The sequence below is a fragment of the Citrus clementina genome, unplaced genomic scaffold (genome assembly GCF_000493195.1).
Source record: "Citrus clementina cultivar Clemenules unplaced genomic scaffold, Citrus_clementina_v1.0 scaffold_3, whole genome shotgun sequence".
Taxonomy (NCBI): domain Eukaryota; kingdom Viridiplantae; phylum Streptophyta; class Magnoliopsida; order Sapindales; family Rutaceae; genus Citrus; species Citrus x clementina.
The window spans coordinates 27249998-27394176 of record NW_006262339.1 but is presented as its reverse complement, the minus strand read 5'-3'; the positions used below and the strand labels follow the sequence as shown (position 1 = coordinate 27394176).

At 36.5% G+C, this 144179-nt stretch overlaps 13 protein-coding genes and 1 pseudogene across 20 annotated transcripts in view; 2 read left to right on the top strand and 12 right to left on the bottom strand.

Moving 5' to 3' along the window:
- The window catches only part of LOC18048054 (UDP-glycosyltransferase 74F2), a 2334-nt gene extending 1305 nt beyond the window's left edge, over positions 1-1029 (top strand). Inside the window, exon 2 of the mRNA XM_006442060.2 lies at positions 243-1029. Within this exon, the coding sequence (XP_006442123.1) occupies positions 243-965 (723 nt within the window). The 3' untranslated portion in view covers positions 966-1029. The remainder of the gene's footprint in view (positions 1-242) is intronic.
- Positions 1030-2488: 1459 nt separating this feature from the next.
- On the top strand, positions 2489-4241 carry LOC18048053 (malonyl-CoA:anthocyanidin 5-O-glucoside-6''-O-malonyltransferase). The gene has a single exon (XM_006442059.2). The coding sequence runs from the start codon at positions 2661-2663 to the stop codon at positions 4068-4070; it is 1410 nt and encodes a 469-aa protein (XP_006442122.1). The 5' UTR covers positions 2489-2660; the 3' UTR covers positions 4071-4241.
- Positions 4242-4282: 41 nt separating this feature from the next.
- LOC18048052 (mitochondrial proton/calcium exchanger protein) lies at positions 4283-12012 on the bottom strand. 2 transcript variants are annotated; one of them, XM_024188165.1, is made up of 15 exons: positions 11974-12012; positions 10633-11323; positions 10212-10524; positions 9220-9366; positions 9043-9131; positions 8824-8916; positions 8502-8628; positions 7746-7810; positions 7456-7630; positions 7058-7252; positions 6882-6929; positions 6409-6555; positions 6243-6325; positions 5405-5520; positions 4283-4986 (listed from the first exon to the last, which is right to left on the bottom strand). In XM_024188165.1, exons 2-15 carry the CDS (start codon positions 11223-11225, stop codon positions 4895-4897), a joined length of 2283 nt encoding a protein of 760 aa, XP_024043933.1. In that variant the 5' UTR covers positions 11226-11323; positions 11974-12012; the 3' UTR covers positions 4283-4894. The 2 variants fall into 2 exon arrangements, with proteins under 2 accessions (XP_024043933.1, XP_024043934.1); XM_024188166.1 differs by lacking the exon at positions 4283-4986 and adding an exon at positions 4996-5310.
- An 897-nt stretch (positions 12013-12909) lies between these two features.
- On the bottom strand, positions 12910-18405 carry LOC18048051 (integrin-linked protein kinase 1). Its single transcript, XM_006442057.2, has 12 exons — positions 17693-18405; positions 17145-17219; positions 16928-17032; positions 16081-16166; positions 15701-15821; positions 15424-15503; positions 15159-15221; positions 14920-15041; positions 14559-14644; positions 14029-14153; positions 13669-13800; positions 12910-13226 (listed from the first exon to the last, which is right to left on the bottom strand). Exons 1-12 carry the CDS (start codon positions 18110-18112, stop codon positions 13220-13222), a joined length of 1422 nt encoding a protein of 473 aa, XP_006442120.1. The 5' UTR covers positions 18113-18405; the 3' UTR covers positions 12910-13219.
- A 5197-nt stretch (positions 18406-23602) lies between these two features.
- LOC18046682 (putative disease resistance RPP13-like protein 1) lies at positions 23603-30862 on the bottom strand. 5 transcript variants are annotated; one of them, XM_024188593.1, is made up of 7 exons: positions 26582-30862; positions 25752-26021; positions 25628-25675; positions 24966-25344; positions 24589-24860; positions 24336-24398; positions 23603-24030 (listed from the first exon to the last, which is right to left on the bottom strand). In XM_024188593.1, exon 1 carries the CDS (start codon positions 30796-30798, stop codon positions 26602-26604), a length of 4197 nt encoding a protein of 1398 aa, XP_024044361.1. In that variant the 5' UTR covers positions 30799-30862; the 3' UTR covers positions 23603-24030; positions 24336-24398; positions 24589-24860; positions 24966-25344; positions 25628-25675; positions 25752-26021; positions 26582-26601. The 5 variants fall into 5 exon arrangements, 4 of the variants coding, with proteins under 4 accessions (XP_024044361.1, XP_006442117.1, XP_024044360.1 ...); XM_006442054.2 differs by having other exon boundaries at positions 25752-25940; XM_024188592.1 differs by having other exon boundaries at positions 26588-30862.
- Positions 30863-50842: 19980 nt separating this feature from the next.
- LOC18046678 (2-alkenal reductase (NADP(+)-dependent)) lies at positions 50843-107889 on the bottom strand. Its single transcript, XM_006442050.2, has 5 exons — positions 107614-107889; positions 106898-107075; positions 106567-106733; positions 106337-106419; positions 50843-50930 (listed from the first exon to the last, which is right to left on the bottom strand). Exons 1-5 carry the CDS (start codon positions 107851-107853, stop codon positions 50843-50845), a joined length of 756 nt encoding a protein of 251 aa, XP_006442113.2. The 5' UTR covers positions 107854-107889.
- LOC18046681 (60S ribosomal protein L2, mitochondrial) lies at positions 56970-57475 on the bottom strand. Its single transcript, XM_024188536.1, is given in 3 exon segments — positions 56970-57239; positions 57241-57312; positions 57314-57475. Coding segments are annotated over 3 exon segments (504 nt in total).
- On the bottom strand, positions 71735-75292 carry LOC112100140 (putative disease resistance protein At3g14460). Its single transcript, XM_024188534.1, is given in 2 exon segments — positions 71735-73809; positions 73812-75292. Coding segments are annotated over 2 exon segments (3249 nt in total). The 5' UTR covers positions 74986-75292.
- LOC18046679 (putative disease resistance RPP13-like protein 1) lies at positions 101148-105534 on the bottom strand. The gene is given in 2 exon segments (XM_024188591.1): positions 101148-103699; positions 103702-105534. Coding segments are annotated over 2 exon segments (4230 nt in total). The 5' UTR covers positions 105503-105534; the 3' UTR covers positions 101148-101270.
- Positions 107890-108819: 930 nt separating the features above from the next.
- Positions 108820-111410, bottom strand: LOC112100148 (2-alkenal reductase (NADP(+)-dependent)-like). The gene is made up of 5 exons (XM_024188599.1): positions 111096-111410; positions 110554-110728; positions 109615-109781; positions 109424-109506; positions 108820-109280 (listed from the first exon to the last, which is right to left on the bottom strand). Exons 1-5 carry the CDS (start codon positions 111318-111320, stop codon positions 108902-108904), a joined length of 1029 nt encoding a protein of 342 aa, XP_024044367.1. The 5' UTR covers positions 111321-111410; the 3' UTR covers positions 108820-108901.
- A 3959-nt stretch (positions 111411-115369) lies between these two features.
- On the bottom strand, positions 115370-116187 carry LOC112100150 (annotated as a pseudogene).
- Positions 116188-116789: 602 nt separating this feature from the next.
- On the bottom strand, positions 116790-117458 carry LOC112100149 (integrin-linked protein kinase 1-like). The gene has a single exon (XM_024188600.1). The coding sequence runs from the start codon at positions 117281-117283 to the stop codon at positions 116927-116929; it is 357 nt and encodes a 118-aa protein (XP_024044368.1). The 5' UTR covers positions 117284-117458; the 3' UTR covers positions 116790-116926.
- A 4232-nt stretch (positions 117459-121690) lies between these two features.
- Positions 121691-128711, bottom strand: LOC18046676 (putative disease resistance RPP13-like protein 1). Its single transcript, XM_006442048.2, has 7 exons — positions 124387-128711; positions 124146-124229; positions 123684-124062; positions 123306-123578; positions 123053-123115; positions 122458-122708; positions 121691-122338 (listed from the first exon to the last, which is right to left on the bottom strand). The coding sequence occupies exon 1, from the start codon at positions 128645-128647 to the stop codon at positions 124451-124453; it is 4197 nt and encodes a 1398-aa protein (XP_006442111.1). The 5' UTR covers positions 128648-128711; the 3' UTR covers positions 121691-122338; positions 122458-122708; positions 123053-123115; positions 123306-123578; positions 123684-124062; positions 124146-124229; positions 124387-124450.
- A 7324-nt stretch (positions 128712-136035) lies between these two features.
- LOC18046675 overlaps positions 136036-144179 on the bottom strand; it is an 8533-nt gene continuing 389 nt past the window's right edge. The window contains exons 1-4 of one of the 3 annotated variants that reach the window (XM_006442047.2): positions 138185-144179; positions 137542-137729; positions 137109-137198; positions 136036-136756 (exon numbers count right to left, since the gene is read on the bottom strand). The exon at positions 138185-144179 is cut by the window's right edge and continues 389 nt beyond it. In XM_006442047.2, the coding sequence (XP_006442110.1) occupies positions 138199-144179 (5981 nt within the window). In that variant the 3' untranslated portion in view covers positions 136036-136756; positions 137109-137198; positions 137542-137729; positions 138185-138198. Of the gene's footprint in view, positions 136757-137108; positions 137199-137422; positions 137461-137541 lie in introns of those variants that run through there. The other 2 variants (XM_024188589.1, XM_024188590.1) reach the window with 2 other exon arrangements.

Below are 144179 nucleotides of genomic sequence, written 5' to 3'. Positions count from 1 at the left end.
TCTCAAACACATAAAAATTTGTTGAAATTGTGAAATCCACTAGTCGATATTCTGAATTATAAATCTTATAATAAAATATTGAATGATAAGTTCTACGCTTTAATTTTACCTTGCCTTGTTTTATTTATTTATGCAACTTTGTAATGTTTCTATTTTTTTTCCTCTTGTATATAAATTTTAGCCACAATTAATGTTGAGATCATCACTCCAGAAAGTATTGGACAATTTTTTATCTATTACAGGTGGCAGATTCAATGTCTAAATTTTGTCCAATGGTCACAATCGGTCCAACGCTTCCATCTTTCTACCTAGACAACAGAATCGTTAATGACAATGATTATGATCTCAATCTCTTTACATTGGACAAATCCATCACCATGAATTGGCTCAACACAAAGCCCGAAGGATCAGTCGTTTATGTATCATTCGGAAGCATGGCTTGTTTAGCCAATGAACAAGTGGAAGAACTGGCGTGGGGCTTGAAGAAAAGTTCTTTTTATTTCCTGTGGGTAATAAGAGATACAGAGGAAACAAACAAGCTCCCAAAAGGGTTTGTTGATGGGATTGGAGATAAGGGCTTGATTGTGAATTGGAGCCCTCAGCTAGAAGTGCTTTCAAATAAAGCACTTGGTTGCTTTTTCTCGCATGCTGGGTGGAATTCAACTATTGAAGCTTTGAGCTTGGCGGTGCCAATGGTGGTGATGCCACAGTGGACAGATCAGCCGACGGATGCGAAGTTTGTTGAAGATGTGTGGAAGGTTGGAGTTAGGGTTAGGGTTGATGAAGATGGGATTGTGAGAAGAGATGAGATTGAGAGGTGCATAAGAGAAGTGATGGAGGGTCAAAGTGGGAGAGAAATGAGAATGAATGCTAAGAAATGGAGCGACTTGGCTATTGAGGCAGTTAGTGAGGGTGGCACTTCAGATAAAAATATTGATGAATTTATATCTAAGTTTACAAATTAGAATATCTTGATTTCATTGTCATTTCTCTGTCTTTAATTTTGGAAAATTCATATTTGATAATAAGCAGGCGATGCTACTGATTAAGATTCCTTCCATAACTAATTTTTTTCCGACCAAAATATATGAGTGTAGTAGTTAATAGATAAAAATATAAAAATAATTTCATACTTATTTTGAATTGCAAAATATATTCATCAAGTTAATTATGTCATTAGTTAGTTTTTAGCTTTTGGTTTGTACATGTTCCATGCTGAGTTTGAGGGTTATAAATTGGATTTAAGATAACTTAAGCCCTCTAAAACTTTTAAAAATTTTATGTTACGTGTCTATTAGTGATATTGTGCTGGTAGAATTTAACCGCTTTTATATTTTTAATGTACTAATTTCATCAATGACCAAGATAAACAAGCCCTATAACATTTTCGATCGAATATTCTTTTTTTTAATAAGTGTTGTTTATATGGAAGCCTTCAAATTTGGCAAGTATTTTTCTGTTTTCTCTATTTTGTAGTTGTTCAAGAATAATTAAAATGGTACCCAAAAATGAACGATCATAAATATATGTCTTTGTCCAGCAGTCATGACAAATACTACTAAACAAATAAAACAAAAGTTCATGGGACCAAGAATATTGGTGCGGTTGTTCTCATTCGATTTTTCTTCTTCTTGACATAAGCGATGACGATGCTAACAATAACTTTTTTGGGTTACGTACTTAAATCCAATACCACAATTATCAACAGATGATTAATTCCATCCTTATTTTGAGGGTTATAAATGAAGTAACCAAATGGTCTTGTACTCTTAACAAAAATTCCATCAGCTTCGAATAAAATACTCCTCATTTCATCTAAATCTCAGGTTTCTAAGTAATTTGAACCACATATCCGTGGTGATAGCATAGTTAATCATATGACACTTTCCAGTAAAAGGTAAAAGGTGATGAATCGATTCAAAGTAAAACGTCAACGGATTGTCTTGTGGCTGGCAGCTATCTTTAAATTTTGAAAACATAAAGTGACAAAAAAAAACAGCTAAACTTTGTGCAGTAATTCTCTTACATGCCCCTTTGGTATTGTCTGGAAGCTGCACGTTGGCACGTTTCCAGATTACAAAAGATTATTTGTTACATCCCATGAGTTGAGGCCTCAGGGCCTGGGGAGTTCAGACTTTACACACACACGCACATGGGAGTTAAAATTTTAAAATCACCAACTTATTATTTTTTCACGGGCTGGCTGCAAGTCTATTGATTCGATCAGATTTGTATTAATTGACCCAAACAAAAAAATCATATTCCATCTGCCGCTCAATCAGTATCTAAAATTTTTAAAGTTTTAGAATACATGGAAACTAATACAATTAACACATACGTAAATAATATATGTAATTAAATTTTGATATAATTTTAATATAAATACATACATATCGTAATATTATTTTCTTTTTTTTATAGTTGATATGTATCATAAAATTTCTTCTCCATTAAATTCCCATGTGCTCATTGTTTCTTCGTACACACATCTTGTTTTGTGGGTCAAGTAATGTAGGCAAAGAAATCATATTAAAAGGCTATACAAACACTTTTGAATAGCAGAAGATCCATGCATGCAACAAAGGCAAAAAACAGAGTACAAGATTCTTCACAAACCAGCTAGCCAGTTACGTTTTAGCTTTTGCTATTGATTCACTCTCATGGCAGAAAACATTGTTAAAGTAAATGAGGTTACCAGAGTGACCCCGCTCGCCGACCCTAGCTCAACCACAACGGCGCCGTTCACTCTTCCTCTCACCTACTTGGACATTTACTGGTTCAAGGTTCTTCCTGTCGAACGCCTATTCTTCTACCAAGTCACTGACTTAACTCGCGATTTCTTCGACTCTGTGATCCTCCCAAAGCTCAAGCACTCTCTTTCCCTCACTCTCCTCCATTATCTCCCTCTCGCCGGCAACATCATGTGGCCCGAAGGTACCCAAAAACCAGCCGTTTACTTCTTCCCTGATAACGACGACGGCGTTTCAGTCACAGTTGCTGAGTCCTCGTCCGACAGTACCGATCTCTTCAGTCTCCTCTCCGGCAATGGAATCCGCAAAGCTGTTGAGTTTCACCCTTTGGTGCCCAATTTGCCGATATCAGACGATAAAGCTGAGATAATTGCTGTCCAAATAACTCTGTTCCTCAAAGAAGGTTATTCCATCGGTATCACATCTCACCATGCGGTTCTTGACGGCAAAAGCTCAACTTTGTTCGTAAAATCTTGGGCTTATTTGTGCAAACACTTGCAACAAAACCCCACTTGTTTGCCACCTGAACTAACTCCATTTTTGGACCGGAATGTCATCAAAGATCCGGAAGGTCGAGACATGGTGGAGTTAAATAATTGGTTTGATCACAAACAAAGTTTGAAGGTCTTGCCATTCGCAGTCTCAGTGGATCTGAGCAAATTGGTACGTGCCACATTTAAGCTGAGCCGTGAAGATATAAAGAAGCTTAGGGACAAGGTTAATGAAATTGTTACGGCAAGTGATGTGAAAAAATCAAGACAACTTCACTTATCGAATTTCGTACTTACATTAGCTTATGTATTTGTTTGCATGTTTAAAGCCAAAACGGGTAAAGCTCAAGGTAATAGAAATGCTCTTGTTGGGTTCACTGCGGATTACAGGACCCGCTTGGATCCTCCGGTGCCGGATAATTACTTCGGTAATTGTAATGGGATACATGGTGCCGTTACAGAAGCTAGTGAAGTAAAGCAAGAAAATGGGGTTGCTTTTGCTGCGGAAATGATAAGTGATTTGATCAAAGGGATAGATGCGAATGTCGCTGACGAAGGATCAGATGTGAAGATTGCAAAAATAGTAGAACATGCGAAACAAGGAGCATTTATGCTTTCGGTCGCCGGGTCGACCCGTTTTGATGTTTACGGGTCAGATTTCGGGTGGGGGAGGCCGAGGAAGGTGGAGATCGTGTCAATAGACAGGACAGGCGCCGTCTCTTTTGCGGAGAGTAAAGATGGAGGAGGAGGCGTTGAGGTTGGTGTTGTTTTGGAGAAACAAGAAATGGAGGTTTTCGCTTCTCTGTTTACTAATGGACTTAAAAAATAATTTTAAGGCATCATCCACATTTTAAAAATAAATTTAGCATTATATCTATGTACTAATATTGTTATAAAACTATGTTTCTGCGTTGCAAATGCGGAATTGTTTTTCCCCCTTCATTTTCTGGGATATTCCACAATGTCCCAGTTATTCACAAAACGTGCAAGTCAGATGAATAAGCATATGCTTCCTGAACAAATCGAAAGAACTTTTTGAAATACTACAAAGGCCCATTCATTTTATTTTTTCTTCGGACAGACGATCAGAATTTCATCGTGTTGCCATAATGCGTTTCATTTCCTATACATAAAGCTTCTCAAATTTCTTCACAAATAGTGGAAACCGACGCCAATAGTAGACACCACACCAGTAATTTCAAAGGCAAATTCCTTCACAAATCGTGGAATTTGAAGCTCATAGTAAACACCAAACCACTAATTTCAAAGGTCACTACTTTTAGAACTCAAATACAAAAAGATAACAGGAAAGCCCAGCAAGAACGCTTCAACGTTGTTTTCTGTGCACATTTATGTTCTAGTCAGTCGGCATTACTGTTTACAGCACCACCTAATTCCTTCCTTCCATCTGCATTCAGAGGAAAAGGAGTACTTCTTTGTATATTGTATATGATCTTGAAATAGATCACCTATCTATAGTACAAAGGAAAAATCCAACGTGTATAAAAATTATACATCGGAACTTGAAACATTATCAAATGGCTCAACAATTTCTAGGGAGCTCTGGCCACCTCAAAATATGACCAGTAACCTAACCAACTAACTATGCATAGTAAAATGAATTTATTGAGGTAAAACAAATCAATCAGGCATTTACCCTCCACATTTCCCCCTCTCTTCGGCTGAAGTGGTATGTTCGGTCCGGCTGCCCAATCTGACAATGTCTTCAACAAGAATCTTCCCGTCTGTTAAATGTAAGTCATGCAGTCATGTTTCTGAACTAATTTAATACTTGATGCATGAACAAAAAGGCATGATGGAACACAAACAAGAAATTCATTATTTTAAAATGACTGAAAATTTACATGATTTCAGCCAAAGAAAATTATCTTTGACATAGTTTGGGCCTTGGTTATATTTTCAAGTTCTAATGGAAATGTCACTAGTTCCAGACTGAACACATGCACTCACATTCAGCCCACTTATCTCTTTCCCCAGTTAGCAGGTAATTAATATAAGAAGCAACTTTCATCCATTGTTAAATCAGGTAGTGACTAAATGCCAACCTTCTGAAGAGAATAGGCGATAATTCAGTTAACACAACATAAAGTACATCTATATCCGTAACCGAGTCAAATACACAAACATAATTCATCAGCTCACCTATATCTTTTGAAAGGTTGCTGATCAGTTCTTGGACACCCTGCTTTCCTAATGTATCCTTCAAATACAAAGCAGCACTAGCCACCTCTTCAGGAGTAACTTTCCCGTCATGATCGCTGTGGATATAAAGCAAGTTGATATATTAATTACATGAAATGAAGGCCAAACATTCAAAGTATAAGATTGAAACTAATCAAACCATTTGTAAAAAATCTAATTGTGGAAAAAAATAATAAACACAGAAAGCGTACATAGAGGAGGCTAAATGAGAACAAGCAAAATCTGAGCTGATCTCAATTAAACAGTGTCTAAAACATAGAAGGCTGCTAACTCCAGAGAAGTTGACATTTAACAAAGGGCCTATATGGGGGTCTGTTCCTTATCTAAAACTTCAACTGATTTCAGTGCATATCCGGTGCTTCTCATTGTAATCATCTTCCCAATCTCTAATTCAAATTAACTCATTGCACTTACTTTTTTGGCAGCACATATTAAGCACCTTTTATTTTATAGGAAACATTCAAAGAACATTAACCATCCAAAAGATGATTCTTTCAACCTCTTTTCATATCTGAGAATGTCGAACTATCACCAAGATACCATAGAAAAAATATCTAATTTCCTTAACAAGCACGCCTCACATTTCTTACTCCATATTAAAATTTATACCTTAGCACCCATAAATCTGGCACATGCACCACTTTGATGTCTGAACATCAGTTACTACAAACAAGATCGACTATTCTAAGAACCAAAAACTATCACTACCGCACATTATCATAAAATAGCTAACCACAAAGAGAAGCTTCATCCTGATTCCTGAAAACCAATGATATACCTGTCAAGTAATTTCCAACGATCACCAATTATAGCATCCACATCATCAATTTCTTTCTCAAGATTTTGAAGCATTGCATCAACCTGAAGCATCACCAAACATTTAAAAGAGCAACCAACATCTGAAGCTGATGTAACAGAAATAGAGGAGCATCTGATGAGCTTACCTTTTCTACAAGTGCTGAAGAAACTTCGTCACCTTCAGCAACTTCAGTAGCATGATCACTTTCCTCTCGAGCTGCTATATATGCCTTTATGGCATCCTTCTCACCATCGGTACCCTCTTTTTCTACCAAGCTATTGTAGAGTTCTATCTGGAAAACATCAAGGCAATAAAATCAAAGAAGAGAAAGTAATAAGGAATCCAACAGATACAAGATTTAAAGGCAAAAGTTACGAAATTCTTAATGATTCTCTGTTATTTGCAAAAAGATAAGTTTTAGCTACAAATGAGTGCTTCAATTTGAAACAAAGAATAGATAACAAATTTCTGCCTAATCAAAAAAATTTGTTAACTGCAAATGGCCCAACGCAGATTGACAAAAATATCAAGTTGACATTATGCACAAACAAATCTTTAATTAAGATCAGCAAATCTAAAAGCCTTTGCATCCCAAATATATCCTAGGTTTGCATATACCTCCTTATTGACAAGCCTCAGGAACTCTTCACGCTCGCTGCTCACCGACTGCGAGATTAGAGAAGCCAAAATCAAAAAACCAGATGATCACACTTGAAAGAGCAGTATTAAAGGTGAAAAAGAAAAAGCTAACAATCAGCCAAATCTTGATAATTAGAAGTTTTATATAGCCTTACAGATGCTGAAGCTAAAACAGCCAATGCTTGACTGAGTTTACAGAGATGCTCCTGCTTTTCCAATGCTCTTGCTCGTGCTTGTTCTTGTGCTTCCCTTGCTGTTGGGATGGTCATCTCTTTCAATGCAACATCCTCTTCAGTAGTTTTGGATTCCTTCATCCTGGCCAGCTCTTTCTCTTCTTTCTCTTCCTCCTCCTGCAACATATTAAATTGAAATTACTCAAAAGAAAATTTGGTTTATCAAGATGCTATGATGCTCTTTCCCCAGTTACTGAAGCCTGAAATGTGCATGGATCAGCTTAGATTTAGGACTTCAATCACATGTTCTGTCGCACATCATGTTTTTAATAAAGCTTAAAAAATAGCAAAATCATAAACCAAGCCTGTCTAATTTTCACCTTGATCAATTCTTCCTGCATTGCAAGGTACTCCAGTTTCCTTCTCCTTTCTGAAACAGAATCTTCAGATGGCAAAGCTGTAACACCAACGGTACCCACAACCTCATCAGGGAGAGAAGAAAGTGTAGCCTGAACAGCTTCCTCTGGCCTCAGCTTTCCAGACACAGTAAAGGCCCTGCAGATTGTATCAGACGAGAATCAACTCATATACACTAAGCATCTGTTAACTGACAGCCTGATGCAAAAGATAAGGCAGAAAGGAAGAATGAAAATGAGGGGTTTTAAATCACCTTGAAAGGATCAAGAGGGAAGATGGCACAGAGTGGTTAAGAGACAAATCCAGCCAATCACGAAGCTGCGAAAAAGTTAACAATCATAACAAATTATCATACCAAATTTATATTTAAATTACCAAATTAATAAGAGTTTCACTGCAACAAAAACTGAAATTCTAATACTCAAGACTTTAAATACATACACATTCATATTATGAGTACATTGCTTCAAATAACAGCATACAAACTGTGATTCAATCTTTTGATGTGTGCATGACATATTCCAAAATTAAAAAACTAACAAATGACAAGAAAAAGTATAATGAATTTACAAGTACAAACTTATTCTACATATGCTGGGTTCAAATAACCGGGCTCCCTCTCATTAACAAAAGCTTCTGGGATAAATAATTAGACAACCATGGAGCTTATTGGACCAATAAGTCTTGTGTTTTTAATCTTCCATTCAATTAATTAAATTATTACAAGATCAAGGTGGACTTTTGATCCAATCCATGTGTGCATTCAAAAACGCTTAGATTAATGTTCCAATTATGTTACCTTTCAAATACTCTTGTTTATCACTTCTTATCAACTTACAATTTCAACTTTTAGCATTAATGGTTACTCAACAAAAATAGACAAGGAAATACAACATGGTGAATGAAAAATAAGCCAAATTTCCATGCAGCCTTAAAGAAAACAAAGCCCTGTATGCATGTGTAATGACACATCAAAAACAGAAACATGCAGGAGGTTGTTGCCAAAAACCTGTTGGCGCATTTCCTCCACCGAGAGCAATCCAAGCATGCCTCTTTCCCTACAATCTTCACGAAGTTCAGCTTCTGAGAGAGACTCCACGCCCTCAGCTTGAATCAACTTATCATCATTCTTTATCCTATAAACACAAAGTAGAAATATACATAACACAGACAAACACAATAAATAATTCATTAATCAACGTATCATCTCCTATAAAGTATGGAAAGATTCCAATTCATACCATGCCATGTTATCAAGTCTTTGTCTAATAAACTACAGGACACTGGAAAAACTGTTCAATTGCTCAGACTGGATAAAAGATTTATCTCACCATTGCAGTCTTTTCCGGAGCATATAACGCAAATATGAATCTGTTCCAAATGGACTGATTCCCATATATTTGCACATATTCACTAATCTAGGCCTGAGAACAGAGCGAAATGTCAAAAAGTTGTCATACATTGAAAACCAGCGAGGACATATAATATTTTGGATTTAAAGTTAAAATGTATTCAATTCAAATACCAAAACAACAGTAACAGTCAGCAACCTGCTGATGTTATCCAGAGTAAGTTCATCATTGAATAATTTGGCAAAGGCCAAAATCTCCTCATTTGAGACTCCAGAGCCCCTTCTAACCTGCATGATACAAGATAGTCCGAGTCACTAATATACATAAAATCAAATTAAGAGAAAAAAGGATTTATCATGGTAATCGAATACTTTCCTTGTTCAGAAATTCATCAAGATCTTTTGCAGTTTTCTTAATTTCCCCACTCCGCGAATTTTGAAGATCTTTTGCCATTTCTTTGACTGTGTCCTGAAGAAACTTAGCATATTCTATTCTTGCTTGCAACTTCCTTTTCAGAGCTTCCTACACATAAAGCAATTAAGGTGAAAAAGAAAAGAACAGGAGAGAGAAAGAGAGACCAATTTCTAGGGATTCATATTCACTGTATACGCTGTTATTAGTCGCAATGGTTTTTTCCATTCTGAATGTTCTGTAAATAAAATGGGAAAAGTAGAGGTGTACTAGCAAACACACACAGCAAGAGACGTTCATGCAGCTTTAAGAAGAAAAAGACACACTCAATCAGCAAGAAAGCAATCATCCAATTCTTCCACTCTTCCTATAACAGATTGATAAAAAGTATAAACGTACTTATCCCCCACTTTCAACTTCCTCTTTTTTATATAAGAAACTGTAGTATATGTAAAACACCCTCCTAAATTTTGCAATACCAAAACCAATATGACTACGAAATTGAAAAAAACAAATATAATTATTGTTTCAGGACTGCCCATGATCTGCAAGAGCATCAGCTGGTTTGCTAGTGTCTTATGATACATTTTGCGAAGTCTACTCCAAATGTTTTTATAACCATTACCAGTTATTACAACTGTTAATCAAAGGTTGCAAGGAAAATTGTACTAATGATTTAATAATCTTTGAAAGTCAACACGTTTTTTTCTTTCCTAAAAAAATTGATGCATGTGCCAACCTCTGAAGAGGTCAGCTCCCACAGCTTAAGATTTCAAGGTCGGATTGATGCTTCCCCATATAAGAGATCCAAGGAACTAAGATCAAAATACCTTCTTCATATGTTTCGCATTCATACGTGCCATACAAAAATATCACGTCAATTCACATTCATTTACTCATCAGGAAACCCCTTAATGAATATTTTACATAGTAAAGCAAATAGATAGAACTTCTACCTGCTCTTTCATCTTGTCTTGAAAGGTTGAAGGCAACATGTTAGGAAACAACTTCAGGAACACTGGCAAAAGAAATTCCATGAATGGAACTATGATAAAAACTGCAAAAGGAACTAGCCTAAAAATATCTGCAGTGGTCCGAGTTAGCTGTTGTCTTTCCCTTCTAGAGAGACTCTTCCCATCAGCTAGTTTTAACAGCAACCTTGAACTGATTCTCACATCAGCCCACAGTAACTTAGAACCCAACCAATAATGTTGCAATGCGGACACAAATTCATGTTTCCAATGGACAAGTTTCTTGGCCCAATCTTCCCTGCAGGAAGAAATAGCAAGCCAACCAAGCAACTTATCTTCAAAACCATGTCAAATTAATGTAATTGGTTCATAAGAAAATAAAATAGAATATTCAAGGGAGTTCAACCTGCTCATAGAAGCAACTGCTCTGAAAGCAGGACCAATCCCCAGAAGCATGGCCCATGTTCTTTGAAAAATGGATTTAGCAACCTTTTGTGATTCCTGTAACTTTTTAGCTTTGGCTTTGGCTTTTGCACTACTCAAACCTACAACAGCTTGATCACATTCTTCTGGTGATGCCTCCTTCCTCTTTTTTCTGGCCAGCTCTTCATTTTCCTCATCATCGCTGCCTATTTCGGGCTGTTTAGCAGTAGCCGTGGAAGCGTTTCGAACTAAGCTTGACATCAACCTCAATCCCACTGGAGAGGTGAATGCGAATCTTCCATTCCCAAGACCAAGTACTGTGACTCTATTATAATTATATCCAATGTGTCTTAACCCAGAGAAACCGAGCAATTCCCTTCTTGTCACCGAAATAGCATCTGTTTCCTTTGTCTGATTGAAGTCTATAGTGGACTGGTTTGGGGAGGTGCTATAAGCACATGAATCAAAATTCCCACCAGTATGCCCTAAACATTGGAAGCTTTGTCTCACCCGAGCAAAGGCACCCAGGTGATCAGAAATTAATCTCTTCCTTCTCCAAATAGCTCTAGAAGCCATTATCAGATATCGTTTCTCTCTTTACGAAGAGAAACACACGCACATTTCTCAAAATGCCACTCAGTCAAACTGGCAAAGATGATACTCACAACCTGTCACTGCAGAGACACAAAACCTCCATATCATGTACAAAAGACAGTACCAAAATATCCCAAACTTCTATGACATCATATTTAGTAACGCAAAAGCCAGAACTATAAAACAACTCAAAGCTGCTCAAGTTCAACTTATGATTGACATGTAAGGAGACTCCTTACCGAGCTCAATCACATCATTTGTCATCACTTACTGAGTACTAAAGAATAAACCAAGTTATTTAACTGACTAACCCTAACCTTGTCCCATTTTTACCTAAAAAACTTTGATAAAATTAAGGAAATCAGCTAAAATGAAACAAACAATTAAAAAAACATTATTACTAAACTTCACCATTTAAAAAAGAAATAAAATTAGGTTTCATAACAATCTAAATTGTCGTTATAATACTTTACATTTTTCTTTTCCGAAGCAATTTCCCAGAAACCAGAAAGCAGCAGACAGAAGTAAGAACACCACAATATGAAAGATAGCCATTAATAGATATTCAATCAAACATTACCATGTTTAGGCGATTTAATAATTCAGAAACACATGTAGTCAAACGATAATATTGGAAAAATGAAAATAAAAATAAAAAAAGGAAATATGTATAACGGAAACAGTGAAATTGAATTGCTTTGATGAAGAAGAGAGAAAAGTATGAACTTACAGTGACTCAAAAATATGCTCTTTTAATGGTTATTGTTTTTATTTTAGTTTGTTATAAATGTTTATTATTTTTCAGACTGAACGAGAAACAGAGAGTGCACAAGACGAAACGAAGGGGAAGGCAGGGTTTAAGAGAGGTATGAGAAGAGATTAAGTTAGGCTGTGACGCTGGTGTATGATGGCACGTGATTTGAATCGTTGGATGAGTTTTTGATTGGTCGGTGGAAGAATAATAATTATTGGCTTATAAATTGTTACGCGTCCGTATATTGGAGGAGTAATACTCGATTCTGAACGTTGACCTCTTGACTCTTGAGTAACAAGCAAAGAAATTGCACGTACAGTATTCCTTAGTACTGTGCACGTGCAAGATGAATGAGTGGATGACTGATGGCGTAGTCAAATCTATTGATCATTTTACAGCATCTCTTATAAATTTATTTCTTTTGGCTCTCTGATAGTGTTGAATTTCTCCAAATTTTTATTAAACTCATGTTGTTAAATCTTTTAAATTTTTCGTGACACATCCAAAATTATTTTTTGCATTGTCAAATTTAGTCGTGTAACACCCCCCCCCACCCCAGCACACACAAAAAAAAGGGGAAAGAAAAATGGAACCAACAATTTGCAACAATGAAATTGAATATATTGTTAGGTAACAATTAACATGCCCCTTGGTCAAAAATCATACTTTAGTGGAAGGATATTTTATTTTATTTTATTTTTTTTTGTTCATGGTTTTAAAGAGCATTGCAGTTACAAATACATGAATAGAGTAAACATTTAAGATTATATCTTAGCGTGTGAAATCATTTTTTTCTTTCAACTATAAAAAATTAAATTTATTACATACATTTGTTAGGTATTGGCTTGCCGCGGCTCGATCTTGAGTATTATATTTAAGTTGGTCATATAAATTAGAGTTATATAGTTCGAATAATTAATTTTTCTCTATTCAGTCGAGAACAGAATCCAAATATATGATAATAAATTACATGAAACGTTTACCTCTGCGTGTAACTTATATCTGACTTTACAAATACAAAACACTTTCACAAGTTATACATAACAAGGAACTGTTCCAGCTCCATTAGAGAGCAGAGAAGAATGAGGGAAAACATCTTTCTCTTTTCTTTCTTTTACTGGCATGTTTAAGAAACTCAAAAAGTAGAAAACGAAACTCTAAAATCTCCAGACTGAACATCCCCCAGTCGAAAATCTTTCCAACTTTTGAAAGGAACTCCTTGCTATTTCCTGCACATCCCAATTTTTTATTAGAAATGCAAACGAAAAGTAGAAAAAACAAATAACAGGTTAGCGGGATTTAAGTCCCATGGAATCAAGCTGAATCATCAACAATGTTATGCGATAACATTATGGTCCGTCATTTGATCCAGTCTGTTCTTCAGTTCCCAGCTCTGCCTATAATTATGATCTGATATCCTTTAACCCTTACATATATTATACTTAATCCTAACTTGTACAAATTTTCATCATCTATACCCTTACTTAATCCTAGCTTGTACTTAATCCTAATTTGTACAAATTTTCATCATTTATGCCCATCAGAAGGCAAATGAGCAAAAACACCTAGCTGTCCGATATCTCTACTGCTCTACATGCAAGGTGCGTGTCAAGTATTCAATTCGAGTAACATATAACAGAAAACTGCAAAGATTTGGTGACGGAAGCATACCATGGAAGCTTGAAAGTATCTTTCCACCAACCCTGTTTTGAGCAATTACAAACTATTCTATCCAACCGTGCAATGATCTCGTTAAAATTTGGCCTAATAACTGGTTTTGGATCCCAACATTCCTCAATCAACCTGCATATAGGTCAACCAGTCTTAGGCATAAAACATTTTCAGAATGCTTGGGTGTCTTCAAGATACAACATTTTTAATACTAGCAGCCTTCAATTAAGTGACCTTAAGAACTTTATTTCAGATGAGCAAAGTAAACATAAACAATGATTCAGAGCTATCTGCAACCTTACAAAATTAGCTTTTTTGGAATTCAGCAAATCGTGTTCTTGACAAAAATATATTACTTACTCTTTTAAATCTGGAGGATAACTTCGGGCCTTGATTTTCAATGGCGGTCTTTTTCCTTCACAACACATCAATTTTACCACCTCTTCAGGGGGCTTGGGATGGAAGGGCTGTACTCCCTCAATCATCTGAGCCATGTAGAAAGAAACAGAGAAGCGAGGTGTTAAAACATTAAATCCTTCTATGAACGATGTAATAGAATGTGCAGAGAAATAAATGAATAAGATACAAACTGCTCCAAAACTGATAAACAAGGAGAAGGGGAAGTGCATCAGATGCATCAAAATTTCATCCTTTGTGCATTTTAGCACTAATCTTCTTTTTGGGGAAAAAAAAAAAAAGATTATTGCAGAATAGATCAAATGCTTCATGTGGTAAGGGAGTACATGTTCGGAAGGTTCAAGTTATTCTGACAAGTGCAAAATTAGTGAGCAATTTAAAATTTTAAATTGCCCCTATATTTTGAAACCATTTGAATTGGATTGTGTGGAGCTATGATAATATGTTTATGGATTTGGCCAGTAGGAAAATACCTCATAGAGAATAAGACCGAAAGAGTAGGCATCCACACTTCTATCAAATTCTTCATTTTTATAAATCTCAGGTGCCACGTATAAATCTACAATCAGAAAAAGCACAATCATCAATTGAACTCAAATCAAGGTTTCTATAGTATTTGTTCTAATGACTATTTTGGCCAAAGTATAGTTAATTAATAAATAATAATTGCATGTATAAAAGTGTTCATTCTACATAGACTAGAGCTTCAGTATCATTTCCTATAAAGAAAAAAGTCAATTTAGATTGCACCAGTTACTTGCATCAATCATGGCATATATATAAATACATGAAACCACAAATTAAGCCAAGGGTCGGGCATAGTAAGAAACTTACTTGCAGGATCTATGTGCGACACTGGAAACACTATTTTTGCTTTTTCTGGTGAAATATATTGCAATCTCAGCAGACCAAATCCAGATATCTTCAACTGGCCTCCATTATCCAGCAAAATATTTCTGGCACCTTACGAAAATTTCAAATATTAAAGAACAGCAGATCTCCAGGAGTAAGGATAAAAATTCAATATGAAATTTCAGCGCATATCAGAATAACCTCTGCATTTTTTCTCTTACTTTGGCTTTAAATCACAATGGATGATTGGATCTGGTTTACATTCATGAAGATAATTCATACCCCTGACAACAAGAAATCAAACAAGATTTAACTATTACGAGGGAATTCAGTAGAATTATCAAACATCTGAATGCACAATGAGAAACAATATGAAGGCAAATTGACAAAGAATACTTTACAAGTGTTAAAAAATGAGAGTTGCATATCTTGTTTAAATTCATAATACACACAGTATCAGTAGATATAAGTGAAAATTACACATACCTAGCAAGGTCAAGAGCAAATCTCAGAACTTTTGATGGAGAAAGACGCCCTTTCTTTTGAAGATAGCTTGCCAAGTCACCCTGAAAGATCACCGTCAATATAACAAATGGTTAAGTCGCAATTTGCGAAAGAAACAAATACTATCAAATCAGTGCAGTTATCCTTCTCAAGTGAGAGTGAACTTATAGAAATAATAATATTATTTATGCTTGCCTCCAGACGTGTGCGTCTGTTTATGGAAAGAGAGAGTGAGGAAGGGAGTGATAGGCATGCTTACTTTTGCATGATATTCTAAAACAATCATCATTGGTATGTTCTGGGTGACAGCTCCAACAAACTGAACCACATTAGGATGCCGAGCTTTTTCTACTATAGTTAGCTCATGCGTGAAAGCATTTCTGTTTGAAAAGATAAGAAATTAGGATACAGGGTTAGGTCGCAAATACAGTCTTAGAATGACTTGAAAATATCATGAAGATCATGATATAGTTAATCTACAGAGTTTCACTAACTACCGAAGTTTGCAGTAACAAGCAACCACATTTGATTATTTTGGGAAAATTTCTGAAAATCAGCTCCTAAAAGTAATTATTTTTCTTATAGATCGCTCTTTAACAGAAAGATGATAAAATTTGCAGCTAAAAAATAGAGGCTTACATGCGTTCTGGGTCTTTATGGCTTTCTTTATCAAGTATCTTTACCCAAACCTTTGTACCGTTCCATTTAGCAACTTGATATGATCCCTGCACAGAAGTATTGGAAAGAAATCCACCAACAACCGACCAAATTGATCAAAGATTTTTCATAGATACTTAGAACTGCTTTATTATTCAATCCCAGAAGTCCATGCATTATGATTCCCAGAACAACCATTTAAAAAAAAAAACTCAAATGCAAACTGAGCTAGGAAGACCAAAAGCGCGGCAGTTATTCAAGAGAAGCCAAATGGAAGCTAAAATAGTTCCACCCCAAAGGAATTAATCATGTAGTTCCACCCCAAAATAAAGGCCAACGCAATCTGTAAGTTTTAATTAATGAGAATTAGATTGTGCTGTGTCTACCTTCTGGACATATTTACGTGGTTGAATTGGGCAACTCTTCTCAAGAATAAAATAAAAATATGTTATTATCAAGCACATAAGGTTAGCCATCCAGTCAATGATCTACATGGTACATCCAATATGTTTCAACATGATGCATATGTAAGCTAATAACAAAAAGAAAATTTTGTGGAGAAGGCCATTAGTTGGCCGTACAAAGAACTGCCATTCTATTCTAACACATTCCAATGTTTGGAAACATGAATGTATGCTAATGATAGATAGTAGAACTGTAGCTAACGGCATCTTCAGAAGGACATTGCCAACTAAAATAAGTTAAAAAGGGGGCTAGGACAAATAGTTATGTGCAGTAGATTGAAAATCATCACAGGTATTACATCTTAAACAATACACGAATGGTAAAGGATCACATAATGTACAAAAATTAAGGGAACGGGCCATGCCTTTGTGATACCATCAGCCTTCCGGACCTGAAGCTCTAGTGGATTAAGCTCATATTCTGGAACTTCTCGAGGATTTGCCACAGTCATAGGTGTCCTCTTGGTTTTCTAAAATGAAAGAAAATATGTAAAATGCCATCCTTCAAAACATTAACATAATAACTAGCAACTAGAAACAGAAAAAGTAGTTCTATTCAAATCGAACTAGTTCAAATTGTACCGGAACTTTGGCTCCACGGGCCTTCAAGATATTGTAAACTTCAACATTTCCGTAGTACTTAGCATCCGCAGCTGCCTGTCCAATTAAATGTTAAAAAGCTCAACAAGTATAAAAAATTTAAAAAAAAAAATTCACCCACTTAGCTGCGTTTGCCTTCAAACGAAAAAGAAAAAAAAAGGGAGGTATAAGTAAATTTCATGAATTTAGAAACTTGATAAATTTCGAAAATATTCGGATTTGATCTCTTTGATATTAGCTGATTTGCATGGAGATTTTGTTTAAAATTTGGTCATTGTCACTTTATCATTCGACGTTCCAACAGTACGAAAATGTAATTGGATAAAGCTAACAATATTATTAGGCTATAATGAAAAACAGGTTAGGTATAGGGACATCCCCACTGAATAAATTTTCTGTAATACGCACGTTTCTATTTCACAAAATAAAACGATTCTCAGCAATTAGGCGCTTAAATTGCATCAAACAATTAAGAAGCTCGAGCACCAATAGTAAATTCAAACCAATGTAAAAATGAAAGAAAAATGTACCGTACTGCCCCAGCGATCACGGGCATCGATATTAGCCTTTTTGCTAAGCAACAACTTAACAACCTCCACGTGTCCTTCACAAGCGGCGATATGCAACGCCGTCCGTCCGTCAAGATCAATGCTGTTGACATCACTGCCTTCGTTCAGCAAATCCTCGACTCCCTTGACGTCACCTCTGCATGCCATAAACAACAGCTGCATCGTCGAGTCAAGGTTCTCCGGCACCGTCAACTCGTCCTGGACCGGACTCCGGCGTATCGGATCCAACGACGACTGCCTCCCGAAACTAAACCTCATGTTATTCCTCCTCGGATCGAACGACGACTGCCTCGACATCTGCCTCGTCAGGCTCCGACGCAGCGATCCCGTCGAGAACTGCCGCGATATCCCTCGCTTTAACTGCGCCGTTAAGTTCTCCATTTTCGTATTTTAATTTAAATCGTTATCTTATTCACACAAAACGACGTCGGATGAGTGGGAGGTCGAAACGACGGCGTCCGCGGAGGTTTACATGGAAAAGTTTAGCTGTGGTGGTGAGGAGAGAGAGAGAGAGAGGCGGGGGAGGTGGTGGAAGGATTTGAAAAGAAATGAGAGGAGGAGAAAGAGGAGAGGGAGAGAGAAAAATGAGGAGTGATTTCGTGAGTTTGTTAGGCGCAGATTTTAAGCGCAAAGCCGTTATACGAAGTAGTGTGCATATGTTTTATTGTTTTAATACGTGGAGAGAGAGAGAGAGAGAGAGAGAGAGAGAAGAGGGAAGAGACATGCCGACAGCTTCTGACTGTGAATGAATGAGAGGGCATTTTAAAACGCGGTAAAAAGGAATATGACGCCTGGGATTTTCGGTTAGTTGTTATTAGTTTTTTTTGTTATTTTTGTGCATGGGATTATAATAACATTTAGATCCCTAATGTTTTACCTTTTCTCCAATAAGGGCATACTTTATCTATCTATTTCAAAAAAGTCCTTTTGTCATTTAGTCTTAGGGAGCTTTTTTTTTTAATAATTGTTACAATCTACAAATATTACAATTTATAATATAACTCAGACGCCTATTGAGCATAGATAAAAAAATATCGTTAGTTATTGACGAGATAAGTAATTATATATTTTTAATAACTGCATCTATTCAATTGCTCCTAGCCTCCTACTAATATTTGAGAAAACATATATCTAATCATATCAATAAATGTAACTGAATCCCCCTCATGGTGTCATTTCGAGACTTTAATGATTAGTTAATTTCATGTTCATTGATATAGTAACTTACAAGAGTAAAATTGGTGATTTTCTTATACAATTTAAGAACATATGTGATGTAAATGGATAAAATATGTTTTTATGTAATAATCATAAAGAATAAGGATGTTGAATGTTATTATTCGAATAAAATATCTAACATTCTTTGTTATGAATTACTTGAGAAAAATATAGTTTAAGTTGAGGAAGTTAATTAGCAACACAATTTAGTTGAAATGTAGTTGTTAAATAATTCAATTAGAATTTTTTGAATAGTTACCTTCATTTTTTTTAATGGGTTTTTAATAATCATGATGAATTTTGTTAGAGTTTTAATAACAAAAACCCAACTGAATTGATTGGACTGTCAAATTTACCAAAAGTTTTGTTAATGTTATTACGAAATGAGTAATAAGTATTTCGATATTTTAACATGATAAAAATATGTATTTAATAAGCTTATATTTTACATAGTTTGATTCAAAATTAATTGAAAAATGATAGATTCACCTTTTCAAGTTGAAATAATATGTCCAATTAGATTAATTTAGGTTTATCGATATATTATTGACTTGGATTACATAAAAAGTTTAATTGGATTAATATCAGGTTAATTACTTAAATGTTAACCATTGAATATTCGCAAAATGAAGCTTCAAACTTTACTTTTCAAGCAGAATTTATTAATATTGGGTTGATAATTAACTTAAATCTTATCCAGTGATAAATGAAAAACATTGCGCTTGTCTCTTGTGTCCATAATAATCCAAAGTTCATGACCCCCAAAATTGAGGTCACTTTCATTTGTGTTCGTAGTGACTTTACTTTTGGTAAAATACAAAATAAAACAAGTGACATTTGCTATTTATGATAAGGACAGGTGGTCGTTAATAGGTGATATGGTGGAGCCCGATTTGGTAGAGTAAAGTGGGCCCCAATCCACCAATAATTGACTTAAATTAATCCAATAAAAGGATGCTCATTGGATCTGATAATCATTCAATGAAGAGTTGGCCTCTATTAAATTTTAACACATTACCTTTTCTTTAATGCCAAGTTTCACATGTCACAAATGTATGGGTGCATATGGTCCATATCATTTGCTAATTATCTTAGCTCTCCCATGCTACAACTTGCAAAGAATGCCGAGTCAATGAATTTTGGATGAATAATGCCTAATTGAAGTTTAGCCCTTATCCTCTTGCGTCAAGTATGATTTTGATCACCGTATTTTAGAATTAATTGTGCACGCTTAGTAGTAGTACTTGACCTAATTATTGATTTGTTACCAAGAAAAACGTACCGCAATCTTTGGATTTGTTTTACAGTGATGCATGAGTGTTAGGTAGATTTTAGGTAGAAATAGGGTGAGTAAATTTGACTTACTATTTGTAGGAAAAAAAAAAAAAAGGTCAAGTTATGCAAATGATGTTAAACATAGAATGTTTTATATAAAAATAAAAAATTCGTTTAAAATAACACGACATCATAAAAAAATGGTGAGATGATGCAATTGATAAAATGGTGAGATGATGCAATTGATTGATTTGAACATTGTAAAAAAAAAAAAAATTGCTATCAACTAATGTACATTAGTTACCATATCATTTGAATAAAAATTTTGAAATAAAATTACAAATATCTAGTATTACTTTGAGTTATACATTAGCAACAAATCTTAGTTAGAAAACAATTTATTTTTGAGTGGACATTTTATAAAAGTCCAAACCTTGAATTTTGTACAAAACAATAAAAAAACTTAGGATGAGAAGATTAAAAAAAGTATTACCAATTACATTGAGACAAAAAAAAATTAATTAATAAAAATATTTAGTTTAGTTATCAATTATTATATGTACACATAAAATGTTATTATATACACATATTTATAAATGCATGTGTAAATAAATTTTATACATTTGTCTTTTTAAGTTTTTTCCATTCTTATACTATTTTAGAAGTCAGATTTTCTGAACACATATGATTATTTTTAAAACTCAAAGCACTTGTAAAAATAAAGTTTACCAAATGTTTAACTAATTTTTTTATAACTGATTATTTTTACAACACAGTTAACAGTAATTATTTTAAAAATTACAGCATTATTAAATTGATCCTTACCAAAATCGAATTGTAAATTTCTAGTATTTTGATAATAAGACCTCAACGGTCTGTTGAAAGCTTAGATACATATCATCATAACAAAGTCTTAAGTCTAAGGGTTTCCCAAACATAGCTCAAAAATTTGTGTCAATAAAAACATCTATTCCAATTTTACTGAAGGGAAAAATTGCCCACAATCTTCACTTGTGCGACTGAATACAAGTGAAAAAAAAAAAAACTACTAAAACATGATTTTTTTTTTTTATAGGACTGATAGATGAGTTTGTCCTTCAGCTAAAGGACTTCTCATCTTTCAAATAATTTTTTGTTTTTTTGAAACACGTCTTTCAAATAAGTACAAAGAATTATTGGTGAGCAAGAAAAAAGAATCTTCTGCATATTAATTAAATGTGCCCTAATTAGGTTTTCTACAAACTGTAGAAATCCATGTGAACTAAGGAATATCATGAAACTTTTTAAAAAGCTAAAAGACCTTGTATGGGCAGTGCCGAGTGCCGACAATGGAGGTAGGTACAGACTACAGAACAAGCAAAAAGTGGTGGAGTCACATGAGCTGTTATATTTATTCAAAGATCAGAATTCAGACCAACACCAACCCGTTCTCCTCGACGCTAATATTGTATTGCATAAAACTTTTGACCGATACAAGTAAAGTGGATGCCAGTGGGCACTAGCACATGTACGTAAATAAAATGAATCCAACTCTCTATGCTTTATACTGTGTGAACACTGGAATGAGATTTTCTAAATGCCACACATCTAAAGTGCTTCTGAAAAAAATGCTTATGTTGGAATTACTTCAGAAACCTATAAAGAGAACTAAAAAAAACCACCATGGGGGAAAAAGGGGGAAAAGGTGTTATTGAATACTTCAGAAATAACCCCAAATGTATTTTTGTAGCCAAGTGTGCTTTCATGTAATTTAGTCAGATGATACAGAAGACTTCAGAAATAACCCCAAATTTTGATTACTTAAAACAGGCATTGCTTTTAACAGAGACCAACCAATCTATATAAAGGAGTTTATAATGGAAGCCAAGACTATCGAATGAAATGCTTTTGAATCCTTCAAGGAGATCTCAGACTGCTATTATAAAAATATCCGAGTGGTTTAAAGTTACTATAATGCAAGTCAATTCTAATTACAGAAAAGGCTTTCATCTTTCATGTGGTATGTGAAGCATAAAATAAGAATCTGTATGAAGAAACAGAATCAAGACAAAAGAAAAATATATAAAGACATGGATTGACTCTTTTAAGAAGTCACAACTAGCTTGAGAAAGCAAAACACAAAATCTACATTCTATCCCAAAATATCTCTTTCCAATTTACAAGCTCCAAGCACAGAATTCAGCATCTTAAATCAATGCTAAATTGAAGTGACAGAAGAGTAAAACCAGTGAAAGTTTAATCAAAAATTAAACTTCAGTTTCATTATGGATCAGTTAAAAATCGGTCTAAAACTAACCTCAAAGATGTAAAAACAGTGTAACAATGTTAAAAAGACCAAATAGCAGAAAAGGACAATATTATCAGACAGCTGATTTCTCTTTCTTCTTAGGAGATGCAGTTTTATACCCAGACTTACAAGGCTTGCCCTAAGGTGTAAGTGAACACCTTCCATTGTTACCGCTACTTTTGCTTCGTCCAACATGAGGGTGATCAACTGGAATCATGGCTACTCCTCTAAACACAGCTCCTCTACCCAACCAACATCTCTGGCCTGCCTTACTAAGCTTTTTAGCTCCATGGCTGGGGTTAGACACTGTGCCAACGGTGGCTCCACATCTGGTGTCAATCAGTTTCTCATTTCCACAAGGCATCTGTCTCATTACCTTTTCGCGCGCGGTATCTTTTTTTGGTTTTTCTTGTTTTGAAGGATCACCAACTGACTCAATTTCAACGAAAACACAGAGGCAATATAATATAATTCAAACTTCGAGGATTAAAAGAGAGATTCCATAACTAGAGACACAAGAGTAGTATTGTTGTTAAGAATGGAAGGACCGAGAGGCCTACTGAGGAGTGTCGATGAAGCTGAGCATATTTTGCACCAAGCCATTTCTGCTGATCTCTCTGTGTCTGTTTTTAAGGTTTTGGTTTCTTCTATCGATTTCACCCTGTCTATCATAACATGTTGCCTGCATGTCAGAAACGAAGTTATATAGTTTGATCAATTTTGTTCTTGAAAAAAAAATGTAAATGTTGAAATTCAACACAGTAATTAATACCAAATTAAAATGGTGGTTTTAAGAACTTGAAATCTCAAATCCAAATAATTCAACTAATAATTGAGAAAGTTTAATATGGAGTTAGAATTGGCTACACAACCAAAACAAAGCGACGCGAAACCAAAGTTCGTATCCACTTTTTTCGTCAGTATTTTAGTACTTTATTGTGCAAAATCATACAAAGCAATACGTAGTCAGACGTTTGCATTGGGGTGTCTTTTTTTTTTTTAAAAAAGTAAACTCTTGCTCTTTTGACTGTCTTTTTTTACGCAAAACTTAACAACGTAAGATGTAATACAACAGAAATCAAACAAGCATCGAACACATGACCAAGACATCTTAACAGAGCTCTGAAAGTACATGACACAATTCATTTTTACAGTATCTATTAATCACATCATTCAGGAGCAACTGCCACCAGCTGTTTTCCGATACAAGGGCTGATGGAGCTTTCGCAAGGTCATCAGCTATGTCTTCACGTATACAATCCTTCATTGCTGCTATGACCAGTTCCAAGAATTTTGGGATAGAAGTGATGGTAATCAGCGGCAAGAAATCATTCCATGCGAATTCATTTTCAAACTACTCGCATCTGGTCGTGTACTCCTTACAACATTCTCAAGGTTGTACTCTCAGATCATTCCACATATGGGTAATGCGGCCAGGAATTCTCATGTTGAGGAGCACTGCACGATGTATCTTACCCCAGCATTTTTGAAAATGATGTTGGTACCTTCTGTAAAGCATCTTAGAAAACAAATGTGATTTCAGCAAACTTGAAATAAAAGAACACACAGAATCTTTCATTTCCCAACAGGGACATGATTTTATAGGCTGCAAGTACAAACTTCCTCCTCAAAATTGAGTCTAAAGCTAATGTATTCCTAGTTTATTCTATGTTTGGCAATGGTAGAAATTTCAATGCAACGAATTCTCAGGCGTGATCAGAGATCTCTATTATTTCCATCACATTTTCAGGATCAACTCAGATGCCTTCGATCCGTGCATTGTCATAAGTGAGAAACATGGTTAAAGCATTCATTTGTTCTCACCTATTAAGAGCTGCACGCCTACATCCAAGTCTGGATCTTCCTCGAAGTCTTCAACAGATCAATCTAATGTTGAACAAATAATCAAAAGAAAAAACAACAGCAAACCAAAAAAATAAAAAATAAAAGAACGCGGTTAGCACAGTCAGCTACTATAATCAGGCTTCTTAATCAGAGTATCAACTTATCAACTATATCCCAATCAGAAAAAAATTGAAACTATGCTAAGCTCACAAATTTCTTAATTACCACTTACCAGCATGAGCTCATTGAGCCTATTTATAAACAAAGCTCCTCTCATGCTTCTCAGTGTTTGAATTGATTCCGACAGATCTTTTGTTTCATCTGATAGCCACCATTATGACATTAACTGTTGATGAAATGGATGATTGACCTGACTAGTCTCTAAGTCCAGCTTGATAGTGTCATTTGCATCATTATTTCAGCTGATTGAAGTAACGCAAACCTAGTCTTGCTGTTGTAGTTCTTGGTGTTGGTGGCTTTTGAAGTATACAACATCCAACAAGCCTGCAGGGAAGTTCTTAACAGTCTTAAAGCTTTGCATCCACAAACCATTTCGCTGCATCAAAATTGCAAACACTTAAAAATAATTGCGGGCATAAGTGTACTCACAGGTCTTCCATTGTGAAGAATCAAGGCTTGGGAGCAAGTGCATCTTGAAGCTTGTAGAGTTTGTTAAGCATCTTGAGATGCTTCTCCAAATCTCTGGGAAAGTATGTGTTCTTAAGTCACAAGCAAAACAAATAAAGGCAAGTTAAATGCAAAAGGTACCACGGATACTGCAACTGCTGTATCATTTTTGCTTCATGTCAAAATTTGAAATGCATCATTTCTGCTTCAGAACATGGCTTTGCCTTGTACCATATTTTCTGGGACAGGTGCTGTTTTGAATCAGACCAGTATTTGGTCTCAGGAAGTGTAGGCATTTCTTCAAGGATTCATCTGAGGCAGAAATGTTACCAAATACTCCACTCCAAGCATTCATCCTTAACTAAACAGAGAAATATTCACAAAATAAGTACACATCTTACCATCATTAATTTCAAAATCCAACGATTAAAAACAGTTAATTGCATGCATCAGAGTATGCGCGCTCCAAATGTTATACTCCAATTCTGCTTTAAAATAAATAAAAAAATGAAATAATAGACAAAAAATCTGCAATCTAAAATTTTGATTGAAGTGAATAACAAAACTTTGGACTAAAAATCGTCCATCTATCAATGGCAATAAATTTTAAGATAAAAGTTATAATTTCATCTGTGAGTAATTACCTTAACAAACACCGATAGAAAGCAAATAGCCTCAGCGCACTATCTGACCTGTGAAAAAGGAAACAAGTGAGTGGCATTTTCAATTATAGGAGATTGTCAGAGTGGATAATAGAAATCAACTGACCTTAATAAGAGAATCAACACCTCTGACTCTGGATCGTATATGAATTTTCCATCTATCATAACCCAAGGGATGCGAGCAAGTTTTGGGCCGCTCTTTTTCTCGACCTCGGGAAATGATGTGAGATTTGTGCAATTCCCGATCCACAAAGGCGAGGCTTTGAAAACCCATTGAAGACAGAAATTTCAATTTCTGGAATCCCAAAGGGGACAGATGAGTTAGAGAGGTGAAAGCCAAGACTAGAATCCTGCCGGTGAAGGCTATGTATTTTTACTATATCAATATTAAAAAAAGCATCAAAATATTGAAGACAGAAACTTCAAGTATGCTTGCTCCAAAATATTATACTCCAATTCTGGTTAAAATTAGTCAAACTTGCTTGAAAAAAAAAAAAAAAAAGGAATGAAATTGGTGACAAATATCTGAAATCTAAAATGTCGATATATCTACCATCTAAGAGTCAATGAGTGAATAAAATTCTGTTGACTTTGAGATCACAGATGAAATGTTCGGTCATCCATTATGTTACTCTTTCACAAAAATCCCATTCACATCCTCCAATTCTTGATTGAAACTCTCATCTTGCATGATTTGGGGAAAAAAAAATGCTAACTGAAGTGAATAAAAAAAACTTTGGATTAAAAAATCGTCTATCTGTGTATGGTATTAAATTTTAAGATAAGTGTTATAATTTAATCTGCGATTAAAAGGCAAATAGCCTCAACATACAATCCGACTTGTGAAAAGGGAATCACGTGAGTGACTGCAAAATTATTATTATTTTTTTTTAAAAAGGAGGAGCTTGTTATAGCGAATAATACAAATCAACTGACCTTAACCTTAATAGTAGAATCTACTCCTCTGACTCCGGATCGTACATGAATTTTCCGTCAATCAAAACCAGAGGGATGTGAGCAATTTTGGGCCACTCTTTTCCTTGATCTCTTTTGCACGCTTTTTTAAGCTTTGGACAATCTCCAATGTGTAATTCCAAAAGTGAGGATGGTAGGCCCACCTCTGGGAATGATGTGAGATTTGGGCAACCCAATATCCACAAAGATCGAAGAGAGTTGAGGCTCTGAAAACCCGTCGAAGACAGAGATATCAATTTTTTGAATCCCGTAAGGCCCAGTACAGTGAGAGAGGTGGGCAGCGTCATTCCTATCGCCTCGTCTGGAAAACACTCTGCTTCATCATCACATCCAATGATCCAGAGGTCTCGAAGAGAGGTAAGCCTGTGCAACCCCCACTGGACGAGTGTCTTATACATTTTGAAATATCCAATTGTAAGTGATGTTAGATTGGTAGGAAAACCTTCTTCCGGAAACGATACAAGATTTGGACACCGCAGAATGCTTAACCCTCGAAGAGAGTTGAGTTTGTGCAAATCATTGGGCAAGGCTTCGAGCTTGTCACATCTGGAAATGTCAAAACTTGAAATGGCGTTGGGAAGCCCTCTTTCTGGGAAGGAAACAAGACTTGGACAATCCCGTATATAAATGCTCTGTAAACATTTAAGATTGGGCAGGCCATCCGGTATTGACTCCAGCTTTCGACAATGCTGTATCTCGAGGTCTTCAAGCGCCTCAAGGAATTGGACACCCGATGATAAACTGGTGAGCTCTGGGCAGTTCTCTATACTCAGGTGTTGCAGCATCACTGGGGACGACGAGGATGCAGGAGAAGAAGAAGAAGAAGCATCCTCTTCATCATCGAACAGACGTTGCAATTTCTCACAATTTTCTATCTCGAGCCTTTTAAGAGATGCTGGTAGCCTCCGTCTTGCGATGAATGTTAGAGAGTCGCAATCTCTGATATACAACCTTTCCAGTTGTGAATTGTTTTCCATCATTTCCTCGGGTAAGGATTTCAAAGCTGTGCTGTTGCAAATTCGAAGAGAGCGCAGATTTCTGGGAAAGAAATTGATCTCTGGAACCGAAACAAGACGTACGCAACTTTCTTCAATTGATACCTCCTCATTGTGAGCGAGCAAATGTAGCCCTGGTTCAATAAAAAAACTCCATGACTTGAGCTGTTCAGAATTGCCAATTACCAAAGCATTTGTAGCAATCATGGGCTTCAATAATTTTCCAAACTCCAAAACATTGGTAGTAGTCATGGGCTTTGGCAGTGAAGAGCCAGCTGGACCATCATATAGCATCCCCTTGCGTCCATTCACGTCTAATGAACTATTTGAAATAGTCATGGACTCTATCAACTTAGAATCAATTGGACGACCGCACGCTAGTTCCTTGCACTCATCAACTTCTAATCTGCAGAGCATCGGATAGCAAGACAATGGAACTACCAACTTTTCACATTTACTAACAACAAGTGTCTCCAAGGAGGGCAGGAGCTCAGGCAGTTCCCCAGAGAGTTTGGGACATTCCACAATGGAAAGTTTATGGAGACGAGGAAACATTTCAACGAGCACATTTCCTTTGATATCCGTGTTCCAATGCTCCCATTCTGGCAAATTCTCGAAACTTAGAACCTCCAATGATGGAAAAGGCGTTGAGAAACCCTCCCCATAAACCTCAGACTCTATGCTTTTTAGTTTCTTCAGCCCTTTAACAGCAAGGTGTTTAAGTGAACTCAAACGGCCAAGCGATGGCAAAGATACACAATTGTCACAGTTCTCCAATTCAAGGAACTCTATTTTGGAGAACAAAGGATCTCCTATCCAATGTGGAAATCTTGCACCTCTATAGTTCCTGATTGCCACCTTTTTTATACGTTTATGAGGCTGTAGAATTTCCAGTACATGCTCTTCTACTACTGCATCTCGAGAATTGTCAAATTGAGACCCCCAATCTAGAGTCAGTGCTTCAAGATTGTGCTTCTCGCATAATGCGGCTTCTCTTGCATTCTGTGGATTATTCACATTCCCTAATCCAGCAATACAAAGTTCATCACAAAGAAAGTTTAAACTTTTTAATTCTTCCAAACCGCATGCGGTTTCACCCTTGCCCACAATGAAATTGTACAATATTTGAAGCTTCTTCAGCTCTTTCATTCCGAATGGCATCTCCTTCAGCAACGTCGCACCTCTTATATCGAGATGGCGTAAATTGATCAAATTCCTCATTTTGGGTGGAAGCTTTATCAAGCGGGAACAATTTCTTAATATCAAAATTTCCAAGTTCAGCAATTTGCATGTTGACTCGGGTAAACTTCTTATGTCAGTGTCAGCAAGGTTGAGGAACCTTAAAAGTCTGAGATCTTCAAATGGAATCGGTAACTCACCAATACAGTATCCTTGTAAAGATAGCATCCTCAATTTTTCGAACTTTGGCAGCAAATCAGATAGAACCGTTCTAGTTATGTAACTAGTATTAGTGCCACCTCTTATGCGTAATGGCAAGAATGTTCGTAGATGTTCAATTTCATAGAAAACCTCAAACTTATTTCTACCATCACACCAATCACTGGCGTAGGAAGAATGGCGAGCTCTTTCAAATCCCCTTGACGACAAGTTGGGGGACTTCTCTAACCTAAAAATGGTCCCTCCAGAGACCAATTCAGCAAGATCATGAATAAGGTCATGCATTACAAATTTAGAACTATCAGAGATTGATGTTTGCTGAAAAATTGACCTTGACACCAGATCATAAAAGCACTTGCTACCCCAATCTTCTAGCCGCTCTTTGCTTCTTGACTGTCGAATAATTCCTCCGGCCATCCATAAAAAAGTCACCTCCTTCTCATTGAATTCATAATCTTTTGGAAAGATTGCACAGTAAGCGAAACATCTTTTCAAATGAGAAGGAAGATGATGGTAACTCAATCTTAATACTGGGAGAACCCCACTTTGTTGAGGTAAATCCCATATTTTGCTCTCTAATATATCATCCCACGCATCATGCCTCGTCGTACGCAAAAGGCCTCCGAGTGTTTTTGCAGCAAGGGGCAAGCCTCCACATTTGCCAACAACTTTCTTGCGGAATGATTCTGAGATTTCAAGTGCATTATGATCTCTACCCTCCAATGCATGCGTTTTGAAAATAGACCAGCAATCATCGTCTAACAGTCTCTTGAGATTATAATGTTCAATGGGTCTCATTGTTGATGCAACAATTAAATTGCGTGTGGTGACGATCATCTTGCTGTTTGGTGCAGCACCCAGGAACGGAGCTTTTAAGTCTACCCACAAGCTGTAGTCCTCGTTCCAAACATCATCTAAGACCAGCAAGAATCTTTTTTTGTCCACAGCTACTTTCAATTCAACCTGCACTTCGTTTAAACTGTTTAGAAGACATGGCCTGCGGGTGATTGACTCGAGAAGCGCCTTTGAGATGCCCAAAACGTCAAAGACATCAGATACACAAACCCATGCTTCTACATCAAACTTGGAATCTTCAACGGCCTTGTCATTGTAAACCTCCCGAGCGAGAGTTGTTTTTCCTATCCCGCCCATGCCAACAATGGGTATTACAGCAAAGTTGGCATGATCACTTGGGCTATCGGCCAATACCATATCAAGAATTTTGGCCTTATCTTCTTCTCTACCAAAAACTTCACGTTCTGGTGGGACGCTTGAACTGGGTGGCCTCTGGTGTGCAGCAGCAGCAGTTGATGATGCCCCTTCAGGAATCCGTTGCAGCCCAAGTTCGATTCTATCTTTGCAGAGTTGCTCCAACCGGCCAGTAATATCGTTAATCTTGGACCTCATGCTATAATTGAACCTAACAGCATTCGGATTCAAACTAACCGGGATGAAACTGAGAAGCTGGCCAGAGCTATCCTGATTTTGCGCCATCAACTTGCTTTCCAACGCTTGAGTAGCAAACTCATCAAGAATGTCCTCAGCGTCATAAGCCAAGTCTTGGAGATCGTCCAGCCACATCTTCACGGCCTCGTCAGTCAGTTGCTTCTCCTCTGCATCGTTGAGCACCGCCTGAATCATCTTCAGCTTTCTTTCCCACTTCTTGAGCTCGGAATCGACCCCGCCTCCAAGTTGACGGACAAAGCTGAGCAAATCACGGGAAGCCAACCTGTCAAACAACACCTGAAAGAAGGCGTTGAGTAAGATCTCTCCCACAGCAACCATGGTTCCGTTTTGTCAGAAAGAAAGGAATCAGAATCGTCACCAACAATGAAATTATAATTGATAACAAAACTGAAATTGTTTTGATGTATGGAATACTGAAAATTGAGGAATAGAGATATGACTGACCATGTGGTGTGGTCCCAGTGGACTCCACCATGTTGATTAAAGAATAATGATATTCACTTCCAAATGGCGGATGGTGCCATGCAGTCAATATCGGCATGCCAGCCTGCAAAGCTCGTACAATTTCTTTTGTCATTTGTCAACTTCTCATCAATTAGTCACATGTAGGGTCATAGGAAATTTACTTCCAGTAAATTGTCACTGAAATTTAAACGTGTGTTTGATCTGCCTCATTTTTACAGCCTCTATCAACATATAATACAGTAGCTTCTGCAAACTCATAACTCTATCAAAATTCATAAGCATACAACAGGGCAGGAAGTTGATTAAGTCTTACATTAGGCTATTTGTTAACAGTTAAAGCCACTCTAAATTCTCACCTTAACAAAGGAGATTTTGTGTCACTCCTTCGAAAACAAAATGAAATACATCAGCTGCAACGAATGCAGCTCAGGGAAACATCAAGGTCAGAGATGAAAACTTCATTCATCAAGTAAGTTGCACGGAAATGCATTTTCCAGCTCTAGATAGAAACACTCACACTTGCTTACCTTTCAAAGAAACATGAGACTTTTATTTCCACAAGCAAGCAAACAAACGATAATAGAGTATTTTTTTTTTTTTTTTTTGGTGCTAACCAACCGGTATCCGAACCCATCGGGCCGACTAATCCGGTTTCGGAGCGCGTCCCGGGGTTAAGGTTTTAAACTCCTCCCAACGTGCGTGCGGGGGATCGAACCGTAGTTCGCCCTACCAAGCCTAGCCCCTGGCACCACTAGACCACGACCTCGTTGGTGATAATAGAGTATTTGAGTGTAGTGGTCTTAATTCAATGAAAAGCTTTTATTTCCTTTACAAACCGCGTTTTTTTTTTTTAAACCCTTTTTTGCACTTTTTTCAAAACCGTGTTGGCTCCACTCAGACTGTCATTCTTTTTTTTTTTTTTTTCCTTTGTTACATTTATTTCCCGGTGCTTTCCCGACCCCAAATTAAATACAAGACTTTAGATTTAAACTTGGAAACCTCTTCCTTGCACCGTAAGAATTAAGTCAATTAAGTTTTAGGATATATAACATCTATATTAATGTTTATTTAAATTATGCATATCGAACAGATCATACAATATTAAATTTTTTTAATTACAAGTCTAATGATACATCTTTTTCTTTTAAGTTTTCTTTAAAGTTTAAACCGGAAAATCTATGAATAAATGAAAAGTTTCTTACCTATGAATTTGAAAAATCTCAATTTGTTGTCAATTTTGTAAACAAAACCTAAAGCCACCCACTACTAACTTTTAATTATCAATAAACAATTTTTATTGCATACTCAAATACTTCATGCTCAAGAATGGGAAAAAAAAGGACCGTTGCTTAGTCTTATACTCTTATTGTAGGGTTAATTTTTTTTTTTAAAAAAACAAAAATAATAATAATTGGAGCAATGATAGTAGACTCTCAATGGAGCAATGTTCCAAGAAGGAAATTGACAATGAAGAAATGAAGAAGAGTGTTGTCGGCTGCTTACGATGCCTAACATTTCTCAAATTGTTAGTGTTAGCAGCAAGTACATGGCAAGACGTGGAAAACAGTAAAATGTTACCTGAGATTGAAAGGCACACTAAGTTATGGTTTGATCTATGGAGTCTAAAGATTGAAGTCTGGCGGTTATATGGATTTGGAGTATGTTGGAGACCTTGGCAGAATAACTAAGTTCTTTGCCTGGTTACACCTGTAATCTATGTAATTGCGCTGTTAACTGGAAAGCAAGCAAGCCTTCGACATGTAATTGCTTTGCCAAATATAGAGGCTGAATACACAACAATAGCAGAATCTCTAAAGGGGGCATTTGGCTAGAATGAATGATCTCGTAGCTAAGGCATGCTTTGAATTAGTTACAATGTAGTCTATAGCTAAAGTGCTCTTCATCTAAGCAAAAATCAAACAAATCATAAGAGCACTAAGTATGTGGATTTAAAATTTGTAGCATTCTATAAGGCTTAAGGTTTCTATATAAGTTGTGAAGCTTTTGAAGGTGCATTAAGCCTAACCATTTCCAGTCTATAATTGGACTATAGATTGGAAAACAAGCCTTCACCTTGAACATGCTTGATCAACTATAGAGGTCTAAAACACTACATAGGTAGAAGCTGTAGAGGAGATCATTTAATTAAAAGTAATGATCTCAAAATTATGACAGCTAAAAGTCAATTACATTGTATTATGACAGCTAAAAGTGTTACTCGTCCGAGAAATAAATCAGAAACATCATGAGAAGACTGAGCATATAGTGCGAAATTACACTCTATAGGCTTGAGGTTTTAAGAGGAGCTGTAAAGTTTCTGAAGGTGCACTACGCCTGTAACATGAAAAGTGTTTGGACTATGTTGGAAATAAGGAAAAGTAAATCAATAGCCTTTATGCGGGTGTTGATTCATAACTATTAACAGAAAAATTGAGGAGTATTTCTTCTAAAAACAATTTCTCTGTCGAGTGATAAACAATCTTGTGATCTTGTATTTGTGTTGAGTGTTAGAAAATGTATATTTATAAAGGAGAAAATCGTCATTTTACATTTCAAGTCTTACTAACACTTCTACTTTTATGTATTTAAGCTTCTTGTGATTTAATTATGTGTGTTTTATTTTAATTAAGTATTTTATATATTTTAAAGGCATCATGGTCTTTTCACAATAAACGAGAGATCAGACGGCAAAACGGACATCACTTTTGAACTTAGAACAGTCGAAAACTGTAGGAGGAGCATAAAAGGAAAAATATCACTGTTCACATACACAACACTATTTACACGTACGATACTGTCTATGTTACTGTTCACGACATTATTCACACCTACGGAACGATGACATGGCATTGAACGTTAATGTGACATTGACTAATGAGGTGTCACGATTCTATTGGATAAAATTCTTACGCATTGTTGATCGGTGACGTTGCAGCATGTTAGTAGACCAAAAATCGCGCGTACGGTACATGCATATAAATAGGATTATTTTCAACCAAACCGCGTCACTATTCAAGCCGGTTGACTGTTCAAACCGCGTGGTCAAACCGTGTCACTGTTCAAACCGCGTACTGTTGATTGATGACGTGGCACAATCCTGAGTGTCCAAACTGGTTTTAATTCGATGGCCATGATTTAATCAAATATCTATAAAAAGGGAGTCTCTCCCCCCTAATTTGGCATCTCTGAATTCATTTTTGAGCTCCATTTTCTATAATTTCTTTTCTATCTTGTATTTTCTATGTATTTTAATAAATTTTCATTTTATCCATAGTTTAATTATGAGTAGCTAATTTTCTTTCAAGCTTGGGTAGAAAGTGAAGTCTCAACATGTGCCATGGGCTTTAATTGGTAAATTTACTTTCTCATCCCCTCTAATTTTTGTGGATGTTTTGACTTTTCGTCGACAAATAGTAATAATCTTGTCTAGATATTACCATAGTTTCACCGACTCCCTAGTATAAGGTTATTATTATTTGGCACGATAAGCCCTTAGCACCATATTGATTAGAGTGTAGTTCATGAGGTGTGGATTCCCCCCTCATGATTTAATTGATACTAATAAGGAATATTTAGCCAATGGTGCATGTTGATACGGATCCAAATACCCAAGCGCTTCAATTATAATAGTTTCCACTTTAATTTAATTCTACCATTCCAATTTAAATTCTAGTATAATCTAAATCACTTCCACCACAAATCCAACCATCCTCATAGAACATTAATTCTACACATAATTAAAAATCAACCTCCTTATGGGATCGACACTCGTCACCATTGATCTATTCTACAATAGATTCGTGCACTTGCGAGTTTAATAAAATTTGCACAACAATTTGACAACTAGTAAAGCAATTAGTATGATTCTTGGATGGAACTAGGTCACATTATGATTTTGAACCATCAAATCTTTTGTTGTTAATTGCTCCTAATCAATTAATTTTGAGTGCTTTTTTGTGATTGATTTAAGATATTAACATCGTGTTCTTATTGTTTCTGTTAGTTTTTGGTTATGAGGGGTTTCATTTGAGTGTATAATAATTTGAAACCCAACAATTGGCATCAAACTCAAGGGTGAATGACTGAAGATAGAGGGCCATGATTAGGGTGTGGATATAAATCAATTTGGTTTAAAAAATTACGAACCAAATATGAACCAAACTGAGTAAAAATAATTCGGTTCATTTTGGTTTATAAAATTTAATATTTTTTCTTTTATATTATCTAAGATTTGATGTTTTTCACCTTAGTTTGAATTTTTTTTAGTCCAATTTAATTATAATCGCTAATAATTTATATTTATGCAAAAATACTAATACTGAACCAATTGATTTTCGGTTCAGTTCAATTCAAAATTAAAATTGATCAGTTTATATTTCCTAAACCATTCAATTTAAACTGACCAAACTGAACTGAACTAACATATTTCAGTTCGGCTCTAACGCACCCCTAGCCATGATGGTCCATTAGGAGCTTGATGAAGCTTTGAATATTTTATGAAGAAATTACAAATAAAATGGAGTTTAAGGAGCTAAACGAAATTTGATGGTATAATTAAAATTCAGCATCAAATCTAACGGTTTAGTCAGTAAAAGACAATATGGGGGTAAGTTGTAATGGGTGCAGCGGAGCCCTCAACGAGATATGACAATAAAGCATAAAAGTTGAAACCACAAATAAAATTGTCAAAAAGAAAAAGAACAAGAAATAATTTTGTGCAGAGCATATTTGCTTGATCCTATTGGGGGTACTTGTCTCTAAAGTCTTTACTGTGTAATAATTTTGTTTTGATTTTTATAATTTTATTGAAAATAGTGCAGAGAAAAGCATAATTATGGAATTTCCGATACTAAAGCGAAATCTACTATTATCTACTCTATCAATCTACTTCTACTACCTTACCCCATCGTTACCTTTCTAAAAAATAGTTATATACGTTCTTTTAAATTTTGAGAGTTACCAATTTAATGGCAAACGAGAAATAGTTATATAACTATTTTTTGAACTTTTTTTTAATAATAATCTGATCAAGACGAGAAATTTCATTTAAAAAAAAATTCTTTGCGAATTCTTTGTAATGAATTTATACTATCCCTTAACTGTAAAGCACTAAAATTGACGATGCAACATAGCCGTGAAATCATGCGCTTCTATCTTCGAAAAAATATCTCAAATGCATAAATATTGTTGCAGTATGCTTCAAATATCAGTTTAAGGGCGCTTTTGTAATGAATACATACTTACAGGGCCTTGATGTAATAAGGGGAAATAACCCAAGAAAGAAAATGCTTTTTAAAGCTTTTCTCTTTTGGCGAGAAAGGCTGTGGAGAAGACTTTATGGCGTGGCCAAACGAAGTTGACCAAAGTTTTGACCACCCAGGTTTGTGAGGTTGTCAGTTCTAAATCTATTTCCTTCAAAGAGCAAAGGTCTTTCGGTAAATTAAGGATTATATTGAAAGTTTGTAAACTCTAGATTGTATCTTGTTTCGTCTCTCTTGCGAATAACGAGAGTGAAGCTCCATTTCTTGTTTTATAAATTTGCTGCTTTGTGCGTGATTCTTCTTTCTCTGTTTTCTGGGTTTTACTAGAGTACTGTCTTAATTCAATTTCTTCATTCTTTGTTACAAGATCAGCCCTTCATCTTGTCTTGTTAATTCTTGATCAATCTTGGAGTTCTATTTACACACGTGATCCTAAAATTGTAATTTTTTTTTTGAAAAGCTAAAATTGTAATGCTAAAGGCTCTTACACATTTTTGCTCTTTTTTTTTTTTTTATAAATTTTTTCCGGTAGTTATATATCTATGGGCAGGTCTTGTTTTAGGCTTTCTGGCTAAAGAAAATGAAGTTTAGAGATTGGACCATCGCTTTCAGGCTTTCCAAAAAAGGACTCATAAGCCCATTTGTTAAAGTCCATTGTAAAACGGATTCGAAGATTATTGTTAAAGTAGAGATAAATAGGAGTACTTGTTTGCAATAACTTTATTCTTTGGACTAAATTTATTATTAATATAACTTTTGTAAGTACAGTTCCTTTTTTTTTTTTCAATCTTTAGTTGTTTGGATGTTAATGGTAATTTTTATAAAAAATTATAAAATTTATTAGTTAAGTTTTTTTAATATTATGTTAGGATAGAAATAAAATATTATTATAAAATAAGATTATAAAATTAAATAAAGATATTCTCGATATTTTAATTCTTTTTTCAAAAAAATCAATAGGTTTTTTTCAAAAATTTTACATTTGAGTTTGGGTGGGACTATTTAAATACCAACAAACTATTCCCTTAACTCATTTACTAAATAAACCCACCCTTTAATTTTAAAATTTTAAAATTTACTCAATCTAAATCCCCAATATACCATTACTAAACCCAATTTATAAAATACTAGTATTTTTACTAGTTAAACCCATTAAATTCATTTATAACTTAATCAATGCTTAGCTTTATTAAACTGAAAATTTGTATGTTGTTCAAATATTTTACACCAAAACATAAATAATATTCTCACTCGTTTTTTGGAGTAAAAATGATAAGTGGAAAACTAAATTACCGAAAGTTATGTATCAAATATATATATATATGTACAAAATACTAATACACGATTTTATTAATTTCTTAATGAAATAGTTGCCCCTGTAATTCATTCATGTTATGTTTTTTATCCGTGATTTTAATTAGCATCGGGATTTGTGAATATATTTTATTAGTATTAGGTTTCTCATTTATTCCTCTCGACTGATCTTGAGTCTTATTTAATTATTTCTACTTCAATCTCAAATATTTCAATCACATTAATACTTGGGATATCTTTAACATGTATTCGTAATGAATTTTTATTTTCGTTTTTTGTTAGGGCCGATATTGCATTTTGATATATATTAGTTTTGTCGAAAGAGTTATCATTACTTGTTTTCTGCCTCCATTCCACGTGCTTTATCTTTTATCTCTTATTCTAATTGTATTTCTTTTCTTTTTTTCCCCCTCTTCTAAGTCAGAATTATGTAATTTTTCTTTACCATGCTTTTCGGTGCTTGGTCTGGTAAGATAGTAAACATAATTTTTTCTGATGTTTAATTCACAGCTTTCATCTCCAGTATGAATCACTTTATACGTGTTCTAAAATTAATCAAAAATGAAAAAAATATCAATTTAGAGTTTAAGAAAAAAAATATAACATTGAATGTAAAGACAGTTTTAAAGAGTAAAAAAATAAAAAAAAATTCTGTTTATTATGTTTTAGTGTCCATAATTGTAATTTAATTTAGTGGTATTTTAATAATTAAAAAATATTTTCACCAGTAGATTTTTAATGAGTAATTTGGTGAGTTCAAATAGTCCTACCTTTTGAGTTTTCTTCTTAATAGAGACAAAATATTTCCTATTTAATCCCTAAAAACTCTACTCAAGGTACAATTAAATGATTAAAAAAAAATTCTTTTGACTAGTAAAGAAGTTGTACCAAACAAGCATTTAAGCATAGTTTAATTCAAATTATTTTCACAACCACAAGCTATTTATAAAAAAAAATAAAAAGAAGAAAGAAAGAAAGAAAGCTGAATAGCTAGCAGATTGATTCAACAAAGCAGTAGCAGCAACAATCACGAATTCACGATTACTCAATGAAGCATCCGTGCCATTGTAAAAGAGAGTCTTATTTGTCATATTGATTGAATCGATATAATTTACATGCACGCCACCCTCTTTTTTCTTTTTATTTTTATAGTTTTTCTCCCATGAGTTTTTCATGATGGGATTTTAATGATAAGATTTTACACTTACTTAAGATATAAGCGTGATGAATTCTTGTCACTTTTTTCTAGCAAAAGTTCTAACGTAACCTATTCTCTGTATATGATTTCTTTCTTAGAATAGACATTAAAGCAGAGTGTTATGAATATGATGAAATATCATTGATTTCATAAACTTGGAGTAACCATCTGACGAATAGCGTTCCCAGAGCATATTTTATCAAACACTTTTTAATGACAATTTCTAACCTAAAAGTGAAAACAGATTTGGCTTAGAGAAGGATTCAGCCATCTTGATTCATTAACAAGGAAGCTGGTCTTCTGCAAAATCATTGACCAAAAACATTTCAAGGTATTTATTGTTCTGGATTCTGAAAAACAGTAACATACACATGTTCTGAATCTTTGATTTATATCTGAGTACAATCTAATCAAACACATGGCCAAGACATCTTCAAAAAGCTTTAAAAGTACATGGAATAGTGCACTTTTACAGCATATCAAGTTGAGTACACCTTATATCTTTCCCTAGCAACTACGACCAGTTGTATCAAGTTGCGTACACCTTCAGGCTTCTCACGGTTGTACTGTGAGATCTTTCAGCATACAGCAGCGGCCGTGAATCCTTATGTTGAGTAGCACTGCATCAAGCATCTTACCCCCAGAATTTTTTAAATAGATGTCGATCTGGTTGGATTTTGGAGTTGATACAGCATCGAACAAGCCTGCAGGGTTAACCTTAACAACAAAGGTCAAAAGGTTGCTGTTCTTAAGTCAAAAGCAAAACAAATAAAGGCAAGTTAACTGCAAAAGATACCTTGATAGTGTAACTCGCAAAAGGTACCTTGGTACCCTAACTGCCAACATATAATATAGCAGATTCTACAAATGCTAAAACAGAAAAGAACATCAGATATCGTGAGTCTGTGAGATCATTCCGCATGCAGCAATGCGGCCATGAATGCTCATATTGAGTAGCACTGTATTAAGCACATTAACCCCCGACATTTTCGAAATAGATGTCGATATCTTCAGAAAAGCACCTGGGGAAACAAATAGGATTTCAGCAAACTTGGAATAAAATAATGCAGCAAATCTTTCATTTCCCAAATAAACATAAATCACAAACATGGTTCTGTTAGCTGCAAGTGAAAATTTCCTTCTGAAATGAATATCAATTAAGCAGATGTATTCCTAGTTTATACTGTGTATGGCAATGGTAGAAATATCAATGGAACAAATGAAATCAGTGATCTCTGTTTGTCCTGTTACATTTTCAGGACCAACACAGATAACTTCAAAGCGCACTGTAATAATGAAGTGAGAAAAATGGTGAAAGGATTCATTCGTGCCAACCTATTGAGAGCTGCATCCAAGTCTGGCTCTTCCTTATAGTTAAAAGCATCATCAAACCCAAACTTGTTCTTCAACAGATCGACTTGTTGTTGAAAATGTAATCAAACGAGAAACAGCACAAAGAAAAAGAAACATGCTAATATCACCATCTTATAATATGATTCGGCATATAAAACAGAATATGATTTCAAGCATATATCAACTAATAACGTGACATGCACAATTCTTTATTAATTAATGCGTGCAATGCCAGGATGCTTGATGGTCAAAAGACGTACTAAACAGAACAAATACTATTAACTTAAATAAATTAATATTGTCTCTTAACTCTTTGATTTCTAGTCAAAACCGTGTGGACTCCACCATACATATAATTTAATAATAATAATTCAAATGATCACCTTGTCACTACGATTAAAATTCTTACAATATATAGTATTTGGAATTTTATTATTGAATATTAATTGATTGCATTTGAATAAGCTTAAATTAGATATAACTAGGAAATGTATATACCTTAGCTTAAATTAGGATTACCAAACATTATATCCATAAAATATAAGAGAACGCTTCTCCTGAGTAAACAATAGAATGAACTTCAAAATGGATAAAAGATTATTGTTAATTACATTTACAATCTCCCAATCTGAGTCTTGTTGGTACATTGTCGATAAATTAAATAGCCTTAACATACCTATTTGATTAGTGAAAATAACAATAAATCACTGACGCTTTCCATTAAAGCCAGAGTAACAAATATATGACATATTAGACTGAGGATTAAGTGATTAACGATGTTACAATTTAACTTGATAATATTTTCATGGCATATTAGAAATTAACCCGCAGAACTTTATTCATCAATTTTCTCTGTACTACAAATTTGAAAATTCGAAAATTTTATTAACCAATTTTTTTAAACAAAACCCAGGTCCACCCACCCACTATTAACTTTTAGTTGTCAATAATTTTTTTTTTTTTTTTTTTATCGCATACTTAAGTACTTTGGTACAAAAATGATTAAAAACATAACGTTTGCAGGGAACTTGTCTCTCCTAGTTAGAGTGTTTTTTTTGCGAAAATAATAATAATAACAATAATAATAGCAGACTCAAATGTAAGTAGTGGTGCTTGCAAGACCTGGCATTTCCCAAGTTGTCAGTAGATGCATGGAAAGACATGGAAAGTAGTAAAATGGACCTTGAGAGGTACCAGAGAGGCAGGCACATCAAGTTTGATATATGGAGTTTCAAGATTGGAGTTCTGGTGGGTTGGTATGTGGATTTAGGAGTATGCTACTGGAGAACTTGACAATAATTAAGGCCTTTGTCTGTGTAACTGCATACTAAATGGAAACAGCAAGTCTTTAGCACGCATGGCCAAGACATGCAATGTTCTGAATCTTTGATTTATAACTGCGTACAATTTAATCGAACAAAAATAATCTGTTCTAACACATGGCCAAGACATCTTCACAAAGCTTTGAAAGTACATGGCTCTGTGCATTTCTACAGCATATGGTGGTTTTTAAATTCCCAAGCAACTACAATCAGTTGTTTCGTGACATTCCGACCAATGAATAGCCCAGCGAGGGCTGTTGGACTCCAGGCCTTCATCTATGTCTTCGACGTATACAGAGGCCTTCATCTATGTCTTCCACGTGTACCACCTTTCCTTCTTTTACTGCCGGCATGACCAGTTCCATGAATTTTTTATCGAGGTGGTAGTAATCACCGACAAAAAATCTGTTGGAAAAATATGCTCTTTAAAAGCATATGTGTTTATTTAATTATAATAAACAATTTTTCTGATTAATAAAATAAATGAGGTATTTTATTCAAATATCTTAATTGCATTAATATTTGTATTAAAGTCCATTTAATCATATTATATGTATTTATGTGATCACCATGTGGATTCACAGAAGACATAAATACAAGTTATCTTATGATTAAATAAATTTAGTTCGCAGTTGATAAATAAAGTTGGGCACTTTATTTAGGTATAGACTGTAATAAATTCATTGAATGATTTGTCTTAATCATGTATGAATTTATTGATGTAGTATGACTACATTGAACAAGATCACATATGAGATTTAATTAACTTTGTAATAACTATCAGACTTATTAAATCTCACAAGCGTTGATTTTACTGTAATCTTAATCTTGAGTTAATTATGATTTCATGATTGTGATTGTTATTTCATTTGAGTTACCAATGGGCACGACACATCCTTGTGGTCAAGATTACCCGGTATCTTGGTGGGAGCAATTATGAGTATTGGAGTTATGGATTAACAATATAGAATTTGTACAACACATCTCTTGATAGGTTTTCGGTACTTGATCATAGAATTCTCTGGCCAGAGTGTGTCAACATATTTAGTATGTTGAAAATGATCATTAGAGAAAACCAGTAAGGATCAAGGAATAAGATGTTATTAAATTGATTGGACAGTTGAGATATCAATTTAATTAACGATGTGGTACAAAGGATTGTGCAGTAAAGAAATCAATGTGGCTTGGGACGAATTATTATTCGAGCATACAATTATGGAAGTCAGTTCCAATCTTTTAGTGGAGTAGATTTGAAATTAAATAATTGGGCTAGTTTAATTACAGGCCTAATTATTGTAGCCACTATTGTATGTTCCCAAATGATCCCCGGGTTAGCTCATTTAATTGACTGCACAACTACTGGACTAATAAGTAAGATAACTAGCTATTTGGGTCAAAAGCCTAAATATATCATTTAATAGGAGGCTCCATTTAATTAGCTTTTGTATAAGGGGCCTTATGTTATTTTACAAGGTGGGTCCCCTATTGAAAAAGCAAATAAACGTGGGTTTTGTTTTTTAATTTTTGGAGCCTAGGGTTTTCACTAAAGGGTGATATAAAAGGCTTATTTTTCCTTAAAGAAAAAAGAGAAGCCACTTTATACAAATCAGAGAATAAGATTTTTCTCTCCATTATTGAGAGAAAAATTTTCTCGTGCTAGTTGCTTTGGTAGTGATAAAGGCGCCCACACGTCAAGTGCAGATCGAACCTGAGTCATAACCTGGAAGATCATTGGTGACAGTTCGTGATCTAACAAGCGTGGTGGTGACGGATCGTGATCTAACTGCATAAAGCTCAGGTTCACTGACCAAGTGACCGGGTGTGTGTGCTTGAACCAAATTGCCATATTCCAATTCCGGATTGAAACTGACCACTTCTTCTCCCTGAGATTAAAAAAAAAAATGAATTTGACCATAAGTGTTTTGTAATCTAAACCATATACTCCTCTGAGATCTAACAAGAGTGGTGGTGGTGGATCGTGATCTAGGAGCCTAAATCACTTCAGCGGAAAAAGCCAACTCGGATTTTCAAGATACGATTTCTAGAATACGAATTCTTATATATTATATGAGAGCGATCTTCAAAAGGTTTTATAAAAATTTTAAAAACCTGATTTTTCCCCATCAATTGGTATCAGAGCCATCTCATACTAATAAATAAGAATTTCGTATGAAATCATTCTTAAAATTTATGTATTAGAGTGGCACATTTTATTCAGATATATATTATTTGTTTAATATATGAATAAAGCATGTTTATGGTTTGTCTTAATTCATGGTTAGATGTTCTATTGTATTTTACGTTTGGATCTGTAACAAGAGGGGTGATTTATTATCACCATGTTTCCCTCTTGATTTATTTTAATGTAATTGAAATTTTGTAAGCCAAAATTTGTGTTGACAATTTGTAAATCAATGAAGAATCATCACTGGAAAATTGCGGAAACTTGCTGGAAACTGCAGCAACGAACCAGCGCACGCAGCAGCGAGCGGCCGGCTTCATACGCTGCTGCGCGAGCAGCGCGCGCTGCACGCGCAGCGGCCAGCAGCGCGCGGCCAGCAGCACATGCTGCCAGCAGCGCGCGGCCAGCAGCACATGCTGCCAGCAGCGCGCGCTGCACGCGCAGCGGCCAGCAGCCTCGCTGCTAGCAGCGCGAGCTGCACACGCAGCAGCTGCAGCGCGCGCTGCACATGCAGCAACTGCAGCGCGCGAGCAGCAGCGTCAACGTGGGCTGAAGGCGCGGAGCGTTCTGGTTGGCGTCTTTCCGGCGTCGATGACGGCTGTCCGGTGTGGAAACAGTAAACAACGGCTGGTTTTTTATGGTGATGGCGGCTGGGGAAAGAAAAATATGGATTTAGGGTTTCATGGCTTTTATCATGGAGATCCCTATAGTTCCATAATTTTTATTTGGGCAGTCAAGTTTTAATTTTTGGCATTTAAGTCTAAAAACAGTTTTGGGCTTAAAGAATCCTAGTTTTAGGCCCAATTCAAATTTGGGCTTAATGGATTAAAAAATGCATAGACAAAATTAAATACATTAAATTTATTTTTGGTCCAAAAGTTTTATTTTAATAAAAAAAAAGAATTATTTATTTATTTATTTAATTAATTAATTTCCTTTCAAAATTAAAATTGGACCAATTATAAATTTAAAAGCCCAATTTCCCCTAGTCCATTAACAATAACAAGCTTATGGAAGATGGACATTGACAAGAAGCCCAATGAAGATTAGGCATAGGGTTAATGTATTTTTCATTATTAGGAAAGCCATGAATTAAGATTATTTAATTGTTTTTCTATATGTTATGTTTTGGATGATAACATGCCATGATAACATGTCATATAGAATAGGTAGTGCCACTCTATGCATAATGATACATGTCATTCATTAATTATGAATTTCATTATATTGTTTGAAATTTACGCATGCTTAATAATATTTGATATCATCTAGATAATATTATAGGAAGCATGCAATTAACAATATGTATGTTTTAAAAAGGAAAAACCAATTTTAAAATATTGAGTGGGAGAGGGAAAATTCAAGATAATTTTCCCACGGGCTCCATTGTTAGTTCAATAATAAAATTATATATATACCTCGACTTCATGATACGGTGATGCTACCTACGGAGGGTATATCTATTAGATATTTTATTTGATGAACTTCTTCAAAGATAAAATTGAAATATTTTTCAATCGATTGTTCACCCCAACGGTGACTATTGATATGAAAAATACGTAGATTGAAACAATGGTTATACACTCAACTAAAGTTTGTTATTAACCTTCCCAACGAAGCTCTGTTAACAAATTTAGGCCCAAAGGGATAACGATAATTATTTATCATGTCTCTACATGAAAGTAAATAACCTAATGGATAATTGGGTCTAGTAAGTGTAGACATGACTTCCCCAACGGATAGCTTGTCAAAGCGGTACTAGATTATCGTTACAATAAATTAAAATGCATTTATGGTTTTTTGCATTTTTGTCATTTATTGTGAATATTGTTTCAAAGTATTTATGCATGTTTATTTTATTTTTTTCAGAAAATGTCTTCCATCAACCCATTATGAATTATCCTTGTTAAAAATGAACTCACTGGCGAAAATTATTTAGATTGGAAACGCAATCTATTTAATATTCTCACTGCTAAGGGAAGCAAATATGTGTTGACCCAGCCTTGTCCTCCTGAACCATCGTTATATGATTATAGAAATCAGAGGGAGCCTTATGAGAAATGGTGCGAAGCTAACAAAATGGCTAAGCGCTATATATTGGCTTCGATTTCTGTGGAACTGCATAAGAAACATCGGAGCATGGAAACAGCCATTGAAATTATGGCTAGTCTTCATCAGATGTTTGGGCAAAATACCCATTTTGCCAGAGAAGCAGCATTAAAACGTATTACGGATACTAAGATGGAAGAGGGCACAAAAGTTCGTGATCATGTCCTCAAAATGATGGACTATTTGAATGAGGTAGAGATTCATGGTGTTCAAATCAATGATAAATCAAATATTAACATGGTGATTGAATCTTTACCTGATACATTCAAAGAGTTTAAGGTCAGCTATATCTTAAATAATAAAGATATGACCTTAATTGAATTAATGCACGAACCACATGCTATAGAAGAATTTTATAATAGCAGAAAACTTCCTGAAAAAGGATTCTCTTCAAGGCTTAAGTCGAAAGACAAGAATGAGCAAGCAAGAGTTGGGATCGGCAAACTGTCCATTAAAAGAAGTGGCAAGCCAAAAGGCAAGTGTTACAAATGTGGACAGAAGGGTCACTGGAAGAAAGATTGTCCTAAGATTATTAAAATCAGGTATAGGAAATCTTTAAGCTTCCTAATTAGTTCAGATTTCTATTGATTCATACAATAATGAATTCTGAGATAACTAATCTTATTTGTAATTCATTTATTTGGTTTTCAGGAAACCAAGAGATTAAGTGAAGAAAGCTTCAAACAGCAGTTGAGGACGTGCTAGTTTATATCAATTGAAAGACTAGATCAATTTTACAAGACTTTAGTTTTGATATTTGTCTTTATTTTTCCAAATATTAGAGGAATTTAATTTCGGTGGCTTGTTTTAATAAACAGGAGTACACTGTTATTTATGGATCCTCTATTTATTACTTATTTTGGTTATTTATAAAGATAATTTATATCATAGAAGTACATTGATCTATTCAAAGTAAGATATAATGATAAAAAGTATATGCATTTATCTAAGAAAAGAAATGTTTCTTCTAACCAAAAATCACCTCTGATATTTATGCTTAGGTCATATAAACTATAATAAGATTTTTAAGAAAATGATTAATGATAGACTTGTTGGCCTATTAAGATTGATCATTGTAACTCTATAAATCTTATTTAGAAAAGTAATATGACAAGGATGCTCTTTTTGAGCTAAAAGCATAACATTGTATTTGATGATATAGCGCATACAAATGTATACGGACTAATCAGTTTATATGTTATAAGAGGTTATGAGTATTCTATCAATCTTGTTGATGAATATTCATTTTATTTATGTTTGTCTACGTGCGTCATGATTCCATTGCTTTTGAAATTCAAAAGAGTACGTGGATAAGACAGAAGCAATTAGACAGGAACATAAAAGAACTTCGATATGATCGAAACAAAGAATATCTCTATGGAGAATTCAAGCACTATTTGATTGTCAATGAACACTATGATACAAATAGTGTAATTAAATGGAGAAACAAGATTCTTTTGGATAAGACAAGATATATACTAAGTGGTTTATCATTTACCTTTTTGATTCCAGATACTAGTATTTGAAACTACAAAGTTTATTGAACTTAGTTTCATCTATCTCGGTGTCTACTACTCTAAGATATTATGAAAAAGTCACAAACATAGTTTGAGACACATTCGTATTTGGAGTTTACTAGAATCAGAGATAGAGAAGATGGATTCGTGTTCAGAAGCTTGCATGTTTTAGGTATCTTAAAGGAATAAGGGAAAGTCTAAATTATAGTCCTCAAGATAGGAATGTATTTATAGAAATATTCTTTACTTTCTTTGAGGAAGACTATATAATGACTTATAACCTAAGAGTAAGGTAAAACTAGAGAAATAAAAGAGATCAGGTTGATGCTCAGCTTTCAACACCTGTTATAGAACAGGAAGAACAGCAACAACCAGTTGATCAGTACAGGATTATCCTTGAACAACCATCACTTTTAGAACCTCGTCGTAGTGGGAGGGTAACTAGGTTACCTGCGAGATACATGCTTTTGGGAGAAACCTATACGACTATCTCAGATGAACATGTACAAGATCCCACTAGTTACAACGAAGCTCTAATAGATAGAGATGTTGAATTTTGAAAAAGGCCATGAATCAAGAAATGGAATCTATGTATTCCAATAAAGTCTGGGAACTTGTAGAGGCGTCAAATGGGATAAAACCTATAGGGTGCAAGTGGATCTACAAGAGAAAAAGAGGAGTAGACGGAAAGGTGGAAACATTTAAAGCAAGATTAGTAGCCGAAGGGTTTACTCAGAAAGAAGGAATCAATTATAAGGAAACCTTTTCTACGGTTGCTATGCTTAAATCCATCAGGATTCTGTTCTCCATTGTTGCAGTGCTAAATTATGAAATTTGGCAAATGGATGTCAAGACTGCCTTTCTTAACGGGCATCTTGAAGAAAACATCTACATGCAGCAACCAGATGGATTTATACAAAAAGGCCAAGAACACATGGTATGTAAGTTGTAGAGATCCATTTATGGATTGAAGCAAGCATCCCGGTCATGGAACATCAGATTTGATCAAGCGATAAAATCGTTTGGATTCATTCAAAATATTGATGAACCATGTGTGTACAAGAAAATTCAAGAAAAATCTGTAACCTTCCTAATTCTTTATGTAGACGATATTCTTCTAATTAGAAATGATATAGGAGTGTTGACTACAATAAAGAGTTGGTTAGCAAAACAATTTGATATGAAAGACCTGGGAGAGGCAAGTTATATTCTTGGTATCAAGTTACTACGAGACCGGAAGAATAAAACTTTAGCCTTGTCTCAAGCGGTCTATATCGATAAGATATTGGCTAGATTTAGCATGGAAAATTCCAAGACTGGTTTATTACCATTCAGACATGGAATTACATTCTCTAAGGATCAATCACCTAAAACATCTGAAGAGATAGAGAGAATGAGATGAGTTCGCTATGCAATAGCTGTGGGAAGTCTCATGTATGCCATGCTTTGCACTAGGCCAGACATCTATTTTGCGGTAGGGATGGTTAGTAGATATCAATCTAATCCTGGACCTGAACACTGGACTGCGGTCAAGCATATAATGAAGTATCTGAAAAGAACTTAAAATTATATGCTTGTGTATTCTGGTGATAAACTTATTCTAGTGGGTTATACTAATTCTGATTTTTTGTCAGATAAGGATTTTAGAAAATCAACTTCCGACTATGTGTTTACATTGGGAAGTGGAGCTATTAGTTGGATGAGTGTGAAACAATCTTGTATCACAGACTCAATAACTAAAGCTGAATATGTGGCTACATCTGAAGCTGCAAAAGAAGCTATATGGCTCTGCAAGTTCCTACGAAATCTTGAGGTGGTACCTGTTGTAACTGCACCCCTTAAACTATTTTGTGATAATGGTGGTGCGGTAGCTCAATCTAAGGAACCAAGGAACCACAAGAAACAAAACATATTGAAAGGAAGTATCATCTTATAAGGGAATAGTGTAGAAAGGTTATATGAAAGTACCCCAAATGGCATTAGATGCTAAATTGCAGATCTTATTACAATGGCCATTAGTGGGAAACCTTTATAACCTGCACTTAGAGCCCTAGAGCATGTGTAATATGCCAGATATGCTTTGAGAGCTAGTGGGAGATTGTTGGGAAAATATGCTCTTTAAAAGCATATGTGTTTATTTAATTATAATAAACAATTTTTCTGATTAATAAAATAAATGAGGTATTTTATTCAAATATCTTAATTGCATTAATATTTGTATTAAAGTCCATTTAATCATATTATATGTATTTATGTGATCACCATGTGGATTCACAGAAGACATAAATACAAGTTATCTTATGATTAAATAAATTTAGTTCGCAGTTGATAAATAAAGTTGGGCACTTTATTTAGGTATAGACTGTAATAAATTCATTGAATGATTTGTCTTAATCATGTATGAATTTATTGATGTAGTATGACTACATTGAACAGGATCACATATGAGATTTAATTAACTTTATAATAACTGTCAGACTTATTAAATCTCACAGGCGTTGATTTTACTGTAATCTTAATCTTGAGTTAATTATGATTTCATGATTGTGATTGTTATTTCATTTGAGTTACCAATGGGCACGACACATCCTTGTGGTCAAGATTACCCGGTATCTTGATGGGAGCAATTATGAGTATTGGAGTTATGGATTAACAATATAGAATTTGTACAACACATCTCTTGATAGGTTTTCGGTACTTGATCATAGAATTCTCTGGCCAGAGTGTGTCAACATATTTAGTATGTTGAAAATGATCATTAGAGAAAACCAGTAAGGATCAAGGAATAAGATGTTATTAAATTGATTGGACAGTTGAGATATCAATTTAATTAACGATGTGGTACAAAGGATTGTGCAGTAAAGAAATCAATGTGGCTTGGGACGAATTATTATTCGAGCATACAATTATGGAAGTCAGTTCCAATCTTTTAGTGGAGTAGATTTGGAATTAAATAATTGGGCTAGTTTAATTACAGGCTTAATTATTGTAGCCACTATTGTATGTTCCCAAATGATCCCCGGGTTAGCTCATTTAATTGACTGCACCACTACTGGACTAATAAGTAAGATAACTAGCTATTTGGGTCAAAAGCCTAAATATATCATTTAGTGGGAGGCTCCATTTAATTAGCTTTTGTATAAGGGGCCTTATGTTATTTTACAAGGTGGGTCCCCTATTGAAAAAGCAAATAAACGTGGGTTTTGTTTTTTGATTTTTGGAGCCTAGGGTTTTCACTAAAGGGTGATATAAAAGGCTTATTTTTCCCTAAAGAAAAAAGAGAAGCCACTTTATACAAATCAGAGAATAAGATTTTTCTCTCCATTATTGAGAGAAAAATTTTCTCGTGCTAGTTGCTTTGGTAGTGATAAAGGCGCCCACACGTCAAGTGCAGATCGAACCTGAGTCATAACCTGGAAGATCATTGGTGACAGTTCGTGATCTAACAAGCGTGGTGGTGACGGATCGTGATCTAACAAGAGTGGTGGTGGTGGATCGTGATCTAGGAGCCTAAATCACTTCAGCGGAAAAAGCCAACTCGGATTTTCAAGGTACGATTTCTAGAATACGAATTCTTATATATTATATGAGAGCGATCTTCAAAAGGTTTTATAAAAATTTTAAAAACCTGATTTTTCCCATCAAAATCCTTCATAGTTTTGTAGCACTGTATCAAGCAACTTATCCCCAACATTTTCGAAATAGATGTCGATACCTTCAGGAAAGCGCCTGGGAAAGAAATAATATGGTTTCAGCAAACTTGGAATCTTTCATTTGCTGAATAAAGATACAACATAAACATGATTTTATGAGCTGGAAGTACAAACTTCCATCTGAAAATGAATCTTAAGCAAGTGCATCCTAGTTTATACTGTGTTTGGCAATTTTTGGAATTTTACTTGAATGAATTCTCAAGCAAGATTGGTGATCTCTTTTTGTCCTGTTTTATGAAAACAAACAAGTATTAATCAGAGCATCTACTTTAACCAAAACACAGATTAAACGCAGAAAACACAGATTTGCCAAACTTGGTATCAACGTTATCCAAAAAGAAAATACCGAAACTTGAATGAGCTCACAAATTTCTTTAATTTCCACTTACCAGCACATATTTTTAAATTGTCTATTTGTAATCAGAGCTCCAATCGTGCTTCTCACTGTTGTTTGTTGATCCCTACACATCCTTGTTTCCTCTTCAGCTCCACTAAGCCTCCATCATGAAATTAACAGTTCATGAAATGGATGACTGATCTGATTATTCTCTTAAGTCCAGCTTGATGGTGCTATACTGTTATTTCCCTCATGATTTCAGCTGATTGAATCAGTGAAAACTGGGTTTTGGTGCTGTAGTTCTCGTTGGATTTTGGAGTTGATACAACATCCAAAAAGCCTGCAGGGTAAGTCCTTAACAGTATAAAGTTTTGCATCAACAAACCATTTCGCTGCATCAAAATTTCAAACACTCTACATAATTGAAGACATGAGTACTCACCGGATTCGCATTGTGATGAATGAAGCTTGGAAGCAAGTGCATCTCCAAGTTTGTTAAGCCTCTTCGGATGTTTCTCCAAATCTCTAGCCAATGTTGGTATTCTTAAGTCACTAGCAAACAAATAAAGGTCAAGTAAATTGCAAAAGACACCTCAGATACTGCAACTGACAACATACAATACAGTTGATTCTACAAACTATAAAAGAAAAGCACATCAGATACGGCGACTAACAACAAATTGCTTATTTCTTAAAAGTGTTTCACGAAAGCAACTAGCAGAAGTTAACAGGTGACGATCATGGATTTGTCACCTCAAACTAATAGTTTCAGCTTTGTCAGCTCAGGTTTGCAGGTCCATGCACTAAGACATAGGCTAGTTACTGCTAATCTTCAGAGCAATTCCTTTTGTATTGAACTTTTGTAGGCTATACAAATAAAATGAAGGTTCAAAGGCAAATAATTGGATTCTTACTAGAGTAATTACAAGCCCCCTTATATGGAATCTACACATCTTTCTAGCTTCTAGAACACAAGGCACTAACAAAGTTGTATTGAACTTTTGTTAAATTTGCCAGGTTAAAATGCAAGATTTACGGAAGTAAAAAAATCCAGTCATATTTCCGATAATTATCGGCTGGAAAGCCACTCAAAAAGTTTTTGCCTATGCATTAATATCCCAGCCTATTTTCCTACACTTCAAAAACAAAATGAATTGATCATATATTCATCTGAAAACAAACTCAAGAAACTTTAGAATGTATAATATATAGCAAATATCAGAATTTGACTAATCATAAATTTCTTTCGATTTCCTTGCACCAATATGAGTTCCAAAAATCAATGAGTTGAAAAAACTATTTAAAGTTCAAGTTCATTGACCGGGCATGTATGTAACACCCCAATTCCACTAATAAGATACTAAAGTGAAATTGAAGTGAAACTGTATTTCATCACTCTCGTATCTAAAATCATCAAATTAATATCCAACAATAAATGTTCTACTCCTCCAAAAGATAATAAGTAATGAAATAACAAATTCTCAAATAAATATCATACCAAAGGAAGCTAAATTATTCATAAATTATTAATGTAACATTAATCCCCAAAAATAAACGAGCTCTCATTCTTCCTCCTAAGACCATGAGCTCACATCATCTAACTCTATCTACAAAAATATGATAACAAGGGGTGAGCTGTCAACTCGGTAAGTAAATTCATGCATAATACTAAAAACCATTAAATTATAATTGTTTGAATTTCTTAGATATGCATAATAATAAAAAGGGAAATTACTTTTGTAAATAATCATTTATCAAAAATAAATCAAAACATCATAAAGTCATTTAAATCCTTTAAACATAATAATAGCATTTGAAACATGTAAAACATAACTAGCTTTTTAAATACATAAAACATACTTAGCTCATTCCACATAGTATCACTTGTAGACCTGGCGACCCGTCTGTATGACATCATTTAGAGTACTGTACCCCACAAGAATCATTAACATTAACATCATATGTATACGTAATCCAACTAGCCTTCCACAACATAAAACATAACATAGCATCACTACAGACAATGAGCAAAAACATTTAAAATCATCCTTGAACTTTTAATCGTTTAAATAATTGATAATTATTTCAAAGTATTTGACTTAAAATAATTTAATAAAAGTTTTTTTTAAGACAATTTATAAAACAAGTTTTTAATAAATAATTTAAAGAACGATTTTATTTTAACAAAATATTGTAATAGGCTAAAACAAATTAGTTTCATATACTTTTCATTTAACATAATACATACCTCGAATTAAAAATAATTTAATAGTGAAATACATATACCATGCATGAATCTACTTATCTCAATCCTCAACAATAAAGAATAGTAACCTTAGCCTCGAGCTCAGTCTCGTCCTAAAATATCAAGACACATTCTTATCAATACTATTACTCATTCTGATCTTGATATAAATCTAACATAATCAAGCTAGTCATAAGCACTAAACCATTAAAGCTAGTCTGAGCCGATTTTTACCAAGCTAATCATATGTTGGAAAATTGTAAAATCAAAGAAAATAAACCATAAACATGGATAACATTTCAAATAAAAATTCAAAAGAATGAATAAAAGTCAAACATATTGCAAAAAGGAATTTTACATGCACATATCCAGACTGTCCAACTGTGATAAAAACAGAGGTTGCTGAACTGGAAAATTTGTAAAATATTTAATAGAACTCTTAAAAATTAGACCACTTGATTTTAAAACAGTAGATGCATCAAGAAACAATGCTTCAAATTCCTAGAATTTTTGAAGACATGTCACTATTTTAAACGAATTTATATTAAGAGACCAGCAAACCTGTCCAGAAACATTCAGGTTTATGTTTTGCACTTCAAAAATTCATAACTTAATGTTAACTATCAAAATTAGTCAAATAAACTTTAAATCATAGGGAATTCATAAATTATATGAATATAATTTTTATAGGCCATTCTAAAGCCTTTTAATAGCCTAAAGTAATTTTATTGTCAGCCATCGCAATTCTGGAAAGCAGTTTCCAGAACTGCAGCAGCCCAACATAATGATTTTTAATTTTTTTTTACTCAATGAAAAATTATGAAAGTGAACATATAGTAAGTAGACATAATGAGGATTTAATAGAAAAATCAGCATCATTTTAGGGATCATTTGGATAGACAGAAAAATGGGCAAAGTCAAACATGCTGCTGAAAATCAGAATTTTCCAGCACCACTGTTCTGAATTCGAAAATTCACAACAAATTGGTTACTGGTAATCTTTTCGTACAAAATATATCATTGAAAGCCTTAAAATGTCTAGTTTAATTTTATGAAAACTTTAGTGAAAACCTGAATAAAAAATTAAGGGAAAACAGTAATAGAATCACAGTACTCATGCCTCATAATGTCTAGCTAGTCATTCGTGATTTTAAAAGAACAATGCATGCATTCATCATTAAACACCTAAGATTAGAGAACATGTTTTAGAGAAGGATAATTACCTCAAAAATTCTTCCAAATGTGCATAAAAGAAAATCCTAAGACTCTTTGGTTTTATACGTTTATTAGGTTAAGGGTTTTAATCATAAGGAGATTGGAAGAGTTTAAATTTTATAAAAATGTTTACTTTTATAAAAGTACATTATACGATAAAGATGATATTCTATAATAATTTATTTAAAAAATAAATAAATAAATAAAAGAATTATGGTTTATCTCAAATAATGCTAATTCAAATAATTTAACACAACCAAACGATAAACAACTAAATAGATAAGCATAATCAAACAAACAAGAAATGATTGTTACAACGTATGCTTGCACCTAATTACCATATTCCAATTCTGGAATGGAACTGACCACTTCTTCTTCCTGAAAAGGAGAAAATAACTTAATAATAAAAGCTTGCGATCTAAACCGTTTACTAGTCTACGATCTGAATAATAAATTGAAAAAAGAAAAAATTACATTAAATTTTTCAAATACAAGGTGTTAAAATATAAATGAAATTTCCTTGTAACTTTGTAACACATGAAACATTACCAGCAGCCTTCCTGGATGTTGATGGTCTCAACTCTCAAGCTCCCCTAACTCTTCTCCCTGTGCGCAACGGTTCTGACATGTCCTCTGTCCCCTTCTCCAATTGCCATCAAGCTTGGTTCAATTAGTAATCTTGTTAATCACAAAGCCCTTCTTGATGCTGTCATTACGCCTCTTTAAATGATTCTTGAAACTTGTAGCCATCTCGGCATTCTTGAACCTCGATTCACCTATGCAACTAAGTTACCTTCAAAACAAAGGCAAAACAAGTGAAATGTGAGAATGCTAATCTCAGATGCTGCGACCAACAAAGAGCTGAGAAAATATCTTAAAAGGGCATTCTATGAAATCCAAGACTAGAATTTTTTGGGTAACGGCAGTGTATTTTAACTAGATCAAATTTAAAAAGCATCATTTCAAGTAGCCTTGCTCCAAAATATTATAGTCCGATTCTGGCTAAAATTAGTCAAAATTTCTTTCCTCTGAAAAGGGAAAAAGTGAAAGAAAGGAATGAATTTGTTGACAAAATTCTCCAATCTAAAATGTCTAGATATCTATCATCTAAACATTAAACAAAACTGTAAAAATAAAAGTAAAGCATAAACAACAAATTGGTATAGTTAAAAATTGCCTTTCATTTCATAAACAACCACAGGAGTTGAAAAGTCGATGAGTAAATAAAATTACTTTCAGAAAAATTCTTCTGAAAAATGCTTATGTTGGAATTACTTTCAGAAATCTATAAAAAGAACCTTTTAAGTGTTTTCTTAAAAGAACAACCAGAAAAACCGCCATGAGCAAAAAGGGGGAAAAATTGCTTTCGAAGATTTTTATAAAGAACCCCAAGTGTACTTCTGTAGCCAAAAGTGCTTTCATGTATTTTGTTTCAATAATATAGAAGACTCCAAATCATTTTACGATGCATTTTGAAGTGATGTGCGGCAGTTGGGCTTTGGCAACTCAACAGTCATTTTTTCTTATTTATACTCACAGTTATGACTTTTACTTTGCAGTAGTTGTAGCTTAAAAGCCACATCACTTTACTCCTAAACCCATTTTTAGTGTTTAAAGAACTTTTGGTAGTGTTAAAACACACTTCCAAATCAAAATTTTGATTACTTAAAATAGGAATTGCTTTGAAGAAGACCAACCTATGTATATAAAGGAGTTGAATGCAGGTCTGGACCATCAAATATAATGCTTTTGAATACTTCAAGGAGATCTCAGACTGCTATTATACAAATGTTAACAGTGATTCAAAGTTACTATGATGCAAGTCAATTCTAAATACACAAAAGGCTTTCATCTTTCATGTGACATGCGAAGCATAAAAAAAGAAACTGCATAAACTCCCCAAGAAACAGAATCAAGGCCAAAAGAAAAGTATATATACACACGTGCATCGACTCTTTAAGAAATCACCACTAACCAAATTGAACAAATGAAAAAGAACAGAATATCTCTAAACATGAGAAACCAAAACACAAAATCTATATTCTACCCCATTATATCTCTCTTTCCCATTTACATGTTCCAAGCACAGAACTCAACATCTTAAATCATTGCTAAATTGAAATGACAGAAGAGTAAAACCAGGAAAAGTTCAATAGAAAATTAAACTTCAGTTTCATTATGGATCAGTTAAAAATTGGTCTAAAACTAACCTCAAATATATGACAAACAATGTAACATTATTAAAAAGGAAAATATTATCAGACGGGTAATTTCTTTTTTTTTTCTTTTTTTTTTCCCTTAGGAAATGCAGTTTTATACCCAGAATTACAAGGCTTGCCCCAAGGCGTAAGTGAACACCTTCCATGGTTACGGCTACTTTTGCTTCGTCCCTCACCTCCACCACGAGGATGATCAACTGGATTCATGGCTACTCCTCCAACCACAGGCCTTCGACCCAACCAACGGCTCTGACCAGCCTTCCTAAGCTTCGTAGCTCCATGGCTGGGGTTAGACACTGTACCAATGGTGGGCTCGACATCTAGCGTCAATCAGTTTCTCATTTCCAGAAGTTAGCCTTACCAAGCAGTACCTTGAACTGGGTCTTCTTCAAAATCTTGGCTGACGTCGCAGCAGCTCGAACTAGCTTGCCACCTTCAGCGGGGTATACCTCAATTTTGTGGATGATGGTCCCAGTCCGCATACAAGCAAGCGGCATGCAACTTCCAACTTGAGTATTAATGTCAACATGAGCCATCTGTCTCATTATCTTATCACGCACTACATCTTTTTTTGGTTTTTCTTGTTTTGAAGGATCACCAACTGATTCTGTTTCTGCGGAAATACAGAGGCAGCATAATATAATTCAAACTTTGAGGATTGAAAAAGAGATTCCATAATAATAGAAACAAGAGCATCATAGTTTGATCAATTTTGTTCTTGAAAACAAATGTTGAAGTTCAACTTAGTCATTAATAAACAAATTAAAATGGTGGTTTTAAGTTTTCAAATCCAAATAATTCAACTAATAATTGAGAAAGTTTAACGTGAAGTTAAAATTGGCCACTCAACCAAAACAAAGCAACACGAGATCAAAATTCATGTCCATTTTTTTCATCGATATTTTAGTACTAATTAATAATAGAGTTAAATCACAGAACACATAGAGAGGCAAGGTCCGGATCCACAACAAGTAGCAGACCCTCCAGATGATCAAACCATCCATCGGGTGAATGAAGGTGACAGTGCTCATAACCATCCAGTTGTAACTATGAATGGTGATGATGGAGATGGGATGGCTGAGGATGAAGTTGAGATGGTTCAAGAAACGCCTTTGGCGTGGATGGATGATGTCCTTGGACAGCAGCAGTAGACGTTTGTTTCTCTCCTCTTATTTTTATTATGTCAGCTAGTATCATGTTCTGGAATGTACAAGGGGCAGCCTCGGGGGTATTTAGGCGCTCGTTTAAGACAATTATTAAAAACTACAATCCATCGATGGTGGTGTTAATGGAACCTCGTACTAGTGGTGCTAAAGCCGACGACTTTATAAAGAAAAGTGGATTTGATTATTCGCACCGAGTGGAAGCTGTGGGTTTTTCTGGTGGAATTTGGCTTCTTTGGCGAAGTTCCTGTTGGAACATTTTCAACAATAAATGTGTCTTATGGTAAAGACATGTCCTATTAATTGTGCCTTATAGAAAAGGTACCTTTCACTAAAGACATGTCTAATTAAATGATGTCTTGTTGTAAGGACATGTCCATTTAATTGTGTCTTGTAGAAAAGGTATCTTTTTACTAAATGATATAACTTTTCATGACAACATTTCACTTAGAGATACATCATTTCATGGTGACATTTCATTTGAAATGGTGATGATTCAATTTGGACCATTGATTAAAATCAAATCTAGATCCAATGGCCATGAATGAAGGGGTATCATGAAAGATGACAACCCAAATGAGGGGGCACAAGTATATCTATAAATAGGGGTCATGTTTAAGCCATTGAGACATGAAATGAATGATCCTACACCACTCTTTTCTTAGCATTCCTTTCTAGTACGAATTTCAACACAAAACACCCATTTCTTTTGTGCATTCACATTCCAATATATTGTTTTCTGCAGGAACAATATATTGTTTCTTGGCAGGCTTGCAACATTCAAGAGTATTCTAGTTTGCTTTCGTCGATGCACAACTCAAGCAAACAAACAAGTGCTTCATTGTATCCTGGAGGCGTATTTGCTTAACTCATGTGCATCACTCATTTGGTGGGGGCAAATAACGTCTTAAGGAAAGCGACATTTGTAACGTGCCTTGAAGCACACAAAATTTCTGCAGTTTCTTCCTACATACAGAGTTAGTTGTAAACACATTATTTTACATAATAAAGTTCCACCATTATTGTTGTATTTCTCTACATTTGTCATTCCCCACAAAATTTACCACCAACAATCTTAAGACGTTATTTCTACAACAATGGCACCAAGTTCATCTCTTCGACAATTTGCAGTAGATTTTGTCAAATTGGAGCGGTTCGATGGTGGCAACTTTATTCGTTGGCAGAAAAAGTTGCATTTCTTGTTGACAAGCCTCAATGTGGTCTATGTTCTCACAACACCAAAGCCTCAAGAACGTGAGAATGAGACATTAGCGGAAACCAGAGTGCGACATAAGTGGGAGCAAGATGACTACGTGTGTAAGGGACACATTTGCAATGCCATGTCTGATACTTTGTTTGATCAATATCACAACAAACCTACATCAAAAGAGATATGGGACTCATTAGAGGCTAAGTACATGATGGAAGATGCCACAAGTAAGAAATTCTTGGCTTCTAAATTTTTTAATTATAGAATGGTTGATAATAGACTCGTGGTTGAACAATATAATGAGATTTTGCATATTCTTGATCAATTCAACCAACATAACATGAAAATGGATGAGTCTATTATTGTCTCTTCAATTATTGATAAACTTCCTCCCTCTTGGAAAGACTATAAGAAAAGTCTTAAACATAACAAAGAGGAAATTAGTCTGGATGGCTTAGGCCAAAGTCTTCGTATTGAAGAGGAACTCAAGCTTAATAGTCTTGAGGATCAGACTACTATGTCCTCTAAAATTAATGTCGTAGATGAAGGGAAGGAGTTTAAGCATTCTAATCACCCTAAGAATAATCAAAAGAGAAAGTTTGATTCCAAAGAGAATCAAAACAATAAGAAGAAAAAGAAGGGTACATGCCACCATTGCGGAAAACCTGGCCATTTCAAAAGAGATTGTCGACTTCTGAAGAAACAAAAGGAAGTTTCGAACACAAATTTTGTGGCCATGATATCTGAGATTAATGTTCTTGAAGATGATAATGCATGGTGGATAGATTCTGGTGCAACCAAGCATGTATGCAAGGATCGTAGCCTTTTCAAATCTTATAAAGCAATGGATGATGGAAGTGTTCTTTACATGGGAAATTCCTCCACTGCAATAGTTAAAGGAAAAGGCAATGTGCAACTAGAGTTTACTTCCGGAAAAGCTTTAACTCTTACTGATGTTTATCATGTTCCTGAAGTTAGAAAAAACCTTGTATCTGGTAGTCTTCTTAATAAGTTTGGCTTCAAACTTGTTTTTGAGTCAAACAAATTTATATTATCTAAGGGTGGTACCTTTGTTGGGAAAGGATACATGTATGAAGGAATGTTTAAACTCAATATCAATAATATGAATGTTTCTTCTGCTTATATGGTTGATTCATTATCTTTGTGGCATAATCGTTTAGGACATGTGAATATTAGAAGATTGCATGATATGGCTAATTTAGAGTTAATTCCTAAGCATGAAAATGATATGCATGAAAAATGTAAAGTATGTGCACAGACTAAAATCACAAGATCTCCTTTTCCAAAAATTGAAAAAACATCTTCTTTATTGCATTTAATTCAAAGCGATGTGTGTGATATGCATAGTAATCCTTCTAAAGGTGGTAAAAAATATTTTGTAACATTTATTGATGATTTTTCAAAATATTGCTATGTGTATTTGTTACATTCTAAAGATCAAGTGTTAGAAAAATTTAAAACTTATAAAAATGAAGTTGAGAATTTTTATGACACTAAAATTAAATGCCTTAGAAGTGATAAAGGAGGTGAATATGCTTTTCCTGACTTTTGTGAATATGTTGGCATTATACATGAAACTAGCACTGCATATACTCCACAACAAAATGGCGTAGCTGAAAGGAAAAATAGGACATTAATAGAAATGGTTAATGCTATGCTTTTTAATGTTGGGCTTGGTAAAGGTTTTTGGGGTGAAGCTATTTTAACTGCATGTCATATCTTAAATAGAGTGCCTAATAAGAAAACAAAGGTGACTCCATATGAATTATGGAAAAAGAAAAAGCCTAATCTTTCTTATCTAAGAGTTTGGGGTTGTCGAGCCATTGTAAGACTACCAGAACCTAAGATAAAGAAATTAGGAGAAAGGGGCATTGAATGCATATTCTTGGGATATGCAGAGCATAGTAAAGCTTATAGGTTTCTTGTAACAGAACCTAATAGCTTTGTTGAGATCAATACTATAGTGGAATCTAGAGATGCAATATTCTATGAAAATAGATTTTCCACTATACCAAAAAGTATTGATTCTCAAGAGAATGATAAACAAATAGAAATTGGTCAAAAGCGTGATGCTAATAATGAACAAAATCATTTGAGAAGAAGTAAAAGAATAAGGACTATAAAATCTTTTGGACCAGATTTTATAGTCTATTTAGTTGAAGGGACAAGAGACTCACAATCAAAACAGACCATGATCACATCTACTATGGAGTCTGATCCCCTCACCTATGAAGAGGCAATGAAGTCTCAAGATGCTGCTTTTTGGAAAGAGGCCATTAATGATGAAATGGACTCTATTGTGGGTAATAAGACTTGGAAATTAGTTGATTTACCACCTGGCTCTAATCCTATAGGTTGTAAATGGATTTTCAAAAAGAAGAAGAAAGTTGATGGAACAATTGAAAGATTTAAAGCAAGACTAGTAGCAAAAGGCTTTACACAAAAAGAAGGCCTTGATTATTTTGATACATATGCACCTGTTGCAAGAATTGCTACTATTAGAGTCTTGATTGCTTTGGCTTCAATTTATCAATTTGAAATCCATCAAATGGATGTAAAAACAGCTTTCTTAAATGGAGAATTAGATGAGGAAATTTACATGAAACAACCAGAAGGGTTTGTTATGCCAGGACAAGAACATAAAGTTTGTAAACTAGTCAAGTCTTTATATGGTCTTAAACAAGCTCCAAAGTAGTGGCACGAAAAGTTTGACAAAGTGATTGTCTCAAATGGATTTAATATTCATGAATCTGATAAATGTGTCTATAGCAGATTCAATGGAAATAAAGGTGTGATTATTTGTTTATATGTAGATGACATGTTAATTTTTGGTACTGATAGTGAGAGCATTGAACTCACTAAATTATTATTGTCATCTAATTTTGATATGAAAGACATGGGACTTGCTGATGTGATTTTGGGGATTAAAATTCTAAAAAATGATAATGGCCTAGTATTGACCCAATCACATTATATTGAGAAAATTTTAAAGAAATTTAATTATTATGATTGTAAGTCTGTGTCAACACCTTTTGATTCAAACATAAGACTGTATCCTAACACTGGCAGATCAGTATCTCAATTAGAATATGCACGTATTATTGGATGTCTTATGTATGCGATGACTTGTACTAGGCCTGATATTGCTTTCGCTGTTGGAAAGCTCAGTAGATATACTAGTAATCCAAGCCAAGCACACTGGCAAGCAGTGTACAGAATTCTAAAATATTTAAAACATACAATGGATTATGGTATATACTACACTGGATATCCTTCAGTTTTGGAAGGATTTTCGGATGCTAGTTGGATTACTGATCGAGATGATCATACATCCACAAGTGGTTGGATTTTTAATCTTGGTGGAGGAGCTATTTCATGGGGCTCAAAGAAGCAAACTTGTATAGCAGACTCCACCATGGCTGCAGAATTTGTAGCTTTGGCTTCATGTTGCAAGGAAGCTGAATGGTTAAGGAATTTGCTTATAGAAATTCCTATTTGGCCTAAACCAATGCCTCCTGTATCTATTCACTGTGATAGTGAGGCAACTTTATCAAGAGCATATAGTCAAATCTATAATGGAAAGTCTAGGCACATTGGTCTAAGACATAGTTATGTAAGACAATTACTTACAGATGGAGTAATCACAATTGACTTTGTGAAATCATGCCAAAATTTGGCAGACCCCTTAACTAAAGGCCTTGCAAGGGATATTGTATTTAAAACTTCTAAGGGGATGGGACTGAAGCCAGCATCATCTTATCACCAATGATGGAAACTCAACCCAACACTTGAAATAACAAGATCTTGGGTTCAATGAGCAAAAGTACATCATATGTTGTGATAGCAAGCACTATAATATTTTATATGCGTCCCAAAGGTTAGTGCTTGATACCTGTAACATATGGGAAAGGTTAAGCTACTTAGCTTTTAATGGACTTATAAATGTTTTAGTTACAGGGACATTCTAGATAAGTCTACCTATGTGAGTGTAGGAGGTGGTGCCGCTTCCTATGTAACTCGGCTGGTTACTAAAGCGCTCATGAAAACAGGATATAGACACAGGGCCAATCCACGTGTCGGCTAAGGAATACTTGAGAATTTGAAAACTTATGTGTGAGATATATCCGGTTAGTCGATTAAGGTCGCTGGTTCAAAGCTTGCCTACCATGCCACCTTTGATTAACTTTGATGCATTGTCACTAAGTGAAGGTTCAAGTCCAAAAGACACCTTCATCTATGCATAAGTTTTCCAAGCCTGTGCAAGATAATTTTTCAAAATTCATTTATTTTGAAAATGGTGGGGGATTGTTGGAACATTTTCAACAATAAATGTGTCTTATGGTAAAGACATGTCCTATTAATTGTGCCTTATAGAAAAGGTACCTTTCACTAAAGACATGTCTAATTAAATGATGTCTTGTTGTAAGGACATGTCCATTTAATTGTGTCTTGTAGAAAAGGTATCTTTTTACTAAATGATATAACTTTTCATGACAACATTTCACTTAGAGATACATCATTTCATGGTGACATTTCATTTGAAATGGTGATGATTCAATTTGGACCATTGATTAAAATCAAATCTAGATCCAATGGCCATGAATGAAGGGGTATCATGAAAGATGACAACCCAAATGAGGGGGCACAAGTATATCTATAAATAGGGGTCATGTTTAAGCCATTGAGACATGAAATGAATGATCCTACACCACTCTTTTCTTAGCATTCCTTTCTAGTACGAATTTCAACACAAAACACCCATTTCTTTTGTGCATTCACATTCCAATATATTGTTTTCTGCAGGAACAATATATTGTTTCTTGGCAGGCTTGCAACATTCAAGAGTATTCTAGTTTGCTTTCGTCGATGCACAACTCAAGCAAACAAACAAGTGCTTCATTGTATCCTGGAGGCGTATTTGCTTAACTCATGTGCATCACTCATTTGGTGGGGGCAAATAACGTCTTAAGGAAAGCGACATTTGTAACGTGCCTTGAAGCACACAAAATTTCTGCAGTTTCTTCCTACATACAGAGTTAGTTGTAAACACATTATTTTACATAATAAAGTTCCACCATTATTGTTGTATTTCTCTACATTTGTCATTCCCCACAAAATTTACCACCAACAGTTCCATAGAGGTGGAAGTCTTAATTAATCATAGGCAGTTCATTCACTTTAAAATTTGTATGAATAAGACCTTTGTGTCTTGGGTAACGGCTATGTATGCCAGCCCAAATCCAATGTTAAGGAGACAGTTGTGGAGCCATATGGAGAACCTTGCGCCTTTAATTCGAGGCCCTTGGCTGATAGGTGGAGATTTCAATTCTATCTTATATGCCTCTGAAAAGCAGGGGGGTGTGGCCAGGAACCCAGGAGTGTGTAATCTGTTTCGGAAATGGTTTGATGGGCACCAAATTTTTTATTTAAAGTTTAAAGGTCCAAGGTTTACTTGGTCACGTGGATTGCTCTTTAAACGGCTTGATAGAGCTCTGTGCAACAGTGAATGGCTGCATAAGTATCCGAATAATTCTGTCCTCCACCTCCCGAAGGTTGCATCGGATCACAGGCCGGTGCTGGTTCGGTTTGAGAGAGCAGTGGCCGGTCACAGAAGGAACAGGCCTTTCCGCTTTTTGGCTGCTTGGCTAACTCACGAGCATTTTAATAACTTTGTTAAGCGGGTATGGAATCCGCAAATCCATTATAGTACAGCAGCTTCTCACTTTGTCCAGGAGGTTCAAGCTTGGAATCGAGATGTGTTTGGGAATATCTTTCAGAGAAAACGCCGGCTTATGGCTCGGATTAATGGAATTCAAGCCACTCTAGAGAATTATAGCTCTAACAGTTTGTTGCGCTTAGAAGCCCGCTTGCGAAATGAGCTCGAAATGGTGATGAATCAGTAGGAAATTCTTTGGCTTCAGAAATCTCGAAAGGATTGGCTTCTGCATGGGGACAGAAATACGAACTTTTTCCACCAAAAAACCATTGCTCGAAGGTGGCGGAATAGAATTGAGGCCATCCGAGACTGTTCGAGGAATTGGCTATATGATGAGGAGGATATAAGGAGGCATGCAGTGGGGTATTTTTCGGACTTATTTAAAAGTGATAATGCAACTTATCGGAATTATCATGCCCCAAACTTTTTCCCAGCCTTGGACTCTCATGACATAGATGGGGCTGCAGCCCCAATTTCGAGGGAGGAAATTCGAAACGCTGTGTTTAGCATGAAGCCACTGAAAGCCCCAAGTATGGATGGTTTACACACTATTTTTTATCCATCCCAATGGCATGTGGTTGGTCCGTCGTTTTGCAGGTTTATTCATGATATTTTTACAACGGGAAAGGTGCCGCAAGAGATAAATACTACCCTCTTGGTTTTGATTCCTAAAGAGGAGCACCCCACTAGCTTAAAGATGTTTAGGCCCATAAGCCTATGCACAGTGGCCTACAAGACGGTGACTAAAATTATAGCCACTTGATTGCAAACGCTGCTGCCCAATCTAATAGGCCCCAATCAGACGAGCTTTGTTCCTGGGAGGCATATAGTAGATAATATTGTAGTGGCTCAGGAAGTAGTTCACTCCATGCGCAGAAAAACTGGCAGGAAAGGATTCATGGCCATTAAGGTCGACCTTGAGAAGGCTTATGACCGGCTCAGTTGGGATTTCATTTTTGATACGCTTAAACAGACTGGTATTCCAATTCACTTATCTAGACTAATCATGGAATGCGTAACTTCAGCTAGTATGAGTATTTTGTGGAATGGTGAGGCGACAGAAGCTTTCACTCCGGGAAGAGGTATCCGTCAGAGCGATCCCCTCTCGCCTTATCTTTTTGTTCTGTGCATTGAACGATTAAGCCATGGTATAACCCAAGTGGTGATAGAGAGGAGATGGAGGCCTATCCGGTTGGCCAAATATGGAACTCCTTTAACGCATCTCTTTTTTGCAGACGATTTGCTTTTATTTGCGGAAGCTTCAATTGATCAAGCTTATGTCATTGATGCTGTTCTGGATAATTATTGTAGGAGTTCGGAAGCAAAAGTCAACAAAATGAAAACTAAAGTTTTCTTCTCAAAAAATGTTGCTTCTCGGGATGCCAATATCATAGGCTCGACTTTGGGAGTTTCGGCCACAAATAATTTGGGTGATTATCTTGGAATGCCCTTAATCCATTCGCAGGTTAATAAATACACGTATCAATCCATCCTTGATAAAGTGGATAAGCGGCTAACTGGTTGGAACGCGGCTCATCTATCTTTTGCTGGTCGCGTCACTCTGGCTCAATCAGTCCTGTAAGCAATGCCTGTTTATGCCATGCAAACGACCTTACTTCCTTCTCCAGTGAGACATAAAATAGACAAAGCGTGTCGAAGATTTATTTGGGATGGGAATTCAAAGAGTCACAAGATGAGTATGGTGGGGTGGGACAAAATTTGCATGCCGAAAAAACATGGAGGCCTGGGATTCAAAAAAATGGACGAAATGAATCAGGCGCTGCTGATGAAATTGAGCTGGGAGGTTGTTTCCAATTCGGATAAACTGTGGGTGCAAGTCTTCTGCTCTAAATATGGATTGGAGCCTCGCAACCTTCCGATGTCTCTTCCAGACAAACCGGGTTCTCGGATTTGGAGGGCTATTCGTAACACATGGTTGGCAACAGTGCAGGGAGCTCGCTGGTCAGTTCGTGATGGTGCTAGAACTCGGTTCTGGGTTGATTGTTGGGCTACGAATTATCCTTTGATCAGCCTTGCCATCTTGCCGATTCCTCACGAGCTTATCAATGCCACTGTGAGTGACTTTACGAATGGGCATGGGGGATGGAATTGGTCGAGCTTTGAGCACCTTCTACCGCATGGTACTCTCATGCAGATTGCTTCAGTATTGCCTCCAGCTCCTCATCTTGGGGCTGATATTATTTTCTGGGGCTTTGATCCAAGCGGCATGTTTACGGTTCGGTCAGCTTACGAATCTCGTTGCTATCATCACGCTGCTGTTCATGACAGAAATTGGAAGCTCCCATGGAGTTGGAAGGGGCCTCAATCCATCCGCCTTTTTCTTTGGCAGCTTATGCATGGGAAACTCAAGACTCGTGATGAACTTGTTAGGCGCCATATTAATGTTCCTAAGGGTTGTGATAGGTGTGGAGGTGCGGTTGAAGATATCCTCCATGCATTGAGAGACTGCAGCTGTATCAAGCAGGTTTGGCGTAAGCTTGTTCCGATGGCCAGTCATAACACTTTCTTTAATTCGAACTTACGTGAATGGATTGCTGGGAACCTGCAAAATGAATGGAAGATTGGGTCTCCCCTCCCCTGGGATTGTATCTTTGGTGTGGTAGTTTGGAGGCTGTGGTTCTGGAGGAACCATTTTCTCTTTAAGGGGAAGTTGGTGGATAGTTTAACAATCTAAGCAGGTGGTCGTTCCTAATGCGTTCTCTGCTTTATTAACAGCTGTCCGGGAATTATTAAGTAGAAATTGGCAGACCGCTATCACCCATATTTATCGCGAAGCAAACTCAGCTGCGGATTTCATGGCTAATATGGCTCATTCAGCTCCTCTTAGCCTGCATGTGTTCTCTAACCCTCCTATGAGTATTTATTCTATCATTTCGCAAGACTTGTTTGGGGTTTCTAAACCCCGTTTTGTTCCTGTTTAGCTCGTTTTGACGAGCCCCCTCTCATCAAAAAAAAAAAAAGAGTTAAATCATACAAAGCAAGACGTGGTCAGAAATTCGCACTGGGGTGGTTAAACTAATTTTGACTTTTTTTTTTTTAGGTAAACTCTTGCTCTTTTGACCCTACTGAAATATTTATTTATGCAAAACTTAACAACATAAGATGATTTCATTGAAAATGATGTCAGTCGATAATAAACCTTACTGGATAGGCTAACAAAAATAAACTTAAAGGAACTAAGAGACAAGTTGTAACACCCCAAATGAAACCTTATAACATTAATTTAATTACTATTTTCAAATAAAGTCAATGTTGTTCATTGACAAAACATAGTCTCTAAAATAAAAAATAACTCAAAAATCCTCCAAAATAAAATCCAGCTCTAAGCAATAATCAAACTAGCTACAATTAATTCATCTAGAAAATGCCAAAGTTTTTCAGCTAAATCCTCTTCGCTAGACCAAAAGCGCACATCACTAAAATCAATCTATAAAATGTTGGAGACGAGGGGTGAGCTGTCAATCGGTAAGCGAACTCATGCATAAGGTTACCAATAAGGAAAAAGTATATAATCATTATTATGTAGTACCACAAGTCAGGAAACAAAAATCATTTTGTAATCATATGTGTGCAGTAAAACTCATAATCAATTAAGTCATAGCATAATAATCATTTTCAATAAATAATCGTGTAAGAAATCTTTTATCAATAAAACTTTTCTTTCATTCAATTTACTCATATCACATAGTGTCACTTATACCCCTGGTAACCTGGTCAATAGTTCAATATGTCACCTATAATCTCAGTGACCCGACTTAGAGTTCTATCAGGGTACTTTACCCTGCAATAATCGTCAATAGGTGCGCACAATACAACTAGCTATTTAGTAATATTAGTAACGATAACTACGGACAATGAGCCAAAACCTAAAAAACTGTTTCCAGATTTCCAATATCAATCATTCCATAATATTTCGATAAAACGCTTACAAGACATTGAATTGGCAAAGCTTTACAAATATTTTTAAGGAAAACATTTTATAGAGAAGCAGGTATTTTGAAGTTATTTTTAAAACAAATTTAAGAAAACATTTTAAAATAACTTCAAAACCATAACTTGCCAATCCATTTGGACAACATTATTCTATTCATAAATATTTACGTGTATACTTATAATAAATATTATGCATGAATTGATTTACCATGATACAAAGCAATCAACAATAACCCAAATCAAACGAGCTCACTTTTGGCCTATGATTGTTAAGAAAAAAGTACTATCAATATCTTATTCAATTCTGACCTAGATAAGAAAATCCAAAAATCCTTAAACCATGCACTCTTACTTAAGCACATCAATTCACTAAACTATACTAGACCATTATATAGGAGCTGATTTCTAACAAGCTATAAGTACGTCGGAAATATCACAAATATCACAAAACACTCTTGTCAACATATTGGCATTCAATTTAAATTTTTACATAATCAATTAGAGTTTAAAAACATCCCCTGAAAACTTATTTTTCCACAAAATTATCCAAACTGTCCAATAACGATATAAACAGAGGACTGTTGCTTGAAAAATTCATAACTTTAGTTACACATGTCCAAAAATAGTGATTCTAGTTTTGACAATTAGAGGAAACAATAAGGAGTCAGAATTAAAGATTTATAAGACATTTACTGATGAAAAACCATCCCAAACTGACACCGCACACAATAGATGAGAAAACACAACGTCACACACCCAAGAAATCACAAGCTCACCACCACAGCAAACAACAAAAGGATACAGAAAAATTCACCACCTAAAGTTGTTAAGCTAAGGATACAGGGCTTAAAAATACTCACCACTCATTGGCATCCACCAAAGAGATACAGAGTTTGATAATAACTCAAAGTTCATCCAATTCCAAAATTAATCTCTGTCCTTTGGTTACAACTACATAAGCTTAAATAGCTTTCTTGGAACAATCCTCCAAGCATAAATTTACTACAAAGAAACCCTTCAAATAACTTGACTTTAAAGACCAACATTAAAGCTAGACATTAATAAAACATTGGTATGCTTAAAACACAACAAAGAACATTAAAAAAAATCCAAGTCCCGAAATATTCTTCTTGACTCAAAACTGAACAGTCTGCACTTAACTGATCATAACTTACCGTAGAAAACTCCAAATTTAGATTAGTAAAATTCATTGGAAAGCTAACAGAAATATCTTTCCAATGATGTATGGCTCGAAAATTAATTCGATCTCATGCAGTACAGTTTAATTCCCAAAGATGCCCGTTCTGCACAGAAATTCTGCTCACTTGATTAATGTAAGAACTTGAGCTGCACTTGGTATAACTTGATTACCAAATATTTCAAACACTCCTGTGTTACAAACTGACCTAAATATCAGCCCTCGCAATTCTGGAAAACAGTTTCCGGGATTGCGCAGTCTAATTCTATGATTTTTATATAAAGCCAAAAATTACGAAATTAAAAAGACAGAAACTAGACATATAAGTGTACAGTAATAAAAATTCCCAGAATTTTCAGAAGTATTTGGAGTTATGAAATAAATTATAGAATTGAGAAAGAATCGCTATTGAAAATCAGAATTTTCCAGCACTAGTGTTCCAATTTTGAAAAATCAAAACAATTAATATACAACAAGTTTTTGAACAATAAACATATGGATAGAAAGATAAAGATGTCTAATTTAATAATCTATAAAGTTTTATGCATGAAACTCAATGAAAATAGCAATCGTATGATCTTCAATCTACACTGTTCACAGTTTCCAAGTAGTACAGTTTTACTTGTGAATTTGTGTAACACCCGTCGTTTTTGTTTTATTATTATTAGTATATCTGTTTCATAGAATGACTAACTAAATTTCTAGAAGTCCTCGAATTAACACGGAAATGAATATCTATGAAGATACGAAGATATTTGGAATCCACACTTATTCATGAGTCAGTGCTATTTGCTCGGTTCGAGATAGTTCATTTTATCATAGCTGTTTCATCCAATCATCCTTAAATTTCATCAGTTTATTTAGGAACTATATCCATTGTTATTATTGATGGTTTTTGGGATCGTTTTACACTGCCCTTAGGCTGGTGGCTACAAGCAAAACTGCAAGATCATAGTATGATAAGACTTTAAGTATGTCTTCGAATGTATGAATTTGTGATGCGTTCATGCCTCTATATAGGCAACAATATGACAGTTATATGTTCGAATTTTGAACAAGTAACTTCCATTAACCACTTGGAAGTTACATGTTCAAATTTGAACATGTAAGGATGTATCACTTGTAAGAGAAACATCCTTTAATTTCATCACGTGGCATATAAGATGTATCAACCTTGTGATACATCATGCATGCCTAATATGTTCTGCATGTGACAATTTGATCACATCTAAAAACCTTTGGATTAAAAATCATCTATCTGTCTATGGTATTAAATTTTAAGTTAAAAGTTATAATTTCATCTGCCTATAATCAGCCTATGAGACACTAATTACCTTAACAAACACTGATAAAAAGCAAATAGCCTCAACGCACAATCTGACTTGTGAAAACAGAAACAAGTGAGTGGCATTTTCAATTAAGGGCAGAGGATTAATATATATATTTTAAATTATACAGAACTGCAATTTTTTTCATTAAAAAAAAACTAATAGGAGATTGTTATAGTGGATAATATAAATCAACCGACTTTAATAATAGAATCTACACCTCCAATTCTGGATCGTATATGAATTTTCCATCCATCACAACCCAAGGGATGTGAGCAATTTTGGGCCACTCTTTTCCTTGGTCCCTTTTGCACACCTTTTTAAGCCTAGGACAATTGTTAATGTATAAATCCAAAAGTGAGGATGGAAGGCCCACCTCTGGAAATAACGTGAGATTTGGGCAATTCCATATCTTCAAAGATTGAAGAGACGTGAGTCTTTGGAAACCCACTGAAGACAGAAGTATCATTTTCTGGAATCCCAATAAGGACAGATGAGTTAGAGATGTGGGCAGCATCATTCCTACCTTCTCGTCTGGAAAACACTCTGCTTCATGACATCCATAAATGTAGAGGCTTCTGAGAGAGGAAAGCCTGTGCAACCCCCACTGGACGAGGGTCTTGTACATTTTGAAATTTCCAATTTTAAGCGTTCTAAGATTGGTGGGAAAGCCTTCTTCTGGAAACGACTCAAGCTTTGGACACTGAATTATGCTTAAAGTTTGGAGAGAGTTGAGTTTGTGCATGTCATTGGGCAGGGCTTCAAGCTTGTCACAATAACTAATGTCAACCCATGAAATGGCGTTGGGAAGCCCTCTTTCTGGGAAGGAAACAAGACTTGGACAACTCACTAGAGTAATCTTCTGTAAACAGTTAAGATTGTGCAGGCCATCGGGTATTGACTCCAGCTTTCGACAATTTGTTATCACAAGTTCTTCGAGCGACTCAAGTAATTGAATTCCCGATGACAAACTGGAGAGCGCTGGGCAATTCTTTATACTTAGATGTTGAAGCATCACTTGGGAAGACGAGGATGAAGGAGAAGAAGAAGAAGCATCGTCTTTATCATCGAACAAACGTTGCAATTTCTCACAATTCTCAATCTCTATCCTTTTTAGAGATGAAGGTAGCTTGCATCTTGTGATGAATGGTAGAGAATGGCAATCTTTGATATACAAGCTTTCGAGTTGTGAACTGTTGTCCATCATTTCCTCCGGTAAGGATTTGAAAGCAGTGCTGTTGTAAATTCGAAGACAGTGCAGATTTCTGGGAAAGAAATTGATCTCTGGAAACAAAACAAGACTTACGCAACTTTCTTCAATTGTTACCTCATCAGGGTGAGCAAGTATTTTTAGCCGGTGTTCTGGTCTATTAAAACTTGAAAGTCCCCTTCCCTGCCTCCATGGCTTGAGCTGTTCAGAATTGCCAATTACCAAAGTTTCTAATATCTGAAATCCAGGCTCCAGTAATTTTCCAAACTCCAAAACATTTGTAGTGGTCATGGGTTTTGGCAGTGAAGAGCCAGCTTGACTATCGTATAGCATCCCCTTGCATCCAATCATGTCTAATGAACTATTTGAAATAGTCATGAACTTTATCAACTTAGAATCAATTGGGGTCCTGCACACTAGTTCTTTGCACTCATCAACCTCTAATCTGTAGAGCCTTGGATAGCTTGACAATGAAACTACCAACTTTTCACATTTACTAACAACAAGTATCTCCAAGGAGGGCAGAAGCTCAGGCAGTTTTCCAGAGAGTTTGGGACATTTCACAACGGAAAGTTCTTGGAGACGAGGAAATATATCAACGTGCACATTTCCTTTGATATCGGTGTCCCAATGCCACCACTCTGGCAAATTCTCAAAACGTAGAATCTTCAATGATGGAAAAGGCATTGAGAAACCCTCCCCATAAACTTCAGACTCTATGCTTTTTAGCTTCTTCATCCCTTTAACAGCAAGGTGCTTAAGTGAACTCAATAGACCAAGCGATGGCAAAGATACACAATTGTTACAGTTCTCCAATTCAAGGAATTCTATCTTGGAGAACAACGGATCTCCTATCCAAAGTGGAAACCTTGCACCACCATAGTTCCTGATTGCCACCTTTTTTATACATTTATGAGGCTGTAGAATGTCCAGCACGTGCTCTTCTACTGCTACATCTCGAGAATTGTCAAATTGAGACCCCCATTCTAGAGTCAATGCATGAAGATTGAGCTTCTCACATAATGCGGCTTCTCTTGCATTCTGTGGATTATTCACATTCTCTAATCCAGCAATGCAAAGTTTAAACTTCCTAAATCTTCCAAACCAGATGCAGTTTCGCCCTTGCCCACGATGAAATTGGACAATGTTTGAAGCTTCTTCAACTCTTTCATTCCGAATGGCATCTCCTTCAACAAATTTGCACCTCTTATATCGAGATGACGAATATTGATCAAGTTCATCATTTTGGGCGGTAGCTTTATCAAACGGGAACAATTTCTTAATATCAAAATTTCCAAGTTCAACAATGCGCATGTTGACTCAGGTAAACTTCTTATGTCAGTATCAGCAAGGTTTAGGAACCTTAAAAGTCTCAGATCTTCAAATGGAATTGGTAACTCACCAATACGGTATCCTTGTAAAGATAGCATTCTCAACATTTTGAACTTCGGCAACAAATCGTAGAGAACCATGCTAGTTATATAACCAGAAGTAACGCCACCTCTTATGCATAATGGCAAGAATGTTCGTAGATGTTCAATTTCATTGAAAACCTCGAACTTAGATTTACCATCAAGCCTACCACGGGCATACGAAGAATGGCGAACCCTTTCAAATCTTCTTGATGACAAGTTGGTGGACTCCTCTAACCTGAAAATGGTTTCTCTAGAAACCAATTCAGCAAGATCATGGATAAGGTCGTGCATTACAAATTTAGCACTACCAGAGCTGGTTTGTTGAAAAATAGACCTCGACACTAGATCTTGAAAGCACTTGCTGCTCAATTCTTCCAGCTGCTCATTCTTTCTTGACTGTCGAATAATTCCTCCAGCCATCCATAAGAAAGTCAGCTCCTTCTCATTGAATTCATAATCTTTCGGAAAGATGGCACAATGAGCAAAACATCTTTTCAAATGAGACGGAAGATGATGGTAACTCAATCTTAACACAGGGAGAACGTCACTTTGTCGTGGTAAATCCCATAGTTTGCTATCCAAGATATCGTCCCACGCATCATGCCTCGTAGTACGTAGAAGGCCCGCTAATGTTTTTGCTGCCAGGGGCAAGCCTCCACACTTGCCAACAACTTTCTTGTGGAACGATTCTGAAATTTGATGTGCGTTAAGATCTCTAGATTCAAGTGCATGCTGTATGAAAATGGACCAGCAATCATCATCTAACAGTCTCTTGAGATTATAATGTTCAATTGGTCCCATTATTGATGCAACATTTGAATTGCGTGTGGTGACGATCATCTTACTGTTTGGTGCAGCTGCCAAGAATGGAGCTTTTAAGTCTACCCACAAGCTGTAGTCCTCGTTCCAAACATCATCTAAGACCAGCAAGAATCTTTTTTTATCCACAGCTACTTTCAACTCAACCTGCACTTCATTTAAATTGTTTAGAAGACAAGGCCTGCGGGTGATTGACTCGAGAAGTGCCTTTGAGATGCCCAAAATATCAAAGACATCAGAGACACAAACCCATGCTTTTACATCAAACTTGGAATCTTCAACGGCCTTGTCATTGTAGACCTCCCGAGCAAGAGTTGTTTTTCCTATCCCGCCCTTGCCAACAATGGGTATTACAACAAAGTTGGCATGATCACTGGGGGTATCGGTCAATACCATATCAAGAATTTTGGCCTTATCTTCTTCTCTTCCGAATACTTCACGCTCTGTTGGGACACTTGAACTGGGTGGCCTCTGGTGTGCAGCAGCAGTAGGTGATGATGCCCCTCCAGCAATCCGTTGCAGCCCAAGTTCAATTCTATCTTGGCAGAGTTGCTCCAACCGGCTAGTAATATCTTTAATCTTGGATCCCATGCTATAATTGGACATAATAGCATTCGGATTCAAACTAGCCGGTATGAAACTGAGAACCTGGCCAGTGCTATCCTGATTTTTCGCCATCAACTTGCTTTCCAAAGCTTGAGTACCAAACTCATCAAGAATGTCCTCAGCGTCATAAGCCAAGTCTTGGAGTTCGTCTAGCCACATCTTCACAGCCTCGTCAGTCAGTTGCTTCTCCTCTGCATCGCTAAGCACAGCCTGAATCATCTTCAGCTTTTTCTCCCACTTTCTGAGCTCCGAATCAACCCCGCCTTGGAGTTGACGCACAAAGCTGAGCAAATTACGAGAAGCCAACCTGTCAAACAACACCTGAAAGAAAGCGTTGAGGAAGACCTCTCCAACAGCAAACATGGCTCCGTTTTACCAGAAAGAAAGGAATCAAGATCGTCACGAACAAGAAATTGAATTGATAACAAGAGAAACTGAAAATGGTTTTATGTATGGAACACTGAAAATTGAGGAACAGAGATACAATTCACGATGTGGAATACGGCAAGCGGGCAATATCTTGATGTTTTTATTTCTCGTCAAAAACATTTGGTGTGGCAGTTGATCGAACAATGCTATAATATAGGCATGCCAGCCTACAAAACTCATAAATTTGCTTTTGTCATTGTCAATTTCCCATTAATTAGTCACCTGTAGGGTCATAGGAAATTTACTTCTAATAAATGTTCCTTGAAATTTAAATGTATCTTTAGTCTCCTCATTTTTACATCCTCTAACAACATATAATACAGTAGCTTGTGGATATTCATTCATTATTCTTACGTTAGGCTATTTTTTAACAGCAAAAAGCCACTCTAAATTCTCCTCTTTAACAATAAGACAGAAGGCAAATTTTGCGTCACTCCATTGAAAACAAAATGTAATAGATCAATTGAAAAGAATACAGCGATGAAGGCTCTATTTGGTATTGAAGTATTGTAATTTTTAAACTATAACTGCTATGAAGAAATGTGTAATTATGGAATAAAATTTGACACCGTGTAGAAGTTGCAATTTTTAAATAGTAATTTTGATAAAAATAGTAAAGATATTACAGGTTTTTCATATAAGTATGAAATTGAATCAAGTTAGTTTCTACACTACAGCAACTAATATTTACTAACTACTTTAGTAATATATTTTTAAGCTTCAGTTGTCCAATCTCAATTCCAATTAAGAGATACAACTTCATTCGTCGAGTAAGATTGCAGGGAATCCGCTCTAGAAAGAAACATTCACATTTGCTTCCCAAGCTACCACAACAAGTTGTTCTCCGACATTCTACGCAGCGAATAGCCCAACTAGGGCTGATGGACCTTTCTCGATGTAATATCAACATATGTTATTTTTGTATACTTGCATGCAATTTTAGAAAAGTAATTTTTATCTTATTTCTTTTATGCTATTTTTTATTTTTTATTTATTATTATTTTATTTTTGAAATTAAAATTGATTTAAGGAAGTTTAGGAGCCTCCCATTATCTGATTTGTACCCAACTTTCCCCACTTCTGTAACCACCATTAACTTCTCTTTGTACGGCACTAAAACCATTTTTTTTTATACTGGATTATATGCCATTCACTTTCATACTTCAAATTACCTTAAGAAGCTTAAGCATTTTCTACTTTTTTTGATTTGGTATGTGAATTCTTTTAATAGTTTCGGACATCTAAGAAATTTCTGATGTGGTCTCTTTGCTGATTTTATTTCTTTTATAATTGATGTATTTTTTGAACCTTTTAACATTTGTTAATCACATGTTAAACTACGGTTAGTTTAATTCTCATGGATTTTAGTATTGAATAAGGGACTTAGAACTTGAGTATCAATAGAGATGAACTCATGTGTTGGTTTATTACTTAAAAGTTGTGTATCGATGGAGTTAAACTCCATTGATTTTGTGGTTGAGGGACTTCTAAGCTTAATTAAATTTTCAAGAAGACAATAATATCAGGTAACGAGTTAGAAGATGAATTCTCATGTTGAGTAGCACTGCACCAAGCATCTTACCCCCGACATTTTAAGCATCTTAGATGTCGATACATTCAGGAAAGCAGCCGGGAAAACAAATATGATTTCCGCAAACTTGGAATAAAATAATGCAGCGAATCTTTCATCTCCCAACTTTTAAGTAATAAACCAACAGAGAAGTGTTGGTAATGCAGCGAATCTTTCATCTCCCAATTTTTTTTTGTTAGCTGCAAGTGAAAAGTTCCTTCTGAAATAAATATTAATTATGGAAATGTATTCCTAGGCTATACTATGTATGGCAATGGTAGAAATATCAATGTTTTGTCCTGTTTTATTCAAACAGAGAAGTGTCCATTACATTTTCAGGACCAACGCAGATAACTTCAATCAGCTTATTGTAATAATGAAGTGACAAAAATGGTTAAAGCATTCATTCGTGTTAAAAATGTTTGAAATGTAATCAAACGGGAAACAATACATAGGAAAAAAAAAAGCAGAATATAATTTCAAGCATATATCAACTAACATTTCTTGAAGACCAAACGACCAATCAACAAGGTACTAATAATGTTACGTGCACAATTCTTTATTAATGCCTTTTTTCTTTCTTTCCTTTTTTTTTAAATACACAAGAGTAGTAGTTTTTTTAAGAAAAATTTCCGAATCATGGTAGAAACTAGAAAGAATGAATAATGATCAAGAATCCATTGAACGAATCAAAATACCAAAAAATTGAAGAAAAAAAGGATCGGATGAAATTTCTAAATTTCTATCTCGTTGAATTTTCTTTCATTCTTCTAGACTCTGGCTCTTCTTCTCAAGTAACAAGAATAAAGTAAAGCAAAGAGATTTAACGAAGAAAGTTCATCGAAGCTAAGTTTTAGAATTTGGAGGGGCGTCAAGTAAAAGAAAATATAATTTTCAACTATAGAAAATTTTAAATAGAGAAGACGTGGTGTCGGGTGGACTTTGAAGAGGTGGGAGTAGCACACTTTTGTCAAAAGTCCGTTGTAAGACAGATTAGAAGATTATTATTAACTAAAGGTAACTAGGACTTTTTTTGCTATAACTTTTTAAATAGGGCTTCTTTGAGTAAATCTACAATTAATATAACTTTGTAAGTAACACAGGGGTGTTTGAAATATTTGGTATTCAAGTTATACCAAGTGCAGTTCAAGTTCTTACATTAATCAAGTAAGCAGAATTTCTGTGCAGAAGGGGAATCTTTGGGAATTAAACTGTACTGCATGAGATCGAATTAATTTTCGACCCATACATCATTGGAAAGATATTTCTGTTAGCTTTCCAATGAATTTTACTAATCTAAATTTGGAGCTTTCTACAGTAAGTTATATTCAGTTAAGTGCAGACTGTTCAGTTTTGAGTCAAGAAGAATATTTCTGGACTTGGGACTTTTTTTTAATGCTCTTTGTTGTGTTTTAAGCATACCAATGTTTTATTCATGTCTAGCTTTAATGTTGGTCTTTGAAGTCAAGTCATTTGAAGGGTTTCTCTGTAGTATATCTATACTTGGAGGATTGTTCCGAGAAAGTTATTTAAGCTTATGTAGTTGTAACCAAAAGACAGAGATTAATTTTGGGGATTGGATGAACTTTGAGTTATTATCAAACTCTGTATCTCTTTGGTGGATTCCATTGAGTGGTGAGTATTTTAAGCCCTGTATCCTTAGCTTAACAACTTTAGGTGGTGGATTTTTTTCTGTATCCTTTTGTTGTTTGTTGTGGTGGTGAGCTTGTGATTTCTTGGGTGTGTGACGTTGTGTTTTCTCATCTATTGTGTCCGGTGTTAGTAAGTAGAGCGATTAACAAAAAAATCTTTAGTGGTATAGATGTTAATAATTTACTATTTTAAAAATATATTGTAAAAGAAATAAAATAAGATTGTAAAATTAAATAAAGGTAGTCTTCACAATTTATTTTTCTTTTTTGAAAAAAGAAACTCTACACCTCTACTTCAAAAAATTTAAAATTATGTTTGACCGTTGATTCAAATTTAAAATGTAAATAGGTTATAGCTATTTTTTATACCCTTCAAAAAATTTCTCTGCTCAGCGGAAAAGAAGCTAAGGATGTATTGGCCCATAGTCATTATCCATCCTTTATTAACTCCTCTCGAGAGAAGGACTTTACCCATTAAACATCCTGCTAGCATTCCCTCTTTCTTAGTTTTCAAGTCCACCTCCAACGTCACTCTAGCTTTATCTTCCTCTCGGATAGTTATTGCTTTGTATTTTCGAATTAATTCGTCCGTATCCATGGCAGCTAATGAATGAGGATGAGCAAACAATAATGACTACCTAGCCCTTCCTCCGAGAAAACTCTCTGCTTCCCCAGAGAGCCTAGCCAACCGCACTAAAACTAAAAAACCAAAGTTGATGATCTACTTTACACTCCCAAGGAGTGAACACCTGGGTCCTTACGACCCCTCAATACTTCCATTCCCGCCTCTCTATTCGAGAGAGAGAGCTTTACTTGCTATAACTTTTTTAATAGGGCTTCTTTGAGTAAATCTATAATTAATATAACTTTGTAAGTAGATCGTTTAACAAAAAAATCTTTAGTGGTATAGATGTTAATAATTTACTAAATAAATATTTTAAAATTATGTCGTGAAATAAATAAAATAAGATTGTAAAATCAAATAAAGATAGCCTCCACAATTTACTTTTTCTTTTTTGAAAAAAGAAACTCTACACCTCTACTTAAAAAAATTTAAAATTTTAACTTCTACATAGAGGCATTTGTTGATCTGGATTCTAGAAACCAGTAACATACGCATGTTCTGAATCTTTGATTTAAAACTGCGTACAATTTAATCGAACAAGCATAACCTGTATCAAACACATGGCCAAGACATCTTCACAAAGCTCTGAAAGCACATGGCTCAGTGCATTTCTACAACATATGGTAGTTTTAAAATTCCCACGCAACTTCAACAAGTTGTTTCCTGACATTCCGACAAGTGAATAGCCCAACGAGGGCCGATGGACTCGAGGCCTTCATCTATGTCTTCGACGTATACCACCTTTCCTTCTTTTATTGCCGGCATGACCAGTTACATGAATTTTTTTATCGAGGTGGTAGTAATCATCGACAAGAAATCCTTCATATTTGTGTAGCATTGCATCAAGCAACTTATCCCCAACATTTTTGAAATTGACGTCGATACCTTCAAGAAGGCGCCTGGTAAAAAAATAATATGGTTTCAGCAAACTTGGAATCTTTCATTTGCTGAATAAACATACAACATAAACATGATTTTATGAGCTGCAAGTACAACCTTCCTTCTGAAAATGAATCTTAAGCAAGTGCATCCTAGTTTAGGCTGTGTTTGGCAATTTTTGAAATTTTATTTAAATGAATTCTCAAGCATGATTAGTGATCTCTTATTCTGTTTTTGTTCTGCTTTATGAAACAGACAACTGCTACATTTTTAGGATCAACTCAGAAACCTTCAGTCAGTTCTGAAGGTTTTCATTCATGCTAACCTTTTCAGATCTGCATCCAAGTCTGGCTCTTCCTTAAATGCATCGTCAAACACAAACTTGTTCTTCAACTGATCGTCCTAATGCGGAAAAAAAAATTGAAAGAATATACAACAGCAAACAAGAAAAAGGAAGCCGATTATTAGAGCCAGCTATCGTAGTCTGGCTTATTAATCAGAGCATCTACTTTAACCATAACACCGATTGAACAAAGAAAGCACAGATTTTGCCAAACTTGGTATCAGCTTTATCCAAACAGCAAATACTGAAACTTGAATAAGCTCACAAATTTCTTTAATTACCACTTACCAGCACATGTTTTTAAAATGCCTATTTATAATCAGAGCTCCAGTCATGCTTCCCACTGTTCTCATTGATTCCAACACATCCTTGTTTCCTCTTCAACTCCAATAGAAAGCATCATGAAAATAACAGTTCATGAAATGGATTGATTCGAATACGTGGGATTTGCCTCATCATTTCAGCTGATTGAATCGGTAAAAACTGGGTCTTGGTGCCATAGTTCTTGTTGGATTTTGGAGTTGATACAACATCCAACAGGCCTGCTGGGTAAGTCTTAACAGTTTAAAGCTTTGCATCAACAAACCATTTCGCTGAATCAAAATTTCAAATATTTTACATAATTGCAGGCATAAGTACTCATCGGATTTGCATTGTGATGATTGAAGGCTTGGGAGCAAGTGCATCTCCAACTTTGTCAAGCCTCTTCAGATGCTTCTCCAAATCTCTAACCAATGTTGGTATTCTTCAGTCACTAGTAAAACAAATAAAGGTCAAGTAAAATGCAAAAGGCACCTCAGATACTGCAAATGACAACATATATAATACAGTTGATTCTGCAAACTATAAAAGAAAAGAACGTCAGATACTGTGACTAACAACAAATTGCTAATTTCTTAAATGTGTTTTTGAATCCTCGAAAGGACAGACAAGTTAGAGACTTGGGCAGCGTCATTCCTATCTTCTCGTCTGGAAAACACTCTGCTTCATGACATCCAAGAATGCAGAGACTTCTAAGAGAGGTAAGCCTGTGAAACCCCCACTGGATGAGTGTCTTATACATTTTGACATTTTCAAAATCTACTGGAGGATGGGGTGTTTAGCCAAAAGTAATGTTTTAAAAAATTGAGAACCCATTTGAGATATCTTTTGGGAGGTTTCAAAAGTGATTTTAAAGAGGTAAAAGTTAATTTTGGTGTTTTTCTCAATAATGGATACTAAACAGTATAGCAAATTTCTCTCTTTCCGTCTTTGGATTAAGTCTCATTTATAACCGTAATTTGTTGTGAAACAAGTTATAAATGTAGAAGTTTGCCTCTAGCCTTACCTCCAAAGTCAGGCATGCAACCACTACTATAATTTATTTTGATTAAGTGAAATAACCAACTGAAGAAACTTCATCCCATACATATTGAGCAGATATCATGCAACCACCCTCACTCTCAAGCACAGCATAGCAGCAGCCCCTCTCTCTCTCTCATGCAACCATGCTTACTCTCAAACGCAGCACAGCAGCAGCCCCTTTCTTCCACACTCACGCAACCACGCTCACTCTCACTCTCTCTATCTCTGATCAACATCTCACTCTCACGGTCTCTCAGCCACCTCGAATTAGATGGCACTCTCGATTAGCTCGCAGTAGACGATAGATCGCTGATTGGATTAAGGATTTGTCTGAGTATGATCTTAATTCTGAGATTGGAATTGTTTTGTGCTTTGTTTATGTTAGCGGGTGAGGAAGATGTGGACTGGAGTGTTATGAATTCAAAACTCAGAGCCCCAAAACGGCTGCGTTTTGATCAGCTGGAATTACTTACAACTCACGTGCAGTCACGGGCTCCTCAGCTTAAGGCAGAACGGCATTGCTTTGTGTCGTTTTCAGGAAACTTAAGTAAAACACGTGAGCTAGCATGTGAGGGAGGAATCAAGTCGTTAGAAGCCGTTACACACGTGTCAAAGGGCTGTGCAATCTGGGTTTTCATAAGAGAGTATAAAGAGGCTGGTTGTTGAAGCAGATTGGAACTTGATTTGTTTTCATAAGAGAGTATAAAGAGGCTGTGCAATCTTGATTTTTTTTAATCTTCTGTTAAATCTCCATTAACCTAGAGCTAATGTTTCGTTTCATCATTGGAACTTTAAATCAATCATTGGCTTATTTTCATCTTGAATTGTTCTTGGCAAAAGTTCTTGGGCAGTGGTTTATTGCTTATAGTTATCAGAGCAATCAAATTACTACAGAAGATGAGGGATTGCATGAGAGAATGAGCTGCAAGTGGGATGAATTTTGGGCGACGAGGAAGATACTTTCAACGAACAGAAATCGTGGTGTTAAAACAACAAGTTAGAATCGAACCGAAAATTTAGAACCGAACCAAAATCAAACCAAAATTTAGAACCGAACCTAATATTTCGGTTCGGTTCGATTTAGTTTGGTTTGGTTTGATTTGATTTCAATTCATTCTATTTAAAATCGATTGGTTTTGATTTGTGGCAGTTGTACATGTTACCGTTTTAATTGATCATGTTCCTATTTTCAAGTGATTTTCTTCTTTTCTAGTTTTTTAATTTTTGGTATATGTATAAGTTTATTTAAGAGAAATTATTGGATTTGTACTGGGCATGCTTTTGGAATAAAAATTATCTCTTTCCTTCTAAACAACTTATATTCTTCCTCTACTTTTCTTACTTTCCTTTCTAAACTAAGAAATTACCTATCATCTGGTATCAAACAAAGGTTGCTCGAAATATGGCTACCCCAAGTCAATCAAATGCTGAGTTTCGTAATGAGGTTCAAGAAATCTTCAATCTCTTCGTGCATCATAAACCTCACACGTAATTGCCTCTGAAATTAACCCCTTTGCACCTACAGGCTACAGCATCCTCTAACCAAGCCATAAAACCTTCCTCCTTAAACTTTCCCAACCATCACCACCATCTCAAACTAAACTTTCCAAATTTCAACGGAGAAGATTCGACTGATTGGATTCATAAGGTGGAACAATTCTTCGGATTTGAGAATGTAGTCCCAGAACAATAAATACAATTGGCATCATTCTATTTGGAGGGGATTGCTCTATAATTGCATAGATGGTTAATAAAATTTTGTGGCCTACTAACTTAGGCAAAATTTTCAAAGGCAGTCCTTCTACGATTCGAACTAATGGATTATGAGGACCCATCTAAGGCTTTGATGCACCTGAAATAGACTTCCATTATTAGCTTAATATCAAGAAACTTTTGAAAAGCTTTTACATCAGGTTGATGGCTTACTCGAATGATTTTTTGTGGGTTGTTTTATTGTAGGTCTTCAGGATGAGATACAACTAGATGTCAAGATTAAATAGCCCTTTACCTTGGCTAACACCATTGGTGTGACAAGACTGATTGAGGAGCGGAATTCACTTTCTCAATGCACCAGTCACTTTTCTCTACCACCCCCTATTTTGGTGATATAGCAACCAACCCCAAATAGCTTTGTTAGGGTCTTAGGTCTACCTCCTAAGGTTGATCAAATAGCAGATGACATCACTTCCCCTCCTATCCAGCAACTATCCAACTAAGAAGCACATGCTCATCGTGGAAAAGGGTTGTGTTATTATTGTGACGAGAAACTTATTCTTGGCCATTGTGATACGAACACTAAAGTTTATAAGAAGAAATCAAATGAAATAGAAAAATTAGATGACAAATGGGGTTAATTCAAGGAAATCCAAACCTCCAAATAAGTATTGGTTATTCGAGAAATCAATAAACTCCCAATTACAACTTTTATGTTGCCAAAATAATAAACTCATGATCCTTTTTATTGAATAACATCAAGCTTTATATAATAAAAGCTTATTTAGGATTACAACCTAAAAATTAGTAACACTAAACATGTTCTCACATAATGCTCTACTAATTACATGTAGTTCCACAAAATAAGGGCAACTACTTTTGACTAGTTCAAAATTAACTAATACAATAAAATTAAATAAATAATTTTAATTATTTTATTTGTTTGTATCACACTGTTGTTAAAAGCTGCAACTATTCATGATTGAAGATCATGTGCCATTCGTACAACTCAATACTGGTTAAAGGGATAGGAGCAGCAATTGAGGACACTCATTGGAACCGATGGCGATTCTCGAAGGCTCACCCTCACTTTGACCGCACCAACAAGGTGTTTCTAAAGGGTGGGGAATGGTATGTGCTCAATATGCATGGGGATCAAGTTTCTTCAGTTGATTATTTGACTTAGGTTGCATGTAGTTCATGGCGGTTATGTATGTTTACCATTTAAGTGATCATGCTTTTTATTTTCAAGTGATTTTCGTCTTTTCTAGTTTTCTAGTTTTTATTATATGTATAGGTCTATTTAAGAGACCTTATTGAACTTGCACTAAGCAAGTTTTTGGAATAAGAATTGACTTTTCCCTTTTAATCAACTTATATTCTTCCTCTGTTTCTCTGACTTTCCCTTCTAAACTAAGAAATTACCTATCATTGCATGAGAGAGCCCTATTGTCGTGCTATACTTGAGAGTGAGCGTGGTTCCGTGAGAGAGGGGCTACCGCTGCGCTTGCTAGGTTGTTGTGGTTGTGCTGTTCTGTGCTTAGTTTTAGTTAGTTAGGAGAATTAGGGATTTAGATTTTAGGGAATCACATTCTACGATTTAGTTTTGGTTTTTCTTTTTCTAAAAATAATTAAAATTACGTGAACCGATTGGTTTGTGCTTTCGGTTCAATTTTGGAATCGAATCGAACACAAACCATTCGGTTCATAAAAATATAAACCCTTTGGCTTTTTTATTAAACCAAATCAAACCAAACCGAATAATTTCAGTTCTATTGGGCAAAAACCGAACCGAATACCTTGGTGTGTTAGTACCTGAGAATGAGAATGGGAGTAGAAATGAGAGAATAGAACTATTAACCTGTTTACTTCCAAAACAAGGAGGGGGAATGGGAATGAAAATTTGAGTGGACTCCATAAATTCTAGAATGTGGAATGGGAGTCCCATTCCCTAGGGCTGAGAATGAGAAGTGAATTGATATTTTTACTTCAGTAAAAATTGAAAATTCCTTTTTACCTTATTTAATAATGATAATAATAATAATAAGGCCAGTTTAGTAATTTAAAACAATCCATTCTGATTCTCAGATAAAATAAATATATAAGTGATAATACAGTTCATTACGATTCCAATTTTGATAGTTAAAGTAAACAATTTATTCCGATTTCCATTCCTCCATTTTGATTCAAGTCCATTCCGATTACTGATTAATAAATACGTCATTAAAGATATTATTATTACCTTTTTTTAGATAACAAAAAAAAATTAATAAAATAAAAATCTTTATTTTAGTTATCAATTATTATATATACATGTATCTATAAATGCATGTGTAAATAAATTTTATAAATTTATATATATTTAAACCTTTTGCATTCTTATAATATTTTAAAAGTGAGATTTACTAAGTACGTACGTCTGCTTTTAAAAGTCATAATGCTTTTAAAAATAAAATTTACCAAATGTTTAACTAATCATTTTTACAACTGATTAATTATTTCTATAACAGAATTAGCAACAATAATTATAAAAGTTATAACATGATCAAACTAGCTCTTATAAACCCCAATTCTAAATTTCTAATACATTGATCATAAGATTTCAAGGGTCTACCGAAAGCTTTAATGCATATAATCATAACAAATTCTCAAGTCTAGGCATCTCACAAACATCTATTCCAATTTGACTTAAAGGAAAATTTGTGCCAACAATAAGAAAATATCTGTTTGGGAGAAATACGTCGACGAGACCAAGCATGATGAGCAGATATCTGATGGCAGAGCTCTGCGAACCGGTGTGTCCCGTAAGAGCCTGGTATCCGGAGGAGCAGGAGCAAGAATACCCTGCTTACCCACGAGCACGTCATCCGCGAGGCCAATCTCCTGTAAGAAGCATAAAGCCATTCCTGCTGTATTCCTGCTAAGGGCTGAGTCGAGGAGACCCGGTCAACGACAGTTGGCAAGGCATGCTTTCCAGTCCGAGAATCTAGGCATGAGGGCCACGCAACCACCCACGACTACGGAAATGGGGAATCCACTTTTGAGAGGTGGGAGGGTAATGAGCGCGAATGGAGGGGAGGCCCGAGTTCAAAAGTGACCTATAAAAAGGTAGCCAACGAAGGTAAAAGGGTTAGCAATTTTGAGATTAGAACAGAGATAAAGGAAATTCTAAAAAAGGGAAAACAACCAAAAAGCCATAAGATTTGTGGCGAGCGTTCCCAGAGCCTTCATATCTGACTTGAGCGTCGGAGGGTTTACGCCGGGAAACCAACCGGCGTGCTCTGACTTGTTTCTGTGGACGCAGGGATACTTAGAGAAGAAAGCGTACGAGGAGAGATCCTGATCGAGGTGAGGTTGATCGAGCAGACATCTTGGTCGTTGGAAGGGCGTAACCAGAATCTCGCATCAACATTTTGGCGCCGTCTGTGGGGAGCTAAACAAAAAGCTTCTGTTGATAGCAAGAAGAGGAGTGAAGCAAGTGAAAAGCAATGGAGACAGGAGGAAGTAGTGCACAAGGGGGTGATATGAGGGTTAACGATTCCGTGACGCTGAGGGAGATAGCCAGTGAAGCACGGGAAAAAAACCATGTTCAACCGGATGGAACGGATGGAAAAGCAAATGGAGACCCTGACAACCATCCTGCATGAGCTGCGGAGTGAACGAAGGGTAACTCAGGAGGACAGGGTGAGAGGTGGTGGAGTGGCACCAGGTCCCGATAGTACGAGGAGAAGTCAAACCACGGGAGATTTGGTGGTGAGAGGGGTAACATACCTCTGCGGGGAGAATTTCATAGAGAGGAAGAGCAATCCCCAGCAAGATAGATTTTTGACGAGGACGACGGGGTGGCGAATGTAGAGGAAACAGAGTTGAGACAACACTTGCATGATGTAGAGCAAGAGCGGGATCAAGTTGCAGCACGTGACCCTGGTCGTGCAGTGCAGTTGGAGGAGGAAGTGTGCAGACTAGCGCAGATAATTGACGACATGCAAGAAAGGAGCAGAGCTCCTGGTTGGAGGATAATGCTGGACGGAGAATCACCGCTCGCAGCAGAGATCATAAGGGCAGTTATTCCGAGAGATTTCCGCCTCCCGGACCTTAGATATTCGGGACGAACTGATCCGCTGGTGCACATAGAGTGCTTCAATGACATAACGGGGGTACAAGGATTATCTTAACCCCAAAGATGCAGGGTGTTCCCACTATCCCTGGAGGGACGTGCACGCGAGTGGTACAGGAAACTCCCTCGGGGGAGCATTAAAACCTTCGAGCAGATGTGCAAGGAGTTTGCAGAGCAGTTTCGTGGGGCAATGGCACCAGAAGATGATATGATGGAGTTGAAAAGCATGAAGCAGGGGGAGCAAGAAACCCTTAGGGAATTCATCAAGAGGTTTCATCGTGCTGTCCTTGATTTGGGAGCCTTCAACCATCCTTAGGCACTAAGGGGTTTGAAAGAGGGAGTGAAGATACGAAGGCTGTGGTACAACTTGAGGAGCCCAGCTGTTCAAACGTATGCAACTGCATACGAGCAGGTTAAGAGAGACATAGAGATTGAAGAGGAAAAGGCAGCACGGATTAAGACAGACCAGTTAGAAGGGTTGGGGAGGAAAGAGAAGAAAGTATTACCAGGGAATGAGCCGATCAAAAGGAGGGACCACCAGGCCGCAGGTAGTGGAGCAGAAGGTAGGGTAACTGCTTACCAGCCTCATCAGAGGCCACCTCAGTATCAGCGCAGCAGGGTGCAACCTCCTCGTTCCCCAGCTAGGGAGCCTTGGAGAAGGCATGATTCAACATATAGTGGTCATCAACACCCCCACAGTAGTAGAGGGAGCAGACCAGAAGTACTGCCACCGCCTCCAACTCAGAACGGAGCAAATAGAGAAAGAGCAGTGCACCTGATCGACCAGAACTAGGACTATGGGCGGTATACTTCCTTGAAGATGTCCCTGGACGAGGTGTACGAGGCCATAAAGGATCGGGGGCTGCTATACCTCCCTGCTCCAATAACAAAGCTACCCAGCATGAGGGATAGGGGACACTATTGTAAGTTCCATGGCACTCATGGCCACACCACAGCAGATTGCAGAGATCTCAAGACCCAGGTTGAAGATCTGGTGAGAAACCGGTATTTGGACGAGTTTGTAGATGGGACCTTCCCAATGGTAGCCTCAACAAGTGAAGGGGAGCAGAGTGACAGGAACTTGAGGCGCGAGCAGCCTGCAGTAAGGGTTATAGCTGGGGGCCCAACATTGGCCGGAGATTCCAACAGGTCGAGGAAGAATTATGCTAGATACGCCATGACCAGCAAAGAGGTATTCTTCAACACCCCAGCAGCCAAACGAGCAAGGGTCAGGCAAGTGCCAATCATGTGGACGAATGAAGATGAGGAAGGAATTCTATACCCCCACGAGGATGCGTTAGTCATCAAGGCTACTGTCGCTAGCAAGAAGTTTGACCGGATATTGGTTGATACAGGAAGTTCAGTTGATGTGTTATTTAAGTCAACCTTGGAGGAGATGGGAATAGCAGACCGGAAGTTGGAATATACCAATACCTCCTTGAAATGGTTTGGAGGAGGAAAGCTGGTCCCTCTAGGCGTGGTCGAGCTGCCTATCACGATTGGAAGCTTCCCGACAGAAAGGACAATGATACTGGACTTTGTGGTGGTAGACGAAGAAGGTCTTTACCAGATGATCCTAGGCCGGCCATTTCTGAGGATGAGCAAAGCGGTGCTGTCCAACCATTATCTGGCTCTGAAGTACTGGGTGAATGGGTAGTAGGAGTGGTACGAGGAGACCAGAGGATCGCAAGAAGCTGCTACTCCTCGGCAGCAAGAGAAGCAATGCAGATAACATCCCTCGATACCCGAGTGGAAAATAAGAATGACAGACAAGAACCTGTAGAGGATCTAGAAACAGTAAGCCTGGGACCAGAGAATCCGGGAAAGACAATCAAAATCGGGTCGAGACTTAAGGGAGAGCAAAAACAGGAGTTGGTGAAATGCTTACAGGCTAATGCAGATGTGTTTGCTTGGACACATGAAGACATTCCAGAGATTGACCCTGAGGTAGCATGTCATAAGCTGGCAATAAAGAAAGGTGCTCGAGTAAGGCAGAAGATGAGGTGCTTTAACCAGGAGAGGTACGAGGCTATAAATGGCGAGGTGGAGAAGCTCTTGAGAGCAGGGTTCATTCGGGAAGTCAATTACCCTGAATGGATATCGAATGTGGTGTTGGTAAAGAAGGCAAATGGCAAGTGGAGGATGTGTGTAGATTTCACAGACCTTAATAAGGCGTGCCCAAAAGACAGCTTCCCTTTGCCAAAGATCGATCAGCTAGTAGATTCAACGGCTGGACACGGTCTGCTTAGCTTCATGGACGCGTTCTCGGGATACAACCAGATCCCCATGTACGAGCAGGATGAGGAGAGCACGGCTTTCATCACTAACCAGGGTTTGTTCTGTTACAGAGTAATGCCATTTGGTCTCAAAAATGCTGGGACCACCTATCAGAGGCTGGTGAACAAAGTCTTTAAGCCGTTGATTGGGAAAACCATGGAGGTGTACGTGGATGACATGATCACCAAGTCTAAAATCCCGAAGGAACATGTCAGACACCTCGAGGAGACATTCGGGCTTTTGAAGAAGTATAAGATGAAGCTCAACCCGGAGAAGTGTGCTTTTGGGGTTGAGTCAGGAAAATTCCTTGGATTCATGGTGAGCCATAGGGGGATTGAAGCAAATCCCGAGAAAATCCAGGCGATTGTGCAGATGAGGTCTCCTCGTAACCTGAAGGAGATGCAGAGCCTCACGGGGAGGTTGGCGGTGTTGAGCAGATTCATATCCAAGGCTACGGATAAGTGTTAGCCATTCTTTCAAGTGATAAGGAGGGGAAAGAAAACAGAATGGACCCCAGAATGCGAGGAAGCCTTCCAGAACTTGAAGCAATACTTGCAGTAGGCTTCACTGCTGTCCACACCGAGGGATGGGGACAAGTTATATCTGTATTTGGCGGTATCGGATCGGGCCGCCAGTTCTGTTCTGGTGAGAGAGGAAGAAGGAGTTTAGTATCCGATATACTACACCAGCAAGGCCCTGCTCGACGCTGAGACCAGATACCCACTGTTGGAGAAATGGGCACTTGCCCTTGTGGTTGCTGCTCGGAAGTTGAGGCCATATTTTCAGGCATTCCCAGTCTCAGTAATAACAAACCAGCCATTGCGTCAAACTCTGCACAAGCCAGATGCTTCTGGTCGGCTCGTCAAGTGGGCTATAGAGCTGAGCGAGTTCGACATAGACTACAAACCCCGAGCAGCGATAAAGGCTCAGGCAATGGCCGATTTGTAGACAGTGGCGAAGCTCAAGTATGGCAAATGTCTGTAGATGGGTCATCAGGGGAGCAGGGATTGTACTGGAAGGACCGGAGGGGGAGGAGATCTCTTATGCTGTAAAGTTAGAATTCGCAGCAACAAATAATCAGGCAGAGTATGAAGCCTTGATAGCAGGTTTGGAACTGGCTAAGGCCGTGAGAGCAGATAGAGTGAAGATCAGAACTGATTCCCAGCTGGTTGCGAATCATGTCAGTGAAAGATTCCAACCGAGAGAGGAGAAGATGGAGCAGTACCTGAAGATAGTCAGGCAGATGATGGGGAAATTCGAAGCGGTGGAGGTGGTACAAATCCCGAGGGAGCAGAATAGCCGAGCAGATATTTTGGCCAGGATGGCAGCGGTAGCAGACCCAAAAATGCCAAAGTCGATCCCTCTGAAGGTGAAGTCCAGCCCGAGCATTGAGCAGAATTTAAAGGTGCTGCGGATAGAACAAAAATGCTCGTGGATGGACCCGATAGTTTCATACCTTAGAGACAGGGTATTACCACCAAATAAGCTGCGAGCTCGGAAGATTAGAGCCCAGGCCTCGAGATACACGATGATTGATGGGGTGCTGTATCGGCGAGGATATACACTACCTTTCCTTCGATGTTTGGATGAGGACGATGCAGATTATGTACTGAGAGAAGTACATGAAGGAATTTGCGGGAATCATTCTGGTGGAAGATCCCTGGCCCACAAGGTTCTAAGGCAGGGATATTTCTGGCCGACAATGCACCAGGATGCACAGGAGAAGACAAGGAGATGTGTAAGCTGCTAGAGTTTTGCAAGATTCCCCAACCAACCACCAGAGAAGCTCACCTCTATGGCCTCCCCTTGGCCATTTGCTCAATGGGGAATTGATCTGATCGGCCCGCTGCCAAAGGGACGAGGAGCAGCAACGCATGCAATAGTTGCTATAGATTACTTCACGAAGTGGATAGAGGTCGAAGCCCTTAGCAGGATTATAGAGAAGAAAACGACGGACTTTGTGTGGAGAAACCTGGTCTGTCGATACGGGATCCCTTATGCCTTGGTAACGGATAATGGCAGGCAGTTCGATAATCACAGCTTCAGGGATTTCTGCCAGAACCTCGGGATAGAGCTGAAGTATTGCTCGCCTGCTCACCCTCAATCGAATGGACAAGTAGAAGCATCCAACAAGACCATTAAGAGGCTTTTGAAAACCAGGCTTGGAGCAAAAAAGGGTGCATGGGTTGATGAGCTGTCAGGTGTGCTATGGGCATACAGAACAACCCACAAAATAGCAACTGGAGAGACACCGTTCGCCTTGGCTTTCGGACTTGAAGCGGTCGTGCCAGCTGAAATAGGAACGACCACACACCGGACAAACCATTTCAATGAGCAGGAGAACGACGAGCAGATATGTTTGAATCTTGATCTGCTAACGGAAAAGAGGCAGCAAGCAGCCGAGCGATCAGTTATTTACCAGCAGAGGGTTGCCCGGTATTATAACCAGAAGGTGAACATACGGCAGTTCAAGGTCGGAGATTGGATGTTAAGGAGAGTGAATCAAAACACCAAAGACTCGACTCAAAGAGTGCTCGGTCCGAATTGGGAGGGGCCATATAGAGTCAAGCAGCTAGTTGGACCAGGAGCTTACAAGCTGGTTCGCATGGATGGCCACGAGGTGAAGCGCCCATGGAACACAGCACATCTCAGGAAATATTTCCAGTAAGAGTTGTTAATATTTTCAAGTTCTTTTTGTTCGTATTGGCTGTTATTTATTTTATGACCAAACAATTTCATGTAAGTTGAATCCTGCAATTAATGGAACGTCGAGAAATTTCATTCACTTGAAATTGTGAAAATTTCTAAGGCATGCAAAGGCTCACCAAGTCTCAAAGCCTGTTTATGGCGAGACAGAAGCCAAGCGTGCCAGGATCTGCTCGACCACGCGAAGGCGAGCAGAATCCCCAAGTATCGAAAAATTTCGAAGGCATGCAAAGGCTCACCAAGTCTCAAAGCCTGTTTATGGCGAGACAGAAGCCAAGCGTGCCAGGATCTGCTCGACCACGCGAAGGCGAGCAGAATCCCTAAGCATCGAAAAATTTCGAAGGCATGCAAAGGCTCACCAAGTCTCAAAGCCTGTTTATGGCGAGACAGAAGCCAAGCGTGCCAGGATCTGCTCGACCACGCGAAAGCGAGCAGAATCCCTAAGCATCGAAAAATTTCTAAGACATGCAAAGGCTCACCAAGTCTCAAAGCCTGTTTATGGCGAGACAGAAGCCAAGCGTGCCAGGATCTACTCGACCACGCGAAGGCGAGCAGAATCCCCAAGCATCGAAAAATTTCTAAGGCATGCAAAGGCTCACCAAGTCTCAAAGTCTGTTTATGGCGAGACAGAAGCCAAGCGTGCCAGGATCTGCTCGACCACGCGAAGGCGAGCAGAATCCCCAAGCATCGAAAAATTTCCAAAGCATGCAAAGGCTCACCAAGTCTCAAAGCCTGTTTATGGCGAGACAGAAACCAAGCGTGCCAGGATCTGCTCGACCACGAGAAGGCGAGCAGAATCCCAAGCATTGAAAAATTTTCAAAGGCATGTGGCAAAACCATGTACCAAGCCAGAACCTGGTCGACCAGACAAAGACGAGCAGATTCTCAAACGAAAAATTACAACACAAGAAAGTAATCAAAAACATTTTTATTAATTTGTTAATAATTAACAGAGGAGATAATCTTCACAAACATTGTTCATTACAATACAAGAAATATATCAAGAAGATGGTGGATCAGTAAGCCGAGCAGCATCGGTTGGCTGGACCTCCTCAGGTGCAGGGGGGGTATCACCAGTTGCGTCCGGGGGGTGCTCGCCTCGCCAACATCAGCAGGGACTGCACGAGGAGGAGAGTTTTCCTCCTCAATCACGATCGGCTCTACCCCTTTAGCATCTTCCTTGGCCGCCTCCTCGTCCATATGTTGAGCAACACCAGCTGCAAGGTCATCCATCTTCAGATCAGGGTGTTGCTTCCCGAGGACGGCCATGATGCAACGATAGGAATGCCGAAGTCCCTGGTCGTACTGGTTGTCGGCCTCCCTCTCCAAGTTCTCGACCTGAGCTCGGTAGGAGTCGCGGAGAGATTCGAGCTGAGCCTCATACATAGCCTTCTGCCTTTGCAGATCCTCCTTGACCTTGGTCAGCTCCTCCTCGAGGGTAACGGCTTTTGCTTAAGCAAGTGATTCTTGCTCTGTCAGCTTCAGATTCTCGAGATTTAGCTCCCCTGCTTTCTTCTCGGCAAAGTCAGCTCTGGTCGTCGCCGATTGAATATCCTCCTTCATCTTCCGGTCGTAGCGGCCAACCTTAGCCTTGTAATAAGTGGTCATGCAGCTGAGGTGGAAAGCGCTATACTGCATGGCCCCCACCAGTTCACCCAAGGTGCAGCCGTCAAAGTCCTCCAGGTCCTTCTTGCTCACGAGTTTAGATAACTCATTGAGGTAGGGGACCAAGTGTTCTGCTCGGTTGTCAGGTAAGCGAGATCGAGGCCCGACAAGAGGAGAAGAGGAAGCAGGATCCGTGGCTGCTCCACTAGTTTCCCCAATTTTGGCGGGAGCAGGAGGTAAAGTCTTTAAGGGAGAGACTTGCTGCACGATGTTGGCCCGCTTTGCAGAAGGGGCGTCCTTGTTCTGGTCCCTCTTCGTGGTTTGAGGTCGAGAACGTTTCCTGTTCAGAGCCCCAATCACGGCGTCCTCCATCTTATGGCCAGGAAGTATCAAGCGAGACTCGAGCAAGTTGTAAGTAGTTAGCAGTTCGCGGCTCGAGCAGGAATTGGCTAGTACAGCCTCGACCTGTTTGAACTGGTTAGGTTGGAGCGGGAAATGAACACCCCAAGAAACTACAACACAAACAGGCACTTGGTTAGAGACAAGCCAATAAAGCAAGAACAGTTATGGATACAAGACATCTAAAGCGAGCAGGCAACCTGGGACCGTGAAACGGGGTGGGACACGACAATCCTTCCCATCTATTCGTGCAACTTGACCCCAAGGACCCCCAGCAAAAAAGAATTTCCTCTTCCAAGTCCCACCACCACCAGTTGGAAGATCCGTTATGGGTTTCCTGCTCTTGGTACTAGATTGGAAGTAGTACCAGCCGGCATATTTGGGGCTGCTCTTTAGCTGGTACAGGTGCTTCACCTCATCAACCGTGGGCTCGCTTTGGCAACATCTGTCCCACAATATGAACAGACCAGAGAGCACTCTCCACCCATTGGGATTCAGCTGACCAGGAGGTAAATTTAGTCCGTTAAGTATCCGGGCAAAGTAGGGTTGCAAAGGACACCTCAGCCCATACTTAAAGCTCTCTAGAAACAGGGTAACGTATCCCCGAGGAGGCCGGCTGGGAGCATCCTTCTTTCCTGGGACCTTGAGAGGTATCTCACCAGGAATGCTATACCTAAGCCGGAGGTCATTGAGCTCGTCAAACATGGTCGTGCACGTCATGTAATCAATGGCATAATCACGCAACAAGGCTCTACCTCCTACTGTACCCCGTTCTTCTGGTCGTGATGTTCCAGATGGAGACACCTCACCAGAGTCACCTTCCCCATTCTCACTTAAGGTGTCCTCAGAGCCAGAAGGTCTCTCCTCACCATTGCTTCCGCTCATGGAGGTTGTTTGGGGGGACATCCTCCTAGCACTAGTCCCGACACTAAACCTAATGGGTTCTAAGGGGACCCCGGGGTCAAAAGCAGGATCAATGAGCAGACCAAGCAAGAAACCTAGTTCGTCGTCATCAATCTCAACGACTTTCTCCTTACCCTTCGACATTCCCTAGGTAATAACCAAAACACCACCAACAACTACTACCCCAAGCAAAACAAAGAAAAAAGAAGTTATCTACAAACTATCCGAGACCGAGGAGAAAGAAGTAATACCTGAAGTACTGTTTCAGTCGGAGAAAGGCAAGGATGGGGGCTTTTATGCCGAAACTTCTTCGCCGGAGAGACAGGGACAGAGACAGTGGAAATGGCTAATTTCCCTTAGAGAGGTTTTGGGTTACCTTATTGGAAGAAAAACCCTTGGATAGCCAGCATTTAACAGCACCAAATCCCGAGGGTCTCGTAACCGTCGGTTTGAAATTCAAATATAGGGGTGGATCTCTGCCACATCACCTCATCCGCAATTAAATGCGACACGACTCTTGGCAGCCTTTTCCAATCCCACGCGAGTAAGTACTGTCGAGTTTCTACTGCTGGTCCACTACATTACCCAACACCAGAAACTGGGGGACCGGTGTTTGGGAGAAATACGTCGACGAGACCAAGCATGATGAGCAGATATCTGATGGCAGAGCTCTGCGAACCGGTGTGTCCCGTAAGAGCCTGGTATCCGGAGGAGCAGGAGCAGGAATACCCTGCTCACCCACGAGCACGTCATCCGCGAGGCCAATCTCCTGTAAGAAGCATAAAGCCATTCCTGTTGTATTCCTGCTAAGGGCTGAGTCGAGGAGACCCGGTCAACGACAGTTGGCAAGGCATGCTTTCCAGTCCGAGAATCTAGGCACGAGGGCCACGCAACCACCCACGACTACGGAAAAGGGGAATCCACTTTTGAGAGGTGGGAGGGTAATGAGCGCAAATGGAGGGGAGGCCCGAGTTCAAAAGTGACCTATAAAAAGGTAGCCAACGAAGGTAAAAGGGTTAGCAATTTTGAGATTAGAACAGAGATAAAGGAAATTCTAAAAAAGGGAAAACGACCAAAAAGCCATAAGATTTGTGGCGAGCGTTCCCAGAGCCTTCATATCTGACTTGAGCGTCGGAGGGTTTACGCCGGGAAACCAACCGGCGTGCTCTGACTTGTTTCTGTGGACGCAGGGATACTTAGAGAAGAAAGCGTACGAGGAGAGATCCTGATCGAGATGAGGTTGATCGAACAGACATCCTGGTCGTTGGAAGGGCGTAACCAGAATCTCGAATCAACAATATCTATTCCAATTTTACTTGAGGAAAAAATTGCACGCAATTTTCACTTGAACGACTGAATGCAAGTGGAAAAAAACCCACTAATAGGTGAGTTCGTGGTTCGGCTAAAGGATTTCTCATCTTCTAATTAAGTACAAAGAATTATTGGTGCGCAAAAAAGAAGACTCCTCGCGTGGTAATTAAATATGCCGTAATTATGTTTTCTATAAATTGTAGCAGTCCATGGGAATATCATGAAACTTTTTAAAATGCTAAAAGAGACTGTGTAAGCTGCCGACGATGGAGGTAGGCATAGACTATAAAACAAGTATAAAGTTGTGGAGTCAAATAAGCTGGTTCAGGCAGCTGTTATATTTATTCAAGGATCAGAATTCAGTCCAACACCAACCCTATTCTCCTCTATGCTACAGTCAAGCTGATATTGTATCGTATAATACATCTGACTATCACAAGTTAAGAGGATGCCACTGGGCATTGGGACATGCTTATAAATAAATAAATTTAACTTCCTACGTATATTATGTGACACCAGAATAAAATTTTCTAAACGCCAGACATCTAAAGTGCTTTTGAAAAATGCTTAAGCTGAAATTATTTTCAGAAGTCTATAAAGAGAATCTTTAAGTGTTCTCTTAAAGAACAACTGAAAAAACAACCATGAGGATAAAGGGAAAAAGGAAAATGTTGTTGAAGACTTTAGAAATAAACCCAACTGTATTTTTACAGCCAAGAGTGCTTTCATGTATTTCAATCAGATGATACAGGAGACTCAAAATTGTTTTAGTTTTTAAAGAACTTGTGGTAGTGTTGAAACACACTTTCAAATCAAAATGTTGATAACTTAAAACCGAAATTGATTTAAAGGAGAGCCGCCAAACCACGTAGAGGAGTTTAATATAAAATAAAATGCTTTGAATCTTTCAGGGAGATCTCAGACTGTTATTATGAAAATGTCACAGTAGTTTAAAGTTACTACAATGCAAGTCAATTCTATTCAGACAAAAGGCTTTGATCTTTCATGTGGCATGTGAAGCATAAAATAAGAATCTGTATAAACTCCCCAAAAAACAGAAATCAAGGCAAAAGAAAAATGTATAAACACAAATGGATTGACTCTTCAAGAAATCACCACTAACCAGAACATAATATCTATAAACATGGGAAAGCAAATTCAATTACAATGAAGAACTTAATTCTTTATTGTAATTTAATCCTGCTAATCATTTGTTACGTAGTTCTGTCTTTAAATGCTAACAGAACTTAATAACTCTATGAGGTTTTGACTAATTTGGAATAAAAAACCAGTTCAATCACAATGAAGAAATCAAAATAAATGAGTCAGTAATAGAAAATAGAAGAGACACATTTGAACTCAGACATGGATGCGTTTGCCTTCTTGATTCATTAACAAGGAACCTGATCTCCTGTGAAAACAATGGACACTAACATCACAAGGCAATTTTTCTATTTGGAAATCAGTAACATACTCGTGTTCTGAACCTTTGATTTATAGCTGAATGCAATATAAATCAAACAAGCATAAAAAACTACCAAGACATCTTAACAGAACTCTGAAAGCGTATGGCACAATTCATTTTTACAGAATCTATTAATCATATCATTCAGATGCAACTACAACCATCTGTTTGCCAATACAAAGGCTGACGGAGCTTTTGCAAGGCCTTGAGCTCTTCAACGCATACAATACTTCATAGCTGGTATGACCAGTTCCAAGAATTTTGGGATAGAGGTTATAGTAATCAGTGGCAAGAAATCATTTGATGCGAATCCATATTGAAACTACTCGCATCTAGTTGTCTACTCCTTACAAGCTTCTGAAGGTTGTACTGTGCGATCACTCAACATACAGTTAATGCAGCCAGGATTTCTCATGTTGAGTAGCACTGCGTGATGCATCTTACCCCAGCATTTTTGAAATTGATGTTGTTACCTTCTGGAAAGCATCTAAGAAAACAAATGTGATTTCAGCAAACTTGAAATAAAAGAACACAGAATCTTTCATTTACCAAAGAAACATACAAGTATACAACACAGACATGATTTTTTAGGCCGCAAGTACAAACTTCCTTCTCAAAATTGAGTCTTACGCTAATGTATCCCTAGTTTATTCTATTTTTGGCAATGGTAGAAATTTCAATGAAACGAATTCTCAGGCATGATCAGAGATCTCTATTTGTCCTGTTTTATGTAAACAGAGAAGTATTTCCATGACATTTTCAGGATCAGCTCAGATGCCTTCAATGCGTGCATTGTAATAAGTGAGAGACATGGTTAAAGCATACATTTGTTCTTAACCATTAAAAGCTGAACGCCTGCATCCAAGTCCGGCTCTTCCTTGTAGTTACAGCATAATCAAAACAACAGCAAACCACCAAAAAAGAAGAAAGAAAAGAACCTGGTTAATAGAGTCAGCTACTATAATCAGGCTTATTAATCAGAGTATCAACTTATCAACTATATCCCAAACAGAAAATATTGAAACTCTGCTAAGCGCACAAATTTCTTTAATTACCACTTACCAGCATGAGTTCATTGAGCCTACTTATAATCAAAGCTCCTCTCATTCTTCTCACTGTTCATATTGATTCCGACACATCCTTTGTTTCCTCTAATAGCCACCATGATGACATTAACTGTTGATAAAATGGATGATTGATCTGACTGGTCTCTAAGTCCAGCTGATAGTGTCATTTGCATCATTATTTCAGCTGATTGAATTAATGCAAACCCGATCTTGGAGGTATAGTTCTTGATGTTGGTGGCTTTTCGAGTATACAACATCCAACTACCCTGCAGGGTAAATCTTAGAAGTTTAAACCTTTGCATCAACAAACCATTTCGCTGCATCAAAATTGCAAGCATTTCACAATAATTGCAGGCATAAGAGTACTCACAAGTTTTGCATTGTGAAGAATGAAGGATCCTGAAGTTTGTCAAGTTAGCCAAGCATCTTGATATGCTTCTCTAAATCTCTGGCAAATATTGGTGTTCTTAAGTCACAGGCAAAACATATAAAGCAAGTTAAATGCAAAAGATACCTCAGATACTGTAACTGCCAAAATATAATACAGTAGATTCTACAAATGCTAAAACAGAAAACAACATTGGATACATAACTAACCAAAAAGTTGCAAATTTCTTAAATGTGTTCTTCATGAAAGTTAACATGTGAGGGTCCATACACTATGTCATCGAATAGGTACTGCTATTCTTTTCCGTCCAAAAGCAATTCCTTTTGGATTGATCAAATTCAGATGCAAGGATCTACAAATAAAATGAACGTGCAAAAGCAAATTATTGGATTCTTACTAGAGAATTCACAAGCCCCTTTATCTGAAAACTACACATCTTTCTAGCTCCTGGAATAGAAGGCACCAACAAAGTCGTATTAAAATTAAAGTTAAATTTGCCAGTTTAAAATGCAAGATCTACAGAAGTGAAAAAAAATCCAGTCATGCCTCCGATTAAATATCCACCGGAAAGCCACTCAAATATATATATATATATTTTTAGGTGAAGGCAAAAAATGATGGTAATCTGAGAACAAACTGGAGAAACTTTCGAATGTATAATATATAGCAAATATCAGAATTTGACTATGCATAATTTTCTTTTGATTTCCTTACACCATATAATTTAATCTGTGATTAAAAAGCAAACAGCCTCAACATACAGTCTCATTAGTGAAAACGGAATCACGTGAGTGACATTGTCAATAATTAACGACAGAGGATTTATAATTATACAGAAAACAGAACTGAAAAATTATTATTTAAAAAATAAAACTAATAGGAGATCGTTATAGTGGATAACAGAAATCTACTCCTCTGATTCCGGATCGTATATGAATTTTTCGTCTATCTCAACGCAAGGGATGTGAGCAATTTTGGGCCACTCTTTTCCTTGATATCTTTTGCACGCTCTTTTAAGCTTTGGACATTTGAAAATGTATAGTCCCAAAAGTGAGGATGGAAGGCCCACCTCTGGAAATGATGTGAGATTTGGGCAATAGAAGATCCACAAAGATTGAAGAGAGGTGAGGCTCTGAAAACCCGTCGAAGACAGAGATATCAATTTTTTGAATCCCGAAAGTTCCAGTTGAGTGAGAGAGGTGGGCAGCGTCATTCCTATCTCCTCGTCTGGAAAATACTCTGCTTCGCCATCACAATCAACGATATAGAGGCGTCTAAGAGAGGTAAACCTGTGCAACCCCCACTGGACGAGTATCTTATACATTTTGAAATCTCCAATTCTAAGTGATGTTAGACTGGTAGGAAAACCTTCTTCTGGAAACGATACAAGATTTCGACACCCCAATATGCTTAAATCTCGAAGAGAGTTGAGTTTGTGCATGTCATTGGGCAGGGCTTCAAGCTTTTCACAATAAAAAATGTCAACCTGTGAAATGGTGTGGGGAAGCCCTCTTTCTGGGAAGGAAACAAGACTTGGACAACTCACTAGACTAATCTTCTGTAAACAGTTAAGATTGTGCAGGCCATCCGGTAATGACTCCAGCTTTCGACAATCCCGTATCTCGAGGTCTTCAAGCGCCTCAAGGAATTGGACACCCGATGATAAACTGGTGAGCTCTGGGCAGTTCTCTATACTCAGGTGTTGCAGCATCACTGGGGACGACGAGGATGCAGGAGAAGAAGAAGAAGAAGCATCCTCTTCATCATCGAACAGATGTTGCAATTTCTCACAATTTTCTATCTCGAGCCTTTTAAGAGATGCCGGTAGCCTCCGTCTTGCGATGAATGTTAGACAGTCGCGATCTCTGATATACAACCTTTCGAGTTGTGAATTGTTGTCCATCACTTCCTCGGGTAAGGATTTTAAAGTTGTGCTGTTTTTAATTAGAAGAGAGCGCAGATTTCTGGGAAAAAAATTGATCTCTGGAAACATAACAAGACTTACGCAGCTTTCTTCAATTTTTACCTCTTCAGGGGAAGCGAGTATATTCAGCCCTGGTACTGGTTTTTTAAACCTATGGTCAGTGACCATGTATTTTTTAGGAAAATCCCCATGCTGCCTCCATGACTTGAGCTGTTCAGAATTGCCAATTACCAAAGTTTCGAATATCTGAAATCCAGGCTTCAATAATTTTCCAAACTCCAAAACATTTGTAGTAGTCATGGGCTTTGGCAGTGAAGAGCCAGCTGGACCATCGTATAGCATCCCCTTGCATCCATTCAGGTCTAATGAACTATTTGAAATAGTCATGGACTTTATCAACTTAACATCAATCGGAGTCCGGCAGACTAGTTCTTTGCACTCATCAACTTCTAATCTGCAGAGCATCGGATAGCAAGACAATGGAACTACCAACTTTTCACATTTACTAACAACAAGTGTCTCCAAGGAAGGCAGGAGCTCAGGCAGTTGTCCAGAGAGTTTGGGACATTCTGCAATGGAAAGTTCTTGGAGACGAGGAAATATATCAACAGGCACATTTCCTTTGATCTCGGTGTCCCAATGCTCCCATTCTGGGAAATTCTCGAAACTTAGAATCTCCAGTGATGGAAAAGGCATTGAGAAACCCTCCCCATAAACCTCAGACCCTATGCTTTTTAGTTTCTTCAGCCCTTTAACAGCAAGGTGCTTAAGTGAACTCAACAGGCCAAGCGACGGCAAAGATACACAATTGTGACAGTTCTCCAATTTAAGGACCTTCATCTTGGAGAACGAAGGATCTCCGATCCAAAGTGGAAATCTTACACCATCATAGTTCTTGATTGCCACCTTTTTTATACATTTATGAGGCTGTAGAATTTGCAGTACATGCTCTTCTACTACTCCATCTCGAGAACTGTCAAATTGAGACCCCCAATCTAGAGTCAATGCTTCAAGATTGTGCTTCTCACATAATGCAGCTTCTCTTGCATTCTGTGGATTATTCACATTCTCTAATCCACTCATGCATAGTTCATCACAAAGAAAGTTTAAACATTTTAAATCTTCCAAACCGGATGCAGTTTCACCCTTGCCCACAATAAAATTGGACAACGTTTGAAGATTCTTCAACTCCTTCATTCCGGATGGCATCTCCTTCAGCAACTTCGCACCTCTTATATCAAGATGGCGTAAATTGATCAAATTCCTCATTTTGGACGAAAGCTTTATCAAACGGGAACAATTTCTTAATATCAAAATTTCCAAGTTCAACAATGTGCATGTTGACTCAGGTAAACTTCTTATGTCAGTGTCAGCAAGGTTGAGGAGCCTTAAAAGTCTCAGATCTTCAATGACATTGGTAACTCACCAATACAGTATCCTTGTAAAGATAGCATTCTCAACCTTCTGAACTTTGGCAGCAAATCAGATAGAACCGTTCGAGTTATGTAATAGCCACGTCTTTCGTGTAATGGTAGGAATGTTCGTAGATGTTCAATTTCATTGAAAACCTTGAACTTATTTTTACCATCATACCGACCACGGGTATAGGAAAAATGGCGGATCCTTTCAAATCTTCTTGATGACAAGTTGGCCTCCTCTAATCTGAAAATGGTTTCTCTAGAAACCAGTTCAGCAAGATCATGGATAAGGTCGTGCATTACAAATTTAGAACTGCCCGAGCTGGTTTGTTGAAAAATTGACCTTGACACTAGATCATGAAAGCACTTGCCGCCCAAATCTTTCAGCTGCTCATTCTTTCTTGACTGTCGAATAATTCCTCCAGCCATCCATAAGAAAGTCAGCTCCTTCTCATTGAATTCATAATCTTTTGGAAAGATTGCACAATAAGCGAAACATCTTTTCAAATGAGACGGAAGATGGTGGTAACTCAATCTTAACACAGGGAGAACGCGACTTTGTTGAGGTAAATCCCATATTTTGCTATCTAATATATCGTCCCATGCATCATGCCTCGTAGTACGCAGAAGGCCCCCTAGTGTTTTTGCTGCCAGGGGCAAGCCTCCACACTTGCCAACAACTTTCTTGCGGAATGATTCTGAAATTTGATGTGCGTTAAGATCTCTAGATTCAAGTGCATGCTGTATGAAAATGGACCAGCAATCATCATCTAACAGTCTCTTGAGATTATAATGTTCAATTGGTCCCATTATTGATGCAACATTTGAATTGCGTGTGGTGACAATCATCTTACTGTTTGGTGCAGCTGCCAAGAATGGAGCTTTTAAGTCTACCCACAAGCTGTAGTCCTCGTTCCAAACATCATCTAAGACCAGCAAGAATCTTTTTTTATCCACAGCTACTTTCAACTCAACCTGCACTTCATTTAAACTGTTCAGAAGACAAGGCCTGCGGGTGATTGACTCAAGAAGTGCCTTTGAGATGCCCAAAACATCAAAGACATCAGAGACACAAACCCATGCTTTTACATCAAACTTGGAATCTTCAACGGCCTTGTCATTGTAGACCTCCCGAGCAAGAGTTGTTTTTCCTATCCCGCCCATGCCAACAATGGGTATTACAACAAAGTTGGCATGATCACTGGGGGTATCGGTCACTACCATATCAAGAATTTTGGCCTTATCTTCTTCTCTTCCAAATACTTCACGCTCTGTTGGGACACTTGAACTGGGTGGCCTCTGGTGTGCAGCAGCAGTAGATGATGATGCCCCTCCAGTAATCCGTTGCAGACCAAGTTCAATTCTTTCTTGGCCAAGGTGCTCCAACCGGCTAGTAATATCTTTAATCTTGGACCCCATGCTATAATTGAACATAATAGCATTCGGATTCAAACTAGCTGGGATGAAACTGAGAAGCTGGCCAGAGCTATCCTGATTTTGCGCCATCAACTCGCTTTCCAAAGCTTGAGTAGCAAACTCATCAAGAATGTCCTCAGCGTCATAAACCAAGTCTTGGAGTTCGTCCAGCCACATCTGCACAGCCTCGTCGATCAGTTGCTTCTCCTCTGCATCGCAGAGCACAGCCTGAATCATCTTCAGCTTTTTCTCCCACTTTTTGAGTTCCCAATCAACCCCGCCTTGGAGTTGACGCACAAAGCTGAGAAAATTACCAGAAGCCAACCTATCAAACAACACCTGAAAGAAGGCGTTGAGTAAGATCTCTCCAAAAGCAACCATGGTTCCGTTTTATGAGAAAGAAAGGAATCAGAATCGTCACCAACAATGAACTTATAATTGCTAACAAACCTGAAATTGGTTGGATGTATGGAATATTGAAAATTGAGGAATAGAGATAAGACTGACCATGTGGTGTGGTTCCAGTGGACTCCACCATGTTGATTAAACAATAATGATATTCAATTGCAGATGGTGGATGGTGCCACAAAGTCAATGTTGATTAAACAATAATAATAATAGTTTAAAGACAAATTATTAAGTTAACTTTGCATTCAGCATTAAGTCAATTTTGTACAAACTACAAAGGAATGTCTCTTCTTACTTTTTCACACAAAAAATGTATACTATTCATGTCTTTAATTTTACTATAATCTAACGGCTGTAATTTGTTCTTCATCAATCAATGAGGTGTCCTCAAAGACACTTTGATCTTATCCCTCAAATGTTACAATCATTCTCTCAATATCTTGGGGAGAGAGAAAAAAAGGAAAAAAAATCATTGAATGCATCCACTAAGTTCTTATTTCAATCAAAATTATTTGACACTTCGTACACAAATGCTCCACAAAGTTATCAAACTATCCAATTACTAAACAAGGATAGTTCATATTAACACATGTAAACATTTTTAACCAGACAATGGATTCAGTCACTTATTCTCAGCTTATCCATAAAAGAAAAATCAGATTTCTAATACTTCCTGTTTCTTTAAAACAGAGAACACTGGTGAAGTTACAATTTCGGGATCGACTCACGCACTTCAACCAAATTACCAAAGCTCTGTAATATATATTAAAGTGAAAAATTATAGTTGAAGCATTTGTCGCAGCTGACCTTTTGAGAGCAGCATCCAAGTCTGGCTCTTCCTTGTAGTTAAAAGCATCATTGAATCCAAACTTGTTCTTCAACAAATCGACCTTACATTGAAAAGATATTCAAAAAAATTATTGAACTTGCTAATTATCACGATCAAAATTTTGATGCTTGGTTAGAACAAAAAGCATGTACAACTCAGACAATTTTGAAATTAAATTATTTACAACTTGAAAATGTTATAACAGCACCTTTTCTTTGCTTCCAGCACTTCCAACAACATAGCAACCAGCTAGTTTTGCAAACTGGCCAACAGGCTGACCAACAGCTCCAGATGCTGCAGATGCATATACATATTCTCCTTTCTTCGGAGAGCAAACTTCGTATAAACCAGCGTATGCCGTCACACCAGGCATACCTAGAATAATCAAATTCCCAACAATCACATTCCTTCAGTAAATTCCCTCAATTATAGACTCCAGGGCAAAATGGACAATCGCCGGCAAAAAATCAGAAAGCATTAAGCAGCATATGTATTGATATTACTACAAGCAAATCTTATTGTGTAGCAAAAATCATTACCAAGGATCCCAGTATAGTATGAAAGTGGCACATCTGTATGCTGAATTTTAATCAAAAGCTGCGGAGCTGTAACGACACTGTACTCCTCCCACCCCATAAAGCCACAAACCAAGTCATCTTTTGCATAATTTGGATGTGTAGAATCCAAAACTTTGGCCACCCCATATCCGTTTATAGGCTGCATAAATTTAACATCACAAAGTCACCATTACTGAGAAATAATGTAAACCAAAATCAAATATTGGTTCTTTAATTCCATCAAGTGCATAAATTGACCTCAACTTCCCTTTTCCCTGCATGATTCATGATCATGATTACAATTTAACCGAAATATTCCCACACACGATAAGCTTGAGTTATGATCCTCTCTCGATTGGATTATTGATCTGAGCTTGGTTTCGATCGTCTCATAAGGTTGTGGTTACTAGTCATTAGACAAGAATACTGTACGTAGATTAATCTACATACAATCTCAACCGTACAAGATTATAAAAATGCATGTGGACACAAGATTTTAAAAAATGAGCAGAGATCATACCAGCACTAAATCCAAATTCTGATTGAATTACTACATATCATTAATGACAGTTACAGCACCAAAATCACCAATTGTATTCACATTCCAAAACCGTACAAATGACCTCAGAAACTCATCAAAACTTGAAGCAAATGAAAAAAAAAAAAAAAAATCAAGAGATGGGTCGTGATGAACTAACCTCACCAGGATGGAATGAATCAACAAAAGAAGGTCTATCAAGCTTGCTCATACGCTCTCGCATGTAAGGATCACAAGAAATATAAAGATTCTTCAAAAGCACCGTATCTTTTAAACCGTCTGCTACCTTCAGTTTTATTGATCCACATGTTATCTTCATGTCTGATTCTTTTGGAAAACCTGTCACATAGTTGCTTAGAATCACCCGCTTATTCCTCACAGCTTCTTGTTCGGCCGCCATTGTTTCTCAGTTTTTTGCTCAGACAAGAAAATCAGAATTGTTTGCAGGGACAGTGAGGAGGAAAGTTGAGGTTCATAAGCATTTATTGGTTGGGTCCCATGTGTTTTTACACGACGAGCACCTTTATGAATATCATTAACAGTTTTAAAACTTGACTGTAATTTTATTTTTTAAGGCCTCTGTCATTTACATTGTACTGTTATAATTCAAAAGTTGTGGTATTAGTTGTGGTATTAAAATATTTAGTAAATATTTATTATTTTGACTTAAAAATTAACGATGAAAAACTCATAATATATTTATTATTTAAAAAATTTATTTATTATATATTATTAATTTTTATTTTATAATTATAATTTTTTTACCATAACTTTTTTTTCCATAATAATTATTAAAAGAATTACAACAAATGAATATTAAACACGTCCAACTCATTAACTTTTTTCTTTAGCACATTTAGTTACTTACACCTGTGATGAATCAAATATCCCGATAATAATTTATCAAAATGATGATTGCCAATTTAATTCAATAAACATGATCATATCTTGACCATTCAGTAGATTTCTCAACTTGCTACTAGTTCTGTATTAATTTCTAAAGAATTTCTAAAAATATAAACCATAATAACATAAGTAATTTAATAAAAAAAATTAAAAGTTTAAATAAGAAATTTGGTCCATGGCTCCATCAATACAATTTCTTGTATTGTAGCCTTCTCCTAGAGAAGACATAAAACCAATCAATTTGTATGCTCTTTCTTTGTGGCTGTCATATTCGGCACATTGCACAAACATTTATTTTTATTTTTGAAACCTCGCTAATCATCTATTAAGGATTTTTTCGGCAGCGGTTGTGCAGCAGCATCATTCAAACTGCAACTACAAGGAGCTAGGCTAGCTGCTTAATTTCCAATATTTTTATTCAGCACATATCATGAAACTTGCACTCATTTGATTATTTTATAAAGCAGTATGAGCAGCATTCTCTCTTTAACATTGAAGTTTTGTGTCAAAGGGTAAACGAACATACAACACTAACTTGTTCTTCATTCAGGAGCAACAGCAACCACCTGTTTCCCAACATTCTGGCCAGAGAATAGACCGATGAGAGCTGCCGGAGCACTCTCCAGACCCTCAGCCATGTCTTCAACGTATACAAGCTTCCCTTCTTTGATGTGAGGAATGATCATTTCCAGAAACTTTGGATAGAGGTGATAGTGATCGAGAACAATGAATCCTTCCATTCGAAGCCGCTTCGAAACAAGATACATCAAGTTGTGCACACCTTCAGGCTTGTCAAGATTGTACTGTGAGATCATACCGCATGCAGCAATTCGACCACGGATTTTCATGTTGGGTAGCACTGCGTCAAGAGTTTTTCCACCAACGTTTTCAAAATATATATCAATTCCTTCAGGAAAGTACCTGCCAAAATGTTAAAGGCATTAGCATGAGATTCTCAAACCAAGATATTTCAAGTAAGAGATCAGGGAACGCAGTATATTGGTCAGAAATATGTATCATACTTCATCAAGCTGCATCAAGCTAAGGCATTTATTGATGCTAACCTTTTCAATGCTGCATTCAAATCAGCTTCTTCTTTATAGTTAAATGCCTCGTCGAACCCAAACTTGTTCTTCAGTAGATCAACCTTGGTTTTGAAAATCATAGAAAAGGCAAGATTATGAAAATTTCCTTTTTAATTTAAATGTTTGAAAGTAACATGGAAACAATCAAGTACTTCACACAGATAACCTACCTTGTCTTTGCTTCCAGCACTTCCGACGACATAGCAGCCCAATAACTTTGCAAACTGCCCCACAAGCTGACCAACTGCACCAGATGCTGCTGATATGAAGACACACTCTCCATGCTTAGGAGAGCAGACCTCATAAAAACCAACGTAAGCGGTCATACCAGGCATACCTATCAATTTATAAATTTACCACTTTGAACCGACTTAGATTATTAGCCCCAGTACAGCAAAGTATCATAACTAAATGGCTCAATCGTTTAGAATATTAAATAAAGAATATTGTTTCACACTTTTATGGCAATAATAAATATAGTATGGCCTCTGTCTCGATCTTTTTAACAGAATAACTTTTTGGAGTTCATAAAACAGAGGTCTTGTTTGCTGAGGTAACAGGTCACCAAGTAATATGGGTGCTCAAGTGAGCACTGTGCACTTTGAGACTTTCCTATTGACACTCTCAACTCACAACCCATCAAGCAAAAGACATTGCCAATTTGCAAACGTATACATCTTGGCTCACTCCACGAAACCAGAAAACGCCTCAAGAACTAACTAGTTGGAGTGTATTGATCAGAATATGGCGAAAATGCTCAAAGTTTTTACTGTACAGAAGGAGACAAATCTATCAATCTAAACTAAGGCACACTCTATTTGCAGAATTAACATCTGCTTAGATTAACTGTCAAAGGAAAGTTTTATAACGAATAGATTTGCCAATTTGGCAACATACCCCATAAATAAAGTTGATACATTCAAGAAAAGTGTTCAAACTTCAAAGAAAAGGGGGGTCTGAAAGATTCAGGTATAGTTCTGTGTTTCCATCAAATATGCAAAAACTCAAAACATGCAATTTTCTACCTTCACATCGAGATATCAAAAACATTTACTAATGAAAAACAAGACACAATTTGCTCACATAAATTGCGCAAACAAAAAGTTTACCGAGGATTCCAGTATAGTAAGAAAGAGGCACATCTGTGTGTTGAATTTTAAACAAGTGTGGAGCCGTAATGAGACTATACTCTTCCCATCCAGTCATTCCCCAAACCAAGTCACCTTTGTTGAACTCTGGATTCTCTGAATCCAAAACTTTACCCACCCCATATCCACTTATGGGCTGCATGCATTCATAGAAATTTCTGTGTCAGCAATTAATTTTCAAGCACAAGTACTTCACACAACATACACCAAGTCAAAGAACAAAAGGAAAAATATAATTTTCCTGTCCAAAGTTAGAGTATGATCAAAATATAAGTTTAAGCTATGAAATTAAACTCATTGGTACACATTTAAAATTTTGAAAATCATTTAAGTTAACTTCCTTGAACCCTAATGTGAAAGAAGTTCAAACTCTAGATATCTTATACAGTTATCGCACGAGATTTTAGCAGTCGAACCAAACTGCAACCAAAAATAAATTTTCTATAACAAAAGAGCAAGAAGCCATGGAAATGAAAAGCGTGGCCATGAGCGAGTGCACTAACCAAGCCAGGTTTAAAGGATTCAACGTAAGATCCTCCGATGTAGGTCATTCTTGGTCGCATGTACGGATCACAGGACAAGTACAAGTTCTTTAAAAGAACCCCATTCGAACCTTTTGGTACCTTCAATTCTATGGAACTTTCGGTCATGTACATGTCTGTTTCTTTTGGGAAACCAGACACATAGTCCTTCAATATCACTTGCTTGTTCCTTACCATTTCAGGCATTTTTTGGCCCTCTTTTTCTTTTCCCCTTCTCTTTAGGCAATTGGGAAATGCAGAGGAACTCTATCTAGCAAAGAAAAGTAGATGTGTACAGATGTGAATTTTATTTGTTTATGGGATGAAACGGAAGCATTTGTATTGACTGTTAAAAGTTTTCGATAGTGACGAGAGATACTTTGTGAATGCTCCCATGCGCACGGTACGCTGGCCCAAAATTGCATGCCGGACTTATCACACAATACAAGATCCACAAAATCAAATTTTGTTCTGTTTCCATTTCGCTCTTTTATTTTGAGGGATTTGTTTTTCCTTTTCTAGTGGGGCAAATCTTAAGTGGGATAGATACTTTTCTATAAATGATAAATATTAGTATATATATATATATATTTTTTTTTTTTTGGTCGTATCCTCCAATTTTCTTAGTGGGAAAAGTCTCAAAAGAGGAAGATATTTTTCCATAAATAAAAAGCGTTAGCATATATATTACATTTACTATAAAAATTTGCCATATAATCCAATCCTCCCTGTATTTATCATTGCAATTAATCCGTTGAACCAGCCAATAACTCCTCATTTTTCATTAATATTTTCTTTACCCATCAATGATAAAAAAAAAAAAGTAAAAATTGTTTGCTGAAAAATTTCTTAAAATTCATTAGATAAATGAAAATTTCTAGGAATAATTGTTTTTAAAGCGGTAGGATAAGAAACTATGCAAATGGAGAAAAACGATAAAGCAAAAAAGAGATGTTATACAATCTTTGGATGAGTTACAATGTCCCAGCTGCTTTAAATTTATGCCGGCCACTTCACGCTATTGGCGGACAGATATTTAGGGGTGGGTCAAGAATTTCTCGTCAACTTGGACTAAATTATGAACTTATTGTATATTTGTACGAATGTTAGTACACATGAAAGAACTAAAAAATGAGTTCATGATTTGTGGATACTTTTTTTTTTTAATACTGATTAATCATCAGATTACTGCATTACACAGATATTTACAACAACTGCTTATTGTAGCAGAGATATTACACTGATATTTACAATCAGATATACATGATTGGGACTTACATTATTACAATGAAAGATATTTACAACAACTGCTTATTGTAGCAGAGATATTACACTGATATTTACAATCAGATATACATGATTGGGACTTACATTATTACAATGAAAGATATTTACAACAACTGCTTATTGTAGCAGAGATATTACACTGATATTTACAATCAGATATACATGATTGGGACTTACATTATTACAATGAATTCTATCAGATATACATGATTGAGACTTACATTATTACAATGAATTCTATGAAGTACATGCCCAGACAAATAACCCCTCACAGGAGAGGGATGTCCATACTCCACTTGCATTTCGCAAGGGAGAAGGATTTTTTTGGAAATATAAAGAACATTTAGCCCCCACAATGCTTTTGTGGGGGCTAGAACCGCTGCCCTCACAAGCATTGTGAGGGCAGCAGCCCACCACTTCGGCCTTGGCCGAAGTGGCTGATTTGTGGATACTGGATATTACAAGTTGAGTGCTGTTATTTGCACTAAATGACAAATTAGTAAAACAACTGTACACAAAATAAAGACACGGTAACGTTAGAAGCCACTTAAGTAGGACCAAATTTAAAAAAAAATTAAGAATTAGGCCTGGAGAGGAGGACCCATTAAGGTTAATTTTTCACTAAACATTAGTTTATAAAATTAATCTATGAGATGAATCGAATCTCCAAGCCCAGGTTGGATTTTTGAATGTGGCGAACGTGAATACTATTTTTGGAATTTAAAATCCAGAAATTGGGAGCAGAATGTTATTTATTATACAATATTAATTTTTATTTCTATTTTTTTTTGCACTATAATTTATTAATAAATTTATAATTGAATATAATTAATAATAAATACTTAAATAGTATATAAAAATATAATATAATTTTACATTATTTAATTATATTACAATAATTAATATGTAAAAATAATGTAATATAACTAATAATACATATTTAAGTATGAATAAATTTGGATAATATTAATTTAAAATTAATAATAATAACATAAATAATATTATTATATAAACTACAGAACTCTCACTTGGATTATTTAATATAATTTATTTTGGTAGTGAATATGTTATAATAATTTTATCACTTTATTATTTTGTGATTATCTTGTGGTGTGTATAAACTTTTATTATATCATCCTAAGATGAGTTTTGAACTAATCTTGCACATTTTAACTATTTATTTATGTTGTTATATTATTTAAAGACTATGTGATTAAATTATGTGCTTATATCTTTATTTCAAAAATTATATATTTAGAAGATACTAAAAAATAAATGCTCTGCTTCCAAAAACTTAAGGCTGTAAGCTTCCATCTTTATGAAGAATTATTATATTTTTTAACATTTATAGTAAAAAAATTGTTAAATTTCTAAAATTTAAGACTTCTATATTTAGTATTTTTCTAAGCACTAATAAATATTATTTGCTAACTATGTAATTTAAATTAATTGCAAAAAAATTAGTAAAGTATAGTGCAACACCAAATAAAATAATGCAATGCAACATAATACAATATAATGTGTCAAACACACCCTTAAGGTATTTCATTAATCCAATTTCTCTAGGCCCAAGCAACAGCTTTTTAATAATATGAAAAATTATGTTTTTGAAATAAAAACAATGTGGATCTCACAAAATTAAAAGATAACTTGAACGCAGTCAAATGTTTCATCGATCAGTAACATTTAAATGAAAACGAAAAATTTAATTGATTATTGACAAAGACAACATAAAACCCATATTAATTAATTTCATTACAAATAATTATACACCGATGTACTGTTAACACTATGGCTCTATCATAAGAGCATCTCCAAAAGCCTCTATAAATTTTACTCTTCAAATATCTATTTGCTTACCTATGTGGCAAATAGAAGGGTGAAAAAATATGATATTCTCCAAAAGACTCTTCAAATAGAAATAAGTTAATATTATTTTAATCATATAATTAGTTTTTAAAAGGAAAAGTCAATAGCAATTAAAGCACTTCTCTCTCTTTCTTTAATGAAAAGTAATAAAATATAAATTGAAGAGGGAGAAATTAACTCTCCAAATTTGAAGAGAGAGAATCAATTCTTATTTGAAGAATCTTAATTAGAGTGTCTTTTGGAGCTTTAAATATTGATGTGGCTCTTCAAATGAGTAATAAAATCTTATTTGAAGAGCCTTTTGGTGATGCTCTAAGTCCTGATTTTAGAAGTGACAAAACGAGCGACTACATCGTGTTGTTTTTGTTCTCATATATACTTATTCTCTGCACCAATAGCTCAATACAATAATTTAGATACGTGGGTTTTATTTTATTTTTTCAATTTATTATGATTAAATTGTTAAGTTAGAAGCGTCAAATGGACCAACCCGCTGAACCGTGTAATGAATAGAGCTTGTTTTGGGTTCAAACCTAGCCCACCAGATCCAGTGTATAGCTCGGGGTTGAATCTGCATATGAGCCCCACGGTCTCCAAAAGAAGTTGTTGTTATTGTTTTTTTTCCCTCAAAGACAAATGTTCCAATCCACAATTTTAAAATGTGGGATCACATCGAAAAACACATAAATCGTGCAGTTTAAACGTTTTAAATTTTAAGTTTTTAAAACTCTATAGTTTTTCCGTACTTTAATATCCTGGACTATATATAAAATTCTTCTCCAATGGACTTTCATTTTTTTCCCATACGGATACGCTTTTAAACCATGTGGTAAAAGTTTTTTTTAACTCTCTCTTAAACCATACAGTTTAAGAATGTGTCTGTATTAATTAAAAAAAAAGATAGAATGCCCGTACCTAAAAATGATATACAGACGCACACCGCGCCTAACATGAAATTTTTTAGCACTTTTAACATTATCAAACCAGCAGCCACATTCCACATTTAATTTAGCATCATAAAAATTACACTCATTGAGCGTAACCATTTTATTAAATAAATGGACGAGTAGAAGCATGATGTAAACAACCAAATCCTTCATTCATTCAGAAGCAACTGCAACCACCTGTTTCCCGAGATTCCGGCCAGAGAACAGACCGACGAGAGCTGCCCGAGCACTCTCAAGACCTTCAGCCGTGTCTTCAATGTATACAATCTTTCCCCCCTTGATGTGAGGAATGATCATTTCCAGAAATTTCGGATAGAGTTTATTGTAATCCGATACGAGGAATCCTTCCATCCGAACCCGTTTCGAAATAAGACGCGTCAAGTTGTGTACGCCTTTGGGTTCGTCAAGGTTGTACTGCGAGATCATCCCACGCACAGCAATTCGACCACCGATTTTCATGTTGATCAGCACCGCATCGAGCATTTTCCCACCAACGTTTTCAAAGTATATGTCAATGCCTTCAGGAAAGCACCTGTCAAATTAGAAACGTTATTTGATTTTCAGGAAAAAATGTCTTCTAATTTGTAGTTTGCTGATATACTAACCTTATCAAGGCTGCATTCAAATCAGGATCTTCTTTATAGTTGAACGCCTCATCGAACCCAAGCCTATTCTTCAGTAGATCAATCTTAGCGTTCAAAATCAAAGAAAAGACGAGATGGTGAAAATTTTCCTTATGTAAGTTAGATATTTTGAAAGCAAAATGGGAACAATCAAGCAACTGATACGGATTGTTTGTTTGTATACCTGGTCTTTGCTTCCAGCACTTCCGACAACATAGCAGCCCAGTAACTTTGCAAACTGCCCCATAAGCTGACCAACTGCACCCTTGCCCATATTAAGACCCACTCTCCTTGCTTAGGAGAGCACACCTCATAAAATCCAGCATAAGCAGTCATACCAGGCATACCTATCAATTTGTAAATATATACCGCACGAAACCAACTTTGATCGTTAACCCCATGTCAAAAGAAAAGAGTCTGGGTGTAAATTAACCAAGTTCCTCATTTTGGGCGGGAGTTTCATCAAACGGAAACAATTTCTTAATATCAAAATTTCCAAGTTCAACATTGAGCATGTTGACTCAGGTAAACTTCTTATGTCAGTGTCAGCAAGGTTGAGGAATTTCTTAAATTTGGCTTTTATTGTATACACTTTGGGTAATTATACTTTGGGTAATTATACTTTGGGTAATTATACTTTGAAGTCTCAAATCTTCAAATGGAATTGGTCCAATATGGTATCCTTGTAAAGATAGCACCCTCAACCTTTTAAACTTCGGCAACAAATCAGTTAGAACCACACGAGTTATGTAACCAGTTTTGGAGCCACCTCTTATGTGTAATGGGAAGAATGTTCTTAGATGTTCAAATTCATAGAAAACCTCCAACTTATTTTTGCCGTCATACCCACCATTGAGCACCGCCTGAATCATCTTCAGCTTTCTTTCCCACTTCTTGAGCTCGGAATCGACCCCCCTCCAAGTTGACATTAGGGGTGTGTTTGTCCTTTTTCCTTTTTAATATAAAGTATGTGGAATTTTTTACCACCATCAGTCCAAACAGATAAAAAAAATTTATTAATGCGTGCAATGCCGGGATGCTTGTTGGTAAAACGACGTACTAAACAGAACAAATACTATTAGCTTAACTAAATACTGTCTCTTAATTCTTTGATTTCTCGCCAAAACCGTCCGTCAAGATCAATGCTGTTGACATCACTGCCTTCGTTCAGCAAATCCTCGACTCCCTTGACGTCACCTCTGCATGCCATAAACAACAGCTGCATCGTCGAGTCAAGGTTCTCCGGCACCGTCAACTCGTCCTGAACCGGACTCCTGCGTATCGGATCCAACGACGACTGCCTCCCGAAGCTAAACCTCATGTTATTCCTCCTCGGATCGAACGACGACTGCCTCGACATCTGCCTCGTCAGGCTCCGCCGCAGCGATCCCGTCGAGAACTGCCGCGATATCCCTCGCTTCAACTGCGCCGTTAAGTTCTCCATTTTCGTATTTTAATTTAAATCGTTATCTTATTCACACAAAACGACGTCGGATGAGTGGGAGGTTGAAACGACGGCGCCCGTGGTGGTTTACATGGAAAAGTTGAGCTGTGGCGGTGAGGGGAGAGAGAAAGAGAGAGAGGCGGGGAAGGTGGTGGAAGGATTTGAAAGGGAATGAGAGGAGGAGAGGGAGAGAGGAAAATGAGGAGTGATTTCGTGAGTTTGTTAGGCACAGATTTTAAGCGCAAAGCGGTTATACGAAGTATTCGTATAATAATTTTTTAGTCCGAAATTTTAAAATACGAAAAAATTTAAAAAAATTTTAAAACCGTATAATTTTATATCTTTTAAATTATGTAATTTTAAAATTTTTTTAAATTTTTCCGTACTTTACATGTTTTAATACGTGGAGAGAGAGGGAGAGAAGAGAAATGCCGACAGCGTCTGACTGTGAATGAATCAGAGGGCATTTTAAAACGCGGAAAAAAGGAATATGACGCCTGGGATTTTCGGTTAGTTGTTATTAGTTATTTTTGGTATTTTTGTGCATGGGATTATAATAACATTTAGATCCCTAGTGTTTTACATTTTTTCAAATAAGGGCATATTTTATCTATCTATTTCAAAACAGTCCTTTTGTCATTTAGTCTCAGGGAGCTTTTTTTTTTTAACAATTGTTACAATCTACAAATATTACAATTTATTGAGCATAGATAAAAAATATCGTTAGTTATTGACGAGATAAGTAATTCTATATTTTTAGTAGCTGCATCTGTTAAATTGCTCCTACTAATATTTGAGAAGACATATATCTAATCCTATCAATAAATGTAACTGAATCCCTCTCATGATGTCATTCCGAGACTTTAATGATTAGTGAATTTCATGTTCATTGATATAGTAACTTACAAGAGTAAATTTGGTGATTTTCTTATACAATTTAGGAACATATGTGATGTAAATGGATAAAATATGTTTTTATGCAATAATCATAAAGAATAAGGATGTTGAATGTTATTATTCGAATAAAATATCTAACATTATTTGTTATGAATTAATTCAGAAAAATATAGTTTAAGTTGAGGAAGTTAATTAGCAACACAATTTAGTTGAAATGTAGTTGTTAAATAATTCAATTAGAATTTTTTAAATAGTTACCTTCATTTTTTTTTAATGGGTTTTTAATAATCGTCATAAATTTTGTTGGAGTTTCAATAACAAAAAACCAACTGAATTGATTGGACTGTCAAATTTACCAAAAGGTTTGTTAATGTTATTACGAAATGAGTAAGAAGTACTTCGATATTTTAACATGATAAAAATATGTCTTTAATAAGCTTATATTTTACATAGCTTGATTCAAAATTAATTGAAAAATGATAGATTCACCTTTTCAAGTTGAAATAATATGTCCAATTAGATTAATTTAGGTTTATCAATATGTTTTTGACTTGGATTACATAAAAAGTTTAATTGGATTAATATCAGGTTAATTACTTAAATGTTAACCATTGAATATTCGCAAAATGAAGCTTCAAACTTTACTTCTCAAGCAGAATTTATTAATGTTGGGTTGATAACTTAAATCTTATCCAGTGATAAATGAGAAACATTGCGCTTGTCTCTTGTGTCCATAATAATCCAAAGTTCATGACCCCCAAAATTGAGGTCACTTTCATTTGGGTTCGTAGTGACTTTACTTTTGGTAAAATACAAAATAAAACAAGTGACATTTGCTATTTATGATAAGGACAGGTGGTCGTTAATAGGTGATATGGCGGAGCCCGATTTGGTAGAGTCAAGCGGGCCCCAATCCACCAATAATTGACTTAAATTAATCCAATCAAAGGATGCTCATTGGATCTGATAATCATTCAATGAAGAGTTGGGCGCTATTAAATTTTAGTGCATTACCTTTCCTTTAATGCCAAGATTCACATGTCACAAATGTATGGGTGCGTATGGTCCATATCATTTGCTAATCTTAGCTGTCCCGTGCTACAACTTGCAAAGAATGCCCAGTCAATGAATTTTGGATGAATAATGCCTAATTGCGGTTCAGCCCTTATCCTCTTGCGTGAAGTATGAGTTTGATCACCGTATTTTAGAATTAATTGAGCACGCTTAGTAGTAGTACTTGACCTAATTATTGATTTCTTACCAAGAAAAACGTACCGCAATCTTTGGATTTGTTTTACAGTGATGCATGAGTGTTAGGTAGATTTTAGGTAGAAATAGGGTGAGTAAATTTGACTTACTATTTGTAGGAAAAAAAAAAGGTCAAGTTATGCAAATGATGTTAAACATAGAATGTCTTATATAAAAATAAAAAATTCGTTTAAAATAACACGACATCATAAAAAAATGGTGAGATGATGCAATTGATAAAATGGTGAGATGATGCAATTGATTGATTTGAACATTGTAAAAAAAAAAAAAATTGCTATCAACTAATGTACATTAGTTACCATATCATTTGAATAAAAATTTTGAAATAAAATTACAAATATCTAGTATTACTTTGAGTTATACATTAGCAACAAATCTTAGTTAGAAAACAATTTATTTTTGAGTGGACATTTTATAAAAGTCCAAACCTTGAATTTTGTACAAAACAATAAAAAAAAAACTTAGGATGCGAAGATTAAAAAAAGTATTACCAATTATATTGAGACAAAAAAATAATTAATAAAAAAAATATTTATTTTAGTTATCAATTATTATATGTACACATAAAATGTTATTATATACACATATTTATAAGTGCATGTGTAAATAAATTTTATACATTTGTCTTTTTAAGTTTTTTGCATTCTTACAGTATTTTAGAAGTGAGATTTTCTGAATACATATGACTATTTTTAAAATTCAAAGCACTTTTAAAAATAAAATTTACCAAATATTTAATTGATTCTTTTCATAACTGATTATTTTTACAACACAGTAAACGGTAATTATTTTAAAAATTACAGCATTATTAAACTAGTCCTTATCAAAATCGAATTGTAAATTTATAGTATTTTGATAATAAGACCTCAACGGTCTGTTGAAAGCTTAGATACATATCATCGTAACAAAGTCTTAAGGGTTTCCCAAACATAGCTCGAAAATTTGTGTGAATAAAAACATCTATTCGAATTTTACTGAAGGGAAAAATTGCCCACAATCTTCACTTGTGCGACTGAATACAAGTGAAAAAAAAAAAAACCACTAAAAGATGAGTTTATTTATTTATTTTTTTTTTATAGGACTGATAGATGAGTTTGTCGTTCGGCTAAGGGATTTCTCATCTTTCAAATATTTTTTTTTTAATTTTTTTGAAACACATCTTTCAAATAAGTACAAAGAATTATTGGTGAGCAAGAAAAAAGAATCTTCTGCATATTAATTAAATGTGCCCTAATTAGGTTTTCTACAAACTGTAGAAATCCATGTGAACTAAGGAATATCATGAAACTTTTTAAAAAGCTAAAAGACCTTGTATGGGCAGTGCCGACAATGGAGGTAGGTACAGACTACAGAACAAGTAAAAAGTGGTGGAGTCACATGAGCTGTTATATTTATTCAAATATCAGAATTCAGACCAACACCAACCCGTTCTCCTCGACGCTAATATTGTATTGCATAAAACTTTTGACCGATACAAGTAAAGTGGATGCCAGTGGGCACTAGCACATGTACGTAAATAAAATGAATCCAACTCTCTATGCTTTATACTGTGTGAACACTGGAATGAGATTTTCTAAATGCCACACATCTAAAGTGCTTCTGAAAAAAATGCTTATGTTGGAATTACTTCAGAAACCTATAAAGAGAACTAAAAAAAACCACCATGGGGGAAAAAGGGGGAAAAGGTGTTATTGAATACTTCAGAAATAACCCCAAATGTATTTTTGTAGCCAAGTGTGCTTTCATGTAATTTAGTCAGATGATACAGAAGACTTCAGAAATAACCCCAAATTTTGATTACTTAAAACAGGCATTGCTTTTAACAGAGACCAACCAATCTATATAAAGGAGTTTATAATGGAAGCCAAGACTATCGAATGAAATGCTTTTGAATCCTTCAAGGAGATCTTAGACTGCTATTATAAAAATGTCACAGTGGTTTAAAGTTACTATGATGCAATTCAATTCTAATCACAGAAAAAGCTTTCATCTTTCATGTGGTATGTGAAGCATAAAATAAGAATCTGTATGAAGAAACAGAATCAAGACAAAAGAAAAATATATAAAGACATGGATTGACTCTTTTAAGAAGTCACAACTAGCTTGAGAAAGCAAAACACAAAATCTACATTCTATCCCAAAATATCTCTTTCCAATTTACAAGCTCCAAGCACAGAATTCAGCATCTTAAATCAATGCTAAATTGAAGTGACAGAAGAGTAAAACCAGTGAAAGTTAATCAAAAATTAAACTTCAATTTTTATTATGGATCAGTTAAAAATTGGTCTAAAACTAACCTCAAAGATGTAAAAACAGTGTAACAATGTTAAAAAGACCAAATAGCAGAAAAGGACAATATTATCAGACAGCTGATTTCTCTTTCTTCTTAGGAGATGCAGTTTAATTCCCAGACTTACAAGGCTTGCCCCAAGGTGTGAGTGAACACCTTCCATTGTTACCGCTACTTTTGCTTCGTTCAACATGAGGGTGATCAACTGGAATCATGGCTACTCCTCTAACCACAGCTCTTCGACCCAACCAACTTCTCTGACCTGCCTTACTAAGCTTTTTAGCTCCATGGCTGGGGTTAGACACTGTACCAATGGTGGCGCGACATCTAGGGTCAATCACTTTCTCATTTCCACAACGTAGCCTAACTAAGCAATACCTTGAAGTGGGTTCTTTCTCAAAATCTTGGTTAACGTCCCTGCAGCTCGAACTAGCTTCCCACCTTGAGCTGGGTTTACATCAGTGTTGTTGATGATGGTCCCAATACGCACACAAGCAAGTGGCATGCAGCAACGGGAGCCATCTGTCTCATTATCTTATCGCGCGCTGTATCTGTTTTTGGTTTTTCTTGTTTTGAAGGATCACCAACTGACTCAGTTTCTGCGGAAACACAGAGGCAATATAATATAATTCAAACTTTGAGGATTAAAAGAGAGATTCCATAACTAGACAGACAAGAGTAGTATTGTAGTTAAGAATGGAAGGACGGAGAGGCCTACCGAAGAGTGTCAATGAAGCTGAGCACTTTTGAACCAAGCCATTTCTGCACTGGCAAGAAATCATTCCATGCGAATTCATTTTCAAACTACTCACATCTGGTTGTGTACTCCTTACAACATTCTCACGGTTGTACTCTCAGATCATTCCACATATGGGTAATGCGGCCAGGAATTCTCATGTTGAGGAGCACTGCACGATGTATCTTACCCCAGCATTTTTGAAAATGATGTTGGTACCTTCTGTAAAGCATCTTAGAAAACAAATGTGATTTCAGCAAACTTGAAATAAAAGAACACACAGAATCTTTCATTTCCCAAAGAAACATACAACAGGGATATGATTTTATAGGCTGCAAGTACAAACTTCCTCCTCAAAATTGAGTCTAAAGCTAATGTATCCCCAGTTTATTCTATGTTTGGCAATGGTAGAAATTTCAATGCAATGAATTCTCAGGAGTGATCAGAGATCTCTATTTGTTCTGTTTTATGAAAACAGAGACGTATTTCCATCTCATTTTCTGGATCAACTCAGATGCCTTCGATCCGTGCATTGTCATAAGTGAGAAACATGGTTAAAGCATTCATTTGGTCTCACCTATTAAGAGCTGCACGCCTGCATCCAAGTCTGGATCTTCCTCAAAGTCTTCAACAGATCAATCTAATGTTGAACAAATAATCAAAAGAAAAAACGACAGCAAACCAAAAAAATAAAAAATAAAAGAACGCAGTTAGCACAGTCAGCTACTATAATCAGGCTTCTTAATCAGAGTATCAACTTATCAACTATATCCCAAACAGAAAAAAATTGAAACTATACTAAGCTCACAAATTTCTTAATTACCACTTACCAGCATGAGCTCATTGAGCCTATTTATAATCAAAGCTCCTCTCATGCTTCTCACTGTTTGAATTGATTCCAACAGATCTTTTGTTTCCTCTGATAGCCACCATCATGACATTAACTGTTGATGAAATGGATGATTGACCTGACTAGTCTCTAAGTCCAGCTTGATAGTGTCAATTTGCATCATTATTTCAGCTGATTGAAGCAACGCAAACCTAGTCTTGCTGTTGTAGTTCTTGGTGTTGGTGGCTTTTGAAGTATACAACATCCAACAAGCCTGCAGGGTAGTTCTTAACAGTTTTAAAGCTTTGCATCCACAAACCATTTCGCTGCATCAAAATTGCAAACACTTAACAATAATTGCGGGCATAAGTGTACTCACAGGTTTTCCATTGTGAAGAATCAAGGCTTGGGAGCAAGTGCATCTTGAAGCTTGTCAAGTTTGTTAAGCATCTTGAGATGCTTCTCCAAATCTCTGGAAAATGATGTGTTCTTAAGTCACAAGCAAAACAAATAAAGGCCAGTTAAATGGAAAAGGTACCTCGGATACTGCAACTGTTGTATCATTTCTGCATCATTTCAAAATTTGAAATGCATCATTTCTGCTTCAGAACATGGCTTTGTCTTGAATCATATTTTCTGGGACAGGTGCTGTTTTGAATCAGACCAGTATTTGGTCTCAGGAAGTGCAGGCATTTCTTCAAGGATTCATCTACGGCAGAAATGTTATCAAATACTCCACTCCAAGCATTCATCCTTAACTAAACAGAGAAATATTCATTAGATATGCTACCGAAGAAAGAAGGCAAGGTTGTCCGGAAGAAAAAATAAGTACACATCTTACCATCATTAATTTCAAAATCCAACGATTAAAAACAGTTAATTGCATGCATCAGAGTCGTCGCGCTCCAAATGTTATAATCCAATTCTGCTTTAAAATAAAATAAAAAATGAAATAATTGACAAAAATCTGCAATCTAAAATTTTGATTGAAGTGAATAACAAAACTTTGGACTAAAAATCGTCCATCTGTCAATGGCAATAAATTTAAGATAAAAGTTATAATTTCATCTGTGAGTGATTACCTTAACAAATAGGAGGAGCTTGTTATTGCTGATAATACAAATCAACTGACCTTAATAGTAGAATCTACTCCTCTGCTTCTGGATCGTATATGAATTTACCGTCTATCAAAACCAGAGGGATGTGAGCAATTTTGGGCCACTCTTTTCCTTGATCTCTTTTGCACGCTTTTTTAAGCTTTGGACAATCTCCAATGTGTAATTCCAAAAGTGAGGATGGTAGGCCCACCTCTGGGAATGATGTGAGATTTGGGCAACCCAATATCCACAAAGATCGAAGAGAGTTGAGGCTCTGAAAACCCGTCGAAGACAGAGATATCAAATTTTTGAATCCCGTAAGGCCCAGTACAGTGAGAGAGGTGGGCAGCGTCATTCCTATCGCCTCGTCTGGAAAACACTCTGCTTCATCATCACATCCAATGATCCAGAGGTCTCGAAGAGAGGTAAGCCTGTGCAACCCCCACTGGACGAGTGTCTTATACATTTTGAAATATCCAATTGTAAGTGATGTTAGATTGGTAGGAAAACCTTCTTCTGGAAACGATACAAGATTTGGACACCGCAGAATGCTTAACCCTCGAAGAGAGTTGAGTTTGTGCAAATCATTGGGCAAGGCTTCGAGCTTGTCACATCTGGAAATGTCAAAACTTGAAATGGCGTTGGGAAGCCCTCTTTCTGGGAAGGAAACAAGACTTGGACAATCCCGTATATAAATGCTCTGTAAACATTTAAGATTGGGCAGGCCATCCGGTATTGACTCCAGCTTTCGACAATGCTGTATCTCGAGGTCTTCAAGCGCCTCAAGGAATTGGACACCCGATGATAAACTGGTGAGCTCTGGGCAGTTCTCTATACTCAGGTGTTGCAGCATCACTGGGGAAGACGAGGATGCAGGAGAAGAAGAAGAAGAAGCATCCTCTTCATCATCGAACAGACGTTGCAATTTCTCACAATTTTCTATCTCGAGCCTTTTAAGAGATGCTGGTAGCCTCCGTCTTGCGATGAATGTTAGAGAGTCGCAATCTCTGATATACAACCTTTCCAGTTGTGAATTGTTTTCCATCATTTCCTCGGGTAAGGATTTCAAAGCTGTGCTGTTGCAAATTCGAAGAGAGCGCAGATTTCTGGGAAAGAAATTGATCTCTGGAACCGAAACAAGACGTACGCAACTTTCTTCAATTGATACCTCCTCATTGTGAGCGAGCAAATGTAGCCCTGGTTCAATAAAAAAACTCCATGACTTGAGCTGTTCAGAATTGCCAATTACCAAAGCATTTGTAGCAATCATGGGCTTCAATAATTTTCCAAACTCCAAAACATTTGTAGTAGTCATGGGCTTTGGCAGTGAAGAGCCAGCTGGACCATCATATAGCATCCCCTTGCGTCCATTCACGTCTAATGAACTATTTGAAATAGTCATGGACTCTATCAACTTAGAATCAATTGGACGACCGCACGCTAGTTCCTTGCACTCATCAACTTCTAATCTGCAGAGCATCGGATAGCGAGACAATGGAACTACCAACTTTTCACATTTACTAACAACAAGTGTCTCCAAGGAGGGCAGGAGCTCAGGCAGTTCCCCAGAGAGTTTGGGACATTCCACAATGGAAAGTTTATGGAGACGAGGAAACATTTCAACGAGCACATTTCCTTTGATATCCGTGTCCCAATGCTCCCATTCTGGCAAATTCTCGAAACTTAGAACCTCCAATGATGGAAAAGGCGTTGAGAAACCCTCCCCATAAACCTCAGACTCTATGCTTTTTAGTTTCTTCAGCCCTTTAACAGCAAGGTGTTTAAGTGAACTCAAACGGCCAAGCGATGGCAAAGATACACAATTGTCACAGTTCTCCAATTCAAGGAACTCTATTTTGGAGAACAAAGGATCTCCTACCCAATGTGGAAATCTTGCACCTCTATAGTTCCTGATTGCCACTTTTTTTATACGTTTATGAGGCTGTAGAATTTCCAGTACATGCTCTTCTACTACTGCATCTCGAGAATTGTCAAATTGAGACCCCCAATCTAGAGTCAGTGCTTCAAGATTGTGCTTCTCGCATAATGCGGCTTCTCTTGCATTCTGTGGATTATTCACATTCTCTAATCCAGCAATGCAAAGTTCATCACAAAGAAAGTTTAAACTTTTTAATTCTTCCAAACCGCATGCGGTTTCACCCTTGCCCACAATGAAATTGTACAATATTTGAAGCTTCTTCAGCTCTTTCATTCCGAATGGCATCTCCTTCAGCAACGTCGCACCTCTTATATCGAGATGGCGTAAATTGATCAAATTCCTCATTTTGGGTGGAAGCTTTATCAAGCGGGAACAATTTCTTAATATCAAAATTTCCAAGTTCAGCAATTTGCATGTTGACTCGGGTAAACTTCTTATGTCAGTGTCAGCAAGGTTGAGGAACCTTAAAAGTCTGAGATCTTCAAATGGAATCGGTAACTCACCAATACAGTATCCTTGTAAAGATAGCATCCTCAATTTTTCGAACTTTGGCAGCAAATCAGATAGAACCGTTCTAGTTATGTAACTAGTATTAGTGCCACCTCTTATGCGTAATGGCAAGAATGTTCGTAGATGTTCAATTGCATAGAAAACCTCAAACTTATTTCTACCATCACACCAATCACTGGCGTAGGAAGAATGGCGAGCTCTTTCAAATCCCCTTGACGACAAGTTGGGGGACTTCTCTAACCTAAAAATGGTCCCTCCAGAGACCAATTCAGCAAGATCATGAATAAGGTCATGCATTACATATTTAGAACTATCAGAGATTGCTGTTTGCTGAAAAATTGACCTTGACACCAGATCATAGAAGCACTTGCTACCCCAATCTTCTAGCCGCTCTTTGCTTCTTGACTGTCGAATAATTCCTCCGGCCATCCATAAAAAAGTCACCTCCTTCTCATTGAATTCATAATCTTTTGGAAAGATTGCACAGTAAGCGAAACATCTTTTCAAATGAGAAGGAAGATGATGGTAACTCAATCTTAATACTGGGAGAACCCCACTTTGTTGAGGTAAATCCCATATTTTGCTCTCTAATATATCATCCCACGCATCATGCCTCGTCGTACGCAAAAGGCCTCCGAGTGTTTTTGCAGCAAGGGGCAAGCCTCCACATTTGCCAACAACTTTCTTGCGGAATGATTCTGAGATTTCAAGTGCATTATGATCTCTACCCTCCAATGCATGCGTTTTGAAAATAGACCAGCAATCATCGTCTAACAGTCTCTTGAGATTATAATGTTCAATTGGTCCCATTATTGATGCAACATTTGAATTGCGTGTGGTGACGATCATCTTACTGTTTGGTGCAGCTGCCAAGAATGGAGCTTTTAAGTCTACCCACGAGCTGTAGTCCTCGTTCCAAACATCATCTAAGACCAACAAGAATCTTTTTCCGTCCACAGCTACTTTCAATTCAACCTGCACTTCATTTAAACTGTTTAGAAGACAAGGCCTGCGGGTGATTGACTCGAGAAGTGCCTTTGAGATGCCCAAAACATCAAAGACGTCAGATACGCAAACCCATGCTTTTACATCAAACTTGGAATCTCCAACGGCCTTGTCATTGTAGACCTCCCGAGCGAGAGTTGTTTTTCCTATCCCGCCCATGCCAACAATGGGTATTACAGCAAAGTTGGCATGATCACTTGGGCTATCGGCCAATACCATATCAAGAATTTTGGCCTTATCTTCTTCTCTTCCAAATACTTCACGTTCTGGTGGGACGCTTGAACTGGGTGGCCTCTGATGTGCAGCAGCAGCAGTTGATGATGCCCCTTCAGGAATCCGTTGCAGTCCAAGTTCGATTCTTTCTTTGCAGAGTTGCTCCAACCGGCTAGTAATATCGTTAATCTTGGACCTCATGCTATAATTGAACCTAACAGCATTCGGATTCAAACTAGCCGGGATGAAACTGAGAAGCTGGCCAGAGCTATCCTGATTTTGCGCCATCAACTTGCTTTCCAAAGCTTGAGTAGCAAACTCATCAAGAATGTCCTCAGCGTCATAAGCCAAGTCTTGGAGATCGTCCAGCCACATCTTCACAGCCTCGTCAGTCAGTTGCTTCTCCTCCGCATCGTTGAGCACCGCCTGAATCATCTTCAGCTTTCTTTGCCACTTCTTGAGCTCGGAATCGACCCCGCCTCCAAGTTGACGGACAAAGCTGAGCAAATCGCGGGAAGCCAACCTGTCGAACAACACCTGAAAGAAGGCGTTGAGTAAGATCTCTCCCACAGCAACCATGGTTCCGTTTTGTCAGAAAGAAAGGAATCAGAATCGTCACCAACAATGAAATTATAATTGATAACAAAACTGAAATTGGTTTGATGTATGGAATACTGAAAATTGAGGAATAGAGATAAGACTGACCATGTGATGTGGTCCCAGTGGACTCCACCATACAGTCAATATTGGCATGCCAGCCTGCAAAGCTCATACACTTTCTTTTGTCATTGTCAAGTTCTCGTTAATTAGTCACCTGTAGGGTCATAGGAAATTTACTTCCAGTAAATTGTCATTGAAATTTACTTCCAGTAAATTGTCAATGGAGCAATGTTCCAAGAAGGAAATTGACAATGAAGAAATGAAGAAGAGTGTTGTCGGCTGCTTACGATGCCTAACATTTCTCAAATTGTTAGTGTTCGCAGCAAGTACATGGCAAGACGTGGAAAACAGTAAAATGTTACCTGAGATTGAAAGGCACACTAAGTTATGGTTTGATCTATGGAGTCTAAAGATTGAAGTTTGGTGGTTATATGGATTTGGAGTATGTTGGAGACCTTGGCAGAATAACTAAGTTCTTTGCCTGGTTACACCTTTAATCTATGTAATTGCGCTGTTAACTGGAAAGCAAGCAAGCCTTCGACATGTAATTGCTTTGCCAAATATAGAGGCTGAATACTCAACAATAGTAGAATCTCTAAAGGGGGCATTTGGCTAGAATGAATGATCTCGTAGCTAAGGCTTGCTTTGAATTAGTTACAATGTATTCTATAGCTAAAATGCTCCTCATCTAAGAAAAAATCAAACAAATCATAAGAGCACTAAGTATATGGATTTAAAATTTGTAGCATTCTAAGGCTTAAGGTTTCAATACAAATTGTGAAGCTTTTGAAGGTGCATTAAGCCTGACCATTTCCAGTCTATAATTGGACTATAGATTGGAAAACAAGCCTTCACCTTGAACATGCTTTATCAACTATAGAGGTCTAAAAACACAACATAGGTAGAAGCTCTGGAGATCATTTAACTAAAAGTAATGATCTCAAAATTAAGTCATGCTCAGAAGTCAATTACATTGTATTATGACAGCTAAAAGTGTTACTCGTCCGATAAATAAATCAGAAACATCACGAGAACTGAGAGGACTAAGCATATAGGTGGGAAATTGCACTCTATAGGCCTGAGGTTTTAAGAAGAGCTGTAAAGTTTCTGAAGGTGCACTATGCATGCACCATGAACAGTGTTTGGACTATGTTGGAGCTTGGCAAGGATTAAGTTGCAGCAACCGATCATAGGAAATAAGGAAAAGTAAATCAATAGCCTTTCTAGGGGTGTTGATTCATAACTATTAAGAGAAAAATTGGGGAGTATTTATTCTAAAAAGTTTTTCTCTATAGAGTGATAAATAATCTTGTGATCATGTATTTGACAACTAGTAAAGCAATTAGTATGATTCTTGGATGGAAGTAGGTCACATTATGATTTTGAACCATCAAATCTTTTGTTGTTAACTATTCCTAATTGATCTGTTTTGGGTGCTTTTTTGCAATTGATTTAAGAGTTTAACATCGTGTTCTTATTGTTTCTGTTAGTTTTTTTGTTATGAGGGTTCCATTTGAGTGTATAATCATTTGAAACCCAACAATTGGTATCAAACTCAAGGGTGAATGACTAAAGATAGAGGGCCACGATTAGGGGGTGGGAATAAATTAGTTTGGTTTAAAAAATTTTGAACCAAATATGAACCAAACTGAGTCAAAATAATTCAGTTCGTTTCGGTTAAAATTTTTTAATATTTTTTCTTTTATATTGTCTAAGATTTTATTTTTTCCACCTTAGTTTGAATTTTTTTTAACCTTAGTTTTGAATTTTTTTAGTCCAATTTAATTATAATCACTAATCATTCGTGTTTATACAAAAATACTAATAGTGAACCAATTGATTTTCGGTTCGGTTCAATTCAAAATTAAAATTGATCAGTTTATATGTTCTAAACCATTCGATTTAAACTGACCAAACTGAACTAAACTAACATATTTCAGTTCGGCTCTAATGCACCCCTAGCCATGATGGTCCATTAGGAGCTTGATGAAGCTTTGACTATTTTATGAAGAAATTACAAATAAAATGGAGTTAAAGGAGCTGAACGAAATTTGATGACATAATTAAAATTCAGCATTGAACGCGCTTCCATAAACTCTAACGGTTTAGTTAGTAAGAGGCAATTTAGGGGTAAGTTGTAACGGGTGCAGCGGAGCCCTCAACGGGATACGACAATAAAGCATAAAAGTTGAAACCACAGATAAAATTGTCAAAAAGAAAAAGAACAAGAAATGATCATGTGATCTTTGTGGGGCATATTCACTTAGATCCTCTTGGGGGCACTTGTCTCTCTAAAGTCTTTACTGGGTAATAATTTTATATTGGTTTTTATAATTTTATTTAAAATAATTCACCGAAAACCATAATTATGGAATTTCCGACCTTTCAAAATTGTTCCCTTTGTAGAAAAATTACGAGTTTATCACTTTGGCTAAGTTTTGAACATTTTTTTTTTAATAATAATAAATAATCTGGTCAAGACGAGGAGTTTCATTTAAAAACAATTTCTTTGCGAATGCTTTGTAATGAATTTAAACTATCCCTTAACTGTAAAGCACTAAAATTGACGATGCAACATAGCCGTGAAATCATGCGCTTCAACATTGTTGAAGTATGCTTCAAATCTCAGTTTAAGGGTGCTTTTGTAATAATAAATATAGACTTACAGGGCCTTGATGTAATAGGAGCAAGTAACTCAGGAAGGTAAATGGCTTTTAAAGCTTTTCTGTTTTGGCGGGAAAGACTGTGGGGGAAGACTTTATGACGTGGCCAAACGAAGTTGACCAAAGCTAGATTGTATCCTGTTTCGTCTCTCTTGAGAAGTGAAGCTCCAATTCTGGTTTTACAAATTTACTGCTTTGTGCGTGATTCTTCAAGCTCTGTTTTCTGGGTTTTACTAGAGTACTGTCTTGATTCAATTTCTTCATTCTTAGTTACAAGATCATCTCTTCATCTTGTCTTGTTAATTCTTGATCAATCTTGGAGTTCCATTTACACATGTGATCCTAAAATTGTTTTAGGCTTTCTGGCTAATGGCCATGGGTAAGCAAAAGAAAATGAAGTTTAGAGATTGAGCCCATTTGTTAAAGTCCATTGTAAAACGGATTGGAAGATTATTGTTAAAATACAGAAAAGTAGGATAGGAGCACTTTTTAGCTATAACTTTATTCTTTGGACTAAATTTATTGTTAATCTAACTTTTGCTAGTACAGTTCCCTTCTTCTTTTTTTTTTTTAAATCTTTAGCTGTTTGGATGTTAATGATAATTTTTATAAAAAATTATAAAATTTATTGGGTAAATTTTTTAAAATAAGATTATAAAATTAATAAAGGTATTCTCAACATTTTAATTCTTTTTAAAAAAAAAAAACACTCAATAGCCTCTTTTTCCAAAAATTGTAGTTTGGAAAATTGCTGCCTTAACCCATTTACTAAATAAACCCACCCTTGAACTTTAAAATTTTAAAATTTACTCAACAAACCCATTTAAATACCCAATAACCATTACTAAACCCAATTTATAAAATAATAGTATTTTTACTAATTAAACCCATTAAATTCATTTATAACTTGAGAAATGTTTAGATTTATTAAACTGAAAATTTGTACGTTGTTTAAATATTTTGCATCAAAACATAAATAATATTCTCAATTATTTTTTTGGAGTAAAAATGATAAGTGGAAAACTAAATTACCAAAAGTTATATATGGAAAATGTATGTGTACAAAATATTAATACACGATTGAATTAATTTCTTAATGAAACAGTTGCGCCTGTAATTTATTCATATTATTTTTTTTAATCCGTGATTTTAATTAGCATTAGGATTTGTGAATGTATTTTATTAGTATTACAGTTTCTCATTTATTCCTCTCAATTGATTTTGAGTCTTATTTCGACACATATTCGTAATGAATTTTTTATTTTCATTTTGTTAGGACCGATATTGCATTTTGATATGTATTAGTGTGTCGAAAAGAGTTATCATTACTTGCTTTTTGCCTCCATTTACACGTGCTTTATCTTCTATTATGTGAAATAGTTTCACTGGTGATGGTGGCTACTGGCTACTGGCTACTGCCTACCTCTCATTCTAATTGTATTTTTTTTTTCTCCCTCTTCTAAGTGAGAATTATGTAATTTTTCTTTACCATGCTTTTCACATCTTTCATCTCCAGCAGCGGCTCTCCAATTCTTTAACATTTGGATGAGCTATTTGCCTTTTCATATGCAAATAAGAACGAGTTAATTATTTTCGAATGTGCTATGATAGTTTGTTAGTATAAAACCAATATGAATCACTTTATACGTGTTCTGAGATTAATCAAAAATAAAAAAAATATCAATTTAGATTTTAAGAAAAAGATATAATACCGAACGTAAAGACGGTTTTAAAAAATAAAAAAAAAATTTACTATATTTTAGTGTCCATAATTGTAATTTAATTTAGAGGCATTCTAATAATTAAAAACTATTTTCATAAGTGGATTTTTCATAAATAGTTTGGTGGATTGAGATAACCCTACCCTTTGAGTTTTTCTTAATAGAGAGAAATTATCACTTGTTTTATCCCAAAAACTCTAGTTAAAGTATAATTAAATTATAAAAAACCAAAAAAAAAAAAAATTCTTTTAGCTAGTAAAGAAGTTATACCAAATAAGTACTTAAGTATAGTTTAATTGAAATATTTCTACAACCACAAGCTATTTGAAAACAAAAAAATAAAAAGAAGAAAGAAAGAAAGAAAGCTGAATAGCTAGCAGATTGATACAACAAAGCACTACCAGCAAGAATCATGATTACTCAATGAAGCATCCGTGCCATTGTAAAAGAGAGTCTTATTTGTCATATAGATAAAATCGATATAATTTACATGCACGCCATACTCTTTTTTCTTCAATTTTTATAGTTTTTCTCCCATGAGTTTTTTCATGATGGGATTTTAATGATAAAATCTTACGCTTACTTAAGATATAAATGAATGATGAATTGTGGTTAGTTTTTCTAGTAAAAGTTTTAACGAAACCTTTTCTCTGTATATGATTTCTTTGTTAGAATAGACATTAAAGAAGAATGTTATAAATATGATGAAATCCCATTGATTTCATAAAATTGGAGTAACCATATGACGAATAGCGTTCCCAGAGCGTGTTTTATCAAACACTTTTTTAATGACAATTTCTGACCTAAAAGTGAAAATAGATTTGGCTTAGAGAAGGATTCAGTCATCTTGATTCATTAGCAAGATGAATTGGAGTGCTTGTTTGGAATAACTTTATTCTTTGGACTAAATTTATTGTTAATGTATACAACTTTTGTAAGCATAGTTCCTTTTTTTTTTTAAAAAAAAAATCTTTAGCCGTTTGGATATTAATGATAACTTTTATAAAAAAAAATATAGAATTTATTAGTTAAGGTTTTTAAAATTATGTTAAGGTGGAAATAAAATATGACTATAAAATAAGATTATAAAATTAAATAAAGGTATTCTTGACATTTTAATTCTTTTTTTAAAAGAATAACTCAATAGCTTTTTTTTTTTCAAAAATTTTACTTTTGAATTTGGTGGGGCTACGTGAATCCCAACAAACTATTCCCTTAACTCATTTACTAAATAAACCCATCTTTAAATTTTAAAATTTACTCAACAAACCCACCCAATATACCATTACTAAACCCAATTTATATAATAATGGTAATTTTATTAATTAAACCCATTAAATTCATTTATAACTTAATAGATGTTTAGATTTATTAAACTGAAAATTTGTATATTGTTCAAATATTTTGTACCAAAACATAAATAATATTCTCAATTATTTTTTGGAGTAAAAATGATTAGTGGAAAATTAAATTACCAAAAGTTATATATAGAAAAATATATGTATACAAAATATTAATACACGATTTAATTAATTTCTCAATGGAATAGTTGCCCATGTAATTTATTTGTATTATGCTTTTTATCCGTGATTACAATTAGTATTAGGATTTGTGCGTGTATTTTTTGGTATTGGGGTTTCTCATTTATTCCTCCCAATTGATTTTGAGTCCTAATTCTTCTTCAATCTCAAATATTTCAGTCACATTAATACTTGGGATATCTTTAACACGTATTCGTAATGAATTTTTATTTTCATTTTTTATTAGGGCCGATATTGCATTTTGATATATATTAGTTTGTCGAAAGAGTTATCATTACTTGCTTTCTGCCTCCATTCCACGTGCTTTATCTTCTAAATTATCTAATTTTTCTTTACGACGCTTTTCGGTGCTTGGTCTGGCAAGATAGTGAACATAATTTTTTTTCTGATGTTTAATTCACATCTTTCGTCTCCAGCAGCAGCTCTCCAATTCCTTAACATTTGAATGAGCTATTTGCATTTTCACTATGTAAATAAGAACGATTTAATTATTTTTCGAATGTGCTATAATAGTTGTTAGTATAAAATCAATATGAATAACTTTATATGTGTTTTAAAATTAATCAAAAATGAAAAAAAAATATCAATTTAGAGTTTAAGAAAAAAATATAATATCGAATATAAAGACAGTTTCAAAGGGTAAAATATAAAAAAAAAATATTTTAGTGTCTATAATTATAATTTGATTTAGGAATATTTTAATAATTAAAAACTATTTTTGTAAGTGGATTTTTAATGTGTAGTTTGGTGAGTTAAAATAGCCCTATCCTTTAAGTTTTTCTTAATAGAAACAAATTATCACTTGTTTAATTCGCAAAAGCTTTACTCAAAGTACAATTAAATTATCCTTTGGCAGCTGTTACATAAGCTGGTTCAGACCAACACCAACCCTATTCTCCTCTGTGCTACAGTCAAGCTAACATTGTATCGTATAATATATTTGACTATCACAAGTGAAGAGGATGCCACTGGGCACTGGCACATGCTCATAAATAAATAAATTTAACTTCCTAAGTATTTTATGTGACACCGGAATAAAATTTTCTAAATGCCAGACATCTAAAGTGCTTCTGAAAATTGCTTATGTTAAAATTATTTTCAAAAATCCATAAAGAGAACCTTTTAAATGTTTTCTTAAAGAACAACTGCAAAAACAACCATGAGGATAAAGGTTAAAAAGAAAATGCTGTTGAAGACTTTAGAAACAGAAATTAAGGCAAAATAAAAATGCATAAACGCACATGGATTGAGTCTTTAAGAAATCACCACTAACCAAATTGAACAAATGAAAAAAAAAACATAATATCTCTAAATATATAACTTAATTCTTTATCGGAATTTAATCCAGTCAATCATTTAGTTCTAGTTCTATCTTCAAATGCTAACAGAACTTAATGACTCTAGGAGGTTTTGACTAATTTGGAATAAAAAACCAATTCCATTACAATGAAGAAATCAAAATAAAGGAGTCAGTAATAGAAAATAGAAGAGACACATTTGAACTTAAGACATGGATGCGTTTGCCTTCTTGATTCATCAACAGGGAACCTGATCTCCTGTGAAAACAATGAACACTAACATCACAAGGCAATTTTTTGATTTGGAAACCAGTAACATACCCATGTTCTGAATCTTTGATTTATAGCTGAATACAACATAAATCAAACAACCTTCAAACACATTACCAACACATCTTAACAGGGCTCTGAAAATGAGTGGCACACTTCATTTTTACAGTGTCTATTAATAATATCATTCAGAAGCAACTACAACCAATTGTTTTCCAATACAAAGGCTGACGGAGCTTTCGCAAGGCCTTGAGCTATGTCTTCAACATACACAATACTTCATTATTGGTATGACCAGTTCCAAGAATTTTGGGATAGAGGTTATAGTAATCACTGGCAAGAGATCATTTGATGTGAATCCATATTGAAACTATTCGCATCTAGTTGTCTACTCCTTACAAGCTTCTAAAGGTTGTACTGTGCGATCACTCAACATACAGTTAATGCGGCCGGGAATTCTCATGTTGAGTAGCACTGCGTGATGCATCTTACCCCAGCATTTATGAAATTGATCTTGTTACCTTCCCAAAAGCATCTACGAAAACAAATGTGATTTCAGCAAACTTGAAATAAAAGAACATACAGAATCTTTCATTTCCCAAAGAAACATACAAGTATACAACACGGACATGATTTTTTAGGCTGCATGTGCAAACTTCCTTCTCAAAATTGAGTCTTAAGCTAATGTATCCCTAGTTTATTCTATTTTTGGCAATGGTAGAAATTTGAAATGCAACGAATTCTCAGGCATGATCAGAGATCTCTATTTGTCTATTTTATGTAAACAGAGAAGTATTTCCACCACATTTTCAGGATCAGCTCAGATGCCTTCAATGCGTGCATTGTAATAAGTGAGAAACATGGTTAAAGCATACATTTGTTCTTACCCATTAAAAGCCGAACGCCTGCATCCAAGTCTGGCTCTTCCTTGTAGTTAAAGCATAATCAAACCCAAGTTTGTTCTTCAACAGATCAACCTAATGTTGAAATTAATCGAAAGAATAAACAACAGCAAACCACACAAAAAAAGTCAGCTACTATAATCAGGCTTCTTAATCAGAGTATCAAATTAAAATTACTGCTAAATTTGCCAGTCTAAAATGCAATATTTACGGAAGTGAAAAAAATCCAGTCATACCGACGAGGGAGCACTAATTACCTTAACAAACACTAATAGGAAGCAAATAGCCTCAACATACTAATAGGAAACAAGTGAGTGGCATTTTCAATTATACGGAACTGCAAAATTTTAGAAAAAAAATTTCAAAAGGAAAAACACTAATAGGAGATTGTCAGAGTGGATAATAGAAATCAGCTGACCTTAATAAGAGAATCTATTAACCCAAGGGATGCGAGCAAGTTTGGGCCGCTCTTTTCCTCGACCTCGGGAAATGATGTGAGATTTGTGCAATTCCCGATCCACAAAAATCGAAGAGAGGCGAGGCTTTGAAAACCCATTGAAGACAAAAATTTCAATTTCAATTCCTGTCGGTGAAGGCTATGTATTTCTACTAGATCAAAATTAAAAAAGCATCAAAATATCTGAAATCTAAAATGTCGATATATCTACCATCTAAGAAATTGACAAAGTTTGCAAATATCTTGTAATTGCCCTTATCTTTCACCCAGCAACAACCAAGGAGTTGAAAAGTCAACGAGTAAATAAAATTCTGTTGACTTTGAGATCACAGATGAAATGTTCGTTCATCCATTATGTTTTCACAAAAATCCCATTCACATCCTCCAATTCTTGATTGAAACTTTGGATAAAAAAATCGTCTATCTGTGTATGGTATTAAATTTTAAGATAAGTGTTATAATTTAATCTGCGATTAAAAGGCAAATAGCCTCAACATACAATCTGACTTGTGAAAACGGAATCACGTGAGTGACTGCAAAATTATTACTTAGAAAAAAAAAATTAGGAGGAGCTTGTTATAGCGGATAATACAAATCAACTGACCTTTGTAATAGAATCTACTCCTCTGATTCTGGATCGTATATGAATTTACCGTCTATCTCAACGCAAGGGATGTGAGCAATTTTGGGCAACTCTTTTCCTTGATCCCTTTTGCACGCTTTTTTAAGCTTTGGACAATCTCTAATGTGTAATTCCAAAAGTGAGGATGGAAGGCCCACCTCTGGAAATGATGTGAGATTTGGGCAATCCCAGATCCACAAAGATTGAAGAGAGGTTAGGCTCTGAAAACCCGTCGAAGACAGAGATATCAAATTTTGGAATCCATCAAGATGCAGATGAGTGAGAGAGGCAGGCAGCGTCATTCCTATCTCCTCGTCTGGAAAACACTCTGCTTCATCATCACATTCAACGATCCAGAGGTCTCTAAGAGAGGTAAGCCTGTGCAACCCCCACTGGACGAGTGTCTTATACATTTTGAAATATCCAATTGTAAGTGATGTTAGATTGGTAGGAAAACCTTCTTCTGGAAACGATACAAGATTTGGACAGATCTGGATGCTTAAACCTCGAAGAGAGTTGAGTTTGTGCAAATCATTGGGCAAGGCTTCGAGCTTGTCACAGCTGCAAATGTCAACCCTTGAAATCGTGTTGGGAAGCCCTCTTTCTGGGAAGGAAACAAGACTTGGACATTTCCGTATATAAATGCTCTGTAAACATTTAAGATTGTGCAGGCCATCCGGTATTGACTCCAGCTTTGGACAATCCCGTATCTCGAGGTATTCAAGCGCCTCAAGGAATTGGACACCCGATGATAAACTGGTGAGCTCTGGGCAGTTCTCTATAATCAGGTGTTGCAGCATCACTGGGGAAGACGAGGATGCACGAGAAGAAGAAGAAGCATCCTCTTCATCATCGAACAGACGTTGCAATTTCTCACAATTTTCTATCTCAAGCCTTTTAAGAGATGCTGGTAGCCTCCGTCTTGCGATGAATGTTAGAGAGTCGCAATCCTTGATATACAACCTTTCGAGTTGTGAATTGTTTTCCATCATTTCCTCGGGTAAGGATTTGAAAGCAGTGTTGTTGTTAATTAGAAGAGAGCGCAGATTTCTGGGAAAGAAATTGATCTCTGGAAACAAAACAAGACGAACGCAACTTTCTTCAATTGATACCTCCTCATTGTGAGCGAGCATATTCAGCCCTTGTACTGGTTTAATCGAAGTACTCCAATCTCCATGCTGCCTCCATGACTTGAGCTGTTCAGAATTGCCAATTACCAAAATTTCTAATATCTGAAATCCAGGCTTCAATAATTTTCCAAACTCCAAAACATTTGTAGTAGTCATGGGCTTTGGAAGTGAAGAGCCAGCTAGACCATCGTATAGCATCCCCTTGCGTCCATTCATGTCTAATGAACTATTTGAAATAGTCATGGACTTTATCAACTTAAAATCAATTAGAGTCCCGCACACTAGCTCCTTGCACTCATCAACTTCTAATCTGCAGAGCATCGGATAACTTGACAATGGAACTACTAACTTTTCACATTTACTAACAACAAGTGTCTCCAAGGAAGGCAGGAGCTCAGGCAGTTGTCCAGAGAGTTTGGGACATTCTGCAATGGAAAGTTCTTGGAGACGAGGAAATATATCAACAGGCGCATTTCCTTTGATCTCGGTGTCCCAATGCTCCCATTCTGGCAAATTCTCGAAACTTAGAATCCCCAATGATGGAAAAGGCATCGAGAAACCCTCCCCATAAACCTCAGACTCTATGCTTTTTAGTTTCTTCAGCCCTTTAACAGCAAGGTGCTTAAGTGAACTCAACAGGCCAAGCGATGGCAGAGATACACAATTGTCACAGTTCTCCAATTTAAGGACCTTCATCTCGGAGAACGAAGGATCTCCGATCCAAAGTGAAAATCTTGCACCACCATAGTGCCTGATTGCCAGCTCTTTTATACGTTTATGAGGCTGTAGAGTGTCAAGTACATTCTCTTCTAGTACTGCATCCCGAGGACTGTCAGATTGAGACCCCCATTCTAGAGTCAATGCTTCAAGATTGTGCTTCTCGCATAATGCGGCTTCTCTTGCATTCTGTGGATTATTCACATTCTCTAATCCAGCAATGCAAAGTTCATCACAAAGAAAGTTTAAACTTTTTAATTCTTCCAAACCGCATGCAGTTTCACCCTTGCCTACAATGAAATTGTACAATATTTGAAGCTTCTTCAGCTCTTTCATTCCGAATGGCATCTCCTTCAGCAACTCCGCACCTCTTATATCGAGATGGCGTAAATTGATCAAATTCCTCATTTTGGGTGGAAGCTTTATCAAGCGGGAACAATTTCTTAATATCAAAATTTCCAAGTTCAGCAATTTGCATGTTGACTCGGGTAAACTTCTTATGTCAGTGTCAGCAAGGTTGAGAAACCTTAAAAGTCTCAAATCTTCAAATGGAATCGGTAACTCACCAATACAGTATCCTTCTAAAGATAGCATCCTCAATTTTTTGAACTTTGGCAGCAAATCGGATAGAACCGTTCTAGTTATGTAAAAAGTACCTCGTATGCGTAAGCGTAATGGCAAGAATGTTCGTAGATGTTCAATTTCATAGAAAACCTCAAACTTATTTTTACCATCATGCAAACCGCCGGCATAGGAAGAATGGCGAACTCTTTCAAATCCGCTTGACGACAAGTTGGGGGACTTCTCTAACCTAAAAATGGTCCCTCCAGAGACCAATTCAGCAAGATCATGAATAAGGTCATGCATTACAAATTTAGAACTATCAGAGATTGTTGTTTGTTGAAAAATTGACCTCGACACTAGATCACCAAAGCACTGGCTGCCCAAATCTTCCAGCTGCTCATTGTTTCTTGACTGTCGAATAATACCTCCAGCCATCCATAAGAAAGTCAGCTCCTTCTCAGTGAATTCATAATCTTTTGGAAAGATGGCACAAAAAGCAAAACATCTTTTCAAATGAGAAGGAAGATGATGGTAACTCAATCTTAATACTGGGAGAACCCCACTTTGTCGAGGTAAATCCCATATTTTGCTCTCTAATATATCATCCCACGCATCATGCCTCGTCGTACGCAGAAGGCCTCCGAGTGTTTTTGCTGCCAGGGCCAAGCCTCCACACTTGGCAACAACTTTCTTGCGGAATGATTCTGAAATTTGATGTGCGTTAAGATCTCTAGATTCAAATGCATGCTTTATGAAAATGGACCAGCAATCATCATCTGATAGACTCCTGAGATTGTAATGTTCAACTGGCCCCATTGTTGATGCAACATTTGAATTGCGTGTGGTGACGATCATCTTACTGTTTGGTGCAGCAGCCAGGAACGGAGCTTTTAAGTCTACCCACAAGCTGTACTCCTCGTTCCAAACATCATCTAAGACCAGCAAGAATCTTTTTTTATCCACAGCTACTTTCAATTCAACCTGCACTTCGTTTAAACTGTTTAGAAGACAAGGCCTGCGGGTGATTGACTCGAGAAGCGCCTTTGAGATGCCCAAAACGTCAAAGACATCAGATACACAAACCCATGCTTTTACATCAAACTTGGAACCTCCAACGGCTTTGTCATTGTAAACCTCCCGAGCGAGAGTTGTTTTTCCGATTCCGCCCATGCCAACAATGGGTATTACAACAAAGTTGGCATGATCACTTGGGGCATCGGCCAATACCATATCAAGAATTTTGGCCTTATCTTCTTCTCTTCCAAATACTTCACGTTCTGTTGGGACACTCGAACTGGGTGGCCTCAGGTGTGCAGCAGCAGCAGTTGATGATGCCTCTCCGGTAATCCGTTGCAGTCCAAGTTCAATTCTTTCTTGGCAGAGTTGCTCCAACCGGCTAGTAATATCGTTAATCTTGGACCTCAAACGGCCAAGCGATGGCAAAGATGCACAATTGTCACAGTTCTCCAATTCAAGGAACTCTATTTTGGAGAACAAAGGATCTCCTATCCAATGTGGAAATCTTGCACCACCATAGTTCCTGATTGCCACCTTTTTAATACATTTATGAGGCTGTAGAATTTCCAGTACATCCTCTTCTACTACTCCATCTCGAGAATTGTCAAATTGAGACCCCCAATCTAGGGTCAATGCTTCAAGATTGCGCTTCTCGCATAATGCGGCTTCTCTTGCATTCTGTGGATTATTCACATTCTCTAATCCAACAATGCAAAGTTCATCACAAAGAAAGTTTAAACTTTTTAAATCTTCCAAACCGGATGCAGTTTCACCCTTGCCCACAATGAAATTATACAATGTTTGAAGCTTCTTCAGCTCTTTCATTCCGACTGGCATCTCCTTCAGCAACTTCGCACCTCTTAAATCCAAATGGCGTAAATTGATCAAATTCCTCATTTTGGGTGGAAGCTTTATCAAAAGGGAACAATTTCTTAATATCAAAATTTCCAAGTTCAGCAATTTGCATGTTGACTCGGGTAAACTTCTTATGTCAGTGTCAGCAAGGTTGAGAAACCTTAAAAGTCTCAAATCTTCAAATGGAATCGGTAACTCACCAATACAGTATCCTTCTAAAGATAGCATCCTCAATTTTTTGAACTTTGGCAGCAAATCGGATAGAACCGTTCTAGTTATGTAAAAAGTACCTCGTATGCGTAAGCGTAATGGCAAGAATGTTCGTAGATGTTCAATTTCATTGAAAACCTCGAACATATTTTTACCATCATATTCACCACAAGCATAGGAAGAATGGCGAACCCTTTCAAAACTTCTTGACAGAGTATTGGCCTCCTCTAACCTAAATATGGTTTCTCCAGAGACCAATTCAGCAAGATCATGGATAAGGTCGTGCATTACAAATTTAGAACTATCAGAGATTGCTGTTTGTTGAAAAATTGACCTCGACACTAGATCACCAAAGCACTTGCTGCCCAAATCTTCGAGCTGCTCATTGTTTCTTGACTGTCGAATAATACCTCCAGCCATCCATAAGAAAGTCAGCTCCCTCTCAGTGAATGCATAATCTTTTGGAAAGATGGCACAAAAAGCAAAACATCTTTTCAAATGAGAAGGAAGATGATGGTAACTCAATCTTAACACGGGAAGAATGCTGCTTTGCCGAGGTAAATCCCATATTTTGCTATCCAATATACCGTCCCACTCAGCATGCGTTTTAGTACGAAGAAGGCCCCCGAGTGTTTTTGCTGCCAGAGGCAAGCCCCCACACTTGCCAACAACTTTCTCGCGGAACGATTCTGAAATTCGATGTGCGCTAAGGTCTGTAGATTCAAATGCATTGTTTATGAAAATGGACCAGCAATCATCATCTAACAGACTCTTGAGATCGTAATACTTGAATTGCTTGCGGTGACGATCAATGGGTCTCATTGTTGATGCAACACTTGAATTGCGTGTGGTGACGATCATCTTGCTGTTTGGTGCAGCACCCAGGAACGGAGCTTTTAAGTCTACCCACAAGCTGTAGTCCTCGTTCCAAACATCATCTAAGACCAGCAAGAATCTTTTTTTATCCACAGCTACTTTCAATTCAACCTGCACTTCGTTTAAACTGTTTAGAAGACATGGCCTGCGGGTGATTGACTCGAGAAGCGCCTTTGAGATGCCCAAAACGTCAAAGACATCAGATACACAAACCCATGCTTTTACATCAAACTTGGAATCTCCAACGGCCTTGTCATTGTAAACCTCCCGAGCGAGAGTTGTTTTTCCTATCCCGCCCATGCCAACAATGGGTATTACAACAAAGTTGGCAAGATCACTTGGGCTATCGGCCAATACCATATCAAGAATTTTGGCCTTATCTTCTTCTCTACCAAAAACTTCACGTTCTGGTGGGACGCTTGAACTGGGTGGCCTCTGGTGTGCAGCAGCAGCAGTTGATGATGCCCCTTCAGGAATCCGTTGCAGCCCAAGTTCAATTCTATCTTTGCAGTGTTGCTCCAACCGGCTGGTAATATCGTTAATCTTGGACCTCATGCCATAATTGAACCTAACAGCATTCGGATTCAAACTAACCGGGATGAAACTGA

What these genes read in the sequence shown, in the direction of transcription:
- LOC18048053 (XM_006442059.2), top strand. Translation starts at nt 2,661, where the DNA reads ATGGCAGAAAACATTGTTAAAGTAAATGAGGTTACCAGAGTGACCCCG.
- LOC18048052 (XM_024188165.1), bottom strand. Translation starts at nt 11,225, where the DNA reads ATGGCTTCTAGAGCTATTTGGAGAAGGAAGAGATTAATTTCTGATCAC. An exon ending in AAGACAAGATGAAAGAGCAG is followed by an intron (nt 9,367 to 10,211) that starts GTAGAAGTTCTA and finishes CTTTATGTGTAG; the next exon opens with GAAGCTCTGAAAAGGAAGTT. An exon ending in TCCCTCTTGATCCTTTCAAG is followed by an intron (nt 7,631 to 7,745) that starts GTGATTTAAAAC and finishes TACAATCTGCAG; the next exon opens with GGCCTTTACTGTGTCTGGAA.
- LOC18048051 (XM_006442057.2), bottom strand. Translation starts at nt 18,112, where the DNA reads ATGGAGAACTTAACGGCGCAGTTAAAGCGAGGGATATCGCGGCAGTTC. An exon ending in CCCGTGGAGCCAAAGTTCCG is followed by an intron (nt 17,033 to 17,144) that starts GTACAATTTGAA and finishes CTTTCATTTTAG; the next exon opens with AAAACCAAGAGGACACCTAT. An exon ending in GTCGCACATAGATCCTGCAA is followed by an intron (nt 14,645 to 14,919) that starts GTAAGTTTCTTA and finishes TTCTGATTGTAG; the next exon opens with ATTTATACGTGGCACCTGAG.
- LOC18046682 (XM_024188593.1), bottom strand. Translation starts at nt 30,798, where the DNA reads ATGGTTGCTGTGGGAGAGATCTTACTCAACGCCTTCTTTCAGGTGTTG.
- LOC18046678 (XM_006442050.2), bottom strand. Translation starts at nt 107,853, where the DNA reads ATGGCGGCCGAACAAGAAGCTGTGAGGAATAAGCGGGTGATTCTAAGC. An exon ending in ATTCATTCCATCCTGGTGAG is followed by an intron (nt 107,076 to 107,613) that starts GTTAGTTCATCA and finishes AAATTTATGCAG; the next exon opens with CCTATAAACGGATATGGGGT. An exon ending in TTGGATGCTGCTCTCAAAAG is followed by an intron (nt 50,931 to 106,336) that starts GTCAGCTGCGAC and finishes TTTCTTTCCCAG; the next exon opens with GCGCTTTCCTGAAGGTATCG.
- LOC112100148 (XM_024188599.1), bottom strand. Translation starts at nt 111,320, where the DNA reads ATGCCTGAAATGGTAAGGAACAAGCAAGTGATATTGAAGGACTATGTG. An exon ending in TTACTATACTGGAATCCTCG is followed by an intron (nt 109,782 to 110,553) that starts GTAAACTTTTTG and finishes ATAAATTGATAG; the next exon opens with GTATGCCTGGTATGACCGCT. An exon ending in TTGAATGCAGCATTGAAAAG is followed by an intron (nt 109,281 to 109,423) that starts GTTAGCATCAAT and finishes ACATTTTGGCAG; the next exon opens with GTACTTTCCTGAAGGAATTG.
- LOC112100149 (XM_024188600.1), bottom strand. Translation starts at nt 117,283, where the DNA reads ATGGAGAACTTAACGGCGCAGTTGAAGCGAGGGATATCGCGGCAGTTC.
- LOC18046676 (XM_006442048.2), bottom strand. Translation starts at nt 128,647, where the DNA reads ATGGTTGCTGTGGGAGAGATCTTACTCAACGCCTTCTTTCAGGTGTTG.